Source organism: Neovison vison, chromosome 7 (genome assembly GCF_020171115.1).
Source record: "Neovison vison isolate M4711 chromosome 7, ASM_NN_V1, whole genome shotgun sequence".
Classification (NCBI taxonomy): domain Eukaryota; kingdom Metazoa; phylum Chordata; class Mammalia; order Carnivora; family Mustelidae; genus Neogale; species Neogale vison.
Genome location: NC_058097.1, coordinates 161,463,640 through 161,607,818, shown reverse-complemented (window position 1 = coordinate 161,607,818; position 144,179 = coordinate 161,463,640). Strand labels below are relative to the sequence as shown.

At 39.7% G+C, this 144,179-nt stretch overlaps 1 protein-coding gene across 4 annotated transcripts; it reads right to left on the bottom strand.

The window, feature by feature from the left end:
- Positions 1–68,466: 68,466 nt before the first annotated feature.
- Positions 68,467–138,007, bottom strand: FAR1 (fatty acyl-CoA reductase 1). 4 transcript variants are annotated; one of them, XM_044258879.1, is made up of 12 exons: positions 137,955–138,007; positions 100,615–100,810; positions 96,955–97,130; positions 89,927–90,106; positions 87,407–87,584; positions 86,263–86,307; positions 86,007–86,125; positions 84,816–84,883; positions 83,115–83,286; positions 77,799–77,928; positions 73,157–73,284; positions 68,467–71,607 (listed from the first exon to the last, which is right to left on the bottom strand). In XM_044258879.1, the coding sequence occupies exons 2-12, from the start codon at positions 100,801–100,803 to the stop codon at positions 71,445–71,447; spliced, it is 1,548 nt and encodes a 515-aa protein (XP_044114814.1). In that variant the 5' UTR covers positions 100,804–100,810; positions 137,955–138,007; the 3' UTR covers positions 68,467–71,444. The 4 variants fall into 4 exon arrangements, with proteins under 4 accessions (XP_044114814.1, XP_044114812.1, XP_044114811.1 ...); XM_044258877.1 differs by lacking the exons at positions 83,115–83,286; positions 137,955–138,007 and adding exons at positions 82,631–82,802; positions 137,134–137,272; XM_044258876.1 differs by lacking the exon at positions 137,955–138,007 and adding an exon at positions 137,134–137,269.
- Between the last annotated feature and the right edge of the window lie 6,172 nt (positions 138,008–144,179).

The window sequence follows — 144,179 nt, the reverse complement described above, 5'->3', positions numbered from 1 at the left end:
ATTGCATGGGGGGAGGGGGACAGCCTTATACACCTGAACACTTAACCTGTGGGATCTGATGCTATGTTCAGGTACACAGTAGCAGAATTGGGTTCAGTTGTAGGACACCCTGCTGGAGATGCAGAGAATTGCTTGTTGTGAGAGAACCCACCCACTTCCAGTGTCAGAAGTGTTCTGAGTATAGCAATGCTGGAGAGTAAGGAAAAAACACAGGAAGAGGGCTGAGTCTTTCTAAACAGTCCCAAATCTATTTCTTTATCCCGGAACTCCTTCTCAAACTCCAGAGTCACACCCAACTGCCTCTTGACATGTCTATGTTGATGCCTAATAGACATCTCCATTAAACATAGCCAAACTGAGATCCCGATTTACCTCCACAAACATGCTCATGATCCATACCCAATCCATCAGAAATCATGCTGGCCCTCCTACAGAATTTATCTTGATCCCATCACTTCTCACTACGTTCCATTGCCCCTGGGTCACGGTCATCTCTCACCTCCATTTCTGCCTCCTAGCCAGTTTCCCTTGTTTCCTGGATATTTATTTTCAACACAGTGGCCAGGAAATCCTTGTAGGCTCAAAGCAAATGTTCAAAATCTTGTAGTGGTTCTCCATTTTGTTCAGAATAAAACCTTAAATCCTTTTAACAACCTACAAGGTGTTATGCAATCCTGTGACACCCCAGACCCTTCGCCCGGTTCCTTTTTTTTTGGAAAAAAAAAAAAAAAAGAACAAAACAAAACTCTGTTTTAGTTATACTGGCCTCCTTCACCCTCAAACATGTCAAGAAACTTCCTACACTGGGGCCTTTGCACTGGCTATTTCTTCTGCCTGTGAGGATCTTTTCCTGGCCACCCACTTAGGTAATTCCTTTACCCTCTCCGGGTCTCAGCTTACACCTCACTTTCTCAACAAGACCCAACAGCACCGCTCTATTTAACCATGGGACCTGTGCAGTCCCATCCCACCCTCCCAAGCTCATATTGCCCGATCATATTTTCATCTTTTCTAGAAATTCTCATCTATATAATTCATTTGTGAATTATACTCATTGTCTACCATCATCCTGTGTCGCTTACATTTTGCAAGAGCAGGGTTCTTTGCACATCTTTTTCACAGCTGTATCCCGGTCCTGAGGATTTGGAACCTCAGAGCAGGTGCTCGGTAAATATGTCAAGTGAATGAATGGTTGGCTTACACCAATCCTATGACATGGGGACTCTTTTCAAGTACACTTGTGGATGGTTCAGGAAGTTGCTGGACATCACAGGACAAAAGGGAGAGGTGCCGGGTTTAAAGTGTGGCCCTCATTCCTCCCAACCAGAAATCTCTGTATTAGACCTTTCTCCTCCCCTCTGCTATAACTTGGAGCATAATTATTAAGATCTTGTTTTTTAATCAGAGCAGATTTCATTAAGTTGAAGAAAATGTAAAAATTATGAAGATAGCCCGAGGCTAGGAATGCTATCAGTGAAATGAGGCTCTTAACTTGTGTGATTTGACATCTGGGAAATATATTTGGTGATCACTTTTGTCTTCAAATATGTAACAGTGTCTTAATAAAATGTCTTCCTCCCAACTGTTATTATCTTCACCTAGGCACACTGGATCTGTGTGTGCGCACATACATGTGCCCACACAATCGGGAAACTGATGAATCCTTGGATATGTATATATTTTTTGAAATATTTTTGCTTAATGCTTCTGACATTGCTTCATTGAATAATCAACAGACAAAATGTGCTCCTGTCGTATCTTCAGAGGCCCAGGAACTTGTGTCATTCTGAGAACCTTGCCCATTAGGAAAAGACCAATAAGTCTGGAATTTGAGAGCCATAAAAGGCACCCAGGGCCAAGACCTAACTCCCTACTCTTCCGCCCCTGCCAGCCTCTTACCCATCCATGACTGCTTAACCCCAGGTTTGCTCTATCTATAGGCTTCACCACTGGGGATGGTCTGCCTATGAATGCTTGATGAAACATGGGACGTACACATATTTATTCAAGGTGAGTGGAGTCTACATTCCGGGCTAGCGTGTACTTTAAAAAACCAGCCACTTGATTTCTGGCATTATAATTCAAATTAGATTAGGTGGCCCAGCGTGAACTCTAGCATATTCTAATAACTCCCATAATATAGCACTTAGCTCAGTTTTGAATTAAAGCCTTTCCCTTGGCTCTATATCTCTATAGCCAATAAAGCCTTGGAGAGTGTAAACTTATCTGACTCACCCATGTGGCCATAACTGCTGTGCCTGACACATAGTAGGCATTCTGTAATTAACGTAATGCTTGCTAGATGCATAAAAGGATAGTTAATAATGTAATCAGGGAATGACATTAGAAGAACATTGATAAATAATGCATACAGAAAAGGAAATTGATTAGTAGGACTGCATCAGGGTTGAATCTTCTGTTTCCATAACAGAGACTGAATTCTGGTCACCAGAAAGACATCCTATGGCACATAATCCTATGGCCACTGATCTTATTAAACTGATTACAAAATCTTGGCAGGAATACCGCTAAAGAAGCTACGGGGATTTCAGTTCAATGAGCCTGAACATTCTATTTATTGAAAAGGACCAAAATGGAATGGGCTGCCTCTGGGGTGGTAAGTGCTGTGTCACTTTGAAGTTGAATGCCATTTTCTGAAGAGCCTCTGCAATCAGGTAAGAAATTAGACTAAAAACACCTAAAGGTCCCTTTAATCTGTTACTTTCCAAGTGTGGCCTTGAGGGGTTTATAACTGGGAAGCAGAATGTGAATTCTTCTAGAAGCTGCTGCAGAGAAGGCACCTGAGAAAGCCTAAAACCAGAAGCCAAGGGGCGCTCTGATGGCTTTCCCAGGGTCATGACCCATGTCCCAGGAAATGACTCCTGATGGCTAGTGCAAGGAGATACCTAAGAAATGCTGGGTGATCCTGCAGGGCAGCTAATGAAGGAAAGTGAAATAACTAATTTTCTTTTTTCTTTTTTTTTTTTTTAAAGATTTTTATTTATTTATTTGACAGACAGAGATCACAAGCAGGCAGAGAGGCAGGCAGAGAGAGAGAGGAGGAAGCAGGCTCCCTGCCGAGCAGAGAGCCCGATGTGGGGCTCGATCCCAGGACTCTGGGATCATGACCTGAGCCGAAGGCAGAGGCTTTAACCCACTGAGCCACCCAGGCGCCCCAACTAATTTTCTTTTATTTTTAGTATTTGGATGCCAGTAATCCTGACTTCACCCCAGGATCCTATGACTTAAGAGGAAATATCTATTACACTTGCCCCTGTCCCCAGGGCTGACTCCTACTTCAAACTGATATTCAAACTCATCATATTCTTTCTTTGACCACCCCAACACCACCAATAATGTTTCCCTCCTCTTTTCCTTTCCCTTATTCTGTAATCACCCATTCTTTGTCCTGGGTAATCTGGATCTTTAAATGATTAGATCTAGAAAACCATAATTTTAGGAGTGAGAATTTTCTTCATTCTAGGGCTGGAATTTTCTCTTAGGGCAGGCAGACTTTATTCTTTGTTCTGTTTTTCTTTTAATTGTGTAGAAGTATGGTAGGTATCTACCCAAGAAGTGATTCTAAGGCAAATGCTTTAGGCTGTAGATGTTAAATATTCCAGTTACTAAAGGAAATTCATTCATTCATTCATTCATTCGTTCATTCAACACATATCTCAGTGTCTGTATATCTGGCTCATGTTGAGGACTTGGCAGGATTTTTGAGGCAGCTGAGGCAGTCTTTTTTTTTTTTTAATATTTTTTATTTATTTATTTGACAGAGAGAGATCACAAGTAGGCAGAGAGGCAGGCACAGAGAGAGAGAGAGGAGGAAGCAGGGTCCCTGCCGAGCAGAGAGCCCGATGCGGGACTCAATCCCAGGACCCTGAGATCATGACCTGAGCCGAAGGCAGCGGCTTAACCCACTGAGCCACCCAGGTGCCCGAGGCAGTCTTTACAATACCATCTTTATGCCCACATAGGAACCTTTGCCACTTTTAAGACTTCCTTTCACACATTCCACACCTCCGTCCTTGGGGTCTAAACAGAGCTTCACATGCTCAGAGGACAACTGATCTTCCTTAGGTCTCCAGACCCCCAGAAGTAGTCTAGAAGAAGCACCAAAGCTCAGAATTCTCCTTGAGAAGATCCCCAACCATCCTTTCCCTCTCAACACCCACAACTTCACCATCCATATGTATGTCCTTTGTCTCCATTTTTGTTGGTCACTGCAGGAAGCCCACATTCCCCCAGACCATCCCTCATCTCCAAGATCTCTAAAATGTTCTGTATGTTCTGACCCCATCTCATAACCCTCTTTAATTTTTAAAACTGTCAACTATCTGGAATTTGTAGTCATAATAAGCAAGGTTCCCTAAACACTCAAACCTTCTCTATAGGTCACCTTCATCTTCTAACTGAAACGAGACTCTTCCCTGAGGACACTGCTCCTGCTGCAGTAGCTCTAACATCCATCCTTTCACTGGCACTGATTGGGGGGGGCTTCCAATTCCTCATTGTTGCTTCCCTACCATTATCACCTCTTAAACTCTGTAAGAGTCATTGTTCTGACTCCCATGTCATCAGACTCTATCATCCACCATCCTTCATTGTCGTCATCATCTGTGAACCCTGGGTGAATCCCATTATTTCTTTAATATTTGGGGTCCTCTCTCACATGACCAATGTCCATCAGTGTCTGTCCCTCCAATCCTCTTTCTATCATAATGCTAGATGACTTTAACCTCCACATACTCGATCCTTCTACTACCCTGACCTCCAGTTTGTTGACCTCTCCCCTCCAATGGTCTTATCCTTCTGGAAATGAACCAAAGCTTGAACTCACTATAGAACAGTGAGTCACAGGCAAGCAGGGGAACAAGAAATCTTTACAATGAAAAGAAAGGAAGGCTTCAGGTACACCCTGTCTGAAGTCATTGGTATGGGGAAGTTTGAGGCAGGCTAACTAGAAGCAGGCCATCATGTGTGATTGATCTGGAGAGGATATGCAAAATTGGTTACATTAAAAGAAAATTTTCCACAGACAATTCATTGTTTTAGTGGGCTCTTGACAATTTATTGTTTTAGTGGGCTCTTTCCCCCCAACCATTTATGAATCAGACAGTACCAATCCAGCAGCTAGAAAAGATCTCCAAAAATGTGTACCAAGCAAGAGATTTTTATAGACCAAAGTAAGCCAGCACAACAAAGTTATAGTTGCATTTGTTGGTTACTTTCCTTATTTGGAGCCAGATCAGGTAACTTGTGCTGAGCAGGCAACTATTGATTGGTTGACCTGGACCTCCTTTTTCTGGGAGAGCTGGCATAGAAATTTAGTAACATTTCGGTTTGCAGACATGGGGTTTAACATGATGACTCCGTCTTGGGCCTAATCTGGTTACTTTAACAATTATGCAATACTTTTCAGGGCCCATGAAAATATTTTAATTTACTTTAAAATTAGAAGAAAAAGTAAATATGATAATATATTCAGCCTAGATGTTAGTCATCTTAATATATGCTACTACTGTATAGTTATATATATAACATATAATCATAATGAAACCTCTTAAAAGAATAAAGATGAACAAAAATAAAAATAGCGCACTAATGGTCCAGAGAAGTTTTATTTTAAAGTAACCTTTTATCTCTCTTCCGCACTTCTCCCCTCCTCCCTTCCTAGATTTTTGTTTTGGGAACCTGGTACAACCCTAAAGACAAGAAAAAGGAGGCTGGCAGCAACTACACAATTCCTGTCAAACCAGCTAGAACTTGGATTTCCCTATAAAACCCCCCAGCCCAAGGGAGGAGTAAGATGACTGAGGAGTAGGAGACCTAAATATCATCAGGTCCCAGGAGTTCAGCTAGTTATCAAACCATTCTGAACACCTACAAATTCAACAGGAGAGAGAAGAGAAGATGAGCAGCAATTCTAGGAACAAAAAGTCAATGACTTTACGGAAAGCAAGAATGTGGAGAAATAAATCCAAGGCGACAAATGGGAAGATAGACCATGGGGGCATGGGGTTGCCAGCTCCTGGCAAGTGAAAGAGCAGTAGAGCAGAAAATCAGAACATTTAGAAGTCTGCTCCACTGAGAGGTCACTCCAGAGGCTAGGTGGGGGGTGGAGCCCTTGCGGGGATAGTGTGGTCCCAGGACACATGGGGTCACAGAAAGACCAGGGGTGTCTGAGTGTGGCAGAGCCCCCAGGTATCAGAGCAGGGAAGCTGGCTGTAGAGACAGAGGTGAGGAGGGAGCTCTCGGCTCAGGGCTACCTTAAACTGTGATCCGAGGCATGGTCGGGCTGCTGCTCTTTAGGCAGGGACCCCACAAGTGGCAGATCCGGGGAGACCCCCTCTTTCTTCTTCTGGGAGGAATGGCATGGAAGCGTGAGGCAGGAATCTGCTGGGTTTGGAGACTCCAAATGGGGCCATGCTCCTGTGATAGAAACACTCAGTCACAGCTTGAGTGAGCTCGGAACGCTGCCAGAGACCAGGGAGATAGAGTGATTGACTGCTTTTCTCTGAGGGCGCACTGAGGAGTGGGGCCCCGAGCTCTCTGCTCCTCCAGGCTAGAGATTGGGAGGTCGCCATTTTCATTCCCATCCTCCAAAGCTCTACAGAAAGCATTCAGGCAACAAAAGCTCCCAAGAACAAACCCAAGCAGATTACTTAGCCTGGCACCTGGAAAGGGCAGAGCAATTCTGCTTCAGGCAAAGACATTTGAGAATCACTGCAACAGGCCCTTCCCCCCTGAAGATTAGCAAGAATATCCCAGCAAGACCAAGTTTACTGATCAATAAGAACTGTGGAACTCTTGAGCTAGGGGAAAGCAATGCATATAGTTCATGCAGGGTGGCTTTATCAATAGTTACCCTGAGTGTAAATGGGCTACATGCCCCAATCAAAACACTCAGGGTATCAGAATGGAAAAAAAAAATCCAACTTTTCCCCCATGATCCTTTAGTCTTTCAAAGTTAAATTTTTTAAATTTTATTTTTTTATTATTCTATTTTAAAATTTTTTCCTCTTTCTTATTTAACATTTTTTAACTATTTTATCTTATCAATATGCTTTTTAAAAATCTTTTTAAATTTTCATTGTTATAGTCATATTTTATCCCTTCATTGTATTTAACCTTATTTTTTGTATACATATAGGGTTTTTTTTCTTTAAAATTTTGGGATGCAATTTCTTTTAATAGATCAAAATATACCCTAAATCTAGTGAATGGCTTTGTTCTAGTCTCCAGCCTGATTGCATTCTTTCCTCTTTTTTTTCTTTTCTTTTTTCAACCAACTTCTTATCAATTCCTTTTTTTAGAATCTTTTTAAATTTTCATCTTTACAGTCATATTCCATCCCTTCATCATGTTTACCCTTATTTTTGTATATATATGTTTTTCTTTCTTCAAAATTTTGAGAGGTAGTTTCTTCTAAGAGACCAAAATATATAATATTATATATTATATATCTGATATATATATCTGATACATCTGATTATATATCTTCTTATATATCTGATATATAATATATAATATTATATATAATATTATATTTTGGGTGTATTTTGGTACACCCAATATAATATTATATATAATATTATATATTTTGAGTGTATTTTGTAATATTATATAATATATTATATCATATATAATAATATGATATAATATTACATGATATGTCATATATATGATATATCATATATATTATATATTATATATGATTATATAATCATATATATGATTATGATTATATATACATATATGATTATATGATTATATATGATTATATACATATAATATATGATTATATAATCATATATATATGATATATATATATCCCTCTCTTCTCCCCCTGGTTTCAGGTCTCTTCTGCTTTGGTTAGTGTGTATTTTTATGGGGTCGTTGCTACCCTTTCAGTATTTTGTTCTCTCATTCATCTATTCTTATCTGGATTAAATGAAAAGGCAAAAAAACTCACCACAAAAAAAAAAGGAAAAAAAAAGAACAAGAGGCAGTACTGATGGCTAGGGACCTAATCAATATGGACATTAGTAAGATGTCAGAACTAGACTTCAGAATGATGATTATCAAGGTGCTAGCTGGGCTCAGAAAAGCATGGAAGATACTAGAGAATCCCTTTCTAGAGAAATAAAAGCCCTTTCTGGAGAAATAAAAGAACTAAAATCTAATGAAGTTGAAATCAAAAAAGCTATTAAAGAGGTCCAATAAAAAATGGATGCTCTTACTGTTAGGATAAATGAGGCAGAAGAGAGAATTAGTGATATAGAAGACCAAATGATGGAGCATAAAGAAGCTGAGCAAAAGAGAGACAACTACTGGACCACAAGGGGAGAATTCGGGAGATAAGTGATACCATAAGATGAACCAATATTAGAATAATTGGGATCCCAGAAAAAGAAGAAAGGAGGGGGGGGCACAAGGTATAGTGGAGCAAATGATAGCAGAGAATTTCCCTAATTTGGTGAAGTGAACAAGCATCAAAATCAAGGAGGCACAGAGAACCCCCCTCAAAATCAATAAAAATAGGTCCACACCCCGTCATCTAATAGTGAAACTTACAAGTCTCAGTGACAAAAAGAAAATCCTGAAAGCAGCTCAGGACAAGACATCTGTAACATACGATGGTAGAAATATTAATTGGCAGCAGATCTATCCACAGAGACCTGGCAGGCCAGAAAAGACTGACATGATATATTCAGAGCACTAAATGAGAAAAATATGCAGCCAAGAATACTATATCCAGCCAGGCTATCATTGAAAATAGAAGGAGAGATAAAAAGCTTCCAGGACAAACAAAAGCGAAAGAATTTGCAAACACCAAACCAGCCCTACAGGAAATATGGAAAGGGGTCACCTTACAGGCAATACAATGGCACTAAATTCATATCTTTCAATAGTTACCCTGAGTGTAAATGGGCTAAATGCTCCAATCAAAAGACACAGGGTATCAGAATGGATTTAAAAAAAATCAATATGTTGTCTACAAGAAACTCATTTTAGACCCAAAGACAGCTCCAGATTTAAAATGAGGGGGTAGAAAACAATTTACCATGCTAATGGACATCAGAAGAAAGCTGTGGTGGCAATCCTTATATCCAACAAATTAGATATTAAACCAAAGACTCTAATAAGAGATGAGGAAGGACACTATATCATACTTAAAGGGTCTGTCCAACAAGAAGATCTAAAAATTTTAAATATCTATGCCCCTAACATGGGAGCAGCCAACTATATAAACCAATTAATAACAAAATCAAAGAAACACATCAACAATAATACAATAAGAGTAGGGGACTTCAACACCCCCCTCACTGAAATGGATGGATCATCTAAGCAAATCCATGCTCATGGACTGGAAGAACAAATATTGTGAAAATGTCTATGCTACCTAAAGCAATCTACACATTTAATGCAATCTCTATCAAAATACCATCAATTTTTTTCAAAGAAATGGAACAAATAATCCTAAAATTTATATGGAACCAGAAAAGACCCTGAATAGTCAGAGGAATGTTGGAAAAGAAAACCAAAGTTGGTGGCATTCCAATTCCAGACTTCAAGCTCTATTACAAAGCTGTAATCATCAAGACAGTATGGTACTGGCACAAAAACAGACACATAGATCAATGTAACAGAATAGAGAGCCCAGAAATAGACCCTCAACCCTATGGTCAATTAATCTTCGACAAAGCAGGAAAAAATGTCCAGTGGAAAAAAGACAATCTCTTCAACAAATGGTGTTGGGAAAATTGGACAGCCACATAAAGAAGAATGAAACTGGAGCATTTCCTTACACCACACACAAAATAGACTCAAAATGGATGAAAGACCTCAATATGAGACAGAAATCCATCAAAATCCTTGAGGAGAACACAGGAAGCAACCTCTTTGACTTCAGCCACAGCAACTTCTTCCTAGAAACATCACCAAAGGCAAGGGAAGAAGTGCAAAAATAAACTATTGGGATTTCATCAAGATCAACAGCTTTTGCACAGCAAAGGAAACAGTCAACAAAATGGAAAGACAAATGAATGGGAGAAGATATTTGCAAACGACATATCAGATAAAGGGCTAGTATCTAAAACCTATAAAGAACTTATCAAACTCAATACCCAAAGAACAAATAATCCAATCAAGAAATGGGCAGAAGACATGAACAGACATTTCTGCAAAGAAGACATCAAAATGGACAACAGACACATAAAAAAGTGTTCAAAGTCATTCAGCATCAGGGAAATACATATCAAAACCACAGTGAGATACCGCCTCACACCAGTCAGGATGGCTAAAATTAGCAAGTCAGGAAATGACAGATATTGGCAAGGATGTGGTGAAAGGGGAATCCTCCTAAGCTGTTGGTGGAAATGCAAGCTGGTGCAGCCATTCTGGAAAACAGGATGGAGTTTCCTCAAAAAGTTGACAATAGAGCTACCCTATGACTCAGCAATTGCACTACTCAGTATTTACCCTAAAGATACAGATTAGGGACCAGAAGGGGCATGGACACCCTAATATTTATAGCAGCAATGTCCACAATAGCCAAACTATGGAAATAACCTAGATGTCCATCAACAAATGAGTGGATAAAGAAGAAGTTATATATATCTATATAGATATATATAGATACACACACACACACACACACACACAATGGAATACTATGCAGCCATCAAAAATACATGAAATCTTGCCATTTGCAACAATATGGATGGAACTAGAGGGTATTATGCTGAGCGAAATAAGTTGATCAGAGAAAGACAATTATCATATAATCTCTCTGATATGAGGAATTTGAGAGGCAAGGTGGGGGGTGTGGGAGGTAGGGAGAGAAAAAATGAAACAAGATGGGATTGAGAGGGAGACAAAACATAAGAGACTCAATCTCACAAAACAAACTGAGGGTTGTTGGGGGGGTAGGGATAAGGTGGCTGGGTTATGGACATTGGGAAGTGTATGTGCTATAGTGATTTCTGTGAAATGTGTAAGCCTGACGATTCACGGGCCTGTACCCGTGGGGTAAATAATACATTATATGTTAATTAAAAAAAATAAAAAGTCCCTTCCTCCAGGCAGGCTTGTAATTTTTGGAAAGTCATAACCCACTGCAGCCTCTTTTGCCCAGCAAAGCAATAAAGCTATTGTTTTTTTTTTTTAATCCCAAACTCTGTGTTTGTGTTATATTTTGGCTCCAAAGTACAGAGGTCAGATTTTGACAATAATATATAAGTATACAGTAATGTAATTATTTATTATTTTGTTAATATGTTAATTAGCACATTATATATTGATTATATTAATTGTATTGACTCATATTAATCATTAATAATTATATAATTTTATATGATTTTATATACATATATATTTTTTTAATGGTGGAAGAAGCTCACAAAGGCAAAATTGCCTAGAGCCCACAAAAGTTGTATCATGGGCCTGAGTCTTAAGTTTTTAAATACCATTTAGATATGTGTGGTATTGTGATTTTATAATAAGAAATATGTATGGGTCTACCTTAGATATATTTCAGGTTGGGTTCCAGACCACTACAATAAAGCAAGTATCAGAATAAAGCAAGTCAAATAAATATTTTGGCTTCCACTGCCTATAAAAGTTCTGTTTCCACTTTACCATAGTCTATTGTGCAGTAAAAAAAAAATGTACATTATTTAATTATGCCTAAAAAAATGTACATTACTTAATTAAAAAAATACTAACCATCATCTGAGATTTTACTGAGTTTTAATCACTGATTACAGATCATCACAACAAATACAAAAATAATGAAAAATGTTAAAATTTTGTAAGAACTACTCAAATGTGACACAGACATGAAGTAGGCAAATGTTGTTGGAAAAATGGGACTGATAGGCTTGCTTGAAGCAAGGTTGCCTCAAGCCTTCAATTTCTTAAAAAAAAACAACAACTATGAATCACAGTAAAACCAAGTAAAAATAAAATGAGGTATGTCTATATTTGGTCTTTGTTCTCTATCTGGCAGGACCCTTGGAATTTCCTAAGTAACAAGAGCAGCAGAGATATCTGTTATGTTAATGAGACTAACGGTTGCCTCCTAATTATTAGGGCACCAACCTAATTATTAGTGGGAACTTTCAGCCCCACCTTTCTAACTCCAGGGTCGAATCAATGGCCAATGACTTGATTGGTCATGTCTAAGTTATGAAGTCTCCAACATGGTTTACCATGTTGATGAACCAGAACACATCCATGCTCCATGTGCCAAACTCCAATGGACAGAAGCTCCTGTGTTTGGGACCTCTCCCTATGTAGCTCTTCATTGAGCTGTTCATTTGTATTCTTTAATATCTTTTGCAATAAACCAGCAATCTAGTAAGTAAACGAGATTCCCGAGTTTTGTGAGTCACTCTAGCAAATCAATGGAACCCAAGGAGAATGTTTTGGGAACCTCTGATTCAAGCAAGGTGTTCAGAAGCCTAGGCAACCACCTGGGTTTGAGCTTGGCATCTGAAGTGAAAAAGGGGGCAAGTCTTATAGGACTGAGCCATTAACCTGTGGAAACTGACACTATTTCCAGTTAGTGTCACAGATGAGTTAAATTTGTGGGACATCTAATTGGCATCTGCAGAGAATCAGAGCCACACTCTGGAGTATGGACAGCATTCCATTCACAGATGTACTTCTCCAACTTGACCCTCTACCTTGAACTCCAAATCTGTGTATCTGTCTATCTTTGTGGACATCTAACTTTTTTTTGGGGGGGGGGTAATCTTAAAATACACAAACAAACCTGTTGGTCACATTGAATACAGATTTGGGGAGCCTAAAGCTTCTATTACCTGGGGGTCCCTCTTTCAAAAAATGCATTAAAAATTTAGGCAGAAAATAAGTATTTATCTAAAATGTTAAAGGTAACTGAGGCATATTAAAAATGTTTAGCATTTACTCTTAAACTCTTTTTTAAATTGAGCAAAAATCAATTTAATTGGGCGATGCCAAACCAGAAGAGGTTAGAGGCATCCCACTGACGGAGGTGGGAGAAAGACATATGAGAAGTGGGAGAAGCATAGAAAGAAAATTATTTGATTGGCTATAGCTTAAAGCTTAGCTGGCCATTTTTTTTAAAAGATTTTATTTATTTATTTGACAGAGAGAGATCACAAGTAGACGGAGAGGCAGGCAGAGAGAAAAGGAGAGAGGGAAGCAGGCTCTCTGCTCGGCAGGGAGCGATGTGGGACTCGATCCCAGGACCCTGAGATCATGACCTGAGCCGAAGGCAGTGGCTTAACCCACTGAGCCACCCAGGCACCCTTAGCTGGCCATTTTTGATTGCTTGTCTTTAGGGTTTGATTTCATAACCTTGAGGCATTTTAGATACACAGGCTGAGATTTTGGGTTGCTATGTAGGCTGCCACCTCATGAGAGCTACTTCAGTCTAATGGCTTTCTTGTTTAATTAATTTAACAAGAGTGAGGAAAAAATCACAACTAGATCCAAATTTTAAAAAGTCAATGAAAACCTGTGAATCCAGAAGCAATATCCAAAAGCAATATCTTGATTAATTAACTACCTGACACACTTTATCATACTTTCTCCTACCATTTTGGGGGTGTATACTCTTTGATCAACATTCCATTTTCTACACCAAGAGTAAAAAGACAATCAGGTCTTTTTCTAATATGGTTGATGAAATTAGATTTTTGATACTGATATTTTAGAAAACTTCTTTCAGCTTTACAACTTTTTATTATTGTTAAAGTCATATGAGTTTTTAGGGTTGTTTTCAAATTTGGGAAAATCTCCATCTGCTTTCCTTTAAAAATGAGCTATAAGATTTCAGAGCATCTCAAGCTTTTTTTTCCAATACTTTTTTGAATAGACAAAGCTCTTTAACCAGTTTTTGTTGGTATCTTATTGTGTTGGCATATTTTGACTTTTCTGTTATCTTCATTAATGTCACTGGTTTTGGTTTTTTGCCAAATTAGCAATGTGCTTATTTAATCGCTTCTCCTTAACTGGATTTTTAAATTTATGGGATGGTCAACTTTATAACTTCTATTTTTTTAAGATTGTATTTGTTTATTTATTTATTTATTTGAGAGAGAGAGAAAGAGAGGGAGAGAGCACAAGAGTGAGTACACAGGCAGGGAGAGGAGCAGAAGGGGAGGAAGAGAATCCTAAGCAGACTTCCCATTGATCAAGGAGCCCCACACAGGCTCGATCCCACAACCCTGAGATTATGACCTGAGCCAAACCCAAGAGTTAGATGCTCAACCCACTGAGCCACCAAGATACCCCTATAACTTCCATTTTAAATTGATCTTGTCCTCTTAATGAATTGCAGCTTTCAGTATAATCTGAAAATTTTATTATGATTCATTTCTCAGTATTAAAAAAACTTCTATTGACTTCACTGTTCATCTTTATTGTTTTTGCTTCATATTCCATTAATTTTAATCTAAATCTCCTGTCAGTTCTTTTTAAAAAGTGCCTTTAAAGATGCCAAATGGTACCCTTCAAAAACATCCAAAACAGTAGTCTACAATTTCTCACTCATTTTGTTTAAACATTCCAAAACTCCTTTCCAAATGGCAGTGACTGTAGCATATTCATGCCTTACCAAATACAAATTTTCAACAAAAAAGAAGAAAACATCTATTGTGTAGTTAGAGTATCCATTCTATCATCAAATGTATTCCTGAAAGGAGAGACCTAGCTTTGACTTGGTCTTGGCAAAAAACAAATTCTCCACTTACAGTTGTGTCATCTGAGGTTAGAATTTTCCATAGACTCTCTCTGACTCCGTGTGTTTCTGCTCTTGATCTTTATGTCTTTTTCCAATAAAACCACCAAAGTGAGTTTGTTAAAAAGCAAGACAGGCCATGTCAGACCGTGCTCGAGATCATCCAATGGATTCTATCTTACTGTTCATAAAAACTAATAGCTTATACAACCCTACTGAGTCTGGACCAGGGACCTCTCTGACTTCACCTCCCGCTGTTCTCCCCTTCTGCTTTGCTCAAGCTACACAGCTTCTTGTTTTCCCTTGAATTCTCCCAGGATTCCCTGCCTCAGGCCATTGTACATGCTATTTTCTTTGCCTAAAATGCTGTTTTGTGAGCTATACCCTTAGCTCTCCCCTCCTACCCTTCTTCTTTCCTCTTGCTTCACCTCTTACTCCCTCACTTCCTTCAGATCTTACTCAAACATCAACTCAGTGAGACCTTCTTTGATGACTCTTTTTAAAATTGGCCCCCAGTACTTCCTACCACTTAAAAAATTTCTGTCTCCTATCATCAAAAGAACTATGTACCCATAAGTCCTACATAAGCATTCAGTAAAAATTAGTTGATTGAATACATGAAAGTCCAAACGTCAGGCCCTTTTTGGTGGGTTAGGGGGGTTAAATACAATGTAAATAGAACCATTCTGGAATATCACTGCTCAATTTAGGGAAACACGAGTTTTGTCAAGTACTTGCTCATTTGTTTTCTCGATCAGCAAGTCAATCAATAAGTATTTGGTGTTTGCTGCATGCCTAATACTGTACTAGATATTGAGTACACATTGCTAAGAGAAGGCAACATGGTCTCTACCCTCCTGAAGCTTCTAGCTTCTGGAAAGAGAAAAAGGCTATGAAGACAAGCTGATTGCAGTCTTGGCACATCACTACCTGAACATGGGTTACTTAAGAGTGGGCAAGTCAGGCTCCTGAAAATTCATTTTTGGCATACCCTATAGGTCCATTAGTCTTAAACACACGATTAAGCAAGATGGCAACATCATATGCAGTGAATTTCAAGCCAGGGATGGAAGATACTAAAAATTTAAGAAACAATAAATATCTTCCTAAATTTCTTTTCAGTCTCATGTGCTGTGTTAATAGCTGTCATTATTGAGATTTGATGACATCTGTATTCCTAAAGGAGGAGCCAGTGGGGCTGGCACTTTTGAATTTTGAATCGCTTTCAAGCAATGAGATTGAGAATCTTTACCTAACTTAAATATTCAGAGAACATGCACATCAACTCCCCAACTCAGGCTGCCACAGATTTGCAACAGACTTTCTCACCCTGATCTCAGATGGCCATGATATTTTTTGAATATGTGCATCCTGTCTGCTTTAATACATAGTATTTCACAAGTTTTAGTCATTGCAACTAGAGCGTGGGCAAAGGTGGGGGTGGTGTGAGGGAAGAGATTCTCACCGTGAAGAAATCTGAGACTAGCAGCTACTCAAACCAAAATTGTCCATATTTCCTTAGAACTCCATAAAATTCAACTCAGACGAAAAACACATTTGTGTCCAGCACACTGCGGGCTCTCAAAAACATATTATTGCATAAATTAACATTTGCAACGATTTCAATTAACAATTTCATATTCAGGAGATACTGCAAGCAGGGCCATACTCATCCAGGTTAGTAAGCAGAATTGAGGACAATATGTTGTTTCTAATAGACTTAATTATACATCTTTGGTTTGGCTCATTTGATTGCAAATGTAACCCAGATGGCCTCAAATTCACTAAACTTCTGGATTTGCTTCTTTCTGTCTTTTCTTTCACTCTCTCTCTCTTTCTCGCTCTCTTTCTCATACTTTTTCTTTCTTTCTCTTTATAAATGTGTGTGTGTGTGTGTGTGTGTGTGTGTGTGTGTGTACAAATGAGAAATAAAACATACATATTGAAAAGTAAATGAGTCTACGGCCATACCACCCTGACTGCGGCCGATCTCGTCTGAAAAGTAAATGAAATAAGGGTATATAACCAAATGATTTATCACAAAGTCAACCCTTTGTAACCAGCATCCTGGTCAAGAAATAGAACACGGCCAACACTCAGGAACCTTCCTCATGCCCCTTCCCCATTGCAACCCCTTCTCTACCTCCAAAGGGAACCACTATCCCGACTTTTATGGTGATCACTTTCTTGAATTTCTTTTTGGTTCAACCATCTCACATATATCCCCTAAATAGTAGTTATGCCTGTTTTTAACTTTCAGTGAATGGATTCCATATAGTATGTATTCTCTACATCTAGCTTCTTTTTTTTTTTTAAGATTTTATTTATTTATTTGACAGAGAGAAATACAGTGAGACAGGGAACACAAGCAGGGGGAGTGGGAGAGGAAGAAGCAGGCTCCCCACAGAGCAGGGAGCCCAATGTGGGTCTCGATCCCAGGACCCCAGGATCATGACCTGAGCCAAAGTCAGCCACTTAACAATTGAGCCACCCAGGCGCCCCAACATCTAGCTTCTTTAACTTAATGTTATGTCTTTGAGATACACCTTGTTGTATGTAGTTTTAACTTATCCATTTTAATTATCATATAGCATTAAGAGGTGCCTGGGTGGCTCAGTCAGTTAAGTGGTTGTCTTCTGGCTCAGGTCCATGACCCCAGAATCCTGGGATCAGCCCCATGACAGGCTCCCAGCTCAGCAGGGAGTCTGATTCTCCCTCTCTCTCTGCCCCTACAACCCCTCCAGCTTGTGCTTGCTCTCTAATAAATAAAATCTTTTTAAAAACTATCATATGGTATTTTATTATATTACTATATCACTATGACTTATTGATAACATAACACTACAGTTTGAGGTTCTGACAAATGCTACTCTTATACATGTTCTTACACATCTCAAGGTACACAATGTTCATGTGTTTCTGTAGGGTATACTTGTGGGTTGAACTGTGTTCCCCATAAACACATGTTGAATCCTAAGCCCTGGTACTTGTGAATGTGACCTCAATCCTTTCTTGTTTTCTATACCTTTATGTTTTATGAACATCTCATCTAAAGCATGAAATTGAGTTTTTAATCAACTCTAGTAATATTTGATTTTTTAATCAGAGGGCTTAGTCCATTTGTTTTCTTATTACCGATAAGGGGGTGTTTTAATTTACCATTTTATTATTTCTCTTTGTCCCACATATTCTCTCTCTCTCTATTCTCCTTTCCTACTTTCTCTTGAAATATTTTTAATTGCTCAATTTTCTTTTCTATTAGCTAGGAAGCCAAATGCTGTTTTATAATTCTTTTAGTGGCTGCCTTAGAGATTACCTCATGGTTTATGAATTTATCCAATCCAATATTAATTGGTACTTTTAACTTCTTGGACAATGTAAAACATTTCAACTCTCATTTATGTGTTCTTCATCTTATAATTTATTTATAAATTTAATTTAAACACTTAAATGGTAAATATTTTAAATGGTTTTATACAGTAAATATTACTTATATTACCTACTTTTATTATTCTTTATTCCTTCCTATATGACCAATTGGTATCATTTCCTTCTGCCCTTTAGGACTCCCTGTAGTTCAGTCTACTGCTTATGAATTTTCTCCATTTAGATTCATCTGAAATAGTCTTTGTTTCATATTTGTTCTTGAGTATGTTTTTGATGGATATAAAATTCTAAGATTGACAGTTTTCCTTCAGCACTAAAAAGTTCTTACTCGACTGTCCAATGGCTTCCATTCTTTCTGTTGATGTCTTAGTTGCTGATCTTATTATTGTGACTTTGAAGATAAAACGACTTTGTTCTGTTGCTGATTTTAAGATTACTTCCTTGTCTTTGATTTCCACATCTAAACACATCTTAGCAAAGATGGTGCAATTCTTTTTATTTGTCCTGCAAGACATTTGAAGGGAGTCTTACAAGACTAGATTCACACTGCTCATCCGTTTTGAAAATTCTTAGCCACTATCACTTCAAGAATGGCTTCTCCATTCCTTCTATCTCTCTCACTCTCTCTCCTGTTCATCTCTCCCTCTTTTCCTCCCTCCATCTCTCTCCCCCTTCTCTCCTACCCCTCCCCCTTCCCTGTCCTCTGCTTACTGGGATGTTAATAATATAAAAATTAAATCGATCTAGGATATTCCCATATCCTTTTGTCTCTTCTACTCTTCTGCTCTGTGTTTTTCCTACCTCTGCCTTTCTGTGTTTCAATCTGGGTGTTTTCTTTCACTGTCTTCTAACGTATTAATTCTCTCATTAACTGCTAAACCCATTAATTGCATCCTCACTTTTGGTTTTGATATCTAGGATGTTCATTTGACTCTTTTTTAAAAATAGCTTTCAATTCTCTCTTGAAATTCTAGAACAGCTAACAGATGCATGAAAAATTGTTCATCACCAGCCATCATGGAAATTCAAATCAAAACTACATCGAGGGAGCCTGGGTGGCTCAGTGGGTTAAGCCGCTGCCTTTGGCTCGGGTCATGATCTCAGGGTCCTGGGATGGAGTCCCGCATCGGGCTCTCTGCTCAGCAGGGAGCCTGCTTCCCTCCCTCTCTCTGCCTGCCTCTCTGTCTACTTGAGATCTCTCTCTCTCTGTCAAATGAATAAATAAAATCTTAAAAAAAAAAAAAACTACATCGAGATACCACCTTACACCAGTTAGAATGGCAAAAATTGACATGGCAAGAAATAAATGTTGGAGAAGTTCTGGAGAAAGGGAAACCCTCTTACGCTGTTGGTGTGAATGCAAATTGGTGCCGCCACTTTGGAAAACAGTGTGGAAGTTCCTCAAAAAATTAAAAATAGAGCTATGCTATGATCCAGCAATTGCACTACTGAGTATTTACCCCAAAGATACAAATGTAGTAAAAAGAAGGGCCATATGCACTCCAATGTTCATAGCAGCAATGTCCACAATAGCCAAACTGTGGAAAGAGTGGAGATCTCCTTCAACAGAAGAATGGATAAAATAGATGTGGTCCATATACAAAATGGAATTTTACTCAGCCATTAGAAAGGATGAATACCCAACTTTTGCATCAACATGGATGGAACTGGAGATTATGCTAAGTGAAATAAGTCAAGCAGAGAGAGTCAATTATCATATGGCTTCCTTATTTGTGGAATATAAGGAATAGCATGAAGAACATTAGGAGAATGAAGGGGAAAATGAAGGGGGAGAAAATGGAGTGGGAGATGAACCATGAAAGACTACGGACTCTGGGAAACAAACTGAAAGTTTTAGAAGGGAGGGCAGTGGGGAGATGGGTGAGACTGGTGATGGGTATTAAGGAGGGCACAGATTACATGGAGCACTGGGTGTTATACACAAACAACAAATCATGGAACCCTACATCAAAAACTAATGGTGTACTGTACGGTGACTAACGTAACACAATAAAAAATTTAAAAAAACTCTTGACATTGTATTTTGCCCTCTAGAATACTGTAATCCCCATTACTTTAAAGTCTGTATCTGATCATTCCAACATATTAAGGCCTATTGGTTCTGTCTCTGATCGTTTTCATTCTTATTAATTTGTCTTCTTGTGTTTCTAGCTAGTTTTTAATCCAGTCCCGACACAGTCTTTGTAAGATCCTTTGTGGAAATAATCTGTGACCTACCTGATCATATCTTCTTTCTGATAGGATTGACATTTGCCACTTCCTGGTGTTTGGTACTGTGGGTTCTTCATAAGTGTTACGGATTGGGATAAAACAAAGCTGAGTTATAGTCACTGTGATAAGTCTTCAAACTCCATTTCATACTTACTCCTAGGATCCAAAATTCAAGGACCTAAACCTAAAGCAAGTAGGGCTCCCCATGTTTCCCCCATGCCCTGCAAATGAGCTGCTGGTTATTAATTATTTCTACTCGGCTTCAAACCCATGCTTCTATACTCTGTTTTGTGATGCTTGGGCTGGAATTCTGTGAAGAACCACATTGCAAATGGAATAGAACTGTTATTCTCTGATGTTGAGCTAATTACTTTTCTATGTTAAAGTATTCTAAATCTGGTTGAAATCACTGTGCAAATAACAAATGGTTATGTATGCATATTTAATATCCTTCCATAACAAAATAAAATTTAGTATCCCTCTGTTTGTCCCCATTGGCTTTTCTTTTTCACTAAAAGTCTTTCTTTTTTAACTGAAAGTCTTGGATCACAAATGCAGTAGACAATGTGGCTCTGGATTTCTGTTGAGTATTTGGCAAACTCTTCATGATGTGCTCATGGCCAAAATGGAGACAGGAGTTGGACGCAGAGCTTACAGAGGCCGGCTGTACTGATGGCCGTGTTTTATAACATGTCACCCTGACAACCAAGCCTCACACATTCTATGCTGCTTGTCATAACTCCTCCTCATGTGGCTCTCTTCCCTCCACCTCATGTCCTGTCCTCCTTCTGACCCTTGGCTCCACTGCCTATTCACCACCCTGCACCTGCTCTTTCCTTGGGATTTGCATTTGAAAATTTGAACACAAATGAGCCAACCATTCAATTTAGAAGATGAGAACAAAATGAATAAGAGAAATATGGGGGAATTAATAAAGATAAAATGCTCAAAATAATGAATCACGAAACAACGGCCAGCAGAAATAATGGATAAACCCAATACTCCAGGCAGTTTGACTCAGAAAAAGTGCAAGACAAATAAATACATCAGGCATGAGAAAGAAGATAAAACCACAGTTGCAAAAAATAGTAAAAATCATTATAAAATATCATATAAAGTATTGTCAATAAATTTTCAGATTGAGATGAAATGAATGATTTTTTCAGCACAATAGAAATGACCAAACATTGATTCAAGAAAAAGTAGACTATCAGAACACATTAACAACCACACAATACACTAGCAAGTTTTCTCATAAATCCAGCACTTTAAAAAGTAAAAATAAATAAGAACAGTAGGCCCTGCGTGTTTTACAGGCAAGATCTAACTAACTAACCATCAAGGAACATAGAATCCTACCTAAATGACTGAAATTGTTTCAGAATATTTAAGTGGAAAGTTTCCCAAATCACTTTATAAGCCCAGCATAAGCTTAATACCAAAACTTAATAAATAACATACCAAAAAATGTCAACCTTGCTTAAAAATAAATATGTAAAAATTCTATGGAAAATATTTGCAGCTGATATTTTAAAGCAATAATACACCTGTTCAATGAGGACTTATACCTCAGTGAAGCACTGTTAGCATTCTAGTATTATTACAATGTATATTTATTGCCCTCTATTAGCTATGCTTTTCTCCAGCAGTTGCAATGTTTGTAGGGCCAAGAAGACATCTCTTCTTGTCCCCACTCCTTATAGATGACAATCTGGGTGTCTCAGACTCTGAGACTCCCTGCCAAAATGACCCTAAAGCCGCTTATCTGGCCTGCACAGGCCTCTTCCCCTGTCCATTCCCCCAAGGTGGTCTGTACTATTAGAATGTCCATGCCTATGCCCAAAGTGCAGCCAAGGGGTGACTTTTTGCAGAGGAGTAAATGATGCTTGAGTGCATGAACTAGTGTGTATCCCAGTCTGGGGTAGAAAGCTAGGGGAACAGGCCCCGGGTTAGGGAATAGCTTTTCCCATACCACTACTTCTGATATAGAACTCTGAGGGATACAAGAGTTCTAAATTTGGAACCTGATCTTCCCAGGTTCTTATAAAGAAGTCATTGTCAAGGTAGGAGGACAGGACATATTCTGTTTAGTGAAGTATTAGCTAGTTTTATAGCTTTTAAATATTCAGACATATTGATAAGTAAGCCTTTATTTTACTCTCGCCTCAGGTCCTACAAAGACTGAGCCAGCACACCTCTTCCAGACTTAGCACAGGTGAAAAACAATAGCAGACTAATAAATAAAGCATGAATAAATATTACTGGAATATATATATATATATATATGTAGGTATATATACCTGTTGTATGCATACTTGTGTACGTGTATGTATACCTCTATCAGACAAAAAGAATGTAAACTTGTAGGTACACAGACACCAATATCTGTACTTGCACACACACATACAGACACACTAGCAGAAACAGGAAAAGTTGGAGCTTCCAATTTGGGGTAAGATGGAAAACTAACGGGCACTGCTGGCCCCCTTTCTCCCTACCAAACTGGAGGTGCCAGAATAAATACAGGGAAACAGACCAAACGCAGAGCCAGGCCCAGACGCCTAATCCTTACTAGATTCAAGGTCGTCAAGTTTTAACATAGGAAGGGAAGGACATTCTGAAGTTAGCATAATCCAAAAGCATACGAGTGAAGGTTGGGAGCGAACATAAAAGGTGCTGCAGACCAGTATAGGTTTTTTAATGGTGCTCTCTATTCCACATTCCCCCGGCTAGTGGAGAAAACCGAGACTGGTCAGCTTCTGTCCCAGAACCCTGGTCACGCGGCCGCTCGGCCCTGATGCACTCCCAAGATGCCTGAGCTCTTTCAGTAGGGATTGGGTCAGGACAACTCCATCCTGGATGGAGTTGATGACCTCCTTGATGTTCACTGTCATTGTTCCAAAGGAAGAATACGACCAGTGGCAGCAGCTAGAAGGAAGGGAACATAGGCCTGTTAGTGCTTTAGCCCAAATGTGCAGGGAAGCCTATCGGAAGGGATACAGACCAGCTGGCTAGGCCTTGAGCATCCCTTTACTCCCCTGTCATGGAGAATGGCTATACTCATTAGCTCTTATATAACAAATCATTCAAAACTCTCTGTGGCTTAAAGCAACAATTATTTATTTTTGATCATAGATCTGGAGGCTGACTTCTTAGGCTGATTAAGGCCAGGCTTTTCTCCCTGTATCTCTCGTCCTCCTCCTGAGCCAGAAGGAAAGAGCCCTGGCATGTTCTTTCCTTGGAGATGGCAGAACTTCCCAAACGCAATGGGAAATACACAGACCTCTTGTGCCTAGGCTTGGAACTAGCATACCATGACTTCCATCTCACTACATTGTCTGAAGCAAGTCACGTAGTCAATTTGAAAGTCAAAGGGTGGTAAAATATTTTCTACCCCTTTTGCAGGAGAAACGGCAAGATCACGTGGAAAGAACATAAAATAACCTGGAATAAACTTTAAGAGATTGGAGTCTTACAGAGTATGCGTTCTGGCCACAATAGACAATAAAACTAAGTAGAAATCATTAATAATAAAATATCTAGAAAATCCCCCTAAATATTTAGATATTAAACAACAGATTTTTAAATTTGTAAATAATCCATTGGTCAAAGAAGAAATCACAAGAGAAACTGGGAAATTGTTTCAAATGAATAATAATGGAAATACAATATTAAAATGTGAAAGATGCAGCAAAAACAGTGCTGAAAGTGAAATTATAGTTTTCATGGTTAACACAAAAAAAAGATGGCTTAACATTTTTTAAAATTCAGATTTTTTACTTAAAGAAGATAGAGAAAAAATAAACCCAAAGAAAGAAGGGAAGAAATAATAAAAATAAAAGTGGAAATAAATGAAATAGAGAACAAACAGGAAAAATTAACAAAGCTGAAAGCTGATTCTTTGAAATTCTATCAAATCTGATCAATCTCGGGGCACCTGGGTGGCTCAGTGGGTTAAGCCTCTGCCTTCGGCTCAGGTCATGGTCCCAGGGTCCTGGGATCGAGCCCCACATCGGGCTCTCTGCTCAGCAGGGAGCCTGCTTCCTCCTCTCTCTCTGCCTCTCTGCCTACTTGTGATCTCTGTCTGTTAAATAAATTTAAAAAAAAAATTTTATAAAAAAAAAAACTGATCAATCTCTGGTAAGAAACAAAGAGAGAGAGAGAAAATTCCAATTGCCAATATAGGAGATAGGGATATCAGTAGAAGGCTTACCAACATTCAAGATATAATGAAGAAACATTATGAACATATTTATGCCAATAAATTTGATAGCTTAGATGAAATGGACAAATTACTTATAAAACACAACAGATTAAAACTGATTCAAGAAGGGAAAAAATGAATGATTATATATCTATTAATGAAATAGAATCTGTAATTAAAAGAATTCTAGGGGTGCCTGGGTGGTTCAGTGCATTAAAGCCTCTGCCTTTGGCTCAGGTCGTGATCTCAGGGTCCTAGAATCGAGTCCCGCATCAGGCTCTCTGCTCGGCGGAGAGCCTGCTTCCCCCTCTCTCTCTGCCTGCTTGTGATCTCTGTCTGTCAAATAAATAAATAAAATCTTCTAAAAATTGAAAAAAAAAAAAAAGACTTCTAACATGTATAATTCTAAGCTCAGAGCCTTCACTCGTGACTCCTATCGCATTTCAGGAAGATGTGATTATCAGCCTCACACAAACCCTTCCAGAAAATAGAAGAGAACACTTTTTTTTTTTTTAATATTTTGTTTCTTTATTTCTCAGAGAGAGAGAGAGAGAGAGCGCGCGTGAGCACATGCAGACAGAATGGCAGGAAGAGACAGAGAGAGAAGCAGGCTCCCTGCTGAGGAAGGAGCCCGAAGTGGGACTCGATCCCAGGAGGCTGGGATCATGACCTGAGCTGAAAGCAGCCGCTTAACCAACTGAGCCACCCAGGTGTCCCAGAAAAGAACACTTTTCAACTTATTTTATGTGGACAGCTTTGCTCTGATACAAAACTGACAAAGGTACTGTAAGAAAAATAAGACAATATAACTCATAGGCACAGACACAAAATCTTCAATTAAATATCAGCAACGTCTATCCAGAAACACAGAAAAAAGAGAAAACATTATGACTAAGTGGAGTTTGTCCGAGGAATTCAAGGTTGATTCAACATTTGAAACTTGATTAATGTAAGCTACCACGTTAACAAAATATATGGGGAAAATTAAGAGGATCTCAAAAGATGCAGAAAACATGTGGGAAAAAAATTGACCACATGTTGGTAGTATGTACATTTGATATGATCTGATGAGACAGCTCTTCGTCTCTATGTTTCTAGGATCTTCCTCTCCCAAACCCCTACCCTGGTCTAATTATGAGACAAATATCAGACATGTCCTAATTGAGATACATTTCACAAAATGTCTGACCAGTACTCCTCAAAACTGTCCAAGTCCTAAAGAACAAGGTTAGGTCTCAGAAACTGTCCCAGCCTGGAGAAGCCTGATGACTTCATGGACATGGTATCCTGGATGGGATGCTGAACAGTAAAAGGACTCTAGTCACAAAAGAAGGAAATCCAAATAAAGAATGGACTTGGGTTGATAATGATATGTCAGTATTGGTTCATTAAATGTGATGAGTACATGATGCTAATATCAATAGTTAATAATGGGATATTGATATATAGGAATGTTCTGTATTAGCTGTGCAACTTTTCTGTAAACCTAAAACAACTCTAAAAGGAAAAGTATTATTTTAAAAAGAGCTGTATGCAAATATTCCTGTCAGTTTTATTCATATTAGCCACAAGTAGAAATAACCCAAAGGTCCATCAGCAAGTGAACAGGAAAACATATTATGGCATACTTGTACCATAGCATGTTATTTAACAGTAGAAATCACTTTAAAAAAAAAAAAACTGAACTACTGGCACAATACAGAGAAAATAGAAGGTGATGTTTGAAAAGATAGAGAAGCAAAATGAGTCAATCAGAGAAAGACGATGATCAGAGGATCTCGCTGATATGTGGAATTTGAGAAAGAAGGCAGAGGATCATAGGGGACGTGAGAAAAAATAAAACAAGAGGAAATCAGAAGACAAGAGGAAGACAAATCATAAGAGACTCTTAATCATAGAAAACAAACTGAGGGCTGCTGGAGGGGAGGGGGTGCGGGGGTATGGGGAAACTGGGTGATGGGCATTAAGGAGCACATGTGATGTGATGTTATATAAGACTGAGGAATCACAGACCTGAACCTCTGAAACCAATAATACATTATATGTTAATTAACTAAATTTAAATTTAAAAATATTTTTTAAAAAATAAGTAAATAAAAATAAATATGTGCAGGAAAAAAAGAAAAGTGGGATGCCTGGGTGGCTCAATCATTTAAGCCGCTGCTTTCAGCTCAGGTCATGATCCCAGGGTCCTGGGATGGAGTCCCACATTGGGCTCCTTGCTCAGTGGGGAGCCTGCTTCTCTCTCTGCCTCTGCCTGCCACTCTGCCTGCTTGTGCTCTTGCTCTCTCTCACTCTCTCTCACAAATAAATAAATAAAATCTTAAAAAAAAAAGAAAAGATATCAAAGTCCACAGTAACAGTAAAGTCCTTCAGAGGAAGGAGCACACTGAATGCCAAGCAGGACCATTATCTTACTTTCTATTATTTCCCTGTCCTATCCTAGGTTGTCAGCCCATGGCTGAGGAACAAAACAAGGCTCCTTCTCAGACACCCCCACCAGGAATTAACTATCTCCTTCCTGATTGCTTCCTCAGTGCTCCAGCTCACACATTCCTAGCTTACCTCCCTGGTGTGAAGGGGAAGCAAACTTACCTATTTTTGCTACAGTCCAGACTCAGCTTTAAAGCTCCAAAGCCAAAAACATATATATGTCTATATATGTATTTATATATTTTTCATTATCATTCCTTTGGCTACAACCCAACACTAATTGCTGAAAATGTTGAGATTTAACTTAAAAATATGTTAGGAAATGTGGGACTGCAAGGGGAAAACATGTCCATTATTTTTAAATATTAACCCACCTCACATACCTCTTGGAATAGAAGTGTTTGTTTTTTTAAAACCAGAGTTTATGATATAAATATTCTGTGTTAGGGGAAATGAATCTTCTTGAAGGCTTTCCATTTTCTGGGCAGAAAACATTTAGTGGGAGATCTCTGGCTAGCCTTCTTTAGGTCCCTTTACAAAGTTGTCAGCACTTTTCCCAAGCTACATTTGCTTCTCCATCCCTAAAGAAATGCTAAGGCTCTGAAAACACTCTCAATGCTCAAGGAGCAGATCTCAGGATAATAGAAGGAGACAACAATGAGCTGTTGTGAATCGCTTCCTGTAAGGATCCCGCTGACCCCCAATATGGCAGACTTCTGAGGTTTCCTGAGCTTTAAGCCCCTGATGGGGAAAAGGGTGATGATGTTTCAAACATCCCTCATTAAAACTATAGACATTATTCTAGAACCAAAACAATCTAACACCTGAAACTAATTTTCTTGACACATTCATGGACTCTAATGACAGCTTCATTAATTGAATGGAATCACATGGGGGCAAAAATCATGTTTTCCTTAATGACCTGCCAGATGATGGATTTGTTTGGTTACTTACTTTACTATGAAAAATTTCAGAGGAAGGAAAAAGAAAGAAGGACAGGCTGTGTGTGCCGTATCGCAACTGAGCTTGACCAAGAGGCCTCCTGGGCTCTTGGTGGCCGGCCAACACTGAAGACAGTGAGATGGTTTTGGCAGGATAGGGAAGCAGTATGATGTCATTGCTAGGAGCCTTGCTAATCAATTAAGGTGAATTTCATGAACCAGTAGCATCAACATCACTGGAAAGTTTATTAGAAATGCAGCATTTCAGGCCCCACTCAGGAGCCACTGACTAGGAATCTACATTTAACATGACCACCGCATCCCCCAGTGATTCTTAGGCACTTTAGAGTCTAATGAGCACTGGTTGGGAGCCCAAAACTCGGAGTCCAGTGGGCTTGGGCATTCCAGCTCCACTTACTGCTGGCTGTGAATACGGCATATTATTTAGCCTGTCAGCCTTGGTTTTTCTATCTGTGAAATAGGCCTAATAGTATCTACCTCATGAAATTATGAGGATTAAACAAAATAAGCACTGAGTATGTTTTCAGGTATGTACTCTATGTTGAAAAAATGGCAGTTAATAATACCATGAGGCTTCTTCTGTCCATCCCATTTCAGAGAGAAGTGTCTTGGGAATCAGTACTGAGTTCAAATCCAGACTTTACAATTTAATAGCTATGTGATCTTGGTCGTTACCAAGCCTGTCTTGGCCTCCAATTCTCTGCCTATAAAATGGGGATAACTTAAATGTCAGTTAGAGCCTCCTAGGTCTTAAAATACTGACAGATTACACAGCCTAGTGAAGTCATAAATCCTCCCAAGATGTCTGCCGCCAGTAAGATTTCTGCTAAGTCTTGTGCTGTATCTGCAGACGATGTCTTTCTCACAGGGCAAAGTTTACTGTTTCCATAAGAGACCCACCTACTCCAAACGTTTCATGAGTTGGGCAGAAATTTCTAGAGATGTAGAGCATGGGTCGCAGGGAAGAATCCTAGGACATGTGGCACAGCCTTATGCCATGCCCCTGGCTCCTTCCTTACACTACTCCCATCTCCCCCACCACAGTCCCTTGTCATTCCCAGGAAAGCATCCCTTCAGCAGAGGCAGCAGACCAAGCAGAGAACCCCAATGAGGAGGCTGTGTTCTCATGCTACTGTCCAGGGCTCCAAGCCCTCATGCCCACGTGGGCAGGAAGTCCTCGGAAACTGGAGTGTCACAAGAAATAAAGAGTTGGGCCAACACTACTTACAGAGCCTGGTCCTGGTGGCTCACTGGTGATAGAACCACTGGTCTCAGCCCGTTTTTCCCCTCCTTCGCAGTCTGCTTCTCATGCTGGGGCCGAGCCTCTGCGAAGGAGTTTCTCCTTTTCCAGCTGGCTTCTGGTTAGGCTCAGCCTGGAGGGGATGCCACAGGGAATATGAGGGTTGGAGGGAGATGGAGGATTTCTTCTTTGTTTGCTTCCCGTTCCTATCAGCACTGCCCCAGCAACATTTCTTCACTCCACCGCGGTGGCTGCCAGTCCCAGCAGCACAGGTGACTCTAGATTGTGGTGGTTCCACATCCAGAACCAAACTCATGGAGTCCCCTCTGAAATCCAGTGCCTGCTGCTGATTCCACCTCCTGTGGGGTCAGAATCCCAGCTCCAAGGAGCCTCTCCTGCAGACTCCAAGCTCCAAGCTCTGAGTTCCATTTTGAGCCTGCCTCTTCCATAGAGGGCCGCGTCCCAGCTCTGAAGGCTCCTTCTAGAAATTTCTCAGCTTTAGTAATCCCAACATTTCCCCCTCTGTTCCCCCATCTCTAAGGGAGACCGCTGCTTCCTACAACTACCACCTTTGTGATACACCAGTGTCCCCTTTTTGCCTGCCCAGCTCTCTTCTTTCTGGGGAAGTTTCTTTACATTTTAACTCTCTGCTGAAATAATGGTGTGGTTTTGGCTTCTGACGGGATCCGTCCGATATGAAAGTTATGTAAAAGAAACCAGGTTCCTTCCAAAACAAATTTTAAAAATCTACCTTCTAAATACCAAGTTTTCCCACTAATAAGGATATTCAAAAGAACATGCCAATGGCTTTGAGAACAATTTCCAAAGAAAATTTTCCAAACTATTTTGGGCTCTGACAGCACTGTTGGAATAGAACAGTAATCCTGAGCATTTGAAACAAAGAGTCAAAACATGTTTCTAGAGAAAGAAATGCAGTTAGACATAACTCACATGGCAGAACAGAAGCATAATTTAGAGAGATGCCGACCTGCGTAGACAGCAGTGTAGGCAAGGATGGGAAGAAGGTGAAGGGGAACAGGGAAGGGCACCCATGAAGCAGGCGTAGGAAGTCACATTTCCAGACGTCAATGAAGTCTTGAGCCCAAGTTGAAATGAACAGGATTTTAAAAAACCTGGAAATAGGTTAGTTAGTGGTGCTTAGAAAGTCCGCATGGACCATGCCTTACTAAGGACTTGTATTTTAAGGCGCTGGCCGTGAATTAAATGGAAATTGGAATGGAACTGAAAGTAATATTTTATACTTATTCAATTAGTAAAGATAAACTGAAAATCATAGCCCTCAGTGTGGGTGATCTTGCTCAAAAGTAGACACCTCCACAAAGTTGTCACAGTGTATATAAAGTGAGAGAATAACAGCTTGAAAGAGTCATAGTGATATTCATCCAGTTTAACCCAATCATTCCATTACTGAAAATTAACCCTAAGGAAGTCGAAAGAATTTTTTAAATGTTTGTTTGTGAAGATATCCATTAAAGTGTTACCTACAAGAGTGAAAAATAACATTATTATAATTATATTAAATATATTTATAATAATGATTTATCATATATAATTATATAATGTATATATAATATACATTGTATTATATAAATTTTTATATATTATTTATATATATTTATATAATATAATTTATATTATATATATTTATATAAATTATATATACTATAAATATGAATTATATATAATATAATTAAGTATATTATATAATTATATATAATATAACATTATTATAATATAATTAGTAAATAAAATGAGAATAATTTAAAATGTATTTATATGCACTTGGTGAAATACAAAGTTGTAACAGTTGCAACAACCATGTAAAACAAACATGAAAAATGTGGTGTGATAATAAGAGGAATAAAATCAGCATGTAAAATGTAGAGATAAGTGCAGAAAAGAGAACAAGAAAAAAGGTTCAGCAATGTTACTCTTTGTTACCACAGGGATATGCCTATGGAGAATTCTGTGAGTCTTATAAAGGCATCATGCCAATGAAAAATGATCAGAGTGAGTTAGACAGGACTGAGAAGCCATGCATGAACCTTCGCCCCTCTGGACTCTGTAAAGGCTGAAATAGATCTCTTGATCCTAAAATGAAGAGTCATCCTAATCGTCTTCAGGATTATATGTGTGTTTGGCTAAAGATAAGACAGTTTTGTTACTATAATTCTCCCCTTCCAGAATAAGCAGCAGAGTTTTAAGGATACCCTGAGCTCTTTCTCTCCTTGTGTTGGCACTGAAGGTGGTTGTGCTCCAGGAGAAGGGGAAGGAGAGAGAATGAAGGGTAGAAATCTGAGATAGCGAAGTCTTCTGTGGAAGATTCTGTATATCTCAAGTAGGGAAGGAAATGATAGACCACTGAGTTAAACAGCTGGTCAGTGAAAAAAAGCCCGAACAGTTAGCCAACCAATTAGTTCAAGAGACAATTGGCTGCAGGTAGTAAGTCAAGAGCCAAGTCTGGACTCCGACTGAAGGGATTCTGCCAGGGCTCAGTGTTTGACCTTCTAGGTGCCTTGGCTTGCTGTAGGAAAGCTTAGAGAGCTGATTTCTTGTGAGCCTCAGAGACCCCCCAGAGTTCTAGCAGTGACATGGAGTTGGGCTGCCATATTGGGCATAGAAGGAATTTTTCCAGATGGAGGAGGGTATGAAGTGCTGGTTACTGAGAGTTAAGAGAAATCCCATTTTTTTTCTGGTGATGTTTTCTATTACTGCGGAAAATCCGTAAGGGTCAATGTGTTCCTTGGGATTGTCCATCAGAGAACAGCCAGGGCTGCAGGTCCACATGAGAACAAGCTGGCTTTCTTGGCTGCTGAGGAAATGATGAAAACGAAGAGAACCACTTGGGGGAGGGACCTGCCACCAGAAATATTTGTTTGCTCTGCAAGTACTCGCTGAACCCTGTTCTACATGAGGCCCACATTCCATTGGGGGGGATCAAAATGGAGATGATTTCCATAGATGATAATTGCTTCTTATAACCAAATTCTCATACTTCAGGAAGAAAACCATGGCCAGGTTTCTTTAGGAAAGAGTTCTGGGGAAGATTCCTAGAAGAGATGCTCCGTGAGCTGGGTTTTGAAATAAGAATAGACATTTTCTCGAACAGTGTGTTGGAGAGAACAAAAGGAAGTTCTGTGTAGCTAGAATATTCAATTTGAGGAGAGCTGTGGCAGATGATGTCAGAGCTGTGGTTCTGCCCAAGGTCAAGATGGCTCTTAAATACAAAGTCAAGGAATTGGACTTTATCTAGACATGGAGAAACACTGAACTTTTTTTTTCTTTTTTTAGGATTTTATTTTTAAGTAATCTATACTCAATGGTGGAGTTCAATCTCACAACCCTGAGATCAAGAGTCACATGTTCTACCATCTGAGCCAGCCAGGTACCCCAGCACTGAACAGTTTTAAGCACAGAAAGGAGGTACATTTTAAGAAAAGGACTCTTGTCTGTTTGGGGGTGGGGTGGAATAGAGTGGGCCAAGCCTGGAGGCAGAAAAGGTAAGCAGGGGACTCTTCCAATAGTCAAGGCAAGAGATAAGGAACATCTGAATGATGGGCAATGACCACAGAGAGGGAAACCTTGCATTTCTGCCCGTGATTCCTCTCCCTGATGCCAAGGATGCAGGCCTTCCTCCCACCTCTAGCAATCACCAGCGTCAGCAGCTGCCTGTTGGCACAATGTTTTGCCGCCGTGGTCTGGCTCAGGACACAGGTTCTAGCATGTGGAGGGATCATGTGATGGTGCCAGGAGACAGGTTTGGGAGTCAGAGGAGAAGAATCCTACCCCAATGCCACCATGTTATGGACCAAATTGTGTCCCCCACCTACCCTACCAAATTATGTGTTGACACCTAATGTCCAATGTGACTGTATTTGGAGAAAGGACCTTTAATGAGGTAATTAAGCTTACAAGAGGTCATAAGGATGGGACTCTAATTGAGAGGTTGTTGAGCTTACAAGGAGAGGAGGAGACACGAGAGATGTTTTTCTCCCCCTTCACACGCACAGAAGAAAGCCCCAGTGAGGACCCAGCAAGAAGGCGGCTATCTGTAAACCAGGTCAAGAGGTCTTACCAGACACCAACCCTCCTAGCTCCTTGCTCCTTGACTTAGGGCCTCCAGAACTGAGAAAATAAATTCCTGTTGTTTAAGCTACTAAAGGGGGACAGAATATGCCATCCCAAAATATGCCATTTAGGCTTAGGATTGTTTTGAGCTGAAGGTAATTGAGAGGAAGTAGATACAAGAAAAGCTTTCTTTGCCTAAAAAGTGGTTATAAATCTCCTTCTCCTCTCTACCAGTAAAAACAGAAGTCAGTCGCTGGAGACAATTTTCTACCTTTATCCGCCCAACAATGGAGAGGAATCACTTAATGAACTTCACTAACCAGCCTTTATCTACCACTAGTTTGCTGCCCCTGAAGACTCAAGGTCCTTTTCCTTTGTCTTGGCACACTAATAATGTATTGTTCTCCCACTAAAATGCTACAGAAGCCCAATTTCTAATGAACCCTTTGAGTCACTCATCTCTGAGTGCTCCCGTGTGTAAAGGTGAGGCACTTGCTAATAAATCTGTTTTTCGCTTGTGGATCTGCCTTTTGTCAGCCCAATTTACAAGGCTCCAACCAAAGAACTGAATAGGGTAGTAGGAAAAAGAATCCTTTCTCCCTATACCATCCAGTCTATCAGATTTTATTATGGTGGCCTGAGTTGGCTCGTACACATCATCGGCAGCTAAATCTCTTGAAGAAATTATTGAAGCTGACTGGGTTTCGGTTTCCTTATCTCTAAAACAAAATGATAAAATAATAATCCCTACTTCACAAGGCTCTTGGGAGTGTCAGATAAGGTATGCAACCAGGAAATGGAGCTTACGTGAAAATTTTGTAAATTGTACGTATAAAATTAAATAATAACTATTCCTTCCATGAGTGCCCTGGACTGATGAGAGATTAAAATATGTTCAATGATAATATTAGTTTAATTATTTTTTTTTAAGATTTTATTTATTTATTTGATAGACAGAGATCATAAGTAGGCAGAGAGGCGGGCAGAGAGGGGAGGATGCAGGCTCCCTGCTGAGCAGAGAGCCCGATGCGGGGCTCGATCCCAGGACCCTGGGATCACGACCTGAGCTGAAGGCAGAGGCTTCAACCCACTGAGCCACCCAGGTACCCCTAATATTAGTTTAATTATTATACTTAACTGTAATATCTGCCTCTTGGATATATTTTAAGTGCATTTAATTAGCCAATAATCAAAAACTAATTGATTGCAGATGTCTAAAGGGCTTTTGGCCCAAATTCTGTGATGGTAACCAGCGCCAATAAAACCGTTTGGGGAATTTCTATGTTTTCACTAAAAAAGGACACAGAGTTCCAAATATAGGAAATACCCCAAATATAGCATAGCCTACATAAGAGGCTTCCTCGAAATATTTGTAGACACATTCTATAGACACATCTGTAGACACATTCTGAAACTGTCTTTACCAGAGTCTTCAACATTCATTTTGTTTTACTAATGTTTGTTACATGAAATGTATCAATAAGCATGGACAGAAAGATAATCACATAGAAAGTATATTTGTAATTGATATAAATATTCCTTTTATCTTCAGAACTCCTATCTTAGCATCCTAAGAGTGTTTCTCTACCTTTTTTCCCTATTGCCCCCAAGTTGCCTTATTGACATTTTTTCCCTTCAATACCCTCCAGTGAAACGTTATTGCCACATACATGCTGTATATCTGTTTATGGGTATGTCTGTGATTTCTACGTAGGAAAGAACCAATTTTTACCTGATATTGCCCATGTTGGGAATGCACGGCCTCAAGATGTTTCGCACAATAAGTAAATAAAGATGATTCCTGCAGTAAAATTGAGTCAGTATCCACAATAAAGTTGAAAAATGCACTCCATGTGAGACATGAACCCATTTCTCAGAGGGCAAATATAAATATTTCTCACCCAGACAAAGATAAACATCACCAGAAGGTCCTGGCTTGAAGCCAAGCTATGGTCAGTCTAGGAGCTCTTGGGGTCAAACCTAGGAGCTAGGTACAGCTGGGTCTGTCACTGAGAACCTATTTGCATAAGAAGCCCAGGAATCTTCTGAGAAGGAATTCACCCTTGAGGGAAAGCTGGAGTCAGAGACAGTGAACAGGCAGAAAAAGGAGAGGACATGGAAGCCCAGCATAGGGTCTGTTCCCTGGATGGTCCCTTGTTCTAGGGACTCATCCGGAATCCTAAGGCCAACATGCTACCATACAAGGGCAATGAAAGCTGAAATGTCCCTCCTACCCTCTGGCCATTGTTCCCGCGGCACACTGAGGAGCAAGGGGCCAGCCCTGACAGTCCAGCAAACCGCTAGGGGACTCCCTGGGCCGCTGCATGCAGGTAAACTTGACTTGCGGCTGTTGTCCTTACCTCAATCAACTCCCTGAGCTGTGCCTCCTGGGAACCGTGGATCACACCCATAGGACAATGGAGGTTGGTATGTCTGCCTGACAGCATTCAAACATCTTAGTGCCATGTTCAAGGCTCTTCACGGGGGAGGCTGAGCCTAGTTTTTTGAGGTCTGGCATTGAAGTCCGGTTGACCAAGCAATGGCCCCTGTTTCTCCCATCATCTAGCACTGTGGTTGCAGGCACATCACTTACCCCTTCTAAGCTTCCCACATCCACCTCTGTAAAATGGAACAATAACAGCACCAAGGAAATCCAACTAGACAACGCATGCAAAGTGCCCTTTGCACAATCCTAGCCTAAGGTAAGTGCTCAATAAATGTTAGCTATTTCCAGCCCTCCACCGTGATCTTTCTACTCGGTATTCCAGCCACACGAAATTGAGGGACGTTTCCTACATATGCTTCTGTCCCTTTGTAAATGTTTCCTGTCTGGAACAGTTTTGTTATTTTTTGTTTGTTTTTTCTTAAAGATTTTATTTATGTATTTGAGACAGAGAGCACAAGGAAGGGCAGAAAGAGAAGCAGACTCCCTGCTGAGCAGGGAGCCAGATGCGGGGCTCCATCCCAGGACCCCAAGATCATAACCTGAGCAGAAGGCAGACACTCAACCGACTGAGCCACCCAGGAGCCCATGGATTGTTTTTTCATGACACTTACCTGTCTGGAAAATACACAGCCACCCAACTCGCATGTCATCTCTGAGAAGGAGATTCCAGAAGAATCAATGAAGCTCTCCGCTACTCTTTGCTAATGGCCTGTTAGAGCTCTAATCACACTACAGGTTAATGCGCTCTTTTCCTCCCCTCCCACCTTGGACTGTGAGCCCTTTGACAGAGAAAGCTGACTTCACTCACTTCCACATCTCCTGGGGCCTAACACGAGGTCTGGACCAAGAAATACCCACTGGTGTGTGGCCCATTAATTATATTTCTAGAACAATACCTGACTCCAGGCATCCCTGCCTTGCAGAGCCCACCTTTGGCTTCTCTCAGAAGCTTCATAAAGCCTAAGTCCCCACATTTTCTACTCACTAGAGGTCCCTCAGCCCAGCCCAGTTCGATATGCAGATGCATGTGGCAAGGATGTGCTGTAAATGTTAGTGCCTGTGATAAACAGCTTGTACACAGTTGCATTTGATATCTCCCCCACTTATTAAGTGCCTACTCTATGCCAAACACTGTCCTTTCAGGACCTAGTTCAGAGCTCTGAGACTCAGAGGGGTTAAGTCGCTTCTTAGAAATCACTCTGCGGCAGAGCTGGGATTCACACCCACGCCTTCTGACTCCTGGCCCCTTGCTCCTCTGTGATGTCACGTTGTCTGTCTCTGACACAGAAGTCGACTTAAGAGTGGAGGTATGGGGCGCCTGGGTGGCTCAGTGGGTTAAACCGCTGCCTTCGGCTCAGGTCATGATCTCAGGGTCCTGGGATCGAGTCCCGCATCGGGCTCTCTGCTCAGCAGGGAGCCTGCCTCCCTCTCTCTCTCTCTGCCTGCCTCTCCGTCTACTTGTGGTTTCTCTCTGTCAAATAAATAAATAAAATCTTTAAAAAAAAAAAAAAAAAAGAGTGGAGGTATGGGTGACTGTGGGAAGCAGGCCTGTGAGGGAAGGATGGAGATGTGTAGTGTGGATTGCTGCAGGAAGTTCCCTCCTACACACCTGGAGGGCCGAACACTAGCCACAGGTGAGGGGGCCTTGAGCCTCCTCCAACCTCTGCTCACCTATATGCTCGTCCTTGCCAAGTCCAGTGCCACACACACATACACACACACACACACACACACACATACACACACACATACACACGCACATGGTTCAGGTAAAATTAAGAAAAGAGTATACTTTCGAGCAAACATGGCCGCCAACTCAACATAAACTGAACCGTCAGCACGGGTCTGAAGGGACCTGCTCCAAGGAAGAGATCAGGTTTGTGATGAACAGGGAACCCCTGTATGTCAGGGGTGTCCTGAGAATGAGGGAGGCTGCTTGGAAACACTTGGCTCTCTGAAGTAGATCAAAGATCTTGCCTTGTCTCTCTCAATGTATTTTGTCAATCCAGGCAGGGAAACTGTCCCCACCCGAGGGTCCCCTTCAGGCAGCCTAGCTCTGCCACATGCCTCTTGGAACTTGCACTTGGTGGGTTTCAAGTGGGCCTTTGAGAAGACATGGAATGGAGAACAGGCTAGCTGGGGCCCAAATCCTGACTGTGCTACTCACTAGCTGTGTGACTTGGGACGTTACTTCACCTCTCTGAGTCAGTTTTCTTGTCTCTAGGAGGAGGATCTTAATTGTAGCGACAGCTTATAGTTAGTATGAGGATGACAGGAGATTCTGTCAGTGAAATTGCATGGCACTGAGCATGGGACCCAGCGAGTGCTGTTGCACAACCTTAAAACCAGCAGTGACACCGCAGACACGCCGCGGGCCTCTCAGACTTTCCCCGCGGGCCTCGCCTGTTGCTGAAAAAGGCCGCAGGCCCTCCGGCCTCTTGTGACTTTCCCCACACTAGCATTGGAGGTCACCACTTCACACTTCCTGAGTAAGTTTACACGAGCAGCTGATTTCTCCTCTGCTCCCCTGAGTCCCACGCTCTGGCCTGTGGGATCAACACCACACTTCGCCGAAATGGGGAGAATTGAGGAGAGAGAATGGGCCCCTGAGCCACCATTGTAAGGGGGAGGGGAAGCTAGCTTTCCCTCAGAGGCAGGAACAGCAGCAGCACCACGGGACCTGGGGACAGGCGCAGCAGCAGCTCATGGCAACCTGTTGCCACATCCAAAGCAGTGGTTCTCTACGGGGATGAATCTGCCCCCCGGGGGGACACTTGGCAATGTCTGGGGTTCTGGAGACGTGTTTGACTGCAACCTCTCAGCGAGGTGGAGTGCTCCCGGCATCATGACAGTGCACAAGACAGCCTCCAAAACAACAGTGATCTGGTCCAAAATGTCAATAGTGCCCGGAAGTTCCGAAGCCCTGGTGTAAGTCACGTACACATTGATGGGCAGGGAATGGTCCGCCATACATAAGCTTAGAGAAGGGGAATTACAGAAGCCGCCTTCAGCAGAGATCGTCTGCTATGGTTGAATTGTGTCCGCCCCCCGCAAGAAGATAGGTTGAGATCTGAACCCCCGATAGCTCAGAATGTGATCTCATGTGGCAATAGAGTGGTTGCAGATGTAACGAGTTCAGACAAAGTCACGCTGGAGTTAGGACGGGCCCCAACCCAACATGGCTGGCGTCCTTATAAAAAGAACACCGTTGGAAGAGGCGTGCACCGAAAACCCACTGCCCTGTGAAGATGAAGGCGGCTCCCAGGGAAGCCTCTACAAACCAAGGTACACCACAGATGGGCAGGAAAGCTAGAGAAACTAGCTAGAGAAGCTAGATGGGCAGGAGCTAGAGAAGAGGCCTGGAACAAGAGCTCTCTCACACCCTCAGAAAGAACCAGTGCCGGCAACACCATGATTAGATGTCCAGCTTCCAGAACTGTGAGAGAACACATTTCTCATGTCTAAGTCACCCACCCTGTGGTCCTCTGTTGTGGCAGCCCTGGCAAATGGATACACCATCCAAGCTCTCGTTAGGGGAGACAATACTATGGCTAAGGTGCTTTGCACATCCTGGACACCTCTACCCCTGCAACCATAAGCATCATTCAGTCCCTGTATTTGCCTCAGTTCTGTTTCCAGCCTCACCAAGTTAGAGATAATTCCAATACCCATTCCCCCTCCCCAGCGCAGTTGGAAAGGGCGGGCTGAGAAAGGGTGGGCTGACTGTCCAGCACAGTACGCCAGACCTAGCACCTCTGAGGGCCTGAGCTCTCTCAAACACAAACAGGAGAGAAATTCTGAGGCCCTGGCTGGCCTCGCTTTAGGCTGGTGGTTTCCTGAGTGTATAGGGGGTGCGCACAACAAGGGATGAACGCGGGCTTCCATAGGACTATGGGAAGGAACTATGAGACATTACTTAGAATTTCTTTAAAATTAGAAATAAAGGTCTAATAATAGTTAATGTATATATTGGCAAGAAAATCTGCAAGTGACTTATGAATAACTATTCATGGAGCCTGAGTGTGTGCTCCAGAACAGTGGTTACTGCTTTAGACATGGCCTTGGATAATATCACTACCATTTCTCTAACCTGCTCTTGCTTGAATGTGATTTAAGAAAGATCATGAGTGCCAGGCTAGAGGATCCAGCATCCATCTTGTGCCCCATGAAAGCTCTTAGAATGTCTGAAGTAGAAAAGAGACTGTAGAAGTTGTGGGGGTGGGTGTTAACAGCACAGTAACGAGTGTGGACTCTGGAACCATTTGAATAATTTCTTAGTTGTAATCCTTGCTATCTGTTTAAACTTGCGCAAGTTATTTAGTTTAGGTAAGCCCCTGTTTCCTCATCTGTAAGGGAGGATAACAAGAGTCATCTCTTGGGGCGCCTGGGTGGCTCAGTTGGTTAAAGGGCTGCCTTTGGCTCAGGTCATGATTTCAGGGTCCTGGGATCGAGCCCTGCATTGGGCTCCCTGCTTGGCAGAGAGTCTGCTCCTCTCTCTGCCTCTGCTGCTCCCCCTGCTTGTGCACTCTGTCAAATAAATAAATGAACTCTTAAAAAAAAGAAAAAGTCACCACCTCTTGATATGGTAAGAATTAAAAGAGATACTGCCTTCAGAGCCCCTCAGAGAGGGAACCCTGTACTGGCAAGACACATTATGATTCTCTTTTAGGAGGGTACTCTTGAACCCACATCTCAATGTAAGATTCAGTTAGACCTCCAGCTGCCACATTCTAGAACTTGCTCTTCAGATATAGATGGAAGCTGGGATACCTGGGTGGTTCAGTCAGTTAAGCATCTGACTCCTGTTTTTGGCTCAGGTCATGATCTCAGGGTTGTGAGAAGGAGCCCGGTGTCTGGCTCCATGCTCAGTGTGGAGTCTGTTTGAGGATTCTCTCCCTCTACCCTGTCCCTCCCTCCTGTTCACACACACTATCTTTTTTTTAAATAAATAAAACCTTATTTTAAAAAATATACATATACATATATATGTGTGTGTGTGTGTGTGTATTATATATATACACACGCTGCCTAAAAAGCAATGTTTGAAGATACATAAATTCTGTGTCCTGGAAACCTCCTGTTTTACTCAGCCCTGGGAATAACGGCTTTGAAGGCCTCTAGTAACATGCAAAGGCAAGTCTGGAAGGTATATGCATTCTATGTGGCACTTGTGTACAAGATATAAAAGCCAGGTCTACCACACCCTGGTGTACCAAGCTGTCTTTGTTCTAATGTGGGAAGTCAAATACTAGTCCTTCCTCAAGGGCCTTATTTTTTTGTACAAAGTATTATTATTTCCTCGTTTAACATCACAACACTGGGGCAACAACTGCCCCACACACACACTTAATCAGCATTAATTTAATTTTTTAGATCCACATGAAAACGGGTCAGCTGGTGTTATTGTGCTCTTAGCCACTCAGGCATTCCTCTCCCCGGCGGAAAATACAAGTCATTTTCTCAGTTTAAGGAGGAAGTATTTGCAGGTGCTGAGTTGGTCTTGTAGTACTAACGCAGGGGGATCCTCTGCCAAATTACATTCAAGAGCGCCATCTCCTGGCCACAGTTTAAAACAGAAGGAAAATGAAAGAAGAAGCAGGTGCCTAAATGGTCTGTGCCTTTAATCAGCAGCTTAACTACTTAACCATGAAAATGAGCTTCCCGGGGCTAATGAGAGTTGCCCAATTTGCAGAAAGTGGGTGTTTATTTTTGTAGCACAATTTTCCAGCTGCCTGCGTCTCACGTCCTTTACAGCGTGTAGCATCTGCTTATGCTGTGTTGCTGGTGCACATGGTTTTGCTTAAAGGCCCTTCCTGGATGCTGAGGGGCAGAGAGAGGACTTCCAGGTTTGAAAATTAAATTTGGGGATCCAGAAGACCTTCCAGGCTCATGCTGTTAGGACCCAAGATTCAGGTGTAAGCCTTTTCATAGTTCAATACGAAACAAACAAAACGATTAAAAGACAGGTTGAACTTTGATAATACCGTCTAAAAGCAAGCAAATGAAGAACTGAAACAATATGGTTCAAGGTCAGCACATCTATGGCTATGTATCATTCTGCCCTTTTATTTTAAAAAGTGCAGGTGGTTCTGCAATAACGAGATCTGTGTGTACCTGAGGGAGGTAGGAAATATTTTCTGTAAAATTGTACACTAAAAATAATAAGACTTATGGGAAAATAGGATTGAGGCAGACAATTCAACATATACACAAGTTTGCAACCAGACCACTAACCAAAGCAATAACAATCTTGATTTAAAAAAAAAAAAAAATACCGGGCGCCTGGGTGGCTCAGTGGGTTAAGCCGCTGCCTTCAGCTCAGGTCATGATCTCGGGGTCCCGGGATCGAGGCCCGCATCGGGCTCTCCGCTCGGCAGGGAGTCTGCTTCCTCCTCTCTCTCTGCCTGCCTCTCTGCCTACTTGTGATCTCTGTCTGTCAAATAAATAAATAAAATCTTTAAAAAAAAAAATACCAGCAGAGTCTAAAAAAGAATGCTCAGTTCTTAATACATTAAAAAAAATTCTGCAGAAAACAAAGGACTGCAACTTGACAAGGAGAAAAAGGAAAAAAGGGTCATTTGACAGAAGGCAATGTAAGAGAAGCTATAGTCTTCTGAGTCATGAAGATGAGGAAACATGCCCAGGATTGGGGAAGATGGAGATTGTGGCTCAACTAAGGTGACAGGAAGCAAGGGAGGACCTCGCTGTTATTAGCTGTGTTCCTGCACTTGGGCTTCAGCTCTCACCAGGCTGGGAGCACTCCACAGGAACCAGGGCAGCTTCCACATGCCCCTGACATCATCCCCCCATCTATCAACCCCATTTCAGCTAATTTATGTTGAAATCACTCACAGCATACAAGTGTGATAGCAAACCAGGCTGAACATGGACTCCTTCCCTACCACACATTTGACACTAACCCCTGCAGGAAGGGTAGATCTGTCAACCCTGTTTCTTCTTCTGGCATTCTCCCTGCAGTCTCGATGCTGGATTTACAGATATCCCCATCTTCTAGCCACAGGGCCCCCACTGGGTCTCTGGGCTCTCAGGATTCAGTTATAGTCGAGGCACTATCAGGTAGTCAGTAACACACTATATATTTGACAAGCTTATTTTGGTGACTAGTGAGAGAATGCAAACCAAGACTATGTTAAGGAGAAAATTTTGCTAACCTCCTCAAAGTCCAGATGTAGATATGGCTTCAGGTACAACTGGAACCAGGGGCTTACATTTGGTCCCTGTCTATCTGTCTTTCCCACCTTTGCCCCTCCATGTGCTGCTTTCCCTGGTGATAGTGCAGTTCTCTTCCAAGCCTCTCCCACTGATGGCACAGGAACCCTCCAGATCCATAATCCTGTAGCTAGCTGGCAATGTCAGGAGAAATAGAGCTTCTCTTTCCCAGTAGTTTTTGGAAAAGAAACCTAGGAATCGCCTTATTGCCCTAGTCCACTGTGGTAAGAGGATGAGAACCCTGGCTGGGTTGGGCCTGTGGGCTGACCTTCACATTCAGGGCCTGAGTCAGCCTCACCCAAACCACATGTAATCGAGGGTGAGAAATCCCCAAAGGAGAGGCAGGCCCAGTACCTGGAAAGGGAGAACAGGTCAACCCAGACGCCCATCTTCCATGGCAGTCAAAGCCAGGTACCCATCTGGTAGCTTGTGACGTTTAGAGAATCTGGTTTCTGATGAACACACTATCTGGGAGACAATATTTATCTTGGATCTAAACAAAGGAACAGAAGAAAATGCATCTTGCCAGCTTGTGTATTTTGTTTGGCTGGACAGTCCTGTTTGCCTTTTTTTTTTAATGTAATTAGCTGCAAACATTTAGAACTTGCAAAATTTAGGGCTTCCCTTAAACTCGAACCACACTGTGCCTGTTTCCCCACATGGTGACAATAGGCTGAGCCGAGTATCTGTGGCCTGTTTATTGCACCATCTTCTCCTGTTCCAGAGGGTCCCCTCTGCTGCCTGTGTGGCTCCATCCTTCCCAGGTCACAGTTTTGTTACACACCTGGCCCTGGGAGCCATCGAATTTCCAATCAGCTGTGTGAGTGTAGATCTGGCCAGGAGCCTCTCCAATGGCAGATCTTAGCAAAGATCTCTGTGTTGCAAGGGGGTCACTGCTTCTGAATGGATCCAATAGGACACGGGCAAGGAAAACCAAGAGCTGCATCCACCTGCAAAGAGGCTTCATTGGGGGTTACCCAATGAAGGCCCTGGGTCAGGTGCCTCCTGGCTTGCTCTGCAGTCTTGTTCTTTTGATATTTCAAACCTGCCTGAAAGTCACTCAGTGGTTAGGTGCTCTATTACTAGGACTTTGCTGCCTTAGTATTACAGCTTTAAAGTCAACTAGCAGATAATTTACTGAGATATCTAGTTTTTCCCCCACCTACAGGCAAATGAAAAGGTAAATCCCCTCCCCATTTCTGGAAAACCAGCCAAGCATTTGTGTCCAAGAGATCTAAGTACCCTTGCCTCATAGGAGAACTAACAGGCTTTTTTCTGTTCATTTTCAAAGGCCTAGTTATAAATAGAACCTCAAGCTGGATTGTTCCAGAGTGGAATGTCTTCCAAGGGCTGAAAATGGGGAAAACACCCAAACCACAAAGGAATGATATTCTTGGAGACTTGGAGGATAGAGGGAGATGCTGGATTCGTAAACAGCCATGACCTTTACCCCACTTAAAGTTTCCAGGAGGAGGAGGACTCAGTATCTGTTAGGATACCTTCTATTGCAAATGATGGGAATCAGAGGCAAACCAGGCTTAAGTGGGGAGAAAGATAAAGGAAGCTGGGATCAAGATAAAGGATCAAGCTGGATTTATGGGTTGGTTACTAAATAGTACATGGGTAACTAACTTCAGGTATGGCTTGATCCAGGAATCTAAAATATGATGAGGACTGTTTCTTTTTTTTTTCACTTCTCATTTTATTTTTTAATTAATGTTTTTTATAAACATACAATGTATTTTTAGAGGGGTACAAGTCTGTGAATCACCAGGTTTACACACTTCACAGCACTCACTACAGCACACAACCCCCACAATGTCCATAACCCCACCACCCTCTCCTGATCCACCCCCACCCCCGCAGCAACCCTCAGTTTGCTTTGCGAGATTAAGAGTATGAGGACTGTTTCTATTCATCTCTCAATATTGCATTTCCCGCTCTCTGTTGCCTTCATTGGCAGGATCTACATTACGTTCCCCAGCAGCTATCTCAAAAAAAAAATTATACTGGCTTTTCAATAGAATATATGTCAATTACTGAGCCAATCCCTAAATCCATGACACATAGCACTCTAACTGGCCAGTCACATGCTTCCTCCCTGGAACTTAGAAAATTGGGTACTATAACTAGCGGAAGCAGGGGATAGATGCTGAGTAGTAAAAAACTACTAGAGACTCCAGGCAGAAATGGCTAAGAACACTGGCCACCAAGCACCAGGGTTTAGGAATCTTAGCAAAGATCTCTGTGTTGCAAGGGGGTCACTGCTTCTGAATGGATCCAACAGGACACGGACAAGGAAAACCAAGAGCTGCATCCACCTGCAAAGAGGCTTCATTGGGGGTTACCCATAAGCCCCCAGGGCTCTTGCACAATTACTAGGCAGGAAAGGTGTGCATTAGGCATGCACACGCATGCACATGCGCACGCGCACACACACACACACAAAGAGGCACATACAATGATAAACTTTGCCTTTCCTATTAATTCTGGCAGATAAAGGACTAAGTAAGCCAAATTTGTTTGTTTTGGACTATGAGGTTTCTAACACTCAAATAAGCACAGAAGATTCATTTTTATCTTAAAACTTTTTGTCTCTCATCTGTCTCTTTCCTGCAGTTTCTGAGTGACCACAACTGTATTCCACCCTACCTCCTCTTCTTTCTTTTGTCTGCTCTAAGTCAACCTTGTCCTGGGCCCCTTCTTCACCAGGCGTCACATCTCACTGGCCACAGCCAGCATTAAAGCTGTGTACCATGCAGCTCTGGTTAATTACAATCTAACCCTAATCCGCACAAAGGAGATACATCCCTTCAAAAAGTGCCTTCGTTTACGTTAGTAAGAATTGACCCCCTAGCCAAGACTATCTATCTCCAGTCAAAAATTTTAAAACAAACAAACAAAATATGACATATGACAAGTCCTTCACTGTGGCACACGCTGGTTTCTTTGCTTTAAAACAGGAATTTTCTAGCATTTTTAACCTCTGTCCTCTTTTGCTACATGTAAAAATCCCATAGCTTCTTATTCTAGGATACTTTGACATTATAAACGAAATACTTTGATGAAAAATCAAATCGAAGCAATAATAATTTTAGATCATACACACTTCCCCCAAAAGGTTTTGAACCAGAGGGTTGGGGGCAGGGGGACATATGCTTCCCCCAACCCTGGAAAAACACTGCTTTGAAGCATCTCCCTGCCAAAGAGCAGCTCAGTGGCCATTACAAATTGGTTCCATCCAGCTCTCCCATGGACAGGGAAAGGATTCCCTCCGTGCCTCCCGCATCCCTCCAGGCACCTACACCCCCCTACACACACCTTCCATTCTAGGCATTATAGAGGGTGCTGAGCCATAGAAAGGGGCCATGCCCACAGGGGATGACAGCTTTCTTAATCTATTCCTGCCCCTCATCGTCTCCCCAGGAAGAAAACAAACATTCACCCTGCAAGTTTGCACTGGGATATTCAGTCTTCTGCTTAGAAAAGCCACATTTTCTTCTTTGCTTATGGTTAAATATCTGCAGGTTTCGTCCCCAGTGCCACAGTAGGGGACTTCTATCTGCCTTTCGGGGAAGTCAAGGAAGTCAGTGAGCACAATACGGAGTGCAGTGAAACAGGCACATAAGTACTTTGAAATGTGACCAACAAACAGGAGGGGGGCTAGCATGGTATAGGAGACCCAATGATGAGGGATCTGTTTTGTGGAGAATTGAGTGGAATTGTTTTCTGGAGAATGAAGTGGGCTAAGCCTGGGAGCGATGGGACCAGGTAGGAGAACTTTGACAGGTCGACCAGGAGAGGGATAACAATGATTTGGATCAGGGTGAGGACAGTGGTAATGTGGTGACAGGATGGATCTGAGCTCCATGTTGTAGGTAGTGTTGGTAGGACTTCTGGGCAGGATGGAACGTGAGCAAGCTGGATAGGGTGTAATCCATTTACTAAGACAAGGAATGCATGGAGAGGGACAGATTAGGGAAAAGGAGAAGAACTAAAGAGTTTTGACTTGAAACAGATAATTCCTGTATTTCATTTTTATCTCAGGGTCTCAGTGTATCTTTTAGGGGAAAGTGAGTGGAAAGGTGGGTTAGGATTTAAAACCTGGCTTCACCACCCACTACTTATTTGACCGTGACAAGGACCAAGGTGAGGGGAAGGAAATGCTGACAGATCCCTGGCCCAGTTTGAAGGACAAATTTTGAGCCATTCCCCACCAGGGGTGGAGACTGGAGGACAGGACATGGTAGGAGTGGGGAAGGGGGAAATAGTCAGCTTTGGGTGGTGAGTAGGATGAAGGTGGAGAGGGAAGAAGACAGGGTCAGAAAATGAGGACACTTTTTTTGTTTTTTAATTAATTTTTTTAAAAAAATAAACATATACTGTAGTTTTACCCCCAGGGGTACAGGTCTGTGAATCACCAGGTTTACATATTTCACAGCACTCATCTTAGCACATACCCTCCCCAATGTCCATATCCCCACCACCCTCTCCCGTCCCCCCTCCCCTCAGCAACCCTCAGTCTGTTTTTTGAGATTGAGTCTTTTATGGTTTGTCTCCCTCCCAATCCCACCTTCTTTCATTTTTTTCTTTTCCTACCCCCCACCCCACCCCACATTGCATCTCCACTTCCTCATATCAGGGAGATCATAGGATAGTTGTCTTTCTCTGATTGACTTATTTCACTAAGCATAATACCCTCTAGTAGTTCCATCCATGTCATCGCAAATGGCAAGATTTCATTTCTCTTGATGGCTGCATAGTATTCCATTGTATATATATACCACCTCTTCTTTATCCATTCATCTGTTGATGGACATCTAGGTTCTTTCCATAGTTTGGCTATTGTGGACATTGCTGCTATAAACATTTGGGTGCACGTGCCCCTTCAAAGCACCACGTTTGTATCTTTAGGATATATACCCAGTAGTGCAATCGCTGGGTCATAGGGTAGCTCTACTTTCAGTTTTTTGAGGAACCTCCACACTGTTTTCCAGAGCGGTTGCACCAGCTTGCATTCCCACCAACAGTGTAGGAGGGTTCCCCTCTCCCCGCATCCTCGCCAGCATCTGTCATTTTTTGACATGTTAATTTTAGCCATTCTGACTGGTGTGAAGTGGTATCTCATTGTGGTTTTGATTTGTATTTCCCTGATGCCGAGTAATGTGGAGCATTTTTTCATGTGTCTGTTGGCCATCTGGATGTCTTCTTTGCAGAAGTGTCTGTTCATGTCCTCTGCCCATTTCTTGATTGGATTATTTGTTCTTTGGGTGTTGAGTTTGCTAAGCTCTTTATAGATTTTGGATACTAGCTCTTTATCTGATACGTCATTTGCAAATATCTTCTCCCATTCTGTCAATTGTCTTTTGGTTTTATTAACTGTTTCCTTTGCTGTGCAAAAGCTTTTGATCTTGATGAAATCCCAATAGTTCACTTTTGCCCTTGCTTCTGTTGTCTTTGGTGATGTTCCTAGGAAGAAGTTGCTGTGGTTGAGGTCAAAGAGGTTGCTGCCTGTGTTCTCAAGGATTTTGATGGATTCCTTTCTCACATTGAGTTCCTTCATCCATCTTTAGTCTATTTTCGTGTGTGGTATAAGGAAATAGTCCAATTTCATTTTTCTGCATGTGGCTAGGACACTGTTCTTGAAGGACCTGTGTACTATTTCAGAAGCCAGATGATCCAGTGCGACTCCGAGTTGGAGGGGGTGGTCACACCACCCCTGACTCCCCACTGAAGGCTTAGGGTACCACCAATAAAGGGCAGCTTTGCCTGACTGAGCTGTTGTCATGAACAAATCAAGGGCACCATTAGCAGAGACAGAAAGGTTTGTGGGCACCAATCTGCATCAAGGAGTGGGAAAGCATGAATGGACTCGGCCTGCGTCCAGGCAAGCAGAAATACCTACAGGTGACTTTGGGACCACCTGGAGCTCTTTTGCAAGCAGATGGTACTCATAGCAATAAAGATATGAGATTCATTGTTAATTCAACCATATCTTACCCTCTCAGGTTGGCGAAGCCAGGGAGATTTGAGATTATAGGGCTGAGGTGGCCAGCAAATAGTGGATATGGCCTGTCTCCACCCACGCCTTTGTCCTCTTAGAATAAAAGGCTGCCTAGCCCAGATTCTACTGTTTTCGTGCTAAAGTAGGTAGCCACAGTATTTTACTTTATTGGCATTGTGCATAGCTCAGTTCCTCCATGTTACACTATGCTTAAAGGGAACATATGTTCTCTGTCGCCCGGCAACATGAGAAAAAGCTGATATAGGAGGCTAGCTGAATATGTGGAGATGATGATACTCATTCGTTCCACAAAAATTAGCCTAGTATGTGCTATGCATCCTGTTGGTTCCCATCCAAATTGTGTATTTACTTTGAAATAAGCCTAATGGCAGAATGGGCACATCTAGAAGATACACTTTCCCTTCTGTATGTTTTTTGTGGGTTTTTTTTTTTTTTTTTTACTTTTCATATGAGATTTTACTATTGGAAGAACTGGTATTTACCAGTGACATTAAAACACACACACACACACACACACACACACACCTTAGCAGCCGCTGGTGAAATATCACAACATCTAGCATATCTTTTTGTTTTCAAATGTCATTCACTCTTAAAATCATAGTTGGACAAATCACCTTTCAGGTGGGTATTATGATCTTGGTCCAGACATAGGCTAGAAAGAAGCTGTGCAAAAAAACAACTCTGTCCCAAGAGGTTTTGTACCCCAGTTGGACAGATAAGACATAGCCCTAAAATCAGGAACCTCCTAGGCAATCAGTAGGACCATCATTCTGGTCCGTTTGGAGGCACATGGAGGTATGGGGCCTTGTGACAAGTTTGGTGTCAGTTTCAGGCCAAACATTTAATTGTCCATGCAAGATACTCCAGAACTCTCTCTCCCTCTGACACAATGACCAACACCATCTGCTGGTGTCATTTTGGGTCCCTGAGTGTTCACTATGAGCAGAGCCCTTTGCCAACTTAGCAGGAATGAGAAATCAACCTGTTTTTATCTTAAGTTATTCAGTGCTGGAGGTTGTTTGTTACCACAGCATGACCTGAGTTATTCTTTATTTTTTTTTAGAGAAAAAAAAGTAGAGGGGTACCTGGATGGCAGTTAGTGTCTGCCTTTGACTCAGGTCATGATCCCAGGGTCCTGGGATTGAGCCCTGCACTGGGCTTCCCTGCTCAGCAGGAAGCCTGCTTCTCCCTCTCCCACTCCCACGCTTGTGTTCCCTCTATTGCTCTGTCTCTGTCAAATAAATAAATAAAATCTTAAACAAAAAAAAAAAAGAGAGAGAGAGAGAGAGAGAGAGAGAGACAGCACCAGAGTATGAGCTGGAGTTGGAGAGCAGATGAAGAGGGAGGGAGAGAAATTTAAGCAGGCTCCATACCCAGTGTGCAGGGCCAGATGTGGGGCTAATCTCTCAACCCTGAGATCATGACGGAGCCCAAATCAAGAGTCCGATGCTTAACTGACTAAGCCACCCAGGTGCCCCATGACACAGGTTATTCCGACTGAAAAACTAAAAGGGTGAAGCGGCCAAATCTCTAGAGCACCTTCAAGCATAGCGGAGGGTATTAAAGAACTGACACCAGCAAATGCAATGATATTTTTTCAAGAGTGTTTCAAAAACTACAGCCTGCCAGACTTGACATTGACTCCCTACTAGAGCCTAGAAGGAGCAGGTAAAGAGAATGGCCTGTGAATGCTTAGAAAAGAAAGCAGAGACCATATGGAGTCAATGTGGCTTAAAGACAATCAAAACCAATAATTTCATCTACCTTGCAGAGAGGTTTTATGTCAACAGAGAAGTGTACTCAAATTACAATGGCTTTAAAAGAGAATTTTATAAAGAAACTGTGTACAAAGATGCGCAGGAAGCAGGAAGACCAAAGGAAGAGTGCAGTACCCCAGGCTAGAACAGTGGGGATGTCATCACTCCTGACCCCAAAGGTGAGTGGAAACCTGAAGACAGAGCTACTGTGTTCAGAGCCACACCACCTTTAGTGGAGAGATCTGGGCAGCCGGAAGTAATCTTGCATTAAGGGAATTTGGAAAATAAATATCTCAATTCATCTTTCTCTTTCCCTCCAATTTCCTGATTCTGTTGGCCAACCTCAACTACAAATCCAGCTAGAGAGCAAAGGAAGTGTTGATATAGTCCAGATAAGTCAGCCTCCTGGGGAACAGAGCAGGTGGAGCGCAGCATGGATGAGAAGGTTGGAGAACAGATCTGGAGGGGCAAATAAGAGACAACCAGCCAAGAGTATTAGGAAAATTAAATATACATAATGTATCTGGACTCAAGTGAGGTATTCGACAAAGGTTGTTAAGAATTCCTTAGGGAAGAAATACTAATCACACCCTCTTCTGTGAGCGGACAGTGGTAACTGTGGTTTCATCTTCTTGGCATGCCACTCCATGTCATTTCTGCCAATATTCTCAAAGGAAGTTGCCACCAATCCTTGTGTTTTAGATATAGTCAATTGCCATACCTTATCTTTCCCTAATCCCCAACTCTGAAGGATGGACACCTGAGTTAGTCAGACCAGAGTCCTAGTAACATGACTGCCAAAACTAGTTAGAACAATGTTCTCTTGCCTTTGGTTATACTGCTGGAAAGACACAAGTTTGTATCCCTGAACAGCCATCTTCCCTAGCTTGGCAGAGGAAGCTATTTCTAGCAAGAGAGTTTATGATTTCTCACAAAGAAAAGCAGGGGGTAAAAAATCTAAAAGATGAAAAAATATTGTCTCAGTTTCTGGATTAAAGAGTTTGTGAGGTCAAGAACTTCTAAATTTCTAACTTACACGATCCACTCCACTATTTTTTTCATTTTTGCTGCTTTGAGCTGGATTTATTTTGCACATCACAGAGGATCTCTGATTACCTGTATTATAGGGCCTTCAACATCAACCTCATAGTTAACCATGGCTGGTATTTATTAGAATAATTGTTAATCCAAATAACAAAGTCTAGCATACTGATAATAGCACCTACTTTTTTTTTTTTTTTAAGATTTTTGGGGCTTTTTTTTGAGAGAGAGAGAAAGAGAGCATGAGCACAGAAGGGAGGAGGCAGAAGGAGAAGCAGAGCCCCCATTGAGCAGGGAGGCCAACATGGGACTTGATCCCAGGACCCTGGGATCATGACCTGAGCAGAAGGCAGATGCTTAACCCACTGAGCCACCCAAGTGCCCTTAGCAACTACCATTGTTGAGTGTGCAGTAAATATTCATGCATGAATGACTGTCACTGAAGTAAGTAAAAGCCTTGTCAAAAAGCAGGGCATGAGGGCCCAGCTGAGGCCACCTAATCTTGTGTCCTCTCGGAATTTCAGTTCCTGCCTGCCATAGCCCCCATAGCATCTGAACTACTGGAGAAGCCACAGAAGGAAAAGCAGCTCAAGGTCAGTTTCTTCCCTCTCCTTTACTCCACTGTTTTCCACTATATGAAGCTGCCGTTTGGGGGCATCTCCCAGATCATATGCAGGGATGAGAAGGGGATTTGAGGAAAAGGGCAAGAGCTTCCATAGATAATGTTGTAATGTAGCCTTAGGAACCCCTGGGTGGCAGGTGCCAGGTTACGGGCTCTTTTCTCTCATGGAGTACTTCCATTACACTTCTTGTTGCACCACGCTGTGCTCGCTTCGGCAGCACATATACTTGTTGCACCACGCTGAGCTGTGAGTGCTGCGAGCTCTGGCTGGCCACTCACAACTGGCCCCTCAGTCCCTGCTCCTTTGGTGCATTCCATGCAGCATCTCTGTACCAGCATGAATACGATGCAGTGGCTCCCTTAAGCTGACAAACATCCCATGGAGAGCATGCCCGTTGTCTTGCCATACACACAACCCACCTTATTCACTCTGCAGCTCTCACTCCTTGCTCTGACGCCAGCATCAATGCCAGGGAGGCTCACTCTTCAGCTTCAGCTTGTGTGCTGTTCAGAACCTTCCATGACATGGCTCAGATTGGAGGAAGGGGTCCAACAGCCTCTCCTCCAAGGCTACAGGAAGGGAGTCACAGAGCATGCCAACAATTCTCAAAGAAAGTCCCACTCCCCAGTTCTACCTACCCTCCAATCCCGTACCTCCTCTTACAAATGGCCCAGACATTGATGGTAGGCTAAGGATTAAAAGGATCACAAGCTGGTTAGAGACTTCCAGTCAGCAAAGGCTTTCCTAGATAGCCAAATTCTTTTCTTTAGAACCATAGTATCCAATATGGCAGCCACTGGCCACATATGACGACGGAGCACTTGGAAGTATGGTTGGTCCAAACTGGAAATATAACCCACACCCAAGCTTTTAAGAACTCAGTACGAATAAAGGAATATCAAATATCTCATTATAGGGGTGCCTGGGTGGCTCTCAGTGGGTTAAGCCTCTGCCTTCTGCTCAGGTCATGATCTCAGGATCCTGGGATCAAGTCCCGCATCAGGCTCTCTGCTCAGCAGGAAGCCTGCTTCCCTCTCTCTTTCTGCCTGCCTCTCTGCCTACTTGTGATCTGTTAAAATAAATGAATAAAATCTTTTTAAAAAATCTGTTTTCTATAGCAATTAGACATTGGAATAATATTTTTGATATATGGGTGAGTGAAATATCCCATTAAAATTTGTTTCATTTCATTTTTTTTTAATGTGGCTACTAGAAAATTTAAATTACATGTGTAACCCACATTACATTTCTATTGACAGCGCTGCTTTGAAATGTGTGGGCCCATGCCTTTAGGGCCTTGCCTGCACTCAGGGACAGGAAAAGCCCCATTTGGGGTCTGTGATGCGAAGCTGGTAAATCCCTCAGGACTTTGCCTGGCACCTGTGAGCTACTCAGTCTTTAGGCTTGGGAAAAGACAGGCCGTGGGAGAAGGGATGTTATTTTTGTAGTAGCAGCTAATGTTATTGATATTATTCACCTTCCTTTATCCATCCGTAAAATACGACTAAGATCTTTTGCTCCACCGACTTCACAAGGTTGCTGTGTGGTTTGGTGAGACAGTATGTGTGAAATGCAAGCTCCTTAAACTGTAAATAGCTGCTAAACAGTGGTTGTCACAGTGATGGTGATCATGACGGCTGCTGTGCGGCCCAGGCCCCTGCCGGAGCACTGTCAGGAGGCCTCAGGAGCCCAGGGCTCTGGCTGCCCGCCCAGTGGTTCTTTCCATAGCTCTGAGGCGGGCGATAGATCTGCCACAGGGTGGCAGGGGAAGCCAAGCTGCATCCCCATCCCCACCCTGCCCCCTGCCGAAGAAGATGCAGGTTTTCCCTGAGGACCCCAATGTGAAGCCCCTTTTGCATCTCAAGCGGGATGCTAGGGACTGGGAGAAGTACACAAAAGCTTCTAAGATGTGGTCCAGCCGTTCAGGAGCTGCAGTGTAAAGAAGGAAATCGACCTTGAAACAGCCATGCAATAGTGGTGATCACTGCTGGCTCACAGGGAGGGACCACAGCTGTGACTGGGCCTCTGGGGAATTAGGAGAAGCTTCCAGAGATGTGACCTTTGAGGTTGGTGTTCCTGAGGGGATTGGTGGAGAGGTGGTGGTGAGGAAGGATGTTCCAGGCAGAGGAACAAGCAAGTACAAACAGTGCCTGGTGTACTTGGGAAAGGGGGAAGGCATTTGACAATGAAGGGTACGGGGTGTGGGCCACAGGCATTCGGTGAGGGGAAGCCAGTGAGGTTGTGCTGCCTGAGATAGGACTAGCAGCTCCGTTGAGAAAATGATCATTGATCATGGGGACTGGGAAAGGGAAGCTTGGCTAAGGGAGGTAGGTGGAAAGATAGGGCCAAGCTGAGAAGGGTCTCATGGCTAGACTTTGGGTTTGGGGCCTGCTTGCAGGTGACACAGAGCCACTGAATGCCTTCCCATCTACAGGGATAGGCCTCCCTGCAGGGCTCTGGGAGGGAGAAGCTGCGGTGGGTGTGCTCAGACTGTGCCTCGCTGTGCTCCTGATGCTTCCACCCACCCCTCACTATGGCCTATTGGTCAGATTCCCAGGGGACCTTTCCCGGCCCCAGAATGATGCCTTCCTCCCTTTCAAACTCCAGACTAAATATTGACACCAACAGGCACTTCAAATCATTCGCCCAAATGAATTCATGTCCCAGACCCAGTGTAGCAGCTCGGGAGAGAAAATCTGTGTTCTGTGTGGCTCGTGTATATTTGGGTTGAGTAAAGGTGGCACCATGAGGTTGTCAGAAACTCTGTTCTGAGCCCGTAGGAAGGTCTGCACCCCAGGAGCAGGAGCAGACCAGAGCTTGTGCTCCCAGGCTTGCCTGTTACTGATTCTAAGAGCTAGCTTGCACTTATTAAGCAAGTTAACTTTGAGTCAGGCATGGTCCTGGCTACATTACATACCCTATCACATTTCATCTTTACAGTGACTTATTTTACAGGGGAGAAAACAGACTCAGAGAAGTTAAATGAGCTGCCTAAGGGGCTCAAGTGACAGAGTAAGACCTTGAACCTAGATTTCTCTGACTCTAAAGGACTTTGTTCTTTCCCCAGTATACCCTTTTCCTCTGTCCTGAGAAAATGGAAAGGGACCCAAAGCCAGGTGGTTCGCAGGCAATAAATACAGGCATCTTCTTTCAGCAACCTGGCAGGACACGGTCTGCAGAAGGCCGCAGGGACGGGATGAGGTTTCTAAGCCCACAACTCTCTTGGTCGTCACTCAATTCAGAATGGGGCCCAGGAGAGCTACGGGATGGAAGCAGGAAGGGGAACAGAACTTGGGCAGGGAGCAAAAAAGGGACAAGAATCATCCAGCCCTCAGATTTTGGGGTCCAGTGTGGGGAAAGTGAAAATATTAACTCAATGCTCCCCATCCTTAGTAGCATGTGAATATAAATGGGAGCCCATGAATTTAACTAACTCACTCAGAGACTTCAATTCCCTACAGTGTCCCTCAAATATTTCTTGAAATTCCCAGAGTGTTTGACATATAATCCTGGACCAATCCATCAGTTTCATCAACACTTACTCGCCCAGGTTCTTCCTTGTCAACATCCTCTATCCTTACAGCTGCAAAAGGGAGCTTCCGCACACAAATAAATGACAAACCCATAGCTATTCCAATATGGTTGCCACAAGACCACAAAGCCTTCTACACAAAATAGAGGAAGCTCCACCTGGCTTTGGGTGGACTTGAGCCCTACTCCCAGCCCTTTGTTCTGGGTGCCCATGTGCAAGTCACAACCCGTGCAACCCATACATGGTAGGGCTGGATGCCAAGGATGCCTCCTAAACGTCCAGGCCTCAGAGTGCCAGAGTGATACTGGATTCCATGTCAAGGAGGAGAAAATGGCCTCACTTCACATTTGCATTGGACTTTGTCACCAGAAGACCCCGAATTTGCATTGTATGAGCCCAGAGTGTGTGATTCACCTCTCCACCAAGACTCACCATCATTTCAAGGGGTTTGGCAGAGAATAAATGCCTCTTGTAAACAGTCCCACCGTGTTCCTATCTCCCACCTTTCTCTGTTTTCCAGTCTCACACTCAGGGCTTCCCCCCAAACTACCCTCATGCTTATCAGCTCATGTGAATAGAATACAAAAAGGTACCCAGTCCACCAATTCTGACTCCCATCCTCAGCTAGAACACTCTTTTTGCATAAGTAACTACAATGCAATTGTGCCAAAAGCTATCCTAGAGTAGGGGCAGGTAGATCAGACAAGTCTACCTTTAAGAAGAACACCTGGATTGAGCCTTAAACAATGAGTAGGGAAAGTTAAAGTTAGGTATGACATTCTAGATGGAAGAAGCAGCACGCGCAAAGCAGCAGAGGCTGCAGCTTGTTTTACCAGAGTATAAAATGCAAGGCAGGGAGAAAGAAGGCAGAGGAGCCAACAGGAGCCAGCTTTTATAGACTATATTGAAAAGATCATACTTTAAGGCAGTGGGAAGACATCTCATCTAGCAGATGAGAGAACTGATCAGTTGTGGGCTTTAGAAAGATTGTTCTGGTTACCTACATGAATCTAAGAAGTGCCAGAGAGGAGGAAGTGGATCTACTAGGGCATGGGAGCACTGAAGTCTTTGGGGTAAGAGGTGGTGAGGACCAGAGCTGAGTAGAGGTACAGGAGGAGGAGAAGCAGGAAGGGAAAATGAGAAATGACTGCAGCCTAAGATAGATATGGGGCATCTCCCTGCACTGGGCAGAGAGGGAGGGAAAGCGGTGGTAGTCATTGTTCTGTGTCCTCCTGCTGGCCCAATCCCTCAGGGAAGAGCCCTGGCCCCCAAATGAGAGTCTCCTGGCAGGTGCCGAATTCAAGGCTGATCTTCCTTTCTTTCATTCTCATTCACTGTGACTCTCTCTTTGGAGATGCTAATAGGCAGGCTTCCCAGCCAGCCCCTTAACCCAGCCTCCAAGGTCAGCCTTAAGTCAGTAGGAAGACAACAGAGCATAAGGGACAGAGTAAGGAATCACCAAGTAAGCACATCTGAGAAAGAACAACAGTACCCTCCCACCCCAGAGGAAGTGGACCTTTTCTCTGCACTTCAATCTGCCACTCCTGCTGGTCACAGACACCACTGGTGCCTCACCCCACTCCACACCTACATTTGCCCAGCCTGTTTACTCACGTTTTCATATCTGGATTCACTGCACTTTCACTGGTCCCTCAAAGCTCAGCTGCATCCTATGCCCACATGCCTCTGGGACTCCCCTAGAGCCCATGGGTATGCATCCCATACCCAGGCCTGACTCTTCCTTTGGCAGCTACTGCCAGCTCAGCCCTGCCAATGGCTTCATGCTGGTACTTCTCCCAATGGGCTGACTTCTCAATGCCTCCTAATTGCTTGACACTGCCTTCTGCACCTAGAAGCAGTGGGAACGACTGACTAGCTGAGGCCCTCTTGCCATAGATCCAGTCATCTGCTTGGGTCACAAGGAGGGCTGCTGCGCTCTCTGTGATGTCATCCCCACTGCCTCTGAGTTCCCTGATGAAGAGGAGTTGTAGCCACAGGTACCTTCCCAAAACTTGACCAAGAGCCTAGCACAGGGAACATTTGTGCGTGGACACATGGAGAGATGGACGGATGGATGTATGGATATAGGCATATTGAAGACTGCCAGGTGGCCCCACCCCAACTTTACCCCAGTTAGGCTCCATGATATTCTTGTCCTCACTACTTCCTGGTATTTCAAAAGATGAGTCTAGCTGGCTCCAGGATTTCTAACTAGGTGGAGCTTAGGAGTAACAATCAGGATAGGAAGATCAGTGAAGGTATTTGTCTTAAAGTTGCATGTCTATCGCAAGAACTTTTTTTTTTTCTTTTTTTGTGGTAGACATGGAGATGTACCACTACATCCCCCTTCAAGGGAGGATGTGCTGCTCAAATGCAGTGTACTCAGCAGACAGCCTCTGAGGTCAGCTCCTGCAGGGTCTGCTTTGGCTCAAGAGTTGCCATGTCCAAAGTTCTGCCCTAACTGGGGCAGCACGTATCTGGTGACTCAGTGAGAGGGGTGGGCCGTCTAGGCTCAGTCACACTGGCTTGATACAAGACACCTGACAGGTAGCAGTGACTCCCAAGCTCCCAACTAAACTTCAGTCTGAAGCCTTATCAGGCCTCCAACACAGTTTAATTTCCTCCTCTGCCAATCCTGCTGCCACTCCCTTCTTTGCATGGGTCTTGATCCCTAGTGAACAACCTGATCCTGAAACCCTAACCCAGAGCCTGCTCCCAAGAACCCAACTGACCATGCTAAATTTTTAAATTTATAAAGATGGCCCTATTTTTAAGCATTCTTATATTCAAGCTTTTCATACATTTGAGAAAAATTAATCCCTATCAAAGAATACCAAGGCAATAGCTAGGGAGTGTTAGTGGAGATGATGGAGGAACTAAGGCCCCTCCAATCCCACCCTTTCCACTGACACCTCTGGTGGAGTTCTCTTGTTTGGAAGACACAAGTATGGAGATGGTCTTAGTTAGCAAGGGGTGTGTTGGGGAGGACACAAGTATGGAGATAGTCTTAGCAAGGGGCGTGTTGGGGACAGGGAGCTGGTTGCCTCAGCTGGGTCTAAAGGGACAAAGGGGCGTGCAGGTTTCTTCCTGTTTATCAGTTACCTCCCTAGTCACAGGGCCAGAAACCGTACCAAGATCACCTGGCTCTCTCAGGAGGGACCTCCAGAGCCTTGGGAAGCCTAGGATTGAGGGTGCTAGGTGAAAGAAGCAAAGATCAGATTCTGGAGCTGCTGAGGTGCTTGGAAACTGAAATTCAGAATACAAGGAAAGGATGAAGCACCTCAGGGCAGCAGCTCCTGAAATTTGCATATGGACCCAATTGAGTTTTTGGCCTAATACTAGTATGTCAGGTCTGTCAGAAAAGAGTTATCCATCAGGGTCTGTGTAAGCTAAATGGAGCTTCTGAAGTTTGTACAACCCATGGTATGTGTGTTCTGACTACCCAGAATAAAATGGCACCCAGGAGCTGAGTGAAGAGCTCAGATGGGCTGTACACAGGAGTATGTCTGCCTTCGAATAAGGGCTACACCAAAACCCAAATGGATTAAGCTAATCTGCCAATAAATTAACTGCCTAAAAGAACAAAAATCAATGTTCTTTATAGGAAGAAAACAAAACCCAGACTCTCAATGACATCATATCCACATGGTTCAGCAAGCAGTAAAAATTATTTTAGACATGAGGAGGGACAGGAAAATGTGACCTACAACCAGAAACAGCAGCAACAACAAAATCCGCCCCCCCCAAAATCCTACAGACTCAAGAAGACATACGCAATGGAATTAATACCCAAGGACTTCAAAAGAGCTATTATAAATATATGCAAGATTTAAAGGAAAAGATGGAAGAAATCTTAGCAGAAATGAAAACTATAAAAACTATAAAAAAAGAACTAAATGCATATTCAAAAACTAAAAGTTATAATACCTGAATGAAATTTAACTACATGGGTTTACTAGGTGGGTTTAACTAGAATTCTTTTTCCAGGGAAAATATCCTTTGAAAGAAAGATGAACTAAAGACATTTTCAGATAAACAAAAGCTAAAGAATTCACCACCAGCAGACCTACACTACCAGAAACGTTCACGTTTTCAGACCTAGGGTAAATGTTAGGTTGGAAATAGGAGTCTACATGAAGAATGTTCAATACATTTTGTTTTCTTAAGTTCATTTATAAGAAACACCATTGACTATTTGAAACAAAAATATTAACAAGGTACTGCAGTGTGTATTATTCGGAAGTTTTTTAAAAAGTGCGACAAAGGCAGGAAGAAATGGAGGAAGGTAAATGGAAATATTCTTGTAAGGTTCGTACATGCTAAGTGGTGTAACAATAATTCAAAGTAGACTGATAAGTGGAGCCACTAGAAAGCTGAATTCAATAGTATATACAAACAATACACAACTAAATTGGGTTTAATCCCAAAAAAGTGAGGCTGTTTTATCATTTAAAGTGGAATAATGTTGGGGCGCCTGGGTAGTTCAGTAGGTTAAGCATCTGCTTTCAGCTCAGCTCATGATTGCAGGGTCCTAGGTTCAAGCCCCGTGTCGGGCTCCCTGCTCTGCAAGGAGCTCTTCTCCCTCTCCCTCTGCCTGTTGCAACCCCTGCTTGTGCTGTCAAATAAATACATAAAATCTTTAAAATAAAAAAATAAAGTGGGATAATGTATTTTATTAATGTTAATAAGAAAAATAATCATAATGCTTTCCTATTCTAGAATTGTACTTTTCCATCCTGACAAGCTAACTGGAACTTTTAACACCAACCCACTTAGAGATGTAGAAATTTGGCAAAAAGAAGGCAGATATATTCACACATGCCATACTTGCTTTCTACAGCCATGAGAGACATCACTAAATGATCATGAAAGGCATTCTCTTCTGCTGAGCATCTCGAGTCTCAAAATCCAACACAGATAATCAGTTATTAACCAGTTGGCAGTAATAGCTAAGGTAATGTTTGTGATCCCTGGTTTGAACGAGGGAAATGAGAATGTGGAATGGAGTTTTATCAGAACTACTGATCAATTAAGAACACAGGTTAGAAGACTGACCTTACTATTATAATAGCATCAATGATGATGGTGACAATAAATCAATGGTAGCAAAAAATTAGAAAAATTAACTGCAATCTGGGTTTTTGGATATTTGCAGTTGAAAGCATTCCTGATCCAGACTTGATGCCTAAAGTGAAACATGAAAGATGGTGAGAATAGACAAAATTTTGTAGGTAGAAGGATATATCATGATCAAGGAAAGAAAGAGATTAGAATTTTGGTAGAACAGGAAGTGGTTTGGGCATGAGGACTAGGAAGAAAGTGAGAGATGTGAAGCTGTCCAGATCATAATGAGCTGTCAAAATTGTGCTATGAAGTATGGACTTGATCCTGGGGGCAGTTCACAAAAGGGGAGTCACATAGGGTTTTACATTTAGTGGTGAACATGAACAGACTTATGATTTAAGAAAACAATTCAGATGCTGTAAGAGCGTACTTTGGAAAGGAACCAGACTGTAGGCACTGAAATCAGTGGCAAAAAGCAGCTGCAAAACAAGAGAGTAGGTCTACAGGGGTGAAAAAACACCATGCACAGGAACCTTCTCTTGGGGGCAAAGGTGGGGGTGGAGGACTCCAAAGTGAGGAATGTGAGAATTAGAAACTTAACTCAAATGGAGTAACTACAAAGTTCTAGCCAAGGAAAAAAGGGCAGAAGGTAACTAGGTTTATTTTGTGTATGTACTGGCTTAACCTGCAATGGGAAGAAAAAAAAAAAATTAGGCCAAAAACAAAATCCTGACCACTAGCAGTAGAAACACTGTACATTCTCCTTCGAAAAAGAAAAAGGGTGAGAAAGCTGTATAAAATGCCTGGTGAAGCACAGACCCACATCTAGAGCTAGGAGCCCGTGATTTAACAATTTGCAAACACATGTATCCTGCAATTTCTAGTTGCAAGACTTTTCCAAAGATTTTCCCAAGGATGGAGGCTCAAACAGGAAGATTATAAATGCACATATGTGAGGGTGGGATGATTTCCAGAGCTTGTTTCACAATAGTTTTAAGGTTTTTTCTAATTACAGGCCACCGATCTTCCTGTGTCTTTTCACTTTTCAGTGAGGACTACAGAGCTAATGGGATGAGAATTACTTTAGGAGGCACACTATATAATTAGAAAAAAAAAAAAACAGACAGTTTTGCTTTTCAGGTTTTCTCTCTCAAATACGAGCAAGAGGAGGGGAATTCCCAAAATGTACTTGGAACACAAATTAGGCTCAGGTCACATGCTCTAATCTCTCACCCTAGGAGGAAGACAAACTGCTTGACAACCAGGAGCCTACAGATCACTGGGGTAGAGAGAAAGAGTGAGTTGTCTCAAGGCATGTGGCTAACAAAAACTCTATGGAAATGGATGATTTGGGAACTGTCCATCTTCAAAGAATTTTGCCCTCGGTGAAATGACTATGGGAATTTCGTCCTTGGATGAGGAAATTTTGAAGAATCCTCCTTCCATCCCATGAGCTAGAACTATTGGTGGCAGAAGAGAGACAGTGGAGAAGGGTGCTCAATGAAAGTGATACTAACGTTGCAGGGGAAAAGGGAGCTGGTTTCTTATATTTTTATAAAAGAAGTGCAGAATCTGTATTTGTTAATGATAAAACAAATATGACAGAAAAACCAGAAATAGGAAAATTGCAGTGTAGAATCAGAGGATATAAGTTGGGCTGCATTAAGAGAATTCATTTTATAAATATTTCAGTTTTATTCTTTGGACATTTATGGTGATTTTTGAGGGAGCAGTTACTGAACACTTCATATGAATCATACATTTTATATTCACTTTATTACTATACTCCCAGGTCGGTATTTTATAGATTTGGAAGGTGGGGCTAAAAGGCTAAATGACACACTCATGGCCACACACAATTGGGAGGTGGCAGTCGTCCTACCTCGTCTCACTGCAAAATTAATTCAATTAATGCTTTTCCCACTAGATGACCTTGCTTCTCTGTCTTTATGAAAAAGTAGTAACAGTATTTTCTGCATTTTAGAAGTGACTGTATACTTGTACTGTGTATTCTAGTTACCATGGAATAGTATGTCAGAGATGCTGACACATTTGTTAATGAGTATTCACTGACAAAACTGTATACTTGTACAAAAATGGCAATGGAATCTGCCAAAAAATGTGAAAGAATCACAGTTTTGCGCGTTTCTGATATCTGCCTTTGTCTTACTTTCCTCCAAGGCAGATGGCTCTTTATCTTTTTGAGATGATGCCAATATGCCTGCCCTAGTACCAGGGAGGATCCCTGGGTAAAAATCAAGCTAAATCCTATAGAGGACCTCAGTACTGATATTTCTTCAAGAAACAGTCCATTTGCTCTGTAATGACCTAGAACTTGATGGTTTGTTAAGCTAACAGAGTATGGATATACCAGTGTGCTTGCAGGCAAAGTGCATCTGACAATATAGGAAAGGTAGGAGGGTGCCCTTAACATGATGAGTTAGAACAAAACTGAAATTCTACAATGAAGGAATTGAGGGCTGAAGACATCAGAGCAGGGTGGGCAGTTCTTGCAGCACATTGAGCACACCTCTTATGTCAGAGGAAGACAACTCAAAAGTTGGCCCAGGCCTGTATGATGCATTCTGGCACAGTGGGGAAGAAGGCAGAGGATATAGCCAGGTCAAAATGTTTTATTCAGCAATGCTACAGTGCTGGCAGATGGTACACACAGCCCACCCTCCCTGTGGCTTTAGCACTAGTGAGCTAAGCATTCGTGAAGCTTACCCAGAGCTTTTCTAATCTAAAGCTCACCATTAGGAATCATCACACACCAAGTATCAACTTGCCCTTCCGTCTGTCTAGACAACTAGGTTTCCTTGAATAAATATCTTGATAAAGACAGACTCTGGAGGTAATCCAGTCCTCAGAGTTACTACTTTGATTATGACTGGCTGAGGGTTTAGAAGATAGTGTTTAAGCATGATTTTGTAGTAGTGGACAAAAAGTCTTGCTGAATAAAGACTTAGTCGGGGTGCCTGGGTGGCTCAGTGGGTTCAAGTCTCTGCCTTTGGCTCAGGTCATGATCCCGGGGTCCTGGGATCCAGCCCCGCATTGGGCTCTCTGCTCAACAGGGAGCCTGCTTCCTTCTCTCTCTCTCTGCCTGCCTCCTCTCTGCCTACTTGTGATCTCTGTCAAATAAATAAAATCTTAAAAAAAAAACTTAGTAAAATTTGTCAATTGTGTAGTTTCTAACTTGGGGCATTTGCACTGTTTTGTTAGCATCTCTAGGATGTATATAAATAATAAACAAACAGTTATTGGTATAAACAACTTTCACATCCTTTTCAGGAAAGTCTCCTTGATTGCAAAATCTTGTACATGAGCAGGAAGCTGAACAATCCTGTGACTAAAAGAAGGAAAGATAAACTCCACCTTATCAGTAAATTGAAAGGTTTACTAAGTAATTTCTATGTGCCAGGTAACGTAAAAAGCAGGCCCTGTTCTACGGGAGAGCCCACAATCAAATGCAGAAAACAAAGTGAGTATGGATTTTTCAATTTCATGAGGGCAGGTCCTGTTTTCATAAAGCGTAAGGCAACAGAACCCTGAATACTTCCAATTTCCTCAAATAAGACACTATAAAACTAGACACTGTAAAACTAGCAGTACTTTCAACTGCCTGCACCACACTATAGTAGTCAAGAGAGTCTCTAATGGCACAGGTTCTAGAACTCAGCTTTAAGAATAGAAATACCTTCTCAATCGACCAAGAGATGAACAGCCTCTCTGGGAACTGATTCTCTGCGAACTCACAACTAACCAGTTAAAGAGAATTACCCTGGGAAACTAAACTAGCTGGAGGGCTTGTACTTGGCCGTACAAAGAAGACATGCAATCACAGATGGCAAGGACGTCAAAGAAAGACCGAGTAAGAAACTAAGAAGCGCAAAAAATAAACCTACCAGTACTAAAAATTTAACAAAGACCTGGTCATTACTTAATTGTAAAACAGAATTCCACCTCAAGATCTAGAGTTTAAAATCCAGAAAAACCGGATCTTGACTTTTACTGGAGAAAAGACGTATTTTTACATTTTTATTATTTTTCCAGACTCCATGCACTGTCAAGTCACTTTATTTTTTTTTTAATTCTTTTTTTTTTTTTAAGATTTTATTTATTTATTTGACAGAGAGAAATCACAAGTAGATGGAGAGGCAGGCAGAGAGAGAGAGGGAAGCAGGCTCCCTGCTGAGCAGAGAGCCCGATGCGGGACTCGATCCCAGGACCCTGAGATCATGACCTGAGCCGAAGGCAGTGGCTTAACCCACTGAGCCACTCAGGCGCCCCTGTCAAGTCAATTTAAAATAAAAACTTAGGGGCGCCTGGGTGGCTCAGTGGGTTAAGCCGCTGCCTTCGGCTCAGGTCATGATCTCGGAGTCCTGGGATCGAGCCCCGCATCGGGCTCTCTGCTCAGCAGGGGGCCTGCTTCCCTTCCCCTCTCTCTGCCTGCCTCTCTGCCTACTGTGATCTCTCTCGTCAAATAAATAAATAAAATCTTTTTGAAAATAAATAAATAAATAAATAAAATAAAAACTTTGGTTAAAAAACAAAAAACCCCTCAGACTCACTGCAGAAAACTTCAAAACTATGAGAGAATAGGGACAAAAAGCGAGACCAACCATAACTCCACCACACAAAACCGACTTCTCAAAAATTTCGGCATTATTCTTGCCAGGCCAGACCCTTTTCCATCTATTATGTGTTCTGTTGGTGTTTTATATACTGATTTTCAGTTCCAAGTGGCAATTTCCAGGCCTTGTCCTGGATCCTAGGACAGCACTGTGCATGGACCACGTTGATTACTCACAAAGACAGACTGTAGAGCCCAGAGCTTCTCCACCTCCAGCAGTCGCCACCAACCAACCACTTGGGGAGGCGGGGCTTGTCCAATCAGATTGCTGGTCCCACCCATTTCTGATTGAGTATAGGATGGGTTCAGAATGCTGCATTTCTATTTGAGGTCCCAGGAGATGCAGCATCTGCATCTAGGTATCCCAACTGGATAACTCAAATAACTGAAAACCAGAGACCAGTTGTATCAATTCTGTTGTGGTTTGTATTCTCAAAAATACTTAGTAACACTGTATGAGTAGACTCTTTTTTTTCTCTCTCTCAAACTGATTTCATTTAGAAAAGAAATATAATGGGTCAGTTCAAGTCCAAAGTCTATTGATAGTTAATAGGAACTGTTTATGCTTCGGCCAGGGAAACTGTTTATTTTAGACCAGAGGTATTTCACAGCCTATATAGCTGATTCTAACCATGCTGAAGGCCCTCAGTTGACCTCCAACTGCCTCATTATTCCTTTACCATCTTATCCCGATAGCATCAAAATATTTCCTCACTGCTCCACACTTCCCAGGGTTTACAAATCTCTTTTCTATACCTGGAACGCACCCCCTCCCAATCAGACTTATAACCACAACTTCAATGTCATGTTTAAATGAGCTCTTCCCTGAAATACTAAGCAGTGCTTTTAGGATTTCATCCTTCTCTTTCTTCATATGTTATATGAAAACTCTGTTTACTTTCCTATGTTAAATCACAAAATCCTAAAAGGTAGGTAGTGTGTTATACGCAGGTCTAGACCACTGAGGAGCTTGCACTATGGTAAGTGATATGAACAGATAAATAGATAATTGCAATATAAAACACAGTATGAACATATAATAAGTTCTGAATATTCTGATAACTGCTGGGTTCCAAAATAAGAAAGCAAGTAAAGACACTTAGTACAAGCGCATGTCAGACAACTTATCTGAATAGTCCAGAAACATCTGTGTTCCTACAGTGAAAGTATAGTGTGGTGGGCACTGTGTAGTGGGGCTTTGGAGCAAAACTACCTGAGTTCAAGCCTTGGCTCAGTGACTACCAGTGTAACATGGGTAAATTATTACCATCATATGCTTTTTTCATCTATAAAACCCCTATAAAGGTGATAGAGAAACCCTCCTCAAAGCATTGCTGAAAGGCATAAATGTGCGCATATATGAGTATTGCCTGACACAGCAAGTGCTCAACAAACGTTCGTTCACTGGTGTTATTTCTACAACATGGAAGGTGCAAGGCTGGTTTTCCTTTAAAGAAATCAAGACTCAAGTTGGGAGAAATGACAAGAACCTGTGAAAGATACAACACAAAGCAGAAAGGTGTTTAATGTTAAAAACTTGACTACTGATGAAATATACAATCTCCTAGGATGATTATTTTAAATAGGACCACATTCAACTATTTATTTAGGTTCAGATGTTTGTTTAAAAAAAAAAGAAAAAAAAAGGAGCTGTAATACTAGAATGAGTCCCATTAAAGTTTTATACCTTACAGGTCTAAGATGATCAAATATTAACATTTTTATATGGCTCAACCTAATACTTCCTAGTTATTCCTTTCTAGTTATTCCTTGAGAATCTCAAGGGTTCTCCACAGATTCACACGAGACAGAGAGCGAGAGTGTATTAGGTTTTCTGTACAACCAGCAGAAAATAATGGAATTCTGTGCCTAATTCAACTCCATTAAACTGGAGCATGAAAATGAAGTTATGTCTAGTTGAGAATATTAAGGTAAACATTTCAAAGAGAATAACTAGAAAAATCTCCACTCCACTGCCTCTCTTCTTGTATAAAATCATAGTTAGTGTCTATGATTTGTGACTGCCCCCCCTACCAAAAAAGAAGATAAAGAAAAAGAGAAAGCCAGGTATAGCCTTATTCCCCTGAGTTCAGGCCCACAGTAAAGATACTGAACTCACACTTATCACTTTAAGTTTTTCTACATAAATGTATTTTAGAGCCATCAACTTGCAAAAGGAGCACGTCAAACTTAATGTTACTCAAACTTTTCTTTAATAAAGAAAAATCAAAGAAATTATTTCACAATTATGCACAACTATGCTCAATTGACAAAGACAATTAGCTTAGGAATCTTAAGAGTAACAGAAATGGAAGAGCGTACCACCAAAAGAAAAAAAGAAAGATAAACTCATTCTATGACTAGAAAATGCTTCAAGATAAAAACATTAATTCAATAAGAAAATAGTTTTATTTCTTTTATCACAGAGACTATAAGTTTAATTAACTTACTTCTATATCAAGTTATGCAGCATACCTTCCAGTCTCTAGTTTCCCATGCAAAATTTCAGAGAGTTTTTCTCAAAGTACAGCAAATTAGTGCTAATTGTTTCAAGTTAGGGCTTAGAAGCAGCCTGGAAAGCATTCTTGGAAGGCCATTTACACTCACCTGAATGAGCCCAATACCTTCTTTTTTATAGTTAATCTCTATTACTAATGAGTGATTCCCCTATCCTTACTCAATAGATAAACTGCTACAAATGTACCTATAAATTAAAATGGTATCATTCAACGTGGAGGACAGTAGCTGGCACCTAAATGAGATCCTGGCAGTCTCCTGGTACTGTTTTTAGAAAACAGAAAAACCACCTCATTCCAGACAATACATAAAAATAATACTTTAATGAAAGATATTCATCCTGTCTGCTTCCCCTAAAATGCTTCTAAGAGACTCAACTAAGTAACATTAGAATACAAGAGATAATGAGAGTACCTAAAAAAAGGTAAGTAGGATACATGAGGCCTGCTTCCTATAATTCTAACCAAATTATCTGACAGGTAATATTTTCAGTATAGTTTTCAGGATAATTATTGTAAAAATACAATAAATACTATAATGGAAATATAGGGATTCATTTATTACTTTTTGGTTTACAAACAAGGCACCCAATAATGCTTCTATTTACTTCTTATAAAAGATTATCAATTTACATTTAAAACAAAAAGCAAAAAACCCTGAACCAGCTCCTATAGACACACACACAAAAAGGGGAGAAATAAGATTTTTTTCCTCCCTGCTTCCAAGCTTTATTACCATTTTTATACCATGTTTATACCATTCTTAAGTCAAAGAATGTATTGCCATGCTGCTTTGTTGAATTTTAAAATATATTAATGTTGCCAAGTCAAACTGCAATATAGCCACAAATGATGCCACAATTGACAAATGCAGAGACTCAAGAGTGAATAGTGGGGAAAACACCAAATGTTTTACAATAAAGCTTTATCAAATGAATTAAATATTAAATTTAATTAGGTTATTGTGTTAAAAATTGAGTTCATGTAGAAAATATAATCAAACGTAACTAAAAACCATGTCTAGCAAATGACACAAACAAAAATGATTTCCAAAATCTTTGAGTTAAGCTTAAAGTCTAGTTGGTAGGGATTAACAACCTATATACTCTTCATACTAATTTTAGAACTAAGTTCTAAAATGTCATATTAATTTATTAATTTATTCATTAGTTTCTTCTGACAATGGAATTCTAAACAAACACACAACATTAATGCAGTGGCCTCAGCACCCGTCCCAGCTAGCATTTCTTTATGTTGGATTACAAGAACAATGACATAGGTCAGAAGACATACCCCCCACCGTCTGTACTTCACATGCCTGTCAAAATTGTACCTGATTCTTCTGCAAGATACAAAGACAATTCATCTGATTCTAAGTGTATTTGGCAGAAGTATTCACATCATACAAACGTTATTAGCATGTTTTCAACATATTATGGAAATGTATTTGGAGTGATGGAGTACTCAATGTATAGAGCATCTAGAGTTAATTAGTGGGCCACTTTAAATTAAAGGCATCATCATTTACTCCATTTTCAGACACTGTCAAGATCTCTCACACCTTATGCAAGGTATGGTCCTGGACCAGAGACTTAGTATCATTTCAAAGAATATTTATATATTTATATACATATTTCTTTAAAAATAATGTTTAAAAGTTTTACTACAGAAAATCTGGCTTCAACATGGAAGCATTTTTCCTTTTCAAGATTAGCCACCTGCATGGAAGAAGGTGGTTTCCTTTACATTTAGTTTTTTTCGCAATAACAAAATAAACTTCTTACACATTGCATTTAAATTGACAGAGAAAATTAAGGTGTAAAGTTCTATGTAACTTTTTGTATTGTGAACTGACCTCATTAAACACATTTAAGATATACTGTTGATGATTTAAATATAGTACAACTTGATCAGCTAAATTAGAACAGTTATGCTGATCAATCTGTTAAACCTAATGTCTGTTAAAACAGTAAGGAGAGTTAACTACTATTAAGCTTTAAAGGGAATAATTATCATTAAAATATACATTAATTTTCTTGCTATTACTTGTTTCTATAATGCATTTCTTTCTAAAGCTAAAACTACATGCAGAAAAAATAAATGGTATCTTGAAACTCATTCAACAGTTTGCTACTTTATGTGGTATGTAAATAAAGTCCTTTATTTAATTTTATACATGTTATTTTATGCACTATTTTTCTTGAAGGAATTCTGCTCTCAAGGTCAAAAGTTTATTATGTGTTTACACACATGTGAGAACATTCTCTTAATATTATGACTACCTGCAAATACATTCTTCCATAATAAAGCACTTTCAGTTTTCATTGGAAAGACTGTACTTAGCCTTTTAGAAGTCCTGTTAATAAAATGTGTAAGGGGAAGAGAGCACAAATATGATGAATCCCTCCCCACCTGCACCCCACTTTGCCAAAGTCTTGAGAAATCCTCCAACTTCAAAACATGAACAAAACCTTATAGGACTAATTTTTATTTGGTCATAATACGGACAAGAAAAATGTATTCCTATTCTTTTTGATAGTAATAGTCTTAATGAATCTATTCTCATTTTCCTTCAAAAATACATAGCATATATTGATACGGATTCTCAAACCTGTTTAGATCCAATAGGGTCTTTAGAATAATTATAGCCTTCTGATTATGGAAGCAACTGATTGCTTATACAAAAATGATATGCATCAGACCACTAATCAGAAAAAGGAAAATGAGAACATGTCTTTCATATTGGAGACCACTCAATAACTTACACGATGATGTGAAAATAGTTTTGGCTACAGTTTTAACAAAACTAAAACCTATTTTAACTGAAGAAAAAAATCAAACACTGAAGAATGAAGTATCTACCAACTTACCTAAGTATTCCTGTCCAAATAAATGCTTTCCACTGCACTATATATTTGAGTTAGAAAGTCACTAAATGTTAAGGCATATTTTAATTAATATGTTCCAGAATTGCACAGTTATACTGGTCAGTGCTCCTGTTTCCCCACTCCTACCCTCACCCTACCCCTTGTCCCCAGGGACCAAAATGTTAAAGTCATGGTTTTGGTGGCTATTGTAGATTTGAGCTGGCATGACCACAGTGTGTTCACTACATTTTTATAAGCATAAACATTAAAATGTTACATAAAATGTACCATACTTTACTCCACACTCTGATCTAAGATGGTTTAATGTCTTGACAAAAGGTGAGATGACTTAAGTACATTTTACATTTTGTGCATTCAGACCACCATATGCATAGATGTTCTAATGCTAAATTCTTGTCTTCAGTATCTCATAGTGCTGGATGCTCGGAAGTATGACAGAAACTTGTAACACAGACTAACCACAAAGTACCAGATGTTTCTTGCCATTTGTGATCTTGCAATAAAAATGCGCCAAATCAGGATCACAAGGATAGTATTGAAACCATACCGTATATTCCTCAACCTGGAAAGCAAATCAAGAGACATATCAGACAATGTTTTCTAGAATAAAATATTGTTGGATGGCAGATTACTCGATGCTTTTTCAAATCCATTATTAATCTGAAACCTATCTAAAAATTAATTAGAAGCCCTTAAGTTAGAAAGTTAGCAAAAGTCAGACCTGACCATGTAGTCCATCAAATGCAGTACCTCTAGTAACAATGCATAACACAAAGGTTTTTTGTTAACAGTATACCTGGGATGCAAATTATTCATTCAACAAGTATATCTGGGCATCTTTCTATGTGACCAGTACTAAGTATATTGTAGGTAAAACAGATATGCCCCTTGTACTTCTGGAGCTTTCCATCTAATCTAAAAAGATTTGCTCATTATATACATCAGCTTCTAGATAAAACAGACATTTTAAACATCTTTAACAACTTCCAAGTTGTCAGACAAGTGAACTTCTTTAGTTATAGGTAGGTGACAGTCACATGATCAAAAGCCAACTGGACAAATCCTCATCCATGAATGAACCATGGCACTAGTCTACACAGGAGAAACTTCCCATTCTCAAAGAGTAATCTTAATGTTACTGTGCTCATGTTTCAAAACACTTTTTTATAATTTTAATGGTGTTAGAAAAGAATACAAACATTCAGGTATGTAACAATGCTACATAAATTCCATTAACTTCAGTAGGCATTCCAAGATAGGACTATAAATATAGGACATGGATATAAAAAACAAGACCTTTGAATTAAGAGTCTAAGATTAGTATTCCAGTTTCCTCTGCCACCTACCACAAATGACCCAGGCAAACACAACTTTCCTAAGCTTCACTTTCCTCAGCCACACAACGAATTGCCCTGCAGAGCCTCATACAAGTTGGTGGTAAAGGAAGAATGATTTGAGGGTCTTAAAAACTATTATAAAAATTGTATTACAAAAACACTACAAATGAAAAGAGGTTACTATTGAAATTAACTGCATCTCTGAATTATGGGACAGCAATGATTTTTCCTGTGTCGTCTCAAGTTTTAGAACAGTAAGTATATATTATGTTTATAATGAGACTAAAGGAATAATTACAACTCTGGTTTTATAAATAAAGAAAAATTCTATTCTGAATGATGTATTATTTTATCTCTTTTTCCCTTCCAAAGATGTATTTGACTAGGGAAAAAAAAAATCCAAAACAAACCAACGAAAACCCCTTCAAACAAATTACCTCTAGCTTATTTTTTTAAATTACCTCTAGTTTAAAATACATCTTTATTTTCTCCTAATACATTTACTTCTTCAGTAGCAATATAAGGAAAGATTATACTGGTTTTCAAAACTAAATTTCACCTGAAATTAGTGCTTAGGAACAGTATAAATTGACAGTAAGTTTCAACAATCATGAGCTAAATTAGTTTCAGTCCAAAGGTAAGCACTTTTCCTAAATGCAATATATTACACCAGCAGTATCTTTCATTCAATATACCAGCTTACAAAAAAAAATTTTTTTGTAATGTTTCATAAGAAAGACAAGCTGAAATCAAGCTGATGTAAAAAAAACTTACTTGTTCAGATGTTTTCTAGCTGCAGGGAGGCCAGACATTTCTTCATTTAGTACATATTTTTTAGTTCCCATGCAATAGTTCTCTATATATTCTGCCCAATGTAACTGCCGTACATCAATATTAAAGGTCTACAGAAACAAACAAACAAAAAAAACCCTATTGGTTAGTTTCTTGAATAATTTTTTCATAACTAGTCAAAAATTCACATTAAAAAAAATTTTTTTAAAGACTTATTTATTTTAGAGAGAGGCATATAGAGAGGGACAGAGAGAGCGAGCAAGAGAGAGAACCCAAGTGGATTCCCCGCTGAGCACAGAGCCCTGACACGAGGCTTGATCTCAGGACACATGAGATCATGATCTGGGCTGAAATCAGTGGTCAGGAGCGTAACCAACTGAGCCATTCAGGTGTCCCAAATTCATACTTTTTCAAAAGCTAATTGACTATGACAAGATTACAAAATGTTTATATTAACTTTTAAAATCTTACTGCTATTCACAAAGAAATTCTTATCCCTATTTTATACCTTCCACTAAACACAGAAACATTTCAGAAGTTAATCTAAAAACTCATGTTAGCATTTAAAGAGAAGTATATAAAGTGTAAGAAGAAAGAAACCTGTACAATTAAAAAAAAAAAGGTAAAATTCCATTGTCCAAATAGTCTGTTTTACCCACCATTTTACACATGTATTAATACATTTATTTCCAGTTTCTTTTATCTACAGTAACTCTTCTTTAACACCCTGCATACCACTCAGACTACTTTTCCTATAGAACAGTGATGACATCAAGAGAAAGAGTATATTGTGAAAACTGTCTTAGGAGTTTAGGTAACATCCATTTAATAAAAAGGATGAACAAATCTAGAAAAGAAAACTTTACAAAAATGCTACTTCATGACCTAATAAGAGGGCTGTGTACTACTCAGTGCTTCTCCATACAGAATCAGATTACTTTTTTTGGATTAATAAGCAGATTATTCAGTATTTACCATCACTTATCTGAAAATATCAAGTTGTAGACCGAAAAAAGCTACCATAAATAAACCATTAAAGTAACATTGCACTAAAATGGAGACTTGACTTCAGATATTATGAGAAGTCATTATATATGTGTAATTGGATCCCCACAGGAAAAGTGGAAAAGAGTGGAACAGAAGTACTATCCAAGAAGACAACAGTCGGAAATTTCCCCAAAACAATGATACATAAGCCAAAGACTCAAAACACACACACACCACATACACACATGTATCTGAGCACATGAGAGCAACTGTTGAAAATCAAAGATGACTTCTCAAAAGAAGCAATGGAAGGCAAAAGCCGGAGAGGATGTCTTCCAGGACTCGAAGAAAACTGTTACCATACAATTCTATACCAGTATAAATATCTTTGACAAATAAAGATGTTTCCAGAAGAATAAAAACTGAGACCATGTGACATCAGCAGATGACTCACACCAGAGAAAGTACACTAAAGGGTATACTTTATGCAGAATGCATATGATTCCAGATTGAAGTCTATAGATGGAAGAAGAAATGAAGAGCAATGATGCTGATCAATCTATGAGAATACTTATTGCACAGACTGCAGTAAGAATAATGATTGTGAGACCTGTAACGCACATGCAGAATTAAAATACGTACTGGTCTCTGCACTATCCATAAAAGGGCAGTAGTACCAGTATCATATTAGTCCTTGATAAAGTAAGGAAGGCTGCTGTAATCTCTAGAGTAATCCACCAATACAACTAATATACGTCTATGTAACTGATACAGATGGGAAAATAGAAAACTGTAAAAAATAACCTCAAAGAAAGAAAAAAGAAAGAACTTAAATAAGACAAATAGAAAGCACTAAGAGTTAGATTTAAATCAAATATTATCAGAAATTACATTATGGATTAATTTTTCCAAGTAAGGGTCCAAAATTGTCAGAATGAAAATAAACCTCTATTCTGCTTATAAGAGAAATATCTAATATCTAAAAGATAAGGATGCAGAAAAGTTGAAAATACAAGGTGAGAGAAAGATATACCTTTGTACCAACAATGTATGAGAGCTCCCACTGGCCAGAGCTTTTCCAGAAGTATTGTTGGCAAGGCCTGCATTTTTGCAAACTGTTAAGTAGTAAATATCTCAGTCTAGTTTCAATTTACATTTCCATTTTTATAAGTGAGGATGAGTATATTTTTGAATGGTTAAGAATCATTTGCATTTATTTGCTGTGAACTGTTCATCTCTAGACCATTTTCAGCAGGATTATTGATAACTTTTGCCATTCCTACACAAAACTTTTTATGTAATATGAAGTGCATATTAACATTACTTTAAGATACCACTATACACCCACCAAAGTGGCTAAAATTAAAAACTAAGATGAAAAGGCCAACTGTTCAGAGGATATATATTAACAGGAACTCTCATAAATTGCCACTTAAAATGTAAATTGGTGCAACTACTTTGGAAAACTGTTTTAGCATTATCAGCTACATTGAGCATACAAATACGCTTCGACTTAGCTACTATTCTATTTCTAGAATATATCCTGTAACAAATATGTGCACATGGTTCAAAGAATTATTCCTAATAGCCACAAACAAAGAAAAAATACTGTATGATAACATTTGCCCAAAGCCAACAATGCATATAACTACCATTTAGTGTTAGAATTCAAGATAGTTGTTACTTTTGGGAGAAAGTGATTGTGAGGGGTCACGAGGGGATCTTCTGGGGATAATAATGTTCTATTTCTTCACCTGGGTGCTCACTCTCTGAAAATCCACTGGGAAGCATGTGTTGTGCACTGGGATAGGGGGAGGGAAGATGGGAAGGGAGAAAATAAGGATCAGTAGAAGCCACAAATCTTCTAACCTGAGATTATCTGCGGGACCCTGATACCTTACACCTTCTGCTTTGAAGGCTGTAAGCAAGGAGGAAGACTGGCTTATAAAGCCTATGGCCCAGTAAGTTAAGGAGTCTTATGGAATACTTCTGCAAAAAGATAAAAATCCCAAAGCTGTAGCCTCAGAGCAAAGGCAGGGAAAAAAAGTAAACCCACCACACACAGACGGGGACAGAAAAACTGCACTCTTGATGCCTTTGTCATGCACGACCAGTACAATGAGACTAAATCTTCATTATCTAATATGGTAGCCACCACAAGCCACACACATCTCTGGGAACTTAAAAGTGGTCTGAACTGAGATGTGCCGGAGAGTGTAAAATGCACACTGGGTTTCAAAGGCTCAATATAAAAAAATTGAAAGTATAATATCCTTTAAATAGTTCTTTAAATTTTAAGTAATTTTTAAGTTTTTGTTTAAATTACATGATACAGGCACCTGGGTGGCTCAATGGGTTAAGCAGCTGCCTTCGACTCAGGTCATGATCTCAGGATCCTGGGATCAAGTCCCACATCGGGCTCTCTGCTCAGTGAGGAAGCCTGCTTCCCCGTCTCTCTGTCTGCCTCTCTGCCTACTTGTGATGTCTCTCTGTCAAATAAATAAATAAAATCTAATAAATAAATAAATAAATTGCATGATACTATTTTGGATATATTAAATAAAACATTAACATTTTTTTTTTAAACATTAACATTTTTAAGGAAAGAAGCAGAACTAGAAAGAAGTTGCAACTGGGAAAGTAAAAAACAAAATCTCCTTTGAGAAACTGCAATCATGAACCAGCCTACTGAAGGCCCATATTCACCTGAGTTGTGCTAAAAACTTCATCAGATATTTCAAAGGGGTCCGGACCTGTTAATGTCACCTGGCTAGTTAACATGAACAGTCCCTAGGCTTCTGGCAGAAGCAAGGGCAAATCCTTTTTGGTAAACTGCAATTTCAACACAGGCTCCAAAATATTCCCACAGAAATCCTCAAAGAATGTTAATTTATAGTTAAACAGTAAGAAACAAGAAACAAGGTGCCATGAGTGAGACCTAGCTTAAAGGGCAGATGAAGTGGCTAATGCTAAGCTGCACAGCGTTTAGGAGTGTGGATTATCAGAAATAGAATTTAAATCAATTATGTCTACCATGTGTCAAAAAAATTCTAAAGATTATTTAAGAAATATAAGATTTGAAAGATACACCAAACCTCTAAAAATGAAATTACCTGAAATCAAAAATTCAGTGGGATGGCTTAGGCACAGCTAAAGGACTGCCATAGAACTTTAATTAGACTTTGTTAGGTATGCATGTTAAAAAATCCAAGGCAACCTCAAAAAAACACATACATGAAGAGTTTAAGTCTCAAACTAACAGAGGACAAAACGAGGAGTGGTAAGAGATGTAAGAATATATGAGTAAACAATTTTGGAGATGACTTTTTTCCCTTGAAATTTGAAGAAAACAGAGTGAAGGAAAAATGCATAAAGTCCAAGTTTTCTATGAATTTGACTAAAGGGCAAAAAAGAATCAACGTCACTCGTGAATACTTACACTATAAATTTTAAGATCGAGCAATTTTATTTTACCACCACCAATTACAACTGAAGATTTAATGAGACACTATAAATAGGTCAAATGTCTTTCTTGTTGCATACTGATTGTGGAAAATATCCAATTATTTCTCAGGTTGCTAATGGTTCTCCAATTAGTATACTACATATTTTCTAATATGAAACAGAAAACACTTGCCTTTTTATCTTCAGGGTTTAGTTGATTCATCAACATATTGACATTGTCAGTATTCCAAACCCAAGAATTACTTGTGAAATATTCAAGAAACACCATAGCTTTATGAAGACGAGTTATTGTTTTCATCATCCTGCATTGTAAGAAAAATGGGCAGATTCATAATTTGCATAGATTAGGAAAAATCTCACCACCACCCAGCGTACCAGTTTCTATACTGAGATAGAAACAGTAAAATTATAATACGTAATTCAGTAAGCATACCAAACTACCAGAGAGTAAGAATATTTCTGTATCTTTAAAGAACATTTTATAAATCCAATATGGAAAAAAATTTTTAGCAGCAGCAAATGAATTTAATGCGGCCTAAGGAAAGTTCTATTGATATATGAAATTAATTTTCAAAGGAAATACAATACTTTGAGGCCAAATTTTCTACTATAATCCTAAGCAAATAAATGGATTCAATTGGTATTCCCTTGCTCTTTGTTTTTCAGTCACATTTTAGTTCAGCTACAATTACTAAGATTTCCTGTGAATTCATAACATATGGTGTTACATTACAATCTCAACTCTTTAGCATCATGGAGGCAAAGTATACAGAAATATTTGTTTGCCATTTAATCAACTCTCTCCACATATATCTTTTAAAGTAATTTTCTCTTTAACACAGAAAGGTACCACTCTTGGTTGTCTGAATGTGCTGTGAAATCAATGACTCCCGCTTGAAACTTTCTGAGATAGATATTCAAGATATTCAATTAACTCCCCAGACCCCCATCATCCATCCTTATAGAAATAAGAAAGTTTGGTATTTGTTATTTGTTCTTTTTTAAAAAGGACAAGGGGCCTTAATTTTTAAATCTATCATTTTATAATGTCATGGCTCACTGTAAGTCATTGATATCATAACACTAACCAGAGTAGTAATATCTATATATAAAAATTACCTATGATAAGTAGGAAAAGGGAAGAAAGAACTTTCTGAAACAAAACACACACCCAAAATTCCTGGCCTCTGATAAACAGAAAAATAATTTGTGGAAAAATAGTTTAAAAGAATTCTATTTATGTATTTCCATAATAAGGATTAGCATTTACACAGTTTAGAAAGTTCCCCAATCAGGGGTTTTAGAAATGAGGAAAATGGGAGAAAATTAGAACATCAGAAATGGGGAAAAGTCAAAGCAGTAACATTAGCTCAACAATTCTGAGGACACATTCAATACGTTTAGAAAGAAATCCTGAATCCAGAATACTACAAGAAAATGAGGCAACATGGACTATGCAAAGAAAAACTGTGGTTCATGCAAGAAAATAATCTCAAAATAAAACTTCTGTCAAACATGAGAAGAATTACGGAGCACTGAAGCTGTATTTGGACAGGAATAGTTCAGACACATAGAAAGCAGATGGGGGCGGGGGGAACCAAGACATGCTCCTTTTAGAAAATAGATTAGACCATTTTCTTCCAATTACAAAAACAAAAAAGATATAACAGGTCTGTAATTAAATCAATATCTACTATTACAACCAGTATAGTACACTTGAATTACAACATACATGTATTCACTTAACATCATTATCCAACATACATCTTAACAAGTTCCTCTTCCTAATTTCTTTTTCACTGACAATTCTCATCTATCTTCAGAATCTTATCTTCAGATTCACTCAAGTAACAGAATTACCCTGCAACCAATCACTGATTCAGGCATTCAAAAATATAAAAACTTGCAGGGGAAAAAGGAAATCTGAAAAGCCACATCCAGGTGACCTTCACAGAATATTTATCAAGCTATAAAAGTACCAGATTGAATATTATGGAGATTAAAAAAACTTTAAATTTTGCATAATCACTCTTTCGTTCAAATGCCCTATGAGCAGATCCCCCCTGAGACCACATGACCATGTATGTTCTGAGTATGTATTTATTCTTTATTATGGGAACCTGCAAAAAAATCATCACAATCCTTTAGAGTAGGGCAAGATCTGGCCCAGGATTCTCAACCTCAACACTACAGACATTCTGAGCCAAATACTTCTTTGTGGTGGCAGGGCGAGTGGGTGCTATCTTCTACTTGTAAGATGTTCAGCACCCCGGCTCTATCCATTAGATGCTAGCTAGCAGCATAACCTCCCCCAGTTGTAGTAACTAAAAACATCCCCAAATACTTTCAAATGTTCCTTGATGGAGGCCAAAACTGTCCTCCACTAACAACCAGAAAGATAAAAAATATCAGATTCACAGAAGTTAAGCTAGAAAGAATGAGGCTAAATAACTGGACTATGGAACCATTTTTCTAATGTCATTTTTAAGAGTGATGAACTATCTACTGCACTCCAAGAGTAAGAGTGAATAATTTACACTGCCTCCACTTGTAATAATAGCATACATCCTAGTCCCCAGTGACTGTTACCCAGGATTCCTTATGACACATGTTTGAGTGGCACTTTTTATCATTATGTCAAGAAACAGAGGAAGTTGGATTTTTATCTAGCTGACACACAGAATGTAAATGTATAAAGTGGACACCACGAATGACACAATTAACATTACTTTAATGTAAAAGGAGGCATTATATTAAGGCCCCAATATAAGATATAAAGCCCAGTACCTTGTTCAGTAAATATCTGAACAAATTAAAGAATATAAATGATAAGACTTTGTAATTAACATTAATAAAACTGCCTAAATAAAAAACCTTTCTGGCTCTTGTTGCCTACACTTGCAAAACCACTCCTAAAAAGCCTCAACTATAGGGGCGCCTGGGTGGCTCAGTGGGTTAGGCCGCTGCCTTCGGCTCGGGTCATGATCTCAGGGTCCTGGGATCGAGTCCCGCATCGGGCTCTCTGCTCAGCGGGGAGCCTGCTTCCTCCTCTCTCTCTCTGCCTGCCTCTCTGCCTACTTGTGATCTCTCTCTGTCAAATGAATAAATGGAATCTTAAAAAAAAAAGCCTCAACTATAATTGCGCCAGATTCAATTGACCTAATTGGCTTCAAGCAGGTGCCAGAAAGGTCCTGGTTGGGGGAAAGAGTAAGTGTATTTTCCATGGGGGAGGAGTAAGAATTGTTGTGGCCAGAAGGCTGACTAGAGCCAATTGCACTTTCCAAAATGGCTCCAACAATACCTTTCAACTAACTTTACATGGTCTTGAACATTCTCTACATTCCCTTTCCTTGAATTTTGGAGGACTTGTGTGACTTGCATGTGACTCAAAGAATGAGGTGGCAATAGTGCTGCATGGTTTCTATGGATAGGTCAGGAGATGCACACAGCTTCCACTTGCCTGCTATAAGACCTCTCCTTGAAGCCTTCAGTCACTGGGTAAGTAGTTCATTTCCCCAAAGGCTACCACTAGACCTTGAAAAGAGACTACAGGAGGAGAGCCTGACACTTCTGAAGAGACAGCGACACAAGGTGTTTCCACTGCATGCCCCCCTTTCAGCTCCATGACAACAAAGACCCCAAGCCAAAACCACCTAGCTGATTCCCTCCTGAAGTCCTGATCCTGAGAGAAACAATAAACTGAAAAAAAATAATAAAGTAACTTCCGCTTTTCTAAGAGCCACTAAGTTGGAGATAATTTGTTATATAGCAACACCTACTATAAATTATTCAATAAGCTTTGGCTATTTGTTCATTGTTTTAAGTTTATTAAGCCCTCTTTTCTATATAAGGCTTTGTGATATTGTTTATTCTCTTTTTCTTTTTTGACCTAGTTTTGACTTTTCAGCTCTAATATGTAACAACCTTATTAGTATCAGGAAAGCATGTAATGCCATCAACTCACAAATTTACATTTGCTTTTTAGCATGGAAGATGCTGCCCATCATAAATACTCCATTTTGCAGATCACTCCAAAAAAACTTGAAACTAATTTTGATAAACTTTGGATCTTTTTTCCATTAAGTATTTCTTTACCTAAACTAAAGTTGTTCAATTTGACACCTCTCACGTGTTTCAGTATTTAACACATTGGGTTAGGAACATAATGGACAACTGAATCCACAGAAAATCCCTGTAAGAAATTCAGATCCTGATACACTATAACTGGCAGATACCTCACTTTTATTTTTTGAACAGTTGATGGAAGTTCTGGAATCAGCATCTTCTTTATACATTAATACTCAAATTCTGAACTCTCCAATCAAAGGTTCCACTGTAATGCCAATGTAGTTAAAAAAAGTAAATATATTTATGGTACATTGCACTATAATTCTGGTAAAGACAGTAGGAGGACTTTAAGTTTGTGGCGTTTCAATAAGAAAGAAAAGAAGAAAGAAAGGCTATATAACAACCATAAGAAAATGGAAAGCTTCCCATTTGTTAACTTTTGTTTTAAACTATGACATTCTCAACCTGGAAAATTAGTCAAAAATGTAATTACTGTATTATAAGCTGAATGGGCAGCTGAGATATTTCAGACTATTAATTTTCTAGAAGCATTCTATGTTTTTCCACATATAACTGCACAATCCACTCATAGCAAACATTTTACCCTCAATCCCCTATAGACTCACCTCTAAGTTTTTAAGGGGGGGGGGAGAGGGGCTCAATTTCAGCTTATAATAACAATGACAACCTTGATGCTGGACATTTCCTCTAATACGGGATTTTGGAGGATCAACTGCCCAATAAGAATGAGATCCACAATTAGCCTCCCCAAATATCCTCAATTTCTAAGAAATGTCCTAGCATCCTGATTGTGATTGTGATTAATCAGGTTAGTAATTCTAAAGGTAAAGCTCATGCTAGCGGACTTCTTTGTCTCTCCAGCAAGCTTCTACCACCTTACCAATACATAGGTGTATTTACTGCTATTCTTCTTACCACGGTTTCTGACCTGTCAACCTGAGTGCAAGATCGAGCAATAATGCAGGTACTGTATGTCTGACACCCTTCCAATAATGAAGTAATAAGTTGTTGGAATACAACTTAATATTGGGGCGCCTGAACACTTGGTTTAAAGGATTCATCTTGAAGAAATGATTTAGATAATATCCTGTAGGAAAAATAAGCGTCAGAGCATTTTGAATGTTATTTGTTATTCAGAAAATATACCTAAAGTCAGACCTAGAATTCAGCACACGACAATAATTTATCATCCGAACTTCAAAATAAATCAGAGTAAGTGACAACACTACCTTTGCTTTTCTGACAAAGTCTTAATTTCAAGAGTCTTCTCATTCACAAAAGGCCATTAAGCCTTATCATAAGCATAAACAAATACAGAGTTAATGAATATGCATTTTAGTGTAAGCATGGGTTGTTTAACAGTCAGAGGAACAGATAAGACCGAGCTAGTCACCATTACCTTGGGCTTCTTCCAGTCATCCTGAGGTAGATATCATACAGGAATGCTGGGGCCTTATGGCTTACAGCAATCCAGTAATGATATAAAAGGTGATTGGAGGTTAGATTTACATTGGGCCGTCTGAAGGCCTGTTCGAGAGGATTCCTCTTGAAAGTGGAAATTACATGGTATTCTGAGGAAGAAAAGTTGTGTAACAGCTTTGATAATAACCATGTAATGAAGTTTTGAAAAAAAAAAATCATGTTTTTACAAAGCAAAATATTTTACCAAAGATGTCAGAGTTCGCTCAATTAAAAAACAAACTTTTCTACTCTCAATAGTTGCTAAGAGAATATGGGTATTAGACTGCTGAACTCGAGTGGTTTTTAGAACTGTCACTAAGAATTTTAATTAGATAAATGAATTTTTGCTACAATTCACTCTTAAAAATCCTTTTAATGTTTTACCGATGTCATTTTACAATGTCACTTTCTATAATTCACCTCTCACGATAGCTTCTTTCTTTCTGTTCCTCTTTCCAGATTCTTATTACTGTATACTTACTTAAAAAAGAAAAGGAAAATCATCATCCTTTGCTTATAAATAATTAAGCTGCACAACGCTCAAATTAACATACATCAACAAGCTTAAAACAACCCAAAATTAATTTCTGCTGTAATTTATTTAGATAATACAATATCAACAAAATCAAACCTATTAGCTATGTTAATACTTCAATGAAAACATATATTGAGAAATTCACTTAAAAATAATGCTCAACTTGATTTTTACTAAACTTTACAACACAATGGGAGATTACAAAAACCTAACTCATTTCAGTGTTTCAAAATCCTTAGAAAAATACTATTTAAATAACTATCAAAAAATTTAAATCACCCTAAATTGGATGGTTTTCTTGTAAGGGCCAATCTTTAAACTGAAATAAAAATGGCACAGAAAAACCCCAGGACAAATGACATATTTACTTTAAAATCAAAACTGTTTTGTAAGGGCAACAAAAATTGTCCAATGAGAGGTAAAATAAGACTTTTACTAAATCAATGGCATCAATACTTCTTACTTTAAAGTTTGAAAACATAAACAACTTAAAAATTATTCAATTTCAGTAGGCTTTATGTTCTATTAAGCCTACTTTAGAACAGGCAATATAGCACACACCCATATTCCTGCTAATTTGTGAATTTCAATAAATTAGTAAATGTAATAGAGAATACTCTGGCAAATCATATCCTACTTGCTGACTCCTTAATTTAATACTCTTGGGGTAGCTGGCTACATAGGTAGCTAGGAGCTAGTTGGCTCCTGTGATAAAACAACTCTTAAGAGCTAGAAGTGATACTGCCTATGGATAGACAACATCAGGACTGAAAGTACCCACGAGGGACGGAAAAAACCACTGTTTCCTTGCCATGGGCATTTGTCTGTGAGGGATGCTGCAGATGGCAGCAAGAAAATAGTAACAGTCAGAAAAGGGTGGGCCAAGGAGGGAATATACTGCAGGATATTTTTTAATTTATGGAACACTGCTAAGAACCACAAAGCAGTATAGGTATAGATACTCTAACATGGCAATTAAAATAAAAATAAATTGGTAACTCAGTGGCTTTTTAATGCTTTGTGGGCATATTCTAACATGAAAACTCAGCAAATATTTTAAATAAAGATTTACTCTAACATTCAAAAACACAGGTAAAATCATACCAACTTCACCCCAGTGGAAAGGATTAGTGCTGCCTGTTGTGCAATTATACACCATGATGTTTCTTGGTCTGCAAAGACAAAGATCAAAGCAATGAAACATAAAAAGAGGCCAAACTTACCCAATCTGAATCTTATACAATATTCAAGTAGGAAGAAATAAGGATAATGGGTACCTTTTCTACATTGATTATTTCAAAAACCATCCTTAAACAATTAATCTTTGTGGTCTGAAGGACTATTTACAACCACCCTTCCCCCCACCAAAAAAATTATTATAAAGTAATTCAGTATTTTTCTCTTCTCATATTTTTCTTCCTTATAATAGCAGCAGTATCTGTTTTTAAATGTAAGGAAAACAAAAATGACAAACAACCTTAGCTCTTCCTATCTCCTTCTCATTCCCAGAGGTTTTAGTTTAAAACTTACAGACTGAGTTCCCTTTTACCAGAAACAATATACTCATATGATCATATCCCTCCTTTTTTAGGATATAAAATTCTGATTTAAAAAATAAGGGCAGTTTATGGACTAGAGAAAAAAATGTTGTTGAAAAGCTTAAAATTTAAGAGTTACCTGTAAATGACACTACTCCCTTTTAAAAAGAGACCTGAGTTACTTAAATTTGCTCTAGTGGGGCAAATGGGTGGCTCAGTCAGCTACCTGTCTACCTTCAGCTCACGTCATGATCCCAGGGTCCTGGGATCAAGCCCCATATCAGGCTCACTGCTCAATGGGGGGGTCTGCTTCCCCCACCCGCCCCTCCTCCCTGCTTGTGGGCTCTCTGTCTCTCAAACAAATAAATAGATAAATCTTTAAAGTTGCTCTAGTATGCCATGTTTGATATATGTAAGCCATTCTCTGAGAATTTCAGGTTTTTATATGACTGTACTAAGTTTTACTTTGGATTATAAAAGCACTGGGGGGTAGCAGGGTTTTGGGTTTTTCTCATTCTTAATCCCAAATGAACTTGTCTATCCTAAAGATAGTTTATGGAAATTAATGTTAATTCTTAATGACAACTGATGGGACTACTTGCTATAATACTACCTGTGATTAAATCCATTCCTGCAACTGGAAGTGATAATACCTGTACCTACTGATATGGAAATTATCAGTACTGAGGGACTAATAACATTAGCCATTAACTCCAGTTACTATGTATTTAACAAGCGACATTGTCACCTCATATACCTATTAACTCCGGAATACCAGGCTGCCGCAAGACTCGTGTTGACAACTACATCTACAGGAACAAGATCTGCAAGGGCATTGTTGGAGGCACGCATTGTTCGAAGAATTCCTTTCCCTGCCTTTGTTGAAATTAAAAACAACACCTTAAGATTTATACGCCAGAGAGCATACACACACACACACACACACACGCACGCACGCACACAGAAAACAGAAAAATATGCAGAATGTTAAGTAAGTCTTAAGTTTTACTTACCGCAATAAAGAGACCACTTGGTCCATTAAAGTTATCAATCCATCCCTAATACAAAAATTAAAAATAGGGGGAGCTTAGAAATACTATAAACTAGAGATTTATTATTTGAAATATATAACCCCATGTATATACTTAGTTGTCTTCTAAAAACTAAAAAAGACAGCATTCAGATCAGAGTATTCCTCTCCTTCTATAACAGAAGCAATGTTCTCCTGATACTGCAAATGGTGAAATTAAGTCATTTTCAAAGGGTTATCTACTCTTCCATTAACTCACTACAAAGAGAATTCAATAAAAAGGAGTTTATATCTGTCAAACATTTTAGCTAAATTACAATTACTCAACTTTGATTTTGTTCTATTTACTGAAGCAGCATCCTGAGATTAGGCGGAAATGGGAAATCCTCCTCAAAATTACTGAATAAAACGAGGAAAAGACAATACTGTCAAAACAACAAAAGAGATGCTCTTACTTACTATCATTACAGAGACCTAGGTGTTTTGTACATCAATTCATCTCTTAGTTTATATCTATTTTCTCTTATTCCAGGGATTCACCAATACCATTAATAGCCTGCTTTTCTACAGCAAATTATCATATCATATCTTATGCTTTTCTAAGCTTATGATCTCTACAGGGAAGGCTTGGAAGGCTTGCCTCTTTTTGGTACGCAAAAACAAACAAAATAAAGTCAGTTCCTGAATACTCTTATCTCTATTTCTTTCATCTCCACAAGGGAAACTATGGTGCAAAAAAAAAAAAAAAAAAAAAACAAGTAAATAATTTTAAAATCCAACAAATGCTGATGTGTCAGAGTCCAATATCTTGCCAGTTACAGAGAAAACGTAAAATGCAAGGTCTACTTTGACTCCAGACAACATGGCAGCCTTTCATTTAATTATCAGTTAAGATTTTTTAAATGTTTATCTGTATTTCTATATACACAGCATCACATTACAAAAAAGTACCAATAAGTGTCTCTTTCTATGAATGAGAACAATTTTACCATAGTAAGCCAGGTACAGTAAACAACACCTGCTCAAACAACTGCTCTTTTTAAACAACAAACAACAAACTCTTTTTATACAAAGATAAGACTTAAAATTCTCAATTCCATTATTCACAAAGATTTCTCACAACTTACTGGAAAAGGTTCTTTCCAACTGGCACCAACAATCGATGGCCTTACAATCGCCACATTTAGCTTTGCTCCTTCTTGCTGTACAACATATTCTGCCAATGCTTTTGTGTATATGTATGTATTAGGTCTGTCTCCTATCAACTTTGGTGTGATATCATTTACTAGGCCATCATCCATCCACCTGGTTAGCAAAGAAATTGCATGCAAAAATATTTTCAGGTGTTTTACTATAAAATCAAAACCACTTAACTTTGCATATACAACATATCTGTTGCTGACTCAAATGATTTAACAACTTTTACTAAAAAATAATAATAATAATAATACGGTGGTGGTAATAACTGATCTGAACCGATTTATGGCCTTTTAAAAAGTACCACTTAGGGTAAATATTCAAATACTTCATACGCTTTTGATCAGGGGTGCTATCCCAGATCTAGCTGAAGTTACTTCATATTACAGAGTACACAGATTATATTTCCTTACTGACGTCCAGAGAAATTCCAAGATATATCTGGCCACAAAGGTTTCAGATTAGGAATTACAGATCCACCATACAACCACCAAAACAGCACATATGTTAATTACTTGCAATGAACACACATTTATAATTAATATAAAAGGTTTAAGGATCTAAGTAGTTCATGTAAAGCCCTTAAAACTGTTACGTTCTCACCAGCAAGATTAACAAATACTAAGGTAAATGATAAAATGCACTGAACCATGCTATAAAAATTCAATGAGCAACCTACTATGAAGTCACAAAATTCCTCTAATTCTCGTAGTGTATCTGAAGAAAAGGTCTACTCTGATCATCTGTAAAAGGAGGGTGATATACTAGGTGATATCCATGGTCTTTCCAATTCTACATTTCCAATTCCACCATGTTATGTACCTGTTTTCAGATATTCTTCTTGTCTATAATGTTATATACAGAGTTGTATATTCAGTATAATGTCACACTCTAAAACTACCCATACTAACTGACGAGGAAGCATAAAACAGATTACCAAGCTAAGTTTTCTTCTGTGTGTAGAAGTACTTTTTAGGTGTGGAAGAAAAAGAATCTAGGGAAATTGAAGGGAGGTTGCTACTCAACTTGGGAAAAATTCCACAGTGGAGAGGAGTCTTAAAAAATGGAACAGTTGCTGCACTAGAACAACAGCATGAAGTATGAACTGGCTAAACCAAGGAGAGACGTTAGCCAGGAAGCCTCATCACTGGGAGTGAGTTTACAGAGCCAATCTATAAGCTGCCCTAAAATGATCTGTTAGCTAGATTTCTTTGTGCGCAAAGAAAAGAGATACAGAATTACAAGTGCTTTCTCAGCAACTTAGATGTTTAGATATACCAACCACTAAAAAGAGAAAAAGTAAAAACATTCTTTAGTTTCTGCATTCAACTTTTCCCTGAGATAGTAAACGCTTCTGACTACTGACCTGCGGGGACAAGGAGAAGTATTTGGGACCATCTGAGAAATGGAGTCAGAAAACAGAAACAGGGAACTCTAAGAATGTCTTGGTAAACTCCTATTCTTATTTTCTTATAACCTGTCTTCCTCCTCAGACTGATCAGCAGGAAAGCCTTAAAGAAGAAGACTTATATGTGCTTACTCTAGGAAAAAACTTGGGGAAACAATGAACACTCTCTAGCATCCTTAGGAAAAAAGTAATTTGAGAAAGCAGGGACAATAGACAGAGCTGAAAGTAGATAGGATCTCTAAGAAGAAAGGAAACCTAAGGGAAACAGAACAACAAAGGAGGACAAAGTCCACAGGGCTGTTATTGGAGTTGATTAATGAGTATGTTCAGATATGATAGACCAAGAATTTTCCATAACTCTAGTCCACTAAAGAAGAAAAGACCCTTCTTTTTGTTTTTGCTCTGATCCTATTTGTTTGGTTCACTTGACGAGAAAGTGCAGCCTCAAGTAAATGACATCTTGACCCTGCTGACTTCACTTATGCCATATCTATCAAATATTCACAAGTATTTCTCAAATAATTGCTGATATGATCCTAATCCTCAGAAAGATAATAAACAACAACACTAGGAGTGTCATTTAAAGGAATGGGACTGGATCATCTAATAATTTAAGGCCTCTACACAGATACTCTCCACTTAGGGGAAAAAAGAATAATTTTTTAATCAATTAGAACCTTGCCATTGAACAGCCAAGTCATTAGTCTCCATGGGTATCAGGCACTTCTTATAGTTGCTAGATTAACTCCCTGAAAAACAGAGGCCCTAATATCATGGATGGGTTGTTCAGAGACCTTCCTCCAACCCTCACACCTGGTCAAATGTGAAAGATTCAGAAATAAATCTGCACAGTAAGAACATAGTAGATATGTAAAAATTGGTTGAATAAGGAAAAGATAAATATATAAATATGTGTAGGTATAGAGAGAGAGAGAGAAAGAGAGAGAAACTGAAACAGACCAAGAAATACACACAAATAGATAAACATGGGTCCAAGGTTTGGGGATCAAATCAAATGTGTATCAATTTAAAACAAACATACTCTAAAGAATCAATCAGCTTCTTGGGATCCACAGGAGGTGGGTAGACTACTTCATCAATATGCTTTCGATTGCAGTAGGCATATGCTGTTGATACATGCATGAATACTTCCAGATTCTTCATTTGTTGCGCAAGGAGAATAAGCTGGCGTGTAGCAATCACATTTAACTGAACAGCATCTCTATAAAAGAAAAGTGACAATGAAAAATTAGGAAGCTTTCCCAGTGAAAAATTAGAAAGTCATTTATTTCACCTGCTAAAATATTTTTATTTCCAGTAGACAGAGATGTTTTTGTTTCTTTACAACTGATCCCTTAGGTCTGGTCTTGTATCTTATTTCAATATAAAGTACATCCATTCTATCAGTTGAGGTTAAAAAGAAAGATATTCTGATTTTATAAAAGAAGCCTCACACTAGGATTTAAAAAAAAAAATTAAAATTTTTAAATTACCCAGAAATAAACACAAGTAACTTCAGTCTTTGAATTTTATACATACATTTTGAAGTCCTGTTACACTTCTCTTGCACCTTGATTTTTAAAAATACACTGTTTCATGATATGGAATTACAAATAAGTAATCAGAATGGTGAAGTAATTTTAAAATGCTAAGGCAGAGTCACTAATAAAGGTAAAACAGACAAAGAAAACTCAGAAACATTAAGTCATATTAACATATAATCAAGTAAGAATATGTCTATTTCCCTGTGTAGCAATTAATCCAAATACTTTTTAAAGACCAACTTACAATTTCAAAGGTGTATTATAATAAAATGGGTATATTTTGTCACAAGAGGCACATGCAAAACACAAAAATGATCTATATAGTAATCTCTCATTGAAATTTATCCAAAGTAAATAATTTCACAAATGCAAAAATATATATGCAGAAAAATAATGAAGTCTCATCCAGTAATAGCAAAAGCCTAGAGAACATAAATGTTTACTATGAATGAAATAAATAAACTTTAACAAAGCAGGTATTTTATCATAACGAAAGAATAGAGTCATTTAAAATAATTATATGGTAAGTATGAAAACATGGGAAATCTGCATGAATATTTTAAAAATACATATATTGTAAAGTAAAGCAGGATTAAGAACAAGACTCTGGAATAAGACCTGGGTTCAAATTCTGACTTGGGCTCCTCATGAGCTAGCACTCAGGGACCTTATATAGTTAGTCAAGCACTCAGGCCTCAATTTCCTCACCTGTAAATGCGAACAGTCTACCTATTAGGATTTGTATAAAATTAAATGAAATAAACAGTTTGCAAATATTTAGCATTACTCATTCCTAAACAGGCACTAAAACAGGCATTCAGTAAATATAACTAATGGTAATGAGGTGGTGGGTAGTTTTTACTTGTTATTTGAACGAAAAAAAGGTTGATATACTCAACCCCAGTAATACTGTCATAAAACTGGCCAAGTAATACATTGTTGGTGACCACACTGATATAACTGATTCAAAAGAGATTAACACAAAGTACCAGGAAGTACAGAAATGACATAATTACTAATCTAGTTAACCTAATGAAATTAACTCAAAGGAAAAACTTGTTTTAACTGTAATTTTTCAAAGAAAGAAATAAAAATTTCCTAAATTTGCTATACTTAGTGAACATTATACACATATTATGATGTATCAACATAGTGGAATACCATCACATCACAAAAATTTTAACTATGAAAAGAATTAGAAATGTGGAAATTGTTTCCCTAAGTAAAATCAGAAGCTCTTTCTTTACATTTTATGTAAAACAATGTATGTTCAAAGACAGACCACGAGGGAATGTTTTTAAAATTATAATAGTTTTTAAGAACTTCCCCAAGTTCTTACATTTTCAGTATTTAAGAAGAAAAAAATCCAACTATTCTTTTAAAAGGCCAGGATATGTCACTGATAGAATCTGGTTCACTTGACTATAAAGCAGTCCTTTGATATCTATTCACATTTGGAAAACAATGGGGATGGGGAGGGTACTGTTTTGAGAAGAACTACACAGAAAATATTCTGTTACAGGTTCCTGAGGACAGGACAACAAGTTCTGGGTCACCAAGAACAAGAAATAATTCAAGAGAGAAAAAGTCCTGTGCATTATTTTTTCCTTTAATTTAATAGTATCCAAGGGTTCATGAAAACATACTGGAAGGTATATATATTTTTTTTAATGAAGTAATTGGTTTGAGGTCTTATGATCACAAATGTATCTTTTTGCTTCTTTATCTCAACTAAGGGGGGAAAATCTGCTCAAATGGAAATTCAGCAAAAAAGACATGTCACAGAGAGGATACAGTCCACTAGACTGTAAGGCAATATGCTATTTTCTTTTGCATTTGTAAAACAATGAAGCAAGGGAGAGTAATGTTTTGGGAGCAGTACACAAAGGATATTCTGTTACAGGTTCCTGAGGACAGTGACAGAATTTCTGGGTCACTGAAAATAAGGAGTAATTTCAGAGAGAACATTCCTGTACCTTGTCTGCTACCCCTGTACCTGAGAGCACAAACCTGAAAGCACGTTATATACCTACATAAGTAACTCTCAGTATCTCTGCAAGGCTAATAATCTCACTCTGTTTTGCCACCATTCAATTTCTACTCCACCAAACTTTAGGCTGAGACCCTGACATGTTAGATCAGAAAGCCAAAAAATAATAATATTCCCATTGTTTGATTATATGGAGCCATAAATCATCTCAAATAACATTAGCTTTTGGAGGAGGGGGCAAAATGAACACATCTTTGTTAATTATGGTCCGTCATTAATGTAGACATAGAAGTCACTTCAAAAAAAATAAATAAATAAGAAAGAACTCTATTTGAACTGCCAGTAAATCTTCTTCATCTGCCTTGTGCAGATATATATCCTGGATGGTTCAAAATCTGTGTTGGTAATACTTCTAAGACTTTAAACCAGAGATCTCAGCTTGGCATGACGAACACCTGAGAGCTTATTAAAAATGTAGATTGCTGGACCTCATCCTCAGACACTTTGTAATATCTGAATTGAAGCCTGGAAAACTATATATATTATGTATATATTTATTTATATAGTTTTAAATATTAAATTATATATATATGAACATATATATTCATATTTAAGATTTTATTTTTTTTATGTAACCTCTAACCTCAGTATGCAGCTCAAACTCATGACCCCGAGATCAAGAATCACATGCTCTACTGATTGAGCCAGCCAGGTGCCCCTGAAAAATCATATTTTAAATAAGTTCCCCAAACCATTTTGATATCTCTTTCCCCTTCCCCACTTCAAAGAAAATACTTCCTAGAAGAGATCTCATCAGTATTGCTAATATTTTTTTTTTTAATTCAATGAAGACATAGATACAGACATCTAGGGACAAATTAATCAATCTTACAGTAGGGGACCCAGACATCTATAATTCAAAATCATACTCGGGAGTCTCATTACAGATAAAGATTCCTGGGTATTATCCCAAACCAGAGATTCTGAATTTTGCAAATAGAGTCTAAAATTCTGCATTTTTAACACACTTTCCAGAAATTCCTAAGATTCATATAATGCATTCTGAAGTGGGATAGTTGGTGCCCTTTAGACGTAATAGCTTCTTAATTCTTCTCATCATCCATCTTTACTTCCACACCTTTCAAACTACCTACTCCCATATGCATATGTTCATATTCGCATATTCTCACATTTAAATTGCTGCATCTCTGAAATCGCATACTAAGAATTTCCCCCAGAGCATACCATCTGCCCTTCCATTTCTCCCTGTAAGCCTGTTTTCTGTCCTCATCATGGTCTCTAGTTTCTTGACACTCCTTTATTCTCAACTCCACTGTCCTACCTTTACTTTCTTTATTACCTTAGAAACACCAGACCCCGGAATCAACCAAGAAGTTCCCTTCATTCTTCTCAATATCACTCTCTCATCTTTTGTCAGTATTTCTTTACAATTCCTAATCGACCCACCTTTTCCCACCTCAAGATTTATAAACCATCAGATCTGAAAATCAATGAGCTCTACCACCTCTCAATTCTCACAGAAATTAATATATACTCTTCAGTGACCCCTTACTTTCTATCCTACTTTACAATTATTTAAGAAAATCTATCTCCCTTTTTAGACTATTAGGACTTTGCGAAAAGAATCTGTGTACAAGTTTTCTTGGCTTCTTCCAAAATATTGGGTTATAATGTTGGGAGTAAAATCTGATTATTTTTTGCCTTGGCAATAAAGTCTTTGTGCCATTTTTAATTTGTGGCGTTAAAGTTAAAAATGACTATGAAGAGTGTTTTTTAAGCAGTTATTATACACCAACCTACACTATTTTAAAATGTCTGGCCCAGGGACGCCTGGGTGGCTCAGTTGGTTGGACGACTGCCTTCGGCTCAGGGCGTGATCCTGGAGTCCCGGGATCGAGTCCCACATCGGGCTCCCAGCTCCATGGGAAGTCTGCTTCGCTCTCTGACCTTCTCCTCACTCATGCTCTCTCTCACTGTCTCTCTCTCTCAAATAAATAAATAAATAAATAATAATAAAAAAATGTCTGGCCCAAATCTAATGTTGCAATATCACCACTTATACATTAATATACATTAAAACTGCTTCACAGAAAACAGTAATTTCAATGTAATGACTAAGGTTAGGTCAGTAAATATAGATGCCTTAACAAGGCAATAAATTTTATTATTCCTCTATATATCCTCCTTGCACTATGAGATCTCTAGTAAAGATGAAAGAATAATGAAAAGATTTCCCTTTCCTCAATGATAGACTTGCTTACTCTAAGGGGAAAAAAGAGAAAAGATTCCCTGAAAGGACTGTACTTTGGTCATTCTCCGTAAAGGTTCCTTTGAGGAGTTTCATCCTAATGTTCTGTTTGCAAATCAACTTCCCACTTTAAGCTAATGGGGACTATACCACAATTATCCAGTAAATATATACCTTTTTTTCTTTAAAACAGTTTCATAAGGCTGTGCGAATTTTCTTTTGGTTATGAAAAACAATGAAAGCTAGAACTATGGAGGGAAATATCTGTTAGATTATGATTTAATACTAAAAACCTACCTGTTATCATACTGTCCAAGGACAGTAAGTGGCAAGTATCAAAAATGTATATAAATACACAAATATGTACACATACCTTTTGTGAAAGTGAAATATTACTATAGCTCTACTGAGATTCTTTTGTCACTCTTGAATCATGAATACATAATGGCTGTATTAAAACAACTAGAAAGTAAATAAATAATTATCACCAGATAATAAACGATAAACTCAAAATTAGAGCTAAGGTATGTAATTCCAAAACTTATGTCCTATCCAGGACACAGTGCTGTCTCAACTTCTTCAAGTATAAAATGGACTTGCCCACAATATCACAGTGGTAACCTCAGCATGGCATAAAATAATGAATGGAAAAATTTACCCCGAAAACTATAAAGTATTATTAAAGAAATGTAAGTGACTATCACAGTGCCCTCACCTGGGACATAGGCAAAACTTACTGTAATGCTTTGGTGCTGAACTGTCACATTATAAAATGTCAATTAAGATTTATACTTCTACATTAAAGACTTTACAGGAAATAATCTAAAAACTCTTTTTTTTTTTTTAAAGATTTTATTTATTTATTTGACAGGCAGAGATCAAGTAGGCAGAGAGAGAGAGAGCGAGAAGAAGCAGCAGGCTCCCTGCAGAGCAGACAGACTGATGCGGGGCGGGGGGGCTCGATCCCAGGACTCTTGGATTGTGAACTGATCCGAAGGCAGAGGCTTTAATCCACTGAGCCACCAAAGCGCCCCTAAAAACTCTTTATAAACAAAATTTAATTTAAAAACATTTTAAGAAGGGTTTCAAGTAATTTTAAATCCTAAAAAAGTCTGTCCTATTTTAACTGGCATAAGTCTATACAATTAGATAAACATTAAAAAACAGTATTTTTGTGGGGCGCCTGGGTGGCTCAGTGGGTTGAAGCCTCTGCCTTTGGCTCAGGTCATGATCTCAGGGTCCTGGGATCGAGCCCCACACTGAGCTCTCTGCTCAGCAGGTAGCCTGCTTCCTCCTCTTTCTCTGCCTGCTTCTCTGCTTACTTGTGATCTCTGTCTGTCAAATAAATAAATAAAATTAAAAAAAAAAAAAACAGCATTTCTGAACATATCATCAAAAAGAATCCTCTAGGGACGCCTGGGTGGCGCAGTTGGTTAAACGACTGCCTCCGGCTCAGGGCGTGATCCTGGAGTCCCGGGATCGAGTCCCACATCAGGCTCCCAGCTCCATGGGGAGTCTGCTTCGCTCTCTGACCTTCTCCTCGCTCATTCTCTCTCTCACTGTCTCTCTCTCTCAAATAAATAAAATAAAATCTTAAAAAAAAAAAAAAAAAAAGAATCCTCTAAATTAAGAACCATTATTTGAAATGCAGATCTGTGAGATTTTTTTAAAACAGTCAACACGTACAATGTTATTTTTTCTTGAAACAGGCATCCTGACAGGAGTCCAAATTATTTTTCTTTTTTTAAAATTATTTTTCTAATTAAACTTCTGTCCACTGTTGCCTATCCCTAATAATGCTACCAAGTTTAAAAAAAAAAGAAAAAAGAAGGTATGACTTAAATTTATAAGCCATTTTACCTTACTCTGCAAAACCTGAATTCTTTTTTTCTAATTTTCAGATGGATATGCGCAGAATAAAAAAATAAAGCCACTGAGATATAGGCTTCTGAAACAAAGAGGAAACAAACACTATTTAGCTGTTAAGACCAACATACCTACTAAAGGAAAATTTCTTTCTCCTACTCCATACTTCCCTGCCTTACAGTTAAATTCAAGGCAACTTCTTCTAATATAGAGACTAGTTGCCCAATGTTTCTAAACTGGTAACAAGAAGAAAATTCTCTTAACACTCTTTAGGACACTGAAAGTCACAATTAACATATGGCAAACAGTTTTATATCACTTTCAGAACGATTTCACTAAAAAGAATTCAAATTTTTTAAACGATGCTGAAGCTCAAATGTCATATACATACGTTTACTTACCTTAAATTTTCATTAAACCTTACTGTAGCTGCACAGTGGAATATAATATTGATAGAATCTATGATGATCTCTTTATCTTCTTCACTAAGAGCCAGTTTTGGTTGGGTGAGTTCACTGTTGACCGCTATAACCTTCTCTCTAAAATCTGGATTTTCATCTCTCAATCTGTCAAAGAGCTATCCAAGGGGATAAAATGTTAGGGCAGTATTTTTCAACTTTCTATAAAGCCCACCCGCACCCCACCAAGGACTGCTATTCTGAAAACTTCCAACTATGTTAATCCTAAAACTGCTATTCCTAACTGCTACCATTGGGTAAAGAAAATACCCCATGAAACCCACATTATTATCCCCATTTTACAGATGAGGGCTCTGAGACACAGAGCTGGTAGTTTGCAATTAAATTTGAACTGCCCATGCCTTTGCTGACTAGATTATATTGTACTGTCCCGCAGAATAGATTTAAGCAGCATACACATCAGGACAATGTTTTTTTGGTTTTTTGTTTTTTTTTTTTTTTTTTGACATCAGGACAATGTTTAAAATGATCATTAGATTTCTAAAATCCAGATCTTAATTTTTCACTTCATTTTATTTTGGTTTTATTCTGTTACAGTAGATTACAGTAAAATGCCATGATTCATGATCTATATTAAATCTGTAAAACCTACAACATTTTTAGAAGGGAAAAAAAGTAAGTATGTTGAAGAAAACAAAAGTTGGTAAGCAAATATGCAGATTAGAATCTGGACAAACTTGAGAAATATCATATATACAATATTCCTTAAGTATACTAGAAGAAATAAATCAACTAAAGAATCAGTTAGATCCTAAGGTGATTACAGGGTAAAGGCACATTCAACTGTGAGTCAAATTTAATTTTTCATTTCGGATTTTATAAAGAAATACAGATGCTACCTCCAGATCACTGCTCTATTATACTTTTGAGTCTCCACTTCATTTAAAGTTCATATCTGTAGTTTGAGCAGAGATTCTCAATCTGGGAAGAAAATCAATACAGCATATATAATGCTCATTTTCACTCCCTTAATGGATATAACTGTTCCCTTCCACTACTGTTATTTAGTGATTTCAACATTTACGTGTTCTTGTATTAGTTATAAAGCATCTACAAAGCATTTCAGATGAGCCAGGCACCTCCTAGACACTGAGAAAACAAACCAACAATCTCTCCCGCAGTCTATTTAGAATCTGACAGGAAAAGCCAGACACGTAAACACAACTAAAATACTATGTTAAAGGTAATAAAATAGGGGTAATATTACAGTGTTATGAGACTGTACAAGAGGAAAAACTAACCCAGCTGGGGAAGGACCAGAAATTATAAAATAGAACGACAGTGTTCCAGGCAGAGAAAGCAGCATATGTTAACTACCTAGAAGTGAGAGAGCATTAACATTTGGGGAGTTAAAATAATTCAATAAGACTTAGCCAGTGACTAAATATGAGGGATAAGGAAATGTGAACTCCACAAGGACAGGGATCACATCTATTTTGTTCAGCGCTAAGGTCCCAATTAGCTGAGTGTCTGGCAAGATGTAAACATGGTAAACTTTCATTTAAACATTAGTTTAAGTGAATAAAACTAATTAAGTGGAAGACCTGGGAAGAGAACAAAGTACAGTTATGGAGACACAAGTTCAGTTTTTGAATGCTGGGTGTAAAGGGTCTGTGGGACACCCAGAACACAGGTCTAGTAGAAGCAACTGGGTCTGCAGGTCTGGAGTTCAGGGAAGAGAAGAGCCAGACTACACATGGATTTTACTAATCATATACAGGGACCCCTGGGAAGAGAAGATCACCCAGATAGCAGCAGTGATGAGCACCGTTGGTCCAGACTAGATAAAGCTTTTTCCAAATCTATTAAAATATAACCATCCATCTCATGTAAAATAAAGGATGCTGAGTAATCACCTAACTGGGTCTAGTAAGAAGAGATCAAGGCCTACGATAGAACTCTGAAGAATATCAATGTTTAAGGGACAGGCTGAAAAAAAAGCAACCTGAGGAATGACCAGAAAAGTACTTTTAATACCTTGAATTTACACTTTTCATTCTCCCACACTGCCAATGACCTTTAACTCCTGTTCATATCAGATACCTCAAACAAACAAGATAGACAGGCTCATGCTGCTTCGTAAGTTACATCTCAGACCTGATACTTTTCCCTTCTCTAGCCTCCATATCTTTATTCAACACTATCTCTTCCAGTTTGTTTAATCCACGGGCACCCCAACCAGTTCCTACTTTATTATGTTCACTAATGGCCTCTTTAATATACTTTGTTCCCCTTCCAGAATTTATCCCATGGTCAATTATTTTAGTTCAACCTACCACCATATTAATGGAGTTTCTTTTCTCAGAGACATTCATCAGTGGTTCTCACCTTGGGGAAATGTTTCCCCCAAGGGAACATCTGGTGATGTCTGGAGACATTTTTGGTTGTCACAACTGGGAGGCCAGGCCAGGAGGGAGGAGCTTCTGACATCCAAACTCCATATAGTTTATTATTAGGTAAATTACTAAAGTTCAATAAAATTTCAGGCTTCAAGTATAAGGTATTCTTTTCCTCTAAAAATCAGACTTACTGTGGAGGAAAGTTTTTAGATCCACTGCCCTAGAGACCCCATAGGAGATGGCCAAACCTCTGACATTTTACTTAGGCTCTCAATTCCAGTCAAGACTTTAACATCAGTAATCGCTCCTATCAAGTCTTTCTTGACACTTCTATACTCTGTCTTGCTCCCTTTTCCCTCTTAAAAATTCTCTTGCCCATTAAGGCAATGATTCTATGTTATTTTTCCCTGAATTCAACCCCCTACAACAAATCAAGTGCCCAACACTGAGTATGTACAGTAAATGTTTTCTGAAATATAAGAAATGAGTAACAATAAATAACCTCTTACTAGGGGAGGGAGTTGTTAGGAGGGGGGATTAAAACATACTAATTACAAGTGATTAAAAGATACTAGATACTACCTACTAACTAAAAAATTACATAGCTACTACACTAAACTTACTGCCAATGAATGTCAGATAAATTCATTTATTCGGAGAATTAAAAGCTTATGACTGTGAGATAATTTTACCAGCTCATTTCCATTTTTTCTTAACAATATATTTTTCTAAAGTTTCAAAATGTATGACCTATTCTTGTATCCTAAATGACCCCTCTGTCATCATGTTCTTATTTCTCAAATAGGAGTATGTGACTTTGCTACTTCTTAATATGGTTGTGGGGAGCAGTCAGTGCTTACAAATTTTTAAGTGTTATAAAAGGACAGTGCTTAACAGCATAGTAGGTCCTAGTTAGAAACCACCTCTTAATTATTATTCTAAATACTATCTAAAATACCTAGTAATTACAAGTAATAGGTTTCAAATATTCTAAAAACACATTAAATATCTAACATACAAGTATTTTAGAACTTGTCATACAACTTTACCCATACAGAGGAAAGCTATTTTTCTCCTACTGATCATAAGTCATATCTAGTATATTGACATTCTGTAGGATTTTTTTTTTCAATAATTTTTTTCAGAATACTAAAGAAATAAACTGAGCTGTTGATGATTACAATAATTATACATACAAACACATTCTTTTCTTTCCTCCAAATGATCATTTTCCCCCACTTACCTTGCCACTAATAACTTCTTCTACTCGTTCTTGGGGTGTCTGTCCAGCTTTCTGCCTCACCAAAACATACACTGAATTCACCTTAGGACAAGACCTCAGCAACTTTTCCAGAAGTACCTTCCCTAGGAAACCGGTAGCTCCAGTGAGGAGGACATTCTTGCCTTCATAGTATTCTGGGATTGAAACCATTCTGATCCTAAGGAAAACACAGCAAATGAACATTAGTTCAAATATTTATGTTAATTCTTATGTACTAAAAATCTCTTGGTATCGAAATATTTCATTTAATTTTTTTAAAGATTTATTTATTTATTTATTTGACAGACATCACAAGTAGACAGAGAGGCAGGCAGAGAGAGAAGAGGAAGGAGGCTCCCTGCCAAGCAGAGAGCCTGACGCGAGGCTCGATCCCAGGACCCTGGGATCACAACCTAAGCCGAAGGCAGAGGCCTTAACCCACTGAGCCACCCAGGCACCCCTCAAAATATTTTAAAGGATAGGCAAAAATTAAAGTCGAATGTTAACAAAAGGGGACTTTAATCTTTGGCTCACGGTAGTAAGGTGGCAGGAAAAATGAACAGCAAAATTGGCTTCTGATCCCTGTTTTCCCCCTGTATCACCCCAGACAAATCACTCACCTTCTCTGGGCTTGGGCTTCTTTAGTACAGTTTGTACTAAATGACCTCTAAAAATTCCTTCCAGCAGTAAGAACCCAAATCGTCATTTAAACCTCTGCTAAACCCTACACACAAATGAATCCTAGTTCTCTCTTTCCAAAAGGATTTATAACACTAAATAGAGGTCAGCAGCAAGACTCAATAGCCTAGCTTGTACAACATGGTGAAGTATCATATTCACCTATCATCACCAGCTGGAATAAGAAGAGGTAACACCAAGTCCTTTCTCTTCCATGTCTGTAGTGACAAAATATGCAAAAGGTGCTTAACTCTCCCTTTTAAAAAAGTCACAGAAAGAAATATATTGGCTGACTTATCTTCCCTGTTCAAATTCTACTAAAACAGCAGAAAAGATAGTATACTAAGAGAACAAATAAACAAAAGAACCATGATGAACAGGAAAAAAACAAGATGCAGAAGGATTCATGCAGTATGTCACTATTCAAAGCTCAAACACATTCAAAACAATGTTCTTTATTGTTTAGAAATGCACACACAGGATAATATTAATAGATGCATAGGAGGGAGTGCAATACAATCAGAGAAGAGCTTTCAACATCAACTGTATTTACATTTTCTTTATGCTAGGGAGTAGACATATTTATGTTATGTCCAAATTTTTCATAATGATAAAATAATAAATTCATAACAATCTGAAGAAATAGACCCATTAACAAGCAGAAAGGAGGGAGAGATGGAAGAAAAGAAGGAAATTATTTCTAGAAGAAACCGCCAAGACTAAACTGACAGAGAAGCCAAAGCAGAAGAAACAGCAACTAAAGCAAAGCAAGCATAGAAAAGGACTTGCATGGAGCCAAGGGATATCCCACCCCGCTGAACAGAGAAGACCAAGCTCGGGATCAAGCAGGTGTATTAAAGCGTAGGGAAATCAAGGTAATTGAAGGACTGCTTCACACAACAGCAGAGCCACTTGTGACAGTCTTATTTCCTATATAAACTTGAGCTCCCAAGGCTTAGTATTCAGTTCTGCTGAGAAGAACATCCAGCATGGGTTCTAAAAACAAAAGAGAAATATGGCTGAGCCTGGCCGCGCTCCTAACATCCACAAATTTTGGTGAGGGAGATCGAGAATCAGGAGAGAGGAAATTAAACCAACCAAAAGGAATAAAGTCTCACAGCACTTGAGCCTTAGAATAAATTTTAGGTCCTAAGCCTACCTGACTCCTGTTAGCCTTTAAGACAAACTCACACAGAATTCTCAATCAATAATCTCTAGAGAAAATCCCTTTTGGAAAAACAGACCTCAAATAACGGAGAGGAAGCCAGTATGAACCACCAAAACCAGTCATCCTGGCCCTTCATAAATATGAATAGATAACCAAAGATCACCAGATATTTAAAGAAATGCCTAACAAAATTAAGGATCAAAATGAAAAGCAACAGGATCAATCACAAAGGAAACAAAAGGAATGAAAAATTTAAAGAGAATTTAAATTCTAACAGAAATTTTTCAAGCCATTCACAAGAATACTGCATCCATAAAATAAACGAACTACTATGGAAAAGGAACAGAAGAGTAAGAAAGCCTGTGAAAATCAGAAATTCAGATGAACAGAGAAAATACAATAAATACATAAACTATTTAAATTAAGTGAATTTAAAAGGTCACAAAATTTAAGTTTTACATGAAAAAAAAGCAAATGTGTTTCTATACATCAGCAACACAGAAAATGAAGTAACAACAACAACAAAAAACTATACCACTTATCACACCATCCAAAACACTATGGAAAATAGCCAATACTGATGAGTAAAGAGAGAACCCATGTACACTGCTTGTGGGAATGTAAAATGGTTCGGCTGCTGTGGGAAAGGTTAGTGGTGCCTTAAAAAGTTAAACACAGAATTGTATGACCTTGCAATTCCACTCCTAAAAAACTGACAACAGGTACTCAAACAAGTCCACGTACATGCCTATTTTTATAGCAGCACTGTCTGCAACAGCCAGAAAGTACAAATAGCTCAAAATGTCCATTAACAGCTAAACGGATAAACAAATAACAGCATACACCTACAATTAAATACTCTTCAGCCATAAAAAGGAATGACGAACTGGCACACACTGCACTAGGGAAATGAACTTTAAAAACATACTTAGTGAATAATCTAGATACAAAACATCACATACTACACTGATTTCATGTATAGAAATATCCAGAATAAATCAATCCATATAGACAGAATATAGATTGGTGGTGGTTGGCAGGGGCTGAGGGGTGAGGAGCATGGGTAGTGAAGAGAAACTGCTTATTTAGTTTTACTCTACAGTGATGGAAATGTTTTGGACCTAGACAGAGGTGGTGGTTGTTCAACACTGCTTCACTTTAAAATGGTTAGGGGCACCTGGGTGGCTCAGTTGGTTAAGTCTCTGCCTTGGGCTCAGGTCATGATCCCGGAGTCCCTGGGTGGAGTCCCACATCAGATGGAGCCCCACATCGTACTCCCTGCTCAGTGAAGAGTCTGTTTCTCCCTTTGCCCCTCATCCCACTTTCATGCTCTCTCTCACACTCTCTCTCAAATAAATAAAATAAAATAAAATAAAATAAAATAAAATAAAATAAAATAAAAGGTTAATATAGGGACACCTGGGTGGCTCAGTCATTTAAGTGTCTGCCTTCAACTCAGGTCATGATCCCAGAGTCCTGGGATAGAGCTCCCCAACAAGCTCCTTGCTCAGCGGGGAGCCTGCTTCTCCCTCTGCCTCTGCTCTCTCTCTCTCTGACAAATAAATAAGATCTTTAAAAAAATAAAAAATTCAAAAATAAAATGATTAATATGGTATATAAATTTCATCTCAATAAATTGTTTTTTAAACTACCAAAAGTTAGAAATAAATCTGAAAGATATTTGAGATTCTTCTGAAAACTACAAAACACAGAGAAATTAAATAATACCTAAATAAATAGATATGCAATGTATATTCCTGGATTAGAAGACATCTTTATACAATGTCAGTTCACCATCCTTAGATTCAATACAATCCCAATTAAACTCTAAGTTGTTTTACAAGTGGATGGAAACTAAGATTCTAAAATGCTATGGAACTAGAAAAGAACCAGAATAGCCAAGACAAGCACTAAGAAGAGCAAAGCTGGAGAAATTCGTTACCATGTCATGAAGATGTATGAAGCGCCTGGGTGGCTCAGTCATTAAGCAACTGCCTTCAGCTCAGGTAATGATCCCAGAATCCAGGGATCGAGCCCCACATCGGGCTCCCTGCTCAACAGAAAGCTTGCTTCTCCCTCTCCCTCTCCCCTGCTTGTGTTCTCTCTCTCGCTATCTCTCTCTGTTATAAATAAATAAAATAAAAACAACAAGATGTATAGAGCTACAGGAATGTGTTTTTGGAACAAAGATAGAATAGTGCAATCAATTCACTATCCCTATATAAAATGAATCCTGACTTCTATTTCATATCACACACATATACACAAACATAAGTTCTAGATAGACTATACACCTAAATGTGGAAAGTAAAATAATTACATATCTAGAGGATGACAGAGGACATCTCCATGATCTTAGAGTAGGCAAACACTTATTAAACGGACACAAGAATTGCTAACCAGAAAAGAAAAATATTGATAAACTGGAAGACACTAAAACTGAGTTCATCCCATGATACTATTAATAAAGAGAAAAGGCAAATTAGAGTAAAAGATACTTGTAGTATGTACAATGACAACTGATTACTATCCAGAATATATAAAGAACTACAACTCAATAAGGACACAAGATAAACCAATAGAAAAATGGGAAACGCTTCAAGGACCATAAGGGAAAGTATCAAAATGGCATTACCAAAGAAAATCCAAATAACCTATTAGCACATGAAAAGGGGCTCCCCTTCATTAGTTTTCAAGATAAAATCATAATGTGATCCCACTACACTGTCCCCAATGGCTAAAATGAAAAAGACAATACATAGTATTGGTTAGGACGCAGAGAAACTGGAACTCTCACCTACTGCTAAGGAAGCACAGACAGGGTTTAACACTTAGCAAAAGTGGTATTATCTACTGGGGCTGAACACTTAACATACCATATGACTTAGCAATTCCACTCCTAACTATACACCCAAACAGAAATAAGTACATATGCTTACCAAAAGACTCATAAACAAATATGTTTATAGGAGCACTGTTCCTAATAGCCCCAAATTAAAACAACCCAAATGTCTGTCAACAATATTCTGTATACATTATAGTATATTCATACAATGGAATATTTAAAAACAATGAAATGAAGTAACAATCACTACATACAGCATACATGCGGCTCACAAAGAGAACACAGAGTCAAAGAAGCCAGGTGCACAAAGTGTACACTATATAGGGTCATTTACAGAAAGTTCAAAAACAGGTAAAACTCATCAGTTAAAAGTCAGAACGACCAGTAGTGACCAGAAGGCAGTATGAGGGAGGCCTCTGAGATACTGGTAAGACTTTCTGAAAGTATGCTACACACTTTAAAAATAAAAACAGCATGTAACCATATGTCACATCCTCGTTTGCCTAGAACAAACTGGTTTACACATGCTGTCCCAACTTGACTTTGAGTAGAGCCCTCTGAATTGTTTCAGTTTGCACAATAAATTATACGGTTATAACCAGCTTCAGGTCTAAATAAGACTGTTTCAAAATTTCAGTGACCAAAAGCCTAATTAAAACAACAGCATATTAAAGTTAAAATGTTAATAACCTCATAGGGAAGATATGGAGAAAACTGCACATCAACATACCTAACAAATCTGGTAGAGATTAGTATCAATTATACACTAATTAAATGTTAACCACAGTGTACTGAGAATATGACCTAGAACAAGTCATCTGATTCTCTTAAGCTTTTTTTTTTACATGTAAGAATTTATTCAGTAAGTATTTATTAAGCATCTACAAGACACCAGCCACAAGAAAGTTTGCCACAGGTATACATATGCATTTAAAACAAAAAAAGGTTATCAGGCAGTTTTCCCTTTTATAATTAGGATTTACAGCTTGAATATGTGATTGTCTCATGCCTAAACTAACAAACTACATACTTTCTTCCCTCATCTACAAAGACAACTTCCCTCTGAAGCCTAAGTAACAAATCTGTTAACACCAAATAGCAGAAAATTTTTACCAAACTTCTTTCTCCTCAAGCTTAGTAATATCAAGGCTGTTTGCTAAGAAGGCTGAAGAATTAAACTGCTTCTTACCAGTTTCAGTAACTAACCCAAAGCTATTTACATGTGACTTACATGATTTCCTTCACAGAAGAACAAACAGAATTCCCAGAAGCCTCCCGGTTTATCATGCTTTAAAGTTTTAATGCTACCAAAAACTTTAAAGGCACTAAGTATTTTTAAACTCTATGTCTAGGTATTCTTGAGTTCCCCCATATATCAATACATTTATTTCACCCTTATACTAATTTAAGGGCAAAGCCAGCACAAATGAGAATTCTTTCAAGGCAAGTCCAGACTTGCCACATCTTCCACATAGTCCTGCCAATGTAGCCAGAAGCTACTAGAAAGGCAGAAGCCAGGAAAGAAAATGCCCATCGGCGCCTGGGTGGCTCAGTGGATTAAGCCGCTGCCTTCGGCTCAGGTCATGATCTCAGTGTCCTGGGATCGAGCCCCGCATCGGGCTCTCTGCTCAATGGGGAGCCTGCTTCCCCCTCTCTCTCTGCCTGACTCTCTGCCTACTTGTGATCTTTCTCTCTCTCTCTGTGTCAAATAAATAAATAAATAAATTTTAAAAAAAAAAGAAAATGCCCATCGTTCTAGAGCATGCTGTTTTAATTCCGACTGTGTGATTCTACTACATAGCAAGATATCTAAAGCTCCTGTCATATGCTGAAAAGTAGCTGCAGCTTTCAGTCCTGAGGAAGAACAGTGGTATTATCATTCCTGTGTGCTGGGGCAGAAGAGCTATGAAATGTGATTCAGGGGTGCCTGGGTGGCTCAGTGGGTTGGGCCGCTGCCTTCGGCTCGGGTCATGATCTTGGGGTCCTGGGATCGAGCCCCGCTTCGGGCTCTCTGCTCAGTGGGTAGCCTGCTTCCCTCTCTCTCTCTCTGCCTGCCTCTCTGCCTACTTGCGATCTCTACCTGTCAAATAAATAAATAAAATCTTAAAAAAAAAAAAAAGAAAAGAAATGTGATTCATATTTATTTTTACTGTTCTTGAGCTGCCTTATAGAAAACATCACTTAACAGCGGCAGCTGAGTATTTTCTTCAAAAAAAATACCTTATCCTCACAGAACTAGAACAAATACTAAAATTTGTATGGAACCACAAAAGACCCTGAATAAGCCAAAGCAATCTTGAGGAAAAAGAACTAAGTTGGGTGTATCACAATCACAGATTGTAGGACACACTACAAAGCTGTAGTAATCAAAACAGTATGGTACTGGCACAAAGAGAGACACATAAAGTAATGCAACAAAAGAGGGCTCAGGGGCGCCTGGGTGGCACAGTGGGTTAAGCCGCTGCCTTCGGCTCAGGTCATGATCTCGGGGTCCTGGGATCGAGTCCCGCATCGGGCCCTCTGCTCAGCAGGGAGCCTGCTTCCTCCTCTCTCTCTCTCTGCCTCTCTGCCTACTTGTGATTTCTCTCTGTCAAATAAATAAATAAAATCTTTAAAAAAAAAAAAAAAAGAGGGCTCAGAAATAGACCCATGCTTATAGGGTCTATTAATCTATGACAAAGAAAGTAAGAATATACAATGGGTAAAAGTTTCTTCAACAAATGGTATTGAGAAAGTGGGCACCTAAATGTGAAAGAAACTGGACCACTTTCTTAATCCATATACAAAACTAAACTCAAAACAGATTAACGACTTCAATGTGAAACCTGAAACCATAAAAGTCCTAGAAAAAAACGCAGGCAGTAATCTCTCTGATGTCAGCCTTAGCAATATTTTTCTGTATCCTCAGGCAAGGGCAACAAAAGCAAAAATAAACTACTGAGACAATGCCAAAATAAAAAGCTTTCACACAGCAAAGAAACCATCAATAAAATGAAAAGGAAATGTACTAAATGAGAGAAGACACTTGCAAATGATATACCCAAAATACATAAAGAACTTCTACAACTCAACACTAAAAACCACAAAAATTCCAATTCAAGATGGGCAGAGGACCTGAATAGACATTTCTCCAACAAACATGTAGATGACAAACAGGCAGGTGAGAAAGATGCCCAATAACACAAATTATCAGGGAAATGCAAATCAAAGCCACAATGAGCTATTGCCTTATAACTGTCAGAACAATTAGTATCAAAAAGACAAAAAACAAAAAAAAACAACAAAAAAACAATGTTGGTGAGAATGTGAAGAAAAAGGAACCCTCCTCCTGCACGATTGAGGAGAATGTAATTTGCTACAACCACTATGGAAAAGAGTTTGGAGAGTCCTTGAAAAATTAAAAACACAGTTATCCTATGATTCAATAATCCTACTACTGTGTATTTACCCAAAGAAAACAAAAACACTAACTCAGAAAGATCTGCACTCCTATGTTCAATGCAGCAATACTCACAATAGCCAAGATACTGAAGCAACCTAAGTCTCCAGAGATGAATCAGTAAAGATGATGTGGTGAGTACACACACACATGTGCATGCATACACACACATACACGTACACACATAGATATACACACCATGGAACATTACTCAACCTAAAAAAGAACGAGATCTTGGCACTGGGACAACAAGGATGGACCTAGAGAGTATTATGCTCAGTGAAAGGAGTCTGACAGAGAAGGACAAATACCATATGATTTCAACTCATATGTGCAATCTAAAAAACAAAACAAATGAATAAACAAAGAGTAGAAACAGACCCAAAAATACAGAAAAAGGCTAATGGCTGTCAGAGCAGAGGGCCAGGGGAATAAGCAAAAATGGGTGAAGGAGAGTGAGAGGTAGTTTCCAGTCACGGAGTGATTAAGTCACAGGGATAAAAGGTACAGCATAAAGAATTCAGTCAATGGTATTCTAACAGAGTTGTATGGTGACAATTGGTGGCTATACTTGTGGTAAGCATAGTATAACATATATACTTGTTGCATTAGTATGTTGTACACCTGACACTAATGTAATATTGTGTGTCAATCATATTTCCAATTACAAAAAAACAAAAACAAAAAACAAAACCCTCTCTTATGGTTCCAAAGAACCATAAGAACCATACTGGTCTTTTCAAAGACCAGTAAAAATGCTGGGTACCAAGTATCACTATTACTTTCAAGGTTTTCTTGCTAGAGTGGGTTCTCCCGGTGGTTATACATTATGTATTTATATTTATATTAAGAAAATATATTATGAATGTACTTAAAAAATGGAGATATGTACACTTCCTACACTCACTCACTTCAGGTCCAGATGCTGCCACTTTGGCCACAGATCCTAAGATAAAATTCTACTCTGAACCTGTTTCCTTATCTGTAAATAGAGAACATGCAATAGGTCTCAAAGACAAAAAAGCCTGAAATGGCCACAAAGGGAGAAACCACAGAGAACTTCCTAAACAGCACTCATTCGGTCAATATAAACTGCACCTTTGTAACACAACTAAACTCTCATAATAAATGTCCTAGTATTAGTGGAAGGCTAATCATCTTGTCTTGATTAGTTTTAGAAACTTAGTTAAGGGGCACCTGGGTGGCTCAGTCATTAAGCATCTGCCTTCGGCTCAGGTCATGATCCCAGGGTCCTGGGATTGAGCCCTGAGTCGGGCTCCCTGCTCAGTGGGAAGCCTGCTTCTCCCTCTCCCACTCCCCCTGCTTGTGTTCCCTCTCTCGCTGTGTCTCTGTCATACAATTAATAAAGTCTTAAAAAAAAAAAAAGAAAGAAACTTAGTTAAGATAAACTGAGTAAAGACCAGGTCCTCTCTCTCCCATTTCAACTTCTTTATCTTTTTTTTTTAAGAGATCTTTCAAAAGATAAAGCTACTAAAAAGTGAGAAACTGGGGTATTCAAATAACCAGAAAACCGCAAGAAATCTAGCAAATAAGAAAAAGGCAGCTCTTCGGTGTCAAGAAATGGGGGATTCCTTTCTCTGTATCAGAGGTAAAAACAACTGTGTAATTAAAACTCTTAATACTCTGTCAACTAGTTGTTTCAGACACTTGCTAAACAGAAAAACAAATGTTGAAAACAATGAAGTAGAGAGAGGGCATGGTGGGAGGAAGGAATAAGCAACAATTCCAAAGGCTTGAAGACAAGTTTTACAGAAGACTCACCAGTGATGGGGCGCCTGGGTGGCTCAGTGGGTTAAGCCTCTGCCTTCGGCTCCGGTCATGACCCAGGGTCCTGGGATCAAGCCCCGTTGGGCTTTCCGCTCAGCAGGGAGCCTACTTCCTCCTCTCTCTCTGCCTGCCTCTCTGCCTACTTGTGATCTCTCTCTCTGTCCAATAAATAAATAAAATCTTTAAAAAAAAAAAAAAAAAAGACTCACCAGTGATGCGAACAAAGGGAAGAAAGGAAAAGGAACCAACTATTCAGCACAAATCTCCCGCAAGTGTCTTTAATAATCCTCCTGCCTTAGGTTGCTCAGCACACCTATGGGCAGAGCCAAACTAAACCAGTATCTTCCATCTAAATCCCACATTTTCGGGGCAGGGGTGGGAGTTGGAGGCAAGGCAGATAAAGTTTCTACTTGTCCTGTGAGGTGAGTCAAATGCATCAACTTATGGGTAAGGACTGAGTGTGAGCACTGGAAGAGAAGTTCAGAGAAAGCAAAGAGGCTGGAAAAGATGGTCTTTTTTTTTTTTTTTTTAAAGATTTTTTTTTTATTCATTTTTTTGACAGACAGAAATCACAAGTAGGCAGAGAGGCAGGCAGAGAGGGAGAGGAGGAAGCAGGCTCCCCGCTGAGCAGAGAGCCCGATGCGGGGCTTGATCCCAGAATCCCGCGATCATGACCCGAGCCGAAGGCAGAGGCTTTAACCTACTGAGCCACCCAGGCGCCCCTGGAAAAGATGGTCTTGAGGGTCCATTTCATTTTGTACAATTCCCGACAGGAGGAAACAGAACATCACTCCTCACTACAGAGCTTCCTGGCATATAACAGACATAAATCTGCTTCACAGAATTTTAACATATGAAATAAGGCAAATTCTGGCTGAAGAATCCTGAAAATTCCACATTATTCCACAACAGGAGTCAATGGGCCTAACTAATAACACAGAATAGAAATGTAAATATTAACTGGTTCAGGTAGACCCTTAATTAAAATTTAGGGCCGCCTGGGTGGCTCAGTGGGTTAAGCCTCTGCCTTCGGCTCAGGTCATGATCCCAGGGTCCTGGGATCGAGCCCCACATCGGTCTCTCTGCTCTGCAGGGAGCCTGCTACCTCCTCTCTCTCTGCCTGCCTCTCTGCCTACTTGTGATCTCTGTCAGATAAATAAAGAAAAAATTTTTTAAAAAAATTTTTAAGGCAATTAGAGTTTACCAGGACTTCCCCAAGATTTCCAGAGGCAGTCAACAAAGAGAGCAGAAGAGGTCAACTGTCAAACAGAACTTGTCTCAAAGACCATTTAGTTGGGCTTAATTATTGTCAATATCAGTCTGAATAAAAAAGACATTATCCACAGGTTATCAAAGGTTAGTGGATTTATTTCCAACTCTGCTCCACCCAAACTACTGAAGACCTTACTTAGACAGAATCATTCATTGGAGTATTAGCACTAAAAAACACAGGTCAGGAGAGGTAGTTTAAGGGTGGGAGACAAGCAGCTCTGGGGTCTTGCTTAAGCTAAATAACAAATTCAAACATGTTTCTACAAATACCTATACCAAAGTTATCCTAAGGATCACTGAATTTGGAAAACATGTATGGTATGTAGCTGTGAAAAATAGAAATGCTGTGTGAGGGAGCATGGCAGATCAGAATATATACATTAAAGTATGTCACTTTGGCATATACATTACTTTGAGCTATAGGCAACAGAGATTTAACAGATGCAGAAAGAAGTCTTTCTGAGCTTCCCCTACCTCACTAAAAGCAGGAACTTTTGAGAAATGAAGATTGCCATAATGAGGACTCTGGGGGAGTTTTATGGCCAAGAAGATGATGTAAATAAATGTAGCACTGAGCTGAGTGTGCACAACAAACTTTACTAAAATAACCCCTATCTTCTATTACTTTTCCCATATATTTACCTTCCTACAATTTGCTGCATCTAGAAGCCTGAACTCCTTTTCCTTTGTCTAGCCACTTCTCCATAATTATTTTGCATTTTTAATTAACTTTATTTTTTTAATTGTTTTTATTTTAATTCCAGTATAATTGACATACAATGTTATATTAGTTTCTCGTGTACAACACAGTGATTCAAAAATTCTATACATTGCTGAGTGTTCATTTTTAAGTGTACTCTTTAATTCCCATCACCTATTTCACCCATTCTCCCACCCATCACTTAATTTTTTACCCTTTGTTAATATGGTATATAACCTTTCAAATCTTACCACCTCTCTTTGGGTTTTCGTATCTTTTCTGTGACATGAAAACCCTTGTGCACATTAAAAAAAAGTATATGTGTGTGTGTATATATAATGTATATACATATATATATAAATATACACACACATGCATCAACTTATGGGTTGATGTATATACATATATATATAAAATATACACACACATACACACACACCCTTCCTCCTGTTAATCTTTTGTCAGTTTAAGTAGCAGGCACCAGTCATAGAATCAAAGAGGGCAGAAGAAAAACATTTCCTCTACTACATAAGCAGGAAACTGAATCTCTAGTGAACCCATTTTCAGTACTATTTGAAATCAGTCTCTGCTATAAACTGTTTCCTGCTAAATAACGTGGGCCCTTTGTGGGAACAAGCCTTTCATATAACCTGATGCCATGATATAGCAGGAATCCTTGGCTCTGGGTCTAGCAGGGCTGGGCTGAAATCCAGGTACACCTATTTATCTTGGGGGTGAAGTTACTTACCTATTCAGTTCTTTGGTTTTCTCATCTCTGCAATACAGATAGCATACATACCCAACCTCCTCTTCACTTCATAGTATTTGTGTAGATTAAATGTAATATGCAAAAGACTGGACACATAATTACATCTTTTATAGTTGTAAACAGTTCCACAAGAGCCCTTTCCAAATTCAGGAACCACAGTTGATTTAAGGCAGACTGACTGGAATCCAAACTCTGAGAAACACTGCCTAGTCCATTTTCAAGGTAAAAAGGGAAGAAGTAACAGGCAGGGATTTAAAAAAAATTCTTAATCCTAACCTTTAGAACCTTATACCTGTCCACCTCAGGGAATAAAGAACTTCAGCCTAAAGGCCCCATCCAAGGTACTGCACTGTTACGGAGAAAGACCCTGCAGAACTTTCAGAAACCTGATTTTACCAGCAAAGTGGGATGTAGAGAGTATCTGCTGCCTTAAATCTGGCCTTCTATCATTTGGTACATGAGCTTCTGAGACACCCACCTTTCAAAAAGCTGCAGTTAATTCCCTATTCTCATAGTTGAGTCTATGAGAGGGTGGCAAACAATTGCCCCAGAGCCAAATCTCTCCTAATTTTGTTTTTTATAAATAAAATTTTGTTGGAACACAGCAACACCCAGCCTTGTGAATTACCCATGCTTGCTTTTATACTTCAACAACGGAGCTGAGTACTTACAACGGAGATTTTACAGCCCACAAAGCCTAAAATATTTACTGTGTAGCCCTGAAACAGAAAATTTGTAGACCCCTGGCATAGACCAAGATCCTGAGTTTCTGTTCCAGTTCCTGGGTCACATTGTGTTCCCACTAAGCCATAAAGCTGACTGTTCCTCCTGGGTGAACTCCTCATAGTCTGCCTAGTGCTTCCCAGTTCCCTCTCCCCAGAATCTGTCCCTAAACCTAGAGCCTCTATTTGGAAATTCTGTTTCAATCCTAGTAAGTTCTGGACCTCTGGACCCTATGGAAATGAAACATTATAGTGATAAAGCTATATCCAAAGACACCTACTCCAGTTCCTTAAGGCATAAAATTTCACACCTCAAATACTGTTACCAATCCAATTTAGAACCAAGTTCATGGCCACTGCCCACCCCTCCCAACCCTGTACTGATTCCAAAAGGCTGAAAACCTAAAAGTTCACCAACAGGTGATTGAGCAAACCAAGTGGTATATTACTATAATGGCATACTCTGCATCTAAAAAAAGAATGAGATGGTTCAACATATATATGTTGATATGCAATAGCACTCACGATAAATTTTAAAAGTCAAGAAGTAAAACACCATATGATACACCAATTTTTATGAAGAAAGGAATGGAAGAAAGTATGTACATACTTATACACAGATTACTTCTGGCAACCACCCTCCCCAAAACTGGTAATGATGGTTACCTCTGGGAGGAAGAACTCAACAAGTGGGGAATAGAGATGATGAGCATCTACTTTTCACCACATATTCTTCTGTGCATTTTTAAATTATGTACTATGTACATGGGTTATATATTTTTAAAACATTTTTTATAAAAGAGAAAAGTCAGAGGGTACCAAAAAAAATTTGAAAGCACAAATTTTCCTCTCAATTAGCCAGTCTTCACTATATTTTGTCTTCTAACTATTTACAAACTCATGTTCATCTGTTAGAAAAAAGATTGACAATTTTTTTTTTGAGCGACACGAGCAGGAAGGCTTATTTAAGCAAAAAGTACACTCTCAAGATATTAGAGTGGCAAGAGACAGGGAGACAGAGACAAAGAAACAGTGAGTCACACCTGATAAATTTAAAAGTGAAAATAAAAGAGTAGTGTTGTGAAGGGGGAAAAAAAGGTATTATCTTTCTTCTGCTAATCTTTATTACTTACATTTTCATCCACTTCTTTATTAGATGGGAAAACCCATTAGATTAAAAACCAGATGATAACTATGAAACTGCTGAAGAACAAGACTCTTAACAGGCTGGATTTCAAGAATGGAATGAAGAGAAATTCATTCCCCCTCCAGATAATGTTGACCTTGGGATCAAATACCCATCTCTTCCATCTCTTGAGAGATCCCCTATGTCCACCACATTTACTAAGTAGTCAAGTACATATAACTACCGAATACAGCTCTGCAGTGAAGTCTAGACGTGTTCTACCTGTACGTGTTTCTTTCTGTATCACCAATTTTAACACAAATTATAAAATCTGACAAATCTTTATTTGTAAGGACTAAGTTCAAGGCGCCTGGGTGGCTCAGTGGGTTAAGCCTCTGAATTCGGCTCAGGTCTTGATCTCGGGGTACTGGGATCAAGCCCCACATCGGGCTCTCTGCTCGGTGGGGAGCCTGCTCTCTCTGCCTGCCTCTCTCCCTACTTGCGCTCTCTATCAAATAAATAAAATCTTTTTAAAAAAAAAAAAAAAAGGACTAGGTTCTGTTTTAGCAGTTACAAATTTATTTAGGGCAATTAAGCACTGAATACGAAAGTGCCAAGTTAATGTCTAACCACTCAATCTACTTTCCTATAAAGTTCTACAAATTAAAAGCTGTACCTTGAAGTAGGGCCCACTTAGTTGTCTTCCTCTTAAAATCTGGTTCCTCTGTACCTTTACCATGTAAACAAAGCCAAAGTCAAAACCTACCAAGAGGGGCGCCTGGGTGGCTCAGTGGGTTGAGCCACTGCCTTCAGCTCAGGTCATGATCTCGGGGTCCTGGGATCGAGTCCCACATCGGGCTCTCTGCTCAGCGGGGAGCCTGCTTCCCTCTCTCTCGCTTTGCCTGCCTCTCCGTCTACTTGTGATTTCTCTCTGTCAAATAAATAAATAAAATCTTTTTAAAAACAAAACAAAACAAAACAAAAAAAACCACCAAGAGACAGAAGGGAGACCTAACAGACAAAGATTAAGATATTTCATCTACCTTTTCATTCAGAGTTAATGACTGACTCCCATTCAGAGGTCATTCTTCTGCGTTTAACACAGCACATTCAATGCTGTTTGTCTCACAGTACTAGGCCACTAAGCTAGACAACCACCTGGAAGAACAGCTAAAGAAATTCAGGCGCCAGATAAAAAGTAGAGCTCTACAGATGGTCTTTTAATATACTTCAGATTTCATCACTGGAAAGTAAGAAAAAAAAAATTAAAGAACCCTTAAAAAGTAAGAAAGTAAGAAAAAAAAAAAAAAGAATCCGGGGACTTAACAATATTTTATATCAACAGTTAGCAAAGGTTTTCTGTAAAGGGTTAGATAATAAAGATTTTCAATTCTGTGGGCCATACAATCTTTATATCACCTACTCAATTCTGCCATTTGGGGCACAAAATCAGCCATAAGTAAACGAATGGGTATAGATGTGTTCCAATAAAATGTCATTCACGGGGCGCCTGGGTGGCTCAGTGGGTTAAGCCGCTGCCTTCGGCTCGGGTCATGATCTCAGGGTCCTGGGATCGAGTCCCGCATCGGGCTCTCTGCTCGGCAGGGAGCCTGCTTCCTCCTCTCTCTCTCTGCCTACCTCTCTGCCCACTTGTAATCTCTCTCTGTCAAGTAAATAAATAAAATCTTTAAAAAAAAAAAAAAAGTAAGAAAAAAAAAAAAAAGAATCCGGGGACTTAACAATATTTTATATCAACAGTTAGCAAAGGTTTTCTGTAAAGGGTTAGGTAATAAAGATTTTCAATTCTGTGGGCCATACAATCTTTCTATCACCTACTCAATTCTGCCATTTGGGGCACAAAATCAGCCATAAGTAAACGAATGGGTATAGATGTGTTCCAATAAAATGTCATTCACGGGGCGCCTGGGTGGCTCAGTGGGTTAAGCCGCTGCCTTCGGCTCGGGTCATGATCTCAGGGTCCTGGGATGGAGTCCCGCATCGGGCTCTCTGCTCAGTAGGGAGCCTGCTTCCCTCTCTCTCTCTCTGCCTGCCTCTTCATCTACTTGTGATTTCTCTCTGGCAATAAATAAATAAAATCTTTAAAAAAAAAAAAAACTTCATTCACAAAAGGAGGAAGGCAGAGTGAAAACCATAGTTTGCTAACCCCTATTCTAAATAATTATTTCCAGCATTCCATATTCAGAAAAATGAACACAAATCAATAGGAAACCAGTCTGGTCTGAAAATTCATCACCTGTGATTTCACTACGTCTAGACTTACCACGTGTATCACTGTAAAATAGTAAATACTTGTTTGATATACATGAATGCCAGCCTTCAGAAATAAAAATATGCCAGTGGCTAAATGCAAAATCAAAACATAACCTATAGCTTGTTGTAAGGCATATAAAAGGAAAAAAATCTGTATTTTTAAAAGGAAAGCCCATAAGATGTCCTGGGGTGACATTTGGGCAATATTATTTTGGAGAAAAGGCAACATGTGAAGAGCACAAAATACACTCCTGTTGCAGACTCAGAACCCTAGACAACTAGCTTTTTCAAAATAACTTTGATAAAATAGTCAAAAAAAAATAACACAGAATTGGGGCACCTGAGTGTTGCAGCTGCTTGGGCGTCTCACTCTTGGTTTCCACCCAGGTGACTCTTGGTTTTGACTCAGATCATGATCTCAGGGTAGTGAGACCAGAATCCAGTGTCAAGCTCCATGCTCAGTGCAGAGTCTGCATGAGTTCCTCTCTCCCTCTGCCTCTCCCCACTCTGTGCTCTCACATTCAATCTATCTCAAATAAATAAATCTTTAAAAAAAATTTTTTAAATAACAGAATTTAAAAAGGTCATGAGCTGGAGCACCTGGGTAGCTCAGTGGGTTAAGCCTCTGCCTTCAGCTCAGGTCATGATCTCAGGGTCCTGGAATCGAGCCCTACAGGGAACCTGCTTTCCCCGACTCTCTCTCTCTCTGCCTACTTGGGATCTCTGTCTGTCAAATAAATAAATAAATAAAATCTTAAAAAAAAAAAAAAAAAAAAAAAAGGTCATGAGCTAATCCAGTAGCAAGATATAAAAGGCTGTTTATTTTAAAATAAAAAAAAGGTAAAAAAAATTAAATAAAAGTCTGTTTATATATACTGGTACACATCTAAAAGGACTTAGATTATTCTTCTCTACTCAAAATTATACGATTTACAATTTTATTTAGCTAAAGGTTATGGGGGTGGACAGCAGGAGGGAGAAGAAAAGAGACTAGCCTATGATAAATATCACATAAACATGAAAATCCCCCAGAAAGCCACATGCAGCCACAGCTGCAATGACCATAGGGGAGCCTATACAACCCCCCACCCCAACACCTCTGCCTCCTCCCTTTTTCCTTCTGTTTTTCCACTAAAAGGGATATGAGGATTAGGTATCTTTCACCAATAGAAATCACTTAACTCTAATCCAGAAGTTCATGAACAGGCTTTGGAGGTTGGGGGATAGGGTAGAGGTTCAAGAACATGTTAAAGTTTCAAGCAAAATACCGCTGTATGTTTATGTATGTGTGCACATACACAGTCCCACACATACATCTGCACATTTTTCTAGGGAAAGAATCCACTCCTTTTTTATCAGATTCTCAAGGGGGATCAATGAGCCTAAACAGTTAAAAACTACCATCAAATTTTATTATCTATGTGTGTTATCTATGCATGCTCGAAGGAAAGGGGTCTTAATATACAGAGAACAGACTTCATGGGTACTGATGAAAAACCTCATTCACATCTACTCTGGAATAAAAATTTATAAATGGTTAAAACATAATTATACCAATCTGCCTTGAGGCCTGTTTAGTTTGAGCTGTGTTCCTTCAAAAGAGATTATGCTGAATTCCTAACCCTCAGTACCTCAGAATGTGACCTTATTTGGAAATGGACAGTTGGAGATGTAATTATTTAAGATACATGATATCACACTGGAGGAGAGTAGATTGCTAATCCAATTATCACTGGTGTTCTTATAAGAAGAGGGCCCCGTGAAGACACAAGAGGGAGAAGTCCAGGTGAAAATAAAACCAGAGACTGGAGTTACACAGCTACAAACCAAAGAACACCAAAATTGTCAACAAAAAAGCCAGAGAGAGGCAAAGAAGGACTCCTCTACAGGTTTCAGAGGGAGCGTGGATTTCAGATTTTATCCTCCAGAATTATAAGACAATAAATTTCTATTGGTTTAAGCCACCCAGTTTGTGGTACTTTGTTACAGCAGGCCTAAGAAACTAATAGAAAGCCAAATATCAATCTCAATGCCAACGAAGATTAACAGTGAAAAGGCCTTCTAAAGATGATGCATATCCTCTCATGCCATAATAAACATTCAGGGACATTTCCAAACATGTGAGATATACCTTCAGTTACCAAAACACACTCTACTTAATATTTAAAGATGGACTGGCTTTTCCATATCGATGCAGGATAAAGGGGTAAAAAAGTTTTATATTACAAAAAGTAAAATATCAAAAAAAGGTTAATGTTAGATACCAGAACAAATCACTGGGGTGTGTTCCTTACATTTTACACATGGTCAAATCTACTTCAGTATATAGTAGCAGGTTCAGGTAAAGCAGTGCTCTGATCATCTATAGCTATATAACAAAATCACTCAAAAACTTAGTGTCTTAAAACAGCAATAATCGGGGTGCCTGGGTGGCTCAGTGGGTTAAGCCGCTGCCTTCAGCTCAGGTCATGATCTCAGGGTCCTGGGATCGAGTCCCACATCGGGCTCTCTGCTCAGCAGGGAGCCTGCTTCCCTCTGTCTCTCTCTCTCTGCCTGCCTCTGTCACTATCTACTTGTGATCTCTCTGTCAAATAAATAAATAAAATCTTAAAAAAAAAAAAAAACCAGGGGACGCCTGGGTGGCTCAGTTGGTTAAGCAGCTGCCTTCGGCTCAGGTCATGATCCCAGCGTCCTGGGATCGAGTCCCACATCGGGCTCCTTGCTCAGCAGGGAGCCTGCTTCTCCCTCTGCCTCTGCCTGCCATTCTGTCTGCCTGTGCTCTCTCTCCCTCTCTGACAAATAAATAAAAAATCTTTAAAAAAAAAAAAAAACCAGCAATAATCATTTTCATCTCTCTCACAATTATCTGTTAAGTTAGGAATTTGGAAAGGGTTAAACTAAACAGTTCTAGCTGAAAAGTTTTAGCTCCGGATCTTAAATCCTTCGTATCTCTCCACATAAAGAAGTCTGGGCTTCTTTGCAGCATGGCAATCTCAGGCTAGATTGCTTATAAAGCTGATTAAAGTCTTCAAGACCAGAATTCTATTAAGTTAGGTAGAAGCTCTCTCACCTTTTCTAACTTTGCCTTGGAATCACAGTTTAACTTCTCTGGTACTCTGCTGCTTACAAATGATTCACAAGACCCCCCCAAATTCAAGGGGAGGGGACATAAACCCCAACTCAGGAAAAGAGGAGTCAAGATCACACTTAAAGAATATGTGAGATGGGAGATATCGTTAAAACCATCTTTAGAAAATACCATCTGCCACCAAAAGCATGGAGAGATAACTGCTAATTACTTTGAGACTATCAACTATTTAATCCATGCTGGACCTACTTCTTGGGCGAGGAAACAATAAAGAATTGTTCCTTGTTACATATTTTTAGTCACCCAAACTGCTTTTAAAAATATGGCCCTGGGGCGCCTGGGTGGCTCAGTGGATTAAAGTCTCTGCCTTTGGCTCAGGTCATGATCCCAGGGTCCTGGGATCCAGCCCCACATCTGGCTCTCTGCTCAGCAGGGGGCCTGCTTCCTCCTCTCTGCGCCTGCCTGTGATCTCTGTCAAATAAATAAATAAAATATTTAAAAATAAATAAATAAAAATAAAAATATGGCCCCATGGGCCTCATACTTCAAATTATTTTGCCTATCAAAAATATTACTAAATTAAAATTTCAATTTTGCTTATTCACTTAATTGTGAACCACACTAGCCAATAAGTTACCACTTGGGAGTTGACACACTTCTAGCCAAAAGCAAGCCAACTCATTTTAGTTCAATTATGAAGAGGCTTCACCTTGTACATGGTATATATACTTCAAGATTTTTGATAGTCTTCCATTGGGAGGCATATTGGGAACCACTGATTATGTGTCTTTTCTACTATATTTTAATAACTGCAATCATTATTTAATGTTTTTTGTTGTTTTTTTTTTAAGATTTTTATTTATTTATTTGACAGAGAGAGATTACAAATAGGCAGAGAGGCAGGCAGAGAGAGAGAGAGAGGAGGAAGCAGGCTCCCCGCAGAGCAGAGAGCCCGATGCGGGACTTGATCCCAGGACCCTGAGATCATGACCTGAGCCGAAAGCAGCGGCTTAACCCACTGAGCCACCCAGGCGCCCATTATTTAATGTTTTAAGACTCAACATAGGGCGCCTGGGTGGCTCAGTGGGTTAAGCTGCTGCATTCGGCTCGGGTCATGATCTCAGGGTCCTGGGGTCAAGTCCCGTATCAGGCTCTCTGCTCGGCGGGGAGCCTGCTTCCTCTTCTCTCTCTCTCTCTCTCTGCTTGCCTCTCTGCCTGCTTGTGATCTCTCTCTCTCTCTCTCTCTCTCTGTCAAATAAATAAATAAATAAATCTTTTTTTTAAAAAAAGACTCAACATAAAAGAAAACCATCTCTGAAAGTAAGCTGTAAGCAACAAATAAAGGGCCAAAATGCAAATTCTAAATGCACAAACTATTTTCTATACTCGAGCTGATAAGGATAGTAGGTTCCTTTTTCCTTTTTCAAAAATTAAGGCTTATAAGGCATTTTTCCACAAACAAAAGAATAGCTGTAGCATCTTGGTTAACATTTCATTTTTCAATAAAAGATGCTAGTGTCTAACCCTGTTGTAAGCACCCACTGAAGTAGATATAATGGGCACTCTGTTTGCCTACACAGACACTGGCATAAGAATACTTAACTCTCTGAATCCTATCCTCCTCAATATCTAAGATACTTCTTTTTTTTTTGTAATATTTTATTTATTCATTTGACACAAGAGAGATCACAAGTAGGCAGAGAGGCGGGGGGGGGGGGGACGCAGGCTCCCCGCTGAGCAGAGAGCCCGATGTGGGACTCCATCCCAGGACCCCAAGATCATGACCTGACCTGAAGGCAGAGGCTTAACCCACTGAGCCACCCAGGCGCCCCTGTCTAAGATACTTCTTGCTGGTTAGGAATCCCAATAGGCTCATTAGTTCTCTCAGGGGCACTACACGACTATTTTATACACTGTGGTTGCTCCATAAGCATGGTACTCTGGCCAGCATTAAATGTCTCTAAGGCTTCATTACCCTGGAAAATATTAGACATTAACAAAAATCAGACTCTAAATTCCTTTGAGTGATATAAAAAACACAAAGCTATCTTTAAAAAGTCAAGTTTTCCTCCAACAGAAAGTAAATACCAATTCAACAGCATTAAAATTATCTGCTGACAAGAAAACTTCAATTTTTCATCAATATCCATTCTCCTTTGTTTCTCTTTTTGTTCTCAAGGCCTGTACCAGTTGGGTAACTTCTCTACTGTAAAGTCTACAGAAGAAGGGTTGAGCTCCTATTAACTCAGTTTGGTAATATATGGTTCCATTGCTTGTAAAAGCATGTGTCCAATTCCATTGTTATTCTATATTCTCTCCACACCTTAATAAAATTATTTTCATATTAAGACGAGAAATTTTTTAAAATAGTTTATTTATTAGAGAGAGAAAGAGAGAGATCACAAGTAGGCAGAGAGGCAGGCAGAGAGAGAGGAGGAAGCAGGCTCCCCGCTGAGCTGAGAGCCCGATGCGGGGCTCAATCCCAGGACCCTGAGACCATGACCCAAGCCAAAGGCAGAGGCTCAACCCACTGAGCCACCCAGGCGCCCCAAGACATGAAATTTTCATACTAATACTTTTAGACTCAGAAAGTGAGATACAAAATTCCAATATACGTTGCTATACTAATACTTTAAGTGTATTGCCAAAAATCAGGGTTCTTAAACATAACTAAAGAAAGGGAAATACCCCGTTTGGCTTAGGAATTCATGGAAGTTGTACATCTGACTCTGTAATATATCTAAGGGTTAATGTAAAAATATTTCAAGTTAACCAAAACTGATGTTAACAGGAAATGTATCATGTTTACCATGAACATTACAAGTAGATGACTACCTACAGGTTTACCCCGAAATTGACTCAGGCAGATTACTAATTATGTATCTTATGTGGTGTAATTTAAAACTACCAAAGTCTACTCACAAAGATTAAGATCATTCAGAACAAGCTGGTAAAATTCAGGTATTTCACTGCTTATAGAAGCAGTTTAGATTCAGTTTAGATTCAGTTTAGAAGCAGTTCAGACTCAGTTCTCATTATTACAGCAAATGCCAACCCATAACAGCAGAAAAGTGCTTTAAAGTTCCTGCTTTATGTTGTACACTGCGTTTCCTGTTTCTTTTGCGTCACTTTCTTACATACCTTCGGAATCTGTTCTTAAGGCTGAACCTAAAAACTGGTACGTCCTCCAAGACAGCATTTTCCAAATCATGGTAAATGGGGCCAGGAAACTGTACACTTTACCCACAACCAGTGAACAACAAAGTATATTAGCATATAAAGACTACCAAGGTCCTGAGGTGAAGAAGCCCACTGAACTCTAGTTCAACTTAGGCTTTCACAAATTTCCCAAAACAGCTAGAGAAACAATGCCGCGGAGAAGCTCACAGATTATCTTCTAAGGTTAATGATTATCCAAAAATGGACCAAACCTCCCATGGACTACAAATGATTTAGAAAGCATGGTCTTCCTTTGATGCATAAGACTACTTATGAATAAGCTATTAAGCCATTAATTAAGAGCTGCAAAAATGGGCATGTTATTAGAATGTACCAAAGACTGCAATCTGTATACGTTAATACCTCTGGCTGCTGCAACTCCCAATGCTACAAAGCTTCTACCACACATGCGCACTCAAAAGCTGGAATTCTGAAATTTTCAAGACAAGCACTCACTGTCAGTGAGGTGGTGTTGTCTTAAGCTGACCATGGTTTTCAACAATCATTTTTTACTTTTTAATTAAAAATTAGCATTAGTTGAGCTTCATACATTTTAGTTGTTTTATTAAACCTACAGAATGTATTATACAAATGCATCACTTGGATTTGAGACCTACAGTTTTCTAGCAAGTCTAGACTTAAAGACAAGTATGTTTTTCATGATTCAATTAGGAATGAACAATACCTCTAACTGCTGAAAAAAATCCCTCACCCCCCCCAAATGCTTGTACCTTTACATTTATAATTATTTTTCCACCAGAAAGCAGGAATTTATTGAGCTAAAGAATGGCCCAGCTAAAGGCTGGGATTAAAACAGCTTGAGAGTCACTGTTTAAAGTGTCCTTGCCCTCGATATAGGGTCACCAAAATGGGGGCAGGTCTTCTCCCTGCCCAGTAGGTCTATACCAACCAAATGACATAAGGACTTGGAATCAGGCCCTTCTAAGAAGTAATAGTAACTTCTCTGAACTTGAATGTGAACGATCCCTCTAGTCTCTAGTTCTGGGAACCATCTAGAAATGCCTTAAAAAGGGCTAAATTCCATAACAACCCCTGTTCTCAGAAATCCTTTCCTGGTTTGCCTTTAAAACTTTCCCAGGTTCATAGATAAAGCTTGCAATTAAAATACCCTCAAGCAGGGATCAGTCCAGAAAGGTATAGAAAGCATAAGGGGAGTGCTTAAGGACTTCATGGATTCTTAGTATCTGTTTCCAGCTGTGAAACTGTATTTAAGCTCCTAAGAACCTTACCTGAATAAGCATTGTAACTACCGGTTATTGTGCTAAAAATGGGTTGAGAACATATACAGCAAAGTAAAAACAGTAAGAGAATAAAAATCCACGAAATTCTTAGTCAATTTATCAATTGAGAATCAAAGCCACAAAAACGCTAGTGTAAAGATACTTCCTTCTCCAGAAACAGATCAGAATGAAGACAGCTCAAAATCAGTAAGCACAACAGACCTATCAAACATCAGTAATGAGTAATCCAGTCAAGAAATGGGCAGAAGGGGCGCCTGGGTGGCTCAGTGGGTTAAAGCCTCTGCCTTTGGCTCGGGTCATGATCCCAGGGTCCTGGGATCGAGCCCCGCGCATCGGGCTCTCTGCTCCGCAGGGAGCCTGCTTCCTCCTCTCTCTGCCTGCCTCTCTGCTTACTTGTGATCTCTCTCTGTCAAATAAATAAATAAAATCTTTAAAAAAAAAAAAAAAAAAAGAAATGGGCATTAGACATGAATAAACATTTCTCCAAAGACGTACAAAGGCCAACAGACACATGGAAAAATGCTCAACATCACTCAGCATCAGGAAAATATAAACATAAAACTATAATAAGACACTACCTTACCTGAGTCAGAATTGCTAAAATTAACAAGTCAGGAAAAAACAAATAGTGAGGATGCAGAGAAAGGCAAACCCTCTACACTACTGGTGGGAATGCCTAGGCTGGTACAGCCACTCTGGAAAACAGTATGGAGGTTCCTCAAGAACCTTAAGGAGAAATCTCAGGAAGTTAAAAACAGAGCTATACTATGACCCAGCAATTGCACTACTAGGTATTTACCCCAAAGGATACAAACACTATGATCTGAAGGGGTGCCTGCACCCCAATGTTTATAGCAGCAATATCCACAATAGATACACTACAAAAAGAGCCCAAATGTCCATCGACAGATGAATGGATAAAGATGTGATATATAGGGGCACCTGGGTGACTCAGTCAGTTAAGCCCTGCCTTGGGCTCAAGTCATGATCTCAGGGTCCTGGGATCGAGCCCCGCATCGGGTTCTCTGCTCAGCAGGGAGCCTGCTTCCCCCTCTCTCTCTGCCTACTTGTGATCACTCTGTCAAATAAAATCTTTATTAAAAAAAAAAAAGATGCGGGCACCTGGGTGGCTCAGTAGGTTAAGCCACTGCCTTCGGCTCAAGTCATGATCTCAGGGTCCTGGGATCGAGTCCCGCATCGTGCTCTCTGCTCAGCAGAGAGCCTGCTTCCTCCTCTCTCTCTCTCTGCCTGCCTCTCTGCCTACTTGTGATCTCTCTCTGTCAAATAAATAAAATCTTAAAAAAAATAAAAGAATAAGATGTGATATATATACATATATACACAACATATATTACTCATCATTACATCAAAAAGAATGAGATCTTACCATTTACATTGACATGGAAGGAACTGGAGGGTATTATGCTGACCGAAATAAATCAATTAGAGAAAGAAAATTATCATATGGTTTCACCCATATGTGGAATTTAAGAAACAAAACAGAGGATCATGGAGAAAGGGAGGGAAAAATAAAATAAGATGAAATCAAAGAAGTAGACAAACCACAAGAGACTCTTAACTATAGGAAACAAACTGAGGGAGGGGAGGTGGGTGGAGGGATGGGGTAATTGGGTGATGGGCAATAAGGAGGGCATGTGAGGTAATGAACACTGGGTATTATATGCAACTGATGAATTACTGAACTCTACATCTGAAACTAATGATACACTATATGTTAACTAATTGAATTTAAATAAGTTAAAAACTTTTTTAAAAAATCAGTAATGAATAACTATACTGTTGGGACTGCCAGTAACCACCTGACCTTGGGCCAGTCAATTAAATGCTCTCATCATTCACAGAATTCATTGAAAATGAGCCCGAATCACTGATGGTGAAATCCTCCTTCTCCTAGCTCTCAAAGTCTATATGTCAATACTGTGTATTAGAATAAGCTATTTCCTAGTAGAACATTACTCAGAGAATTATTAACTCTAACAGGTCATGAAGGTTATCACATTAAAGCAATACACCTAAAATTCACTGATCTTCAAACAGTCAAATGTCTCAATAGCAGCTAATTCAACTGTTCCTATCTCCTGCAGATTCTGCTTATGCTAAAAACTATTATTATGATTACATTTTAGGTGTAACCCACAACCTTTTAAAACCACATATTTCTAAGAAACTTATTTAGGACCATCCTTCGAACTAGATGGATGATAAACACAATTTCAGGGCTCTAAAGAGAATCAATCCTTTCAGCCCAAACACATTTCTAAGCCCCGTTACCACATACAGGAATGATTTTAACACAAATGTACAACTCTAAATACTTTAACAGACCCTCTTCTCCACAGGTCTTAACTATATAAGGGCAGCTAAGGCCAAAGTAGCTTTTTCCTTTACCTTTGAAAAAAAATGATATGTATACATTTTATTCATTCTTCGTTATATTTACTTCCTCTTAATTCAGGATGGATAGCAGTCATTATATGAAAAGATTAGACACTCCAAAATCTTTGATAAAATCATTCAATATATTTATTAAGCTAGCTATAGCTTATTTTTTTCAAGAAATCCAATTAAGAATTGTTCTATTGTTTGGGGGTGCCTAGCTGGCTCAGTTGATAGAGCATGCTACTCTTGATCTCAGGATCATAAGTATGAGTCCCTGGGTGGCGCAGTCAGTTAAGCATCTGCCTTAAGCTCAGGTCATGATCCCAGGGTCCTGAGATCGAGTCCAGCATGGTGGGGGGGGGGCCTTGCTCAGTAGGGAGGCTGCTTCTCCATCTGCCTCTCCCCTGCTTATGTGAGCTCTCTGACAAATAATTAAATAAAATCTTTTTATTTATAAATAAATAAATAAAATGTTTAAGGGGCGCCTGGGTGACTCAGTCAGTTGTGCAGCCAACTCTTGATTTTGACTCAGGTCATGATCTCAGTGTCCTGGATGGAGCCCCATGTCAAGCTCTGCGCTTGGCAGGAAGTCTGCTTGAGGATTCTGTCTCTTCTTCTTCCTCTCTCCCTCACTCTGCTCATACTCTTGCATTTTCTCTCTCTCTAAAATAGATGGTTAAAAAATAAATAAATAAAAATAAAAGAAATCTTTAAAAAGAATTGGTTTATTTTTTTAAATAAGGCATATGCATAATGAGTTTTATAATTTTTAATTATTCAATAATGAAACACTTGTTTATAAAAGCTGAGCAGTACACAACAAAATAAATTTGAGTTTAATTTTAGCAGTATGTGGGACGCCTGGGTGGCTCAGTTGGTTGGACGACTGCCTTTGGCTCAGGTCATGATCCCGGAGTCCCGGGATCGAGTCCCGCATCGGGCTCCCAGCTCCACGGGGAGTCTGCTTCTCCCTCTGACCTTCTCCTCACTCATGCTCTCTCTCACTGTCTCTCTCTCAAATAAATAAATAAAATCTTTAAAAAAAAAATTTTTTTTAGCAGTATGTTTTCTGCCTATACACTAAAGAATCGTTTATTTAACTAGAATCCATAGACCCACAATGGGTTCTGAGAGTCTCTTTATCTTTAATATTTTATTTATTTTTTTAAAGATTATTTATTTATTTATTTGACAGAGAGAGAGAGATCACAAGTAGGCAGAGAGGCAGGCAGAGAGAGAGAGAGGAGGAAGCAGGCTCCCTGCTGAGCAGAGAGCCCGATGCGGGACTCGATCCCAGGACCCTGAGATCATGACCTGAGCCGAAGGCAGCGGTTTAACCCACTGAGCCACCCAGGCGCCCATATTTTATTTATTTATTTGAGAGAGAGAGAGAGAGAAAGAGCACAAGCGGGGGAGGAGCAGAGGAAAAGGGAGAAGTAGACTCTCCACTGAGCAGGGAGCCCAATGCAGTCTCCATTCCAGGACCCTGGGATCATGACCTAAGTCGAAGGCATATGCGTAACTGACTGAGCCACCCAGGCACCCTGGGTTCTTTCAATCTTATTAACCCCCTTAAATTATATGAAAAACAAAGTGTGCAAGTACAGTAATTCCCCCCTAACCTACAGTGGATACATTTCTAGTGCCCCAATGGATGCCTGAGACTGCAAACAGTACCAAACCCTATACATACTGTTTTTTCCTATATATACATACCTACGGTAAGTTTAATTTATAAATTTGGCATGGTAAGAGATTATTAATAATAATAATAAAATAGAACAATTATAACAATATACTGTAACAAAAGTTATGTGAATGTGGTCTTTCTCCCTCCCAAAGTATCTTAATTATACTGTACTCACCCTTCTTCTGATAATGATGTGAGATGATAAAATGCCTACGAGATGAGATGAAGGAGGGTAAATGATGTAGGAATTGTGACTTACTATTAGTCTACTACAACTTTCTAACATGTCAGAAGAAGGATCACCTGCTTCCAGACCCAGGCTGACCATGGGTAACTAAAAACACGTAAAGCAAAACTACAAACAAGGAGGGATTCCTGTTTATTTTTCTAAGGAGATAGCACAAAGCTTTGGGGAGATGCTCAAAAGAGATCATGACCCTTGACTAAAAATCTCTGCATTATGGAACATATATTAAGATTTTACTCTCAATTAATACTTCAAAGTATTTAATACTCCAAAATAATAATATATAATTTTAAGAATTCCTTAAATTCAACAAGGATTTCTCACGTGAGAAAACTTATGTCAAGCCAACATTTCTGGCAAGATTTCCATAAAAGACAAGATTAATGTAAACTAGGTATTTCAAAGTAATCTTAAAATTGTCTAACAGTTAACACTTAAACACAACACATACGCACCACCATTTAAGATCTCAAAATGATTTATATTTCAAAGCTGGTGGCACACACACAAACATTCTAGACAAAATGGATCCATTAATACATGTGGTAATGGGCGCCTGGGTGGCTCGGTGGGTTAAGCCGCTGCCTTCGGCTCAGGTCATGATCTCAGGGTCCTGGGATCGAGTCCCGCGTCGGGCTCTCTGCTCTGCAGGGAGCCTGCTTCCTCCTCTCCCTCTCTCTGCCTGCCTCTCTGTCTGCTTGTGATCTCTGTCTGTCAAATAAATAAATAAAATCTTTAAAAAAAAAAAAATACATGTGGTACTAAGATATTTAGAAGGTTTTTTAATGAAATGTGCCAAATAATTCACCAGAGACAGTGACAGTCATAAAGAAGTGTGTCTTAACTTGCAACACAGAAACTGGCTTTTTTCAAATATTGATTTGATTAAAGTATGATTAAAGTATTAAAGTATGATTAAAGTATGTCAATAATATGCTGTACGGGTCTAAAAGAGAGATAACAGATTTAGATAAAACTCCCTATGGAGCTTAAGTTAGATTTTTCTCTTTCTTTTTTTTTTTTTTTAAGATTTTTATTTATTTATTTGACAGAGAGAGATTACAAGTAAGCAGACGGACAGGCAGGGCAGGCATCCTGCTGAACAGAGAGCCTGATGATGCAGGGCTCGCGCGATTCCAGGACCGTGAGACCATGACCTGTGTGGAAGGCAGAGGCTTAACCCAGTGAGCCACCCAGGTCCCCCAGATTTTTCTTTTTTTAAAGATTACTTATTTCTTTGACACAGAGAGAGAGAGACAGACAGTGACAGAGAGGGAACACAAGCAGGGGGAGTGGGAAAGGGAGAAGCAGGCTTCCCATGAGCAGGGAGCCTGATGCAGGACTCAATCCCAGGACCCTGGGATCATGACCTGAGCCAAAGGCAGCCACTTAACAACTGAGCCACCCAGGTGCCCCTAAAGTTAGATTTTTTCTAACTATGTTTTCTCCATATGATCACCCTCATTGCACCCTTTAATATTCTTTTTTCCCATCTAAATCCTTTCATTCAGAAATAATGTCATCTCTCATTTAAAATATTTTGGTATATAATCTCATGTTGCTATATTGTTTTGGTATATAATCTCATGTTGCTATATTGTTTTATATATGTATATTAAGTATACCCAATTACATTAACGCCATCCAACAGTAGATTATTATATCTAATTTCTCTTGCCTAGCACAGTATAACACATGTCTCAAAAATATTTAAATGAACAATTTCTACTTCACTTAGCTTAGTGTCTATTGTCACATTCATCATGCTGTATGGTAGTACCTGGTAAAACTGTTTAGGGATTTGCTTCAAGATAAAAACAGGGCAAGTGGGTGGAAGTAGAGATGAAACAAGATCAACCACAGGTTTGTAACTGCTAAAGTTAGTGATGTCATTTTATGTCAGCAACTTTCCATAATACAAAGTTCAAAGAAGATTCCTTCTCCTACTAGAACAGAGAGAATTTCTCAAAAGACAGGTCCAGTAGTCTTCTTCTGTAGAAACCTACTCCATAGAGAGCAGATAAATTTACTTCACTAAACACATTTCATTATTTAGGCAGGACTACCTTTCAAAGAAACTTTAACAGCTTCTGTATGGTATTTTATTTAAATGGTCCTTTTATTAAAACTCAAATAAAACATATATTCATTTGTTAACTATTTACTAAGTACCTACTTTCTCAAATATCCTGTCTTAGTAAATGCAGGCTATCAAAAATAGCACATCCTCTCTAATACACTGGATCTGATAGTACTCTCAAGCATCCACAGAAAAAAGGCAAGGAGAGAAGGCAAAGACATGAAGACAAAGAAAAAAATAGCAGAAAGCTAATAAATACAGTTTTTAAGAAGGATTTAAGGCATCTACATTTTTTTTTTAAAGATTTTATTTATTTATTTGACAGAGAGAGATCACAAGTAGGCAGACAGGCAGGCAGAGAGAGAGGAGGAAGCAGGCTCCCTGCTGAGCAGAGAGCCCGATGCGGGACTCGATCCCAGGACCCTGAGATCATGACCTGAGCCGAAGGCAGCGGCTTAACCCACTGAGCCACCCAGGCGCCCAAGGCATCTACATTTTTAAAGAGAGAGCATAGTTTGTTCAAGCTGGACAAGTCTGTAAGTTCCTCTCCCAACTCCATTTTAGAGATGAGAAAACTAAAGCTCAGAGAGGGGAAGTGACTCGCCTCAAGCTACACATCAAGTTACTAGCAAAACCAAAATTAAAACTCCGATCTGCTGATTCACAGTGCAATGTTAATTTTCCACATCAAAGTACTTTCTTCTACACTATAATATTCACTAAGGAGAATGAGTATTTTTTTTTTTAAGATTTTATTTGTTTATTTGACAGACAGAGATCACAAGTAGGCAGAGAGGCAGAGAGAGAGGAAGGGAAGCAGGCTCCCTGCTGAGCAGAGAGCCCGATGCGGGACTCGATCCCAGGACCCTGAGATCATGACCTGAGCCGAAGGCAGCGGCTTAACCCACTGAGCCACCCAGGCACCCCGAGAATGAGTATTTTATTATTATTTTTTTTTTAAAGAGTTTATTTATTTATTTGTCAGAGAGAGAGGGAGAGAGAGCGAGCACAGGCAGACAGAGAGGCAGGCAGAGGCAGAGGGAGAAGCAGGCTCCCTGCCGAGCAAGGAGCCCGATGTGGGACTCGATCCCAGGATGCTGGGATCATGACCTGAGCCGAAGGCAGCTGCTTAACCAACTGAGCCACCCAGGCGTCCCGAGTATTTTATTATTAATATATACTTCAGTTCTATATTATACCACACACACACACACACACACACACACAAAAGGTAATAGACTAAGTAAAGAAAGGAGCTGGGAAGAAAATGCACACAACAAACTCCTAAGGCACTGTACATGCAGACTATATGCATATACCACACTTCTCAATTCTAAGACACACATTTGACTTTAAGACATAGTAGCCATTTGGGAGTGCCTCTCTACTTACTAGATGGGGTGTTGTCCAATCCATGAATCAATTAATAAAGAGAATTAGATCTTCAAATTTAAAAAAAAAAAGACAAAGTACCCATTTCATAAGCATTTTCAAAAAAACACTGTAAATTACATCTTCATTTTAAAAAATACTAAAATGTGAAAACATACCCCTCTAAAGGTAATATAATGCACCCTTAAAAGACACATAATAATCACTATCATTTAAGAGCCAGTGTCATAAAGCAAATACACAGAGCAACAGTGCCACCTTCTAAGGTAACAAAGTTACTAAACACCTAAGGCTATGTGGCTTTTTTTTTAAATTGCAAATATTAATATAAACAACTCTTTCTTGCCTTTTATCTCATATGCATGAATTCTGGCTTTCACAAAGCAAGGTTTCAATCTCAGCTCTGTTCTACCTCTCCAACATTTGGAAAGTTACTAATTTCTCTGAGCCTCGTTCTCTCATCTATAAGAGGTTCTCCACCTTGGAGAATTGTATGAGAACTAAATGTAATAATTTATTTAAGGAACATAGTACAGTACCTAGATGAAACATTAAGCTTCCTCCCACAATCCCTATGGGCCAAATTAAACTAAAAATTAGATCCTATTCTTGACTTACAAGATGCTTCCATCTCCATTTTAGAGACTGAAACTAAACTGTACTGATCCTGATGCAAATTCTACTAGTTAGCTCTTGAATAATTATTTGATTAGAGAAGCTTATTTCATTGTCTTGAAATTTGTCTCTTTTCTTCTTCAAATTGGGAACTGAAAACAATGACAAATTTTAAGTTAAATCAGTTATATGTAAATTCAGCACTTTCATATCATCTTACTGAACTGAAACTGTAAGCCCATTACAAACCCAGTAAGAGAGGAACTACAGAACCAACGTGTAGGAAGAAAGAAGGGTATAAAATCCTAAAGACACAGTTAAAATGACTCAATTGAATGAGAAGTATGCATTTGTTTAACCTTAAATTCATTTATTAAACCCTAAAAAAACGTTCAGAAAAATCAAGACCAGATCTCCATGCTTCAAGGTGAGTTAGTAACCTGATCCCTCAAATTAAGCAAATGCCATCTTTCAGTATATACAGTTTCAGGATGTGTCTGGTCATTTCTAAGACAGGAATGTACCTACCCAAGTATCTCATAGGCAGCAATATACACTGAAATAAGACCATCTTTTCCCCTTCCCCAAACATAATGCGAGAAGCCCACCCACATATTCCCTATTAGCTCGTTTCAGTAGAATGACTTTCTCCCCAACTATAAAAGTAATGCTTGTTTTTTTTGAACTTGGAAAATACAAAGTGCATGAGCATTTTTAAAATACCCAAGATCTCAGCAGCCAAAGATTAAAATTTTAGAAAGGGACATACCAACTCTTTCCTATGAATTTGACCGCAACCGCCATCATATTTTAACTATGTAGAGCACTTGCCACTAAACATGAGTAACTATCTGCCTATATCTTATTATCTTAATTCTGGTTTTTGAGACTAAATTCACACAAGTTTTTTTCCTGACTTAACTCACGGTTTCTTCTCAATCTGTTCTTCCGAGTCTCTCAGCTACATATTTTGTTGCTAACTACTTCCTCTTTCTTAAAACTATTTCTATCCTAAGTTTTCCAAAACAATATATTCCTCAGTATCTACAAGAGTCTCTCCAGCTCATCTTTTTCTCTTCCTTCACTGGCTCTCTTCTATTAATTCCTGACAACCTCCAAAAAAATGGCTCCAGCCTGACCTTTGGATTTGCTTGACCACTTTGAACCTCCAGCATTTAACACAGTGCCTGGCAGGAAGCTCAGGGTCAATTAGTATTTACTGACTTTGTCAATCCTGACCTGCCACCTATTAGTTGTATGACGTTGGGCAAATTAAATCTCTCTGAATCTCAGTTCCCTCATCTATAAAACAGCGATAATCAAAGAAAGATGATGCTCGAATAGCTAAAAACAGTGTCTGGCACAAAGTGGAACCCAATAAATTTTGCTACTGTTATCAATATAATCTAGTACAGGACTCAAAAATGTTTCTGATTGTTTTATGGTTTAACACCAAATCTACCTCTCAATAACCCAACTTATTGTCAACATATTTTCTTATCACAAATATCAAAAAATATTTTTGTACTCTTTCCCTTACTGTCTCCAATCCATCATTAACTATTCTAATTCTTCTCTCCTATCCACAAGATAGAACCATTGTTTTTCAACTAAACTACAACCACAGACTCCATTGATCTCCACGCTCTTATATCTTCATTCAAATATTCCATCCTCCTTAAAACCATTTTTAATGTGTCATTCTTGTCCAAAGTTGCTGACAGCATGTCCAAACTACTGGAATGTCATCTTCATGTCTTCCAAAGCACATACCCAAACTCCTAGTTCTAAAGATGTCTCAAAACTAACCTCTTCCTGGAAACCTTCCCTGATTAACTCCACACCACTTGGATTAGTTGTTCTCTGCTCTGAGTCACCTCAGCACTTGGGTACTGTTATACTAAGGGTAAAATGTGATCAGTGAATAGCAGTGCCAAGAAATTACTTCCACGAAATTATTTCTATCTCCTAGAAAAGAATGGTCCATTAACTACAATGCTTTGGTGATCTGGGTAAGGAAATATCCTATACAACATATGCCCTCTTTGGTTTCTGTCTTCGGCACTTTGTATTTGTCAAGAAGTGTTTAACTCTTCACAAGCCTTTTGTACTATCGTCAAGCAAAACTTACATCTCGAAGCCTATCAGCACCTCCAATTTAAATCCACTGAAAATGTATAGTGGGCCACTTTTGTTTCTACTACTTCTTCTCTGTTCTCAACCTCTGCCCACACCCCACAAATAAAAACTTTTTTTTTGCATCTTTTGCAACGGTCTCCACAAACAGTTCCTCCTTACGCCACACACTCCCAGTCCAGACCCTCTCCTCCTTCCTAAAAACTCCTAAAGATTTAAACTGAGAAGTAACAGCAGTGATAATACACACATTATGTCTTTCTTTCCTAAGTGAAAAGAACTTTGAACCTATTTAGCTATAACGCTCTTCCCAAGACTAAAAAACTTCCCAACAATAGGATACATAATCAAATTCCACTGCATCAAAGTGGCTGATCTTACAGAAACAGAACTGTACTTCCACGTTAATTTTCACTGTGTTACTCTCAGAGATCTTGCATCATTTTTATGCTATGTCCAACAAAATAGGTGAGACATTCCCCTACAGCGCAGATTTTCTGAACGTACCTTCTGATGCTGCCTTTAAACCAACAGATTCTAATTTTTTTAAGACAAAGAATTAGGTGATTCCTCATTGCCATCCATGAAAAACAAACAGTATCTGCTATCTGAGAGGGTGTGCGTGCTGCTGTGGCAAAACAATTAGATGAACTAACGGGGTGGAGAAGGGAAACACAGCCAGCCTCAGCAGAGAGAGTTAACTTTCAGGGCTTGGCCCTCATGAGTAGTGTATGAACCTATGAACCTGGCTGGCTGAGTCCTTCCTACCTGGAACACTCGGCTCCCCAGCCTCTCCCAAAAGGAACAGTTATTCTCGCTCACTTAGTCATAAAAGATCCACACCCTTCTGCTGCCGACGGTCGGCAACTTGCACACTTTCTCCTAACTGGCCTCCCTAACGCCTTCTAGTCAAACAGCTTCCAGCCACACCTCATCTAAAATCTTCTCTCAGTCACCTTCCGGTTGGAGTAGGTCCCTCTCACTCCAAATCCACTCGTCCTCATTCGTCCAGGGATCTTAACCTTCAAAACCCTCCCCTCCCTTCACTCCCAGCTGATCTCCCCCTCCACTCCATCAGTGCCTACTTCCCAAAGGCCAGCCACATTCCCCGGCTCCGCACCTTCACCCCGGGCACCCTTTTCTGAGCATCACCCTTTCCCCATCACTTTCTTCCCCCCTCAGAAAGACCAGAAATTCTTTCAATCACACGCCCCCTCCGACTGCCGCCCCGGGGCACACGAGCCCGCTCCTCCGTTAAGTACCCCGCCCCACCTTCACCACCTCTCCGCGGCCTCCCCACACCAGGCGGAGCCCCCAAGGCTCCGCGGCTGCAAACCAGGCCCCTCCCTGCGTCCCCGCTCGCCGGCCCGGCACTCCGGAGGGCGGCGGCCCGGGCCCAGCGGCGCACAGACCACCCGGGCAGAGGCAGGCGCCCCCGGCTCCGGGCGGCCCAGGGTGGGGGCGGGGGCGGGGCGGCGGGTGTCGCCTCCGCCTCTGGCGGCCTGCCGCCCCGGCTCCCGCAACCGCGGCCGGGACCAGGCGAGAAGCGGCCCGCATCCCGGCCTTCCTTCGCCCGGCAGTCGCCGCCTCTCACCGAGACGCAGAGGCTCGGGCCTCGCTTTCCCCCTGGCCGTCCAGCGATGGCTCCGCCGCCGCCGTCGCGCTCTCCTCACTCGCTCCTCCACCACCCCCGACCGGCTGCTGAAGAGCGGACGGGTAGTGGCACGCCCATTGGCTGTGCCACTCGCGTCAGCCTTCCCGACCCGGACCTCGCGATGTGACTGGCTGGCGCGGCGCCTCTTTTCCACGTCCTGTCCTGATTGGCCTGTCTTGTCTCTCGCGCCCCCTTACCGGGAGGAAAGCTCACCCCCTCCTCCTCGCTTCGGCCTCCCACCCTCCCCAACCCCGTTTCCATCGCGGCTGGCTGGAGGCGGGAGCAGGCGCGGGGTCGGGAGCGGGGAACGCGAACTGCCAATGGGAGCGCCGAGAGAGGGCTGGGAGGCGGGCTCTGCGGCCGGCCGGTCCACGGGGGCAAGTTCAACCAATGGGCGCGCGCCCCACATCCCGGGCTCAGGAGCGCCCGCTTGGCCATTGGGGTTCCGGCGGGTGGCGCCCAGGGCCTCGCCCGGCTGGCTCGTCGCGCGGGAGGGGTACCCATTGGTAAGGTGGGAGAATGCGGCGAGGCGGCGCGGGCGACCGCGGGCAGCCATTGTGGCGTGCTCCTGCAGCGCCTACGTGGAGTCCGGCGCTGGGTCGGTGAGAGGGGATCCCGGGCTCTGTACTCCAGGAACCGCGGCGGGATGCTTTTTAGGAAGGAAGCCGAGCGTGCGCCTCGTCCACCGCCGCGAACCAGTCGTGCCACGATAATTTCGTACAAAACTTACCGATGGTGACAAAAGTTAGAATAATGATTACCTCGGGGATGCAAGAAGGGGCACGAGGGAACCTACTGGGAGCTGGAAACGCTCTGTCTCTTGATCTGGTTGGTATCCATCTGTAAAAATTTATCAAGCATACAGTCAAAATTAGTGCTCTCAAGGCACTTTAATATCTGATATTGAATAGTATCTCAATTTTTAAACTAAAAGGATTGTGAGAATAACTTTGTAATAACATTACTGTAACCTTAGGCTCTGTGAGACTCCCGTGGTACAAACACTCTCACTAGGATTTAGCTACCTGTCATTCAAAAACTGCAAAGCATAGGAAGAAAAAGAAAAGGATTGTGAGAATTGAACGGAGTGAAAGCTCTTGGCACACTGATTAGCGCACAGGGATTGATACTCAAGGACCAGCTAAGATGATTCAGACCGATTTTTTTTGGGGGGGGTGTTTAGAGCTTGTTTCAGTGCCTGGCCCTGCACCCAGTTGGAAACTACAAAAGTCTAGTGAGCTGCCTACCTCGTGGCTGACCTAAGTTCTCCTAAGTTCTGAACCCAGGAAACTTTAATTTAAATACCGTAGCTTCTAAAAATAATAAATAAATAAATATAATAATCCATATAAATATAATAAAATATAAATGTGATATAGCATAAAATAATAATATATAAATAATAAATATATAGATAAAGATAAATGGAGAGATATATATAGATATATCATAGCTTCTGCCCTGGTGGAGCTGACAGTCCAGCACCATGCACAGTCATTCCTGCTTGGAATCCAGTCCAATAGCAGAATTCTGAAATAGCCAAGGCCAGGTGAAACACTTGTTATTAATGGGTCAGTGGTAACCTTTCCAAAACAAACATAAGAACTCTGCGTCAAATTCTAACCTGTGAAAGAGCACCAGCAGCAAAAGAATTGACAATTACATAATTCAGGGGCATCTGGGTGGCTCAGTCCCTTAAGCCTTTGACTCAGGTCATGATCCCAGGATCCTGGGATCTAGCCCTGCGTGGAGTTTCCTGCTCAGTGATGAGCTTGCTTCTCCCTCTCCCTCTGTCTGCTGATTTGCCTACTTGTGCTCTCTCTGTCAAATAAATAAAATCTTTAAAAAATAAAAAAATTTCATAAAAATGTAGACTACATGATTCAGATTTGTTAATTTGGTCATTAAGTTGTTCAGTTCAGATAAATGCCTTTGTTTAAAGTACTTGTCCTGAACGAGGCATATAATTAGGTAAGAGTATTTTTTCCAAAGAGCATAAGGTGTAATAGGAAGACAAACATAAATGGATCATTCCAATGTAATTCAGGATGAGGAAATACATATAAAAACAATAATGATTTAAATGCCAGCTATATAATGACCTAAATGCTTAGGTAATTTAGGGGCATATTCTCAGGAGACCAGAACTAAGTAAACCACTGCTGAGATTTATCAGCATGCACAATTAGACATTATTTCTTGAGAATACTTCCATTGCAGATTTTTACATTTTTGTGCAAACATTATTTTTTTCAAATAGTTATATAAAAAATATACTATTACTTAGTTCTTAGGAAACCACATGAAAAAATTAAGTAATTGCTTAATGAGTATGTTATGATTTTCTAAAATAACATTAGGATTGAGAGCATAAAGACATCTCATTTGATTTAAGTCAATGTGTATGTAACATGCATCTCCAGCAGAGACACCTCTCCATAACCCACCCCCCACCCCCCAGCCCTCCCTGCTCCGACTAAGATGGGCTTTCTGGAGGAGGACCTAAAATTAAAACAGTGGTTCACTCTCCAAGATGGTACAAACTCTTGGGGAAGGCATGTTGTTTTATTGACCAGTGTCCCTCAGTGTACCATCATTCTTTTTTTTTTTTTAAGATTTTATTTATTTATTTGACAGAGAGAGAGAGATCACAAGTAGGCAGAGAGGCAGGCAGAGAGAGAGGGGGAAGAAGGCTCCCTGCTGAGCAGAGCCCGATGGGGGGCTCGATCGCAGGACCCTGAGACCATGACTTGAGCCCAAGGCAGAGGCTTAATCCACTGAGCCACCCAGGCTTAGTGTACCATCATTCTTAAGTGAATTCAAAGAATTCCTATATCTACAAAAAGTGAATAATAGTCTCCTTAAAAGGCAACGAAGGATTTTGCCCAGAGTCTAAAAAACCTATACGTAGTAGTGTTGTAATACCAAAGAAAGCATTCATTCAAATGCTTTCTACATCTTGCAGCAAGAGCCCTGAAAATTGGGCTGCATATATTGGAATCAACTGCATTGTAATCAAATATGATATACCTGCCCATTGATCCTTGTTATAGAACACAGTTTTGTAAATGAAGGTAAATGCCACCAAGCAAAAATAATTTGCATCTATTCATAGATAGTTGACAACCTAGAGAAATACCACATATTTCTAAGAAAACATATATAGGAATAAATACCAGAAACACATAGGCTATACATAATGTTGTTATAGCTATTATGACCCCCTTGGAATTTTGTAACTATTTTAAAAACAAAAAACAAGGTCAAGCATCAATTTTTTTATATAAACACTCCTTCCTGCTCTGAGGAAACGTTTATATTAAGACGCGTGTCATTTTTTAACTTACATGCTTTTCTGCCAATGTCTTAATAAACAGTTCTCTTTTTTTTAAGGTTTTATTTATTTATTTATTTATGGGGTCGGGGGCATAAGCAGGGGAGCAGCAGGCAGAGGGAGAAGCAGTCTTCTGCCAAGCAAGGAGCCTGATGTGGTACTCCATCCCAGGAGCCTGGGATCATGGCCTGAACCAAAGTCAGATGCTTAACCAACTGAGCCACGCAGGCATCCCATTATTAAATGGTTCTGATGACATTCTTCACTCTCATCTTCCCAACAACCCTGTGCAAGTATTCATCTATTCATCTGAATTTCATAGATGGGAAAATTGAAGCTCTGTGAGACAAGTAGCTTGCCCAATATCACACAGCCGTTAGGTGACAAAAGTGGGATAGAAATCTAAATCTGTTTGATGGCAAACCTTATATAGTCTTTCTACCAAGCCAACATTTGCCATCTCCAAAACAAGATCAAGTCATTTTACCTTGTCCTTAATCATCTTTGTGTCCCCCACAATGAGTAGCATGGAATCTTACATACATCTCTCATGGGCCTCCTAGAATTAGTAATTATTTTTACCATGCTTTACCTTTACAGATTTCATGACAAGGGAGAATGTGAACTATTTAAGAGTAACTCTTTCCCATTAAAAATACTGATGTTGACAAAACTAAAGTTGAACACAACTTCCTTTGTATTTAAGGTGGAGAACCCATCACAGCCATCTAGAATGCATCAGAGATGCTCACTTGCATAACCTGGAAAGAGTTTTAGGCCCCTGTTCTCAAGAGAGACAAATTTCTAGTGAGGGCAGTTATTCTCTGCAAATCATTTGGTCATCTCTACCTTGCCCTGTACTCCATTATGACATCCAGAATCCGTCTACTTTAAACATATTTTTAAAGCCTGTTATTAAGGGGGGAGGGACAATTTTACCAGGTTTTCTAACATTTCCACTATTCCTCTATTGCCAGTCTGAACAAATACACACAGGTACTTGTAGCTTCATTTCCCCATCTATAAAAGGAGGTTGAAACAATGCTAAGTGTTTGTTCTGAGTCTTTCAGAAATCTGTGAGATAAGTTTGGTTTTCACATGGAAGTGAATCATCCCACCCTCAGTTATTCAACAACCAACTTCAATCTAGGTGAAACAAAAATGTAGCTGATATGTTCATGGCCCTTCTAAATCATTCCCATATCCTATTCTTGACTTTTTGATTCTTGAAGGGCGACAGGATACACCAGCCCCAATGCCACTTTGTCATTAGGACTATTTTTGAGTGAAAAGCACTTAAAAAACCGCTGATGCAAAAAAAGGGTATTCTAGAGGCGCCTGGGTGGCTCAGTGGGTTAAAGCCTCTGCTTTCAGCTCAGGTCGTGATCTCAGGGTCCTGGGATCGAGCCCCACATCGGGCTCTCTGCTCGGCGGGGAACCTGCTCCCCCCCACCCTCTGCCTGCCTCTCTGCCTACTTGTGATCTGTCTGTCAAATAAATAAATAAAACTTTTAAAAAAAAAAAAGGATATTCTAATCTCCCTTGATCTTACTGAAAACAGGAAACAAACACTCCCTTGTGAAAGATGCCCTTCCTGTACCAGGGGAAAAGGAACATTCTTCAATGGGGAATCAAAACCAAGAGAATCCTGTATAAGTAGACCGTGTTAAAACAACTCCTATGGCCTTCCCATATAGTCTAGATACTTTTCCATAATTGCCTTTCTTTGTTCAACCTGGTATAAAAGCCTGTAGGTTTTGCCATTTCTTTAGTTCTTCCCTCCGAGAGCTCCTACGTCACATAAAAAACATAAATTTGTGTGCTTTTCTCATGTTAATCTGTCTTATATCTGTTTAATTCTCGGGACCAGCTGAAAAATCCTGAGAAGATAGAGGTAAAATATTGCCTCCCCTACAATCTCTGGTGACAATGATGGGATGTTAGTGACTGTAACATTAAGAGATCCTGGGACATCTGACAAAAAAACCAGCAGAAGGTAAGCTCCTTACCATATCAGTATCTTAGATTTCTATTTCTGCCTGGAGACCCAGCCAAAAGGAGAATAGTAAGAGTCTCCCTGTATCTTTTTCTTTTTAAATATAGACTGACAGGAGAAAAACATTTGTCAAAATTAGTTCTTTGAATTGTGACTCTTGTAAATTTGGTTCTGGGTACCAACTGGTATAATCCATAGCCTCCTAGTCTTTGTTTTCCTTATATGTCTTTTATGGTGTTTATCGTAAGGGAAAAAAAAAAATCAGAGCATGTTCCTTTCATACTATTTTATGTCTTGAGAGCTTGGCTTTGGATCTCCATCACCCAGCGGGTACAAGTGTTGTCTTGCGTCAAGGGAACCAGACAAACAGGCTGGAAACCCAAGACACAAAAATGACAAGCAGCATTCTCTTTGTCCGACATCACCAGGCCTTGAGGAAGTTTCTCTTAATGAGAGGTCCCAGTCCATGAAGGGCCCTTGTTGTCTCATTGTCTTCATTGTGTTTGTAGTGTTAGGAAACTCTCATCCTGATATCCCCCACCCAGGACCACAGATAAGCTGGTCTATAGCTGGAGACATCTCATCTTCCCATAGATAACAAGAGATGTTAGTTTCACGAACACTGTTCTTACCACCTGTGACAATGAAAGTCTTTGCACTCTTAGGCTAACTCTGGGAATGAACTTAACTGGATCTGGGTTGGGGGGGTGGTGCACTGTCTTTAGGGACTCCTCCGATGTCTATGGTTAAGCCATAAAAGGCTTTTTTTTTTTTTTTAAAGATTTTATTTATTTATTTGACAGAGAGAGATCACAAGTAGGCGAGAGGCAGGCAGAGAGAGAGGAAGGGAAGCAGGCTCCCCGCTGAGCAGAGAGGCCGATGCGGGACCCAATCCCAGGACCCTGAGATCATGACCCGAGCCGAAGGCAGCGGCCCAACCCACTGAGCCACCCAGGCGCCCCTTAAAAGGCTTTTTGATTTAAGCCACAAAAAGGCATTTTGTTTTTGAGTCACAGTTCAAATAGGTATGTTTTCTGAAATAAGTCAGACAGAGAAAAATACCGTGTGATTTAACTTATATGTGGAACTTAGAAAACCAACCTTAGGAACAAACAGACTGTTCAATACAGAGAACCAACAGGTTACCAGAGGGGATGTGGGGAATGGCAAAATAAAGAGGATTAAGAGGTAGAAACTTCCAGTTATTATACATAATAAGTCATGGTGATGAAAAGTACAGCATAGGGGATTTTGTAATAACATTATATGACAGATGGTAACTACGTGTATCATGGAGAGTACTGCATAATGTATAGAATTGTTGAATCAATGTGTTGTACACCTGAAACTAATAATAACATTATATGTCAATTTTACTTCATTTTAAAAAGAAGGTATACTGGGGCGCCTGGGTGGCTCAGTGGGTTAAGCCGCTGCCTTCGGCTCAGGTCATGATCTCAGGGTCCTTGGATCGAGTCCCGCATCGGGCTCTCTGGTCAGCAGGGAACCTGCTTCCTCCTCTCTCTCTCTGCCTGTCTCTCTGCCTACTTGTAATCTCTCTGTCAAATAAATGAATAAAATCTTTAAAAAAAAAAAAAAAAAAAGAAGGTATACTTTTGAATATTTGGACTTTATAATTAAAAGGATTTTTTTTGA

Excerpts from the sequence above, each read along its gene's own strand:
- FAR1 (XM_044258879.1), bottom strand. The coding sequence starts at position 100,803 with ATGGTTTCAATCCCAGAATACTATGAAGGCAAGAATGTCCTCCTCACT. Across the intron at positions 90,107-96,954 it reads AGGTTTAATGAAAATTTAAG|AGATGCTGTTCAGTTAAATG; the intron begins GTAAGTAAACGT and ends TTTCTTTTATAG. Across the intron at positions 86,126-86,262 it reads CAAGTGGTCTCTTTATTGCG|GCAGGGAAAGGAATTCTTCG; the intron begins GTAAGTAAAACT and ends ATTTCAACAAAG.